The sequence below is a fragment of the Microcaecilia unicolor genome, chromosome 4 (genome assembly GCF_901765095.1).
Source record: "Microcaecilia unicolor chromosome 4, aMicUni1.1, whole genome shotgun sequence".
In the NCBI taxonomy this organism is placed as follows: domain Eukaryota; kingdom Metazoa; phylum Chordata; class Amphibia; order Gymnophiona; family Siphonopidae; genus Microcaecilia; species Microcaecilia unicolor.
The window spans coordinates 263,807,873-263,929,413 of NC_044034.1; the positions used below are offsets into that span (position 1 = coordinate 263,807,873).

Genomic DNA, 121,541 nt, shown 5'->3' on the forward strand with positions numbered 1-121,541 from the left:
AGTTGGGTGGACTGTCTGTGGGACTTAGTCTGCTCCAAGTAAAAGGCCAATGCTCGCTTGCAGTCCAAGGTGTGCAAAGTGCTCTTGCCAGGATGGGCATGAGGTCAGGGAAGGAATATTGGCAAGACAACTGACTGGTTCAGATGGAAATCAGACACCACCTGTGTCAGAAACTTGGGGTGCATACGGAGGACTATTCTGTTGTGATGAAACTTAGTATAAGGTGCATACACCACTAAGGTCTGAAGCTCACTGACCCTGCAAGTTGAAGTAACAAACTTCAGATGGCAGGAATGCAGCAGCTCAAAAGGAGCCATCATCAATCAGTTGGGTGAGAACATTGAAGTCCCATGACACTGGTGGAGGCTTGACAGGAGGCTCTGACAAAAGCAAACCTCTCATGAAGCGAACAACTAAAGACTGTCCAGAGATGGACTTACCCTGTACATGCTGATAAGCACTAATTGCACGGAGGTGAACCCTTACAGAGCTGGTCATAAGGCCAGACTCAGAAAGGTGTAGAAGGAATTCAAGTAGGGTCTGTGTAAGGAAGGAAATTGTATCTAGGGCCCTGCCCTCACACCAGAAGGCAAACCTCCTCCATTTGAAAGAGTAACACCTCTTAGGAGAATCTTTCTCGGAAGCCAGGAAGACCCGGGAGACACCCTCTGGAAGATCCAAGGAAGCAAATTCTAGGCTCTGAACATCCAGGACACGAGGGTCAGAGACTGGAGGTTGGGATGCAGAAGAGATCCCTTGTTCTGTGTGATGAGAGTCGGAAAACACTCCAATCTCCACGGTTCTTCAGAAGATAACTCCAGAAGAAGAGGGAACCAGATCTGACGGGGCCAATAAGGAGCGATCAGAATCATGGTCCCGCGGTCTTGCTTGAGTTTCATTAAAGTCTTCCCAAGAGGGTATGGGAAGATACGCATACAGAAGATCTGTCCCCCAATAAAAGAGGAAGGCATCTGATGCTAATCTGCTGTGGGCCTGGAGCAGAATTGAGGGATTTGTGATTGATGTGGGATATCAAAGAGGTCCACCCAAGGGGTGCCCCACACTCAGATCTCTCAGGCAACGCTCATGTTGAGAGACCACTCGTGCAGTTGCATAAACCTGCTCAGTCTGTTGGCCAGACAGTTGTTGTTGCCCGCCAGATATATGGTGCAAAGGAACATACCATGTCAGACAGCCCAACGCCACATCTGAATGGCCTCCTGACATAGAGGGTGTGATCCAATGCCCACCTGCTTGTTGGTGTAATACATCGCAACTTGATTGTCCATTTGAATGAGTACAATTTGGTGAGACAGCCGATCTCTGAAAGCCTTCAGAGCATTCCAGGTCACCCAAAGCTCCAGCAGATTGATCTGAAAAAATGCTTCCTGGAACAAGCACCGTGAAGCCTACCTACATGAGCTCCCCACCGTAGATGAAATGCATCCATCATCAGCACTTTCTGCGGCTGTGGAATTTGGAATAAAAGTTCCAGAGTCAAACTGGATCAAATGGTCCACCACACCAAGGAGCGAGCAAGCTCTGGGGACACTCGAATGACATCCTTCAGACCTCCCTTGGCCTGATACCACTGAGAAGCTAGGATTCCCATTGGGGAGATCACATGTGAAGACATGCCATGGGTGTCACAAACTGTGGACACTATGTGTCCCAATAACCTCAACATTTGCTGAGCCATAACCTGCTAAGAAGTTTGAACCCAAGAACGACTATATTGTCCACCCTCAGTTCAGGGAAGAAGGATCGAACATTCTGTGTATCGAGCAGGGCTCCGATGAATTCCAATTGCTGGACAGGGTGGAGATGAGATTTGGGATAGTTTAAAATGAACCCTAGGAACTTGAGCACCTGAATAGTCCTCCACATGGACTCATGTGCACCGTCCTGCAACGTGCTCTTCACCAATCATCCAGATAAGGGAACACATGGACTCTCAGTCTGCTTAGTGATGCTGTGACTACTGCTAGACATTTGGTAAATACCCTGGGAGCTGACACGAGGCCAAAAGGCAATACGCGGTACTGGAAGTGCTGTGTTTCCAGCTGAAATCTGAGATACTTCCTGTGAGCTGGAAATATCAGGATGTGTGTTTAAGCATCCTTTTAAGTCCAGAGAGCATAGCCAATCATTTTCCTGAATTATGGAGAGAAGGGTGACAAGGGAAACCATCCTGAACTTTTCTTTGACCAGAAATTTGTTCAGGGCCTTTAAGTGTAGGATGGGATGCATCCCTCCTGTCTTCTTTTGCACAATTAAGTACCTGGAATATAATCTCTGCCCCTCCTCCCCTGGTGGAACAGGCTCGACCACAAGGGCCTTCAGAAGGGTGAAGAACTCCTCTGCAAGTACTTGCTCACGCTAAGAGCTAAAGTGATGTGCTCTCTGCCCACTGAGAGCACATCACTTTAGCTCTTAGAGTGAGCATCCCATCCTACACCTAAAGGCCCTGAACAAATTTCTGGTCAAAGAAAAGTTCAGGATGGTTTCCCTTGTCACACTTCTCTCCATAATTCAGGAAAACGATTGGCTATGCTCTCTGGACTAAAAGGATGCGTGGACTGTCTGGTGGTCTCTGAAACCAATGCAAGGCATAACCAAAGACAATGAAGAAGCCATAGGTCAGAGGTTATAAGGGGCCACCTTTCTTGGTAAAACTTCAGCTTCCCGACTAGGAAGCCGTCTGGGACAGTCACTGTTACAGTGGCTATGCTCTGCTGCAGCCAGTTAAAAGCTTGCTCCCTGGGGAGTCTTCTGGGCCTTAGGTGCACACTGTTGATAAGAACGAGCACGCTGAGGCTGAGCCTGCTGAGGTTGGTGAAAAAGGGTATACCTATGCCTCTGCAAGTAATAAGTACTCCTCCTCGACTTGCAAAAAAAACCCTCCTAGAGGAGGAGGCAGGTGCAGAAGGCACCTGTCAGAACTGATGGTATCAATGTGCTTCTTGATGAGGTCAGCAACCTCCTTTCACCTTCTCTCCAAAAAGATTATTCCTCCCGGCACGTGGCATCAACAAATCTCTGTTGGACTGCCTGGTCCAAGTCAAAGACACAGAGCCATGAGAGTCTGCACATCGCTATACTCCAGGCAGATATCCTAGAGGCCATATCAAAAATGTTGTAGGTGCTCCTGGTCAAGAACTTACAACATGCCTTCTGCTGCTTGAACAGCTGGCAAACAGATTCAGCCTACTCTGTTGGAAGAGAGTCTGCTAAACCAGACAATACTGAACACCAAGGACTTAAGTACAGGCTTGTATAGAGCTGATATGATTGGATACGGGAGATGAGCATGGAGGTCTGATACATCTTTCATCCAAAAGAACCCAGGATTCTAGCTTCTCTGCCAGGGGGCGCTGAAACATAGTCCCTAGAACTCCTGGCCCTTTTGAGCGCAGATTCCACCACCAGGGAATGATGAGGTAACTGGGACCTATCAAACCCAAGGGAAGACTGAATCCGGTACATGGTGTCAATCTTCTTGGGGAGGAGAGGGACTGACAGAAGGGACTCCCAGTTCTTCACCCGAGTGTCCCGTAAGATCTCGTGAAGTGGGACCATCACAGCCTCTCTAGGAGGACAGCTGTAGTCCAGGACCTTGAACATCTCAGCCCTGGGCTTGTCAAGGGATCTGCAAAAGTAAGAAGAATGGTCTGTTTGGCAATTAAAATTTAATGCAAAAAAGTGCAAAGTGATGCATTTGTGGAGTAGAAACCCAAGGGAGCTGTATGTCCTAGGAGGTGAGAGGCTGATATGCAGAGACGGGGAGAGGGACTTTGGGATGATGGTGTCTGAGGACCTTAAAGTGAAAAAACAGTGTGACAAAGCGGTGGTTGTAGCCAGAAGGATGCTAGGTTGCATCGAGAGAGGAGTAAACCAGCAAAAGAAAGGAGTTGATGTCCCTGTACAAGTTGTTAATGAGGACCCACCAGGACTATTCTGTTCTGTTTTGGAGGCTGTATCTTGCTAAGGATATGAATAGACTAGAAGCGGTCCAGAGGAAGGTGACAAAAAACAATATGGGGCTTGCACCATAAGTCATATGAGAACAGACTTGGAAGACCTGACTATGTATAGCCTAGAGGAAAGAAGGGACGGGGAGATATGATACAGATGTTTAAATACTTGAAAGGTATTAATATAGAAATAAATCTCTTCCACAGAAAGGGAAATGGTAAAACTAGAGGACATGAGCTGAGGTTGCGAGGTCGTATATATAGGAGTAATGCCAGGAAATTCTTTTTCATGGAGAGGGTGGTCAATGCCTGGAATACCTTCCTGAGGGAGGTGGTAGAGACAAAAACTGTGATGGAATTCAAAAAGGTGTGAGATGAACACAGAGGAACCCTATTTAGAAAACAGATGGTAGAAAACAAATATAAAATGTTAAAAAGCACTTAAATGGCTGAAGGGGGTAGATGTGTGAGTGACACTTGTACAGCTACTCCAACTGTGAAGAACTCAGGCCAGTGCCAGGCAGACTTTGTAGGTCTGTGTCTGTATATGGCAATCCAGTTTAGGACAGGCTGGAAAGGGCTTCAATGGCAACTTTAGTAGCTGGAACCAAGGACTGGTTCCAGCAAATAACAAGATAGATTTGATAGGATGTAGTGAGCTTTGACAGCAACTCCAGTAGATGGAACATAAGAACAGAGCCAGGCGGACTTCTACAGTCTATGCCCCAGAAACAACAACGAAAGACTTGTGATAAAGTATATATCACATTCATTGTTGATTTAATCATGAATTGAAAATGAGTGTTGGGCAGACTGGATGGACTGTTCAGGTCTTTATCTGCCGTCATTTAGTATGTTACTATGTCCTCCACTTCCAAAGGAATTGGGACAGCAGCCACCATCTCCTTTACAAAAGAAGGGAAAGGAAAGGCTCTTAGGTGCAGATTTCCTTCTTTCCTGTGGAGAGGAGGGATCAGATAGGATGCCATAGGACTCCTCCTCTAAGTACTGTGAAAGGAAGGCACAAAAAAGACCGAACAGAACCAGCTGTGAGGAGTGGATAACAAAAATGCCTCATCTCACCATGGGGGGGGGGGGGGGGGGGGGGAGAGAACTGCTGGTCCCATGCTGTCAAGGTGGGAGGGAAGGCACTCGCGCAAGCTTGATATAGCATGCCTCATGCTCAGAGACCTATTTTTAAGCTTATTACAAGCTCCAGACTGGCAACGCGGACCCCACATTACCCATGTGTCAGAATTAGAATTATAGGCCTGCTCATCCTCTGAGAACACTGTAGTACTGCTGCTAGGGGATTAGAAATGTTAAGTAGTAATAGTAGTATATAAAGGAATCTACAGAAGCCTTACCCCTAGTAGTAATCCCATTGTATTACCACCAGATGTCTCAGCCATTTTGGATGTCTGTGCCTCATGACAGGAGCAAGTGGGCATTGCTCCCACTTCGCTAGACACTAGGAACCCCTCATAAGCCAAAGGATTGGGTTGGCTGCAATGAACTGAGCTTTCAATGTGAGGGAGGCTTCATCCGGTAGGGGATGAGTCTGTGCTGTGAAGAGAGGCCGGTAGGGGGTGAGTCTGTGCCGTGAAGAGAGGCATTCAGGGTGGAGAGTTGGAATGGAGGGGGGAGATTGGCGTTGATGCTACAATCAGAGCCCTTAACAAAGGGTGCAAGGATGGTAAAATTATGTATAATCATACCTGATAATTTTCTTTCCATTAATCATAGCTGATCAATCCATAGACTGGTGGGTTGTGTCCATCTACCAGCAGGTGGAGATAGAGAGCAAACTTTTGCCTCCCTATATGTGGTCATGTGCTGCCGGAAACTCCTCAGTATGTCGATATCAAAGCTCCATCCGCAGGACTCAGCACTTAGAGAATTACACCCACGAAGGGACACTCTGCCCAGCTCACCACCGCCGAAACGGGGGAGGGGAATTAACCCAGCTCATCCCCACACAAGTGGGGGAGGGGAATCCGTCCAGCTCATCCCCGCGGAGCGGGGGAGGGACACCACACCCGCCGATGCGGGGGGATCTGGCTTATCCTGCAACCGCAACCGCGGGAGGAGCTGACTGACCCTAACACCGCCGAAGCGGGAGGGGTACAAAGCTGCCCTACAGCCGCACGAAGCGGGAGGGAGTGCCGGCAGAATTTATGTCTCAATCCAGCCCCGTAAAACGGAGGGGAGAGGAATGCAGCAGCTCACTGTAACACAAACTCGTCTCAACTCTTGAAGAATCCAAGTGAAAGAACTTGAACACGAAGTCTTTCTGAAATAACTGAAGACTAAACTTGAACCTGAAATGCAACCAGAATAAAAACAGAACAGATATCTGGGAGGGGCTATGGATTGATCAGCTATGATTAATGGAAAGAAAATTATCAGGTATGATTATACATAATTTTACCTTCCATATCATCAAGCTGATCAATCCATAGACTGGTGGGATGTACCGAAGCAGTACTCACCCAGGGCGGGACATTGAAATCCCTGACCTCAACACTGAAGCTCCAAACCGGGCCTCCGCCCGTGCAGCCACAGTCAAACGGTAATGCTTGGAGAATGTATGAGCCGAAGCCCAAGTTGCCGCCTTGCATATCTCTTCCAAGGAGACGGATCCGGCCTCTGCCATCGAGGCCGCCTGAGCTCTCGTGGAGTGAGCCTTCAGCTGGATAGGCGGCACCTTCCCCGCGGCCACATAAGCCGCTGCAATGGCTTCCTTGACCCATCTTGCCACTGTAGGCTTAGCAGCCTGCAGACCCTTACGAGGACCTGCAAACAGGACAAACAGATGATCCGATTTCCGGAAATCATTGGTCACTTCCAAGTATCTGAAGATGACTCGTCTCACATCCAGATATTTAAGAGCAGAGTACTCCTCTGGGTAGTCCTCCCTATGAAAGGAAGGGAGACAGAACTGCTGATTCACATGGAAGCGAGAAACAATCTTGGGCAGGAAGGAAGGCACTGTGCGAATAGTCACTCCTGCCTCAGTGAACTGCAGAAAAGGCTCTCGACATGAGAGCGCCTGGAGCTCGGAAACTCTTCTGGCTGAAGTGATAGCCACCAAAAAGACTGCTTTCAACGTCAGGTCTTTCAGAGATGCCCTCGACAAGGGTTCAAAAGGCGGCTTCTGCAATGCTCTTAGCACCAGGTTGAGATTCCACGCAGGCACCACTGAGTGCAGAGGAGGGCGCAGGTGATTAACTCCCTTGAGAAAGCGCACCACATCTGGCTGCGAAGCCAGGGAAGCACCCTTCAGGCGGCCCCTGAAGCAAGCCAGAGCCGCTACCTGGACTTTAAGGGAACTGAGCGACAGGCCTTTCTCCAGACCTTCTTGCAGGAACGCCAACACTGAAGAAATTGGAGCAGTGAAGGGAGAAAGTGAGCCTGCTTCACACCATGCTGCAAAGATACGCCAAACCCTGGCGTAAGCAGTAGAAGTAGAGCGTTTCCTCGCTCTCAGCATAGTGGCGATGACCTTGTCTGAGAAGCCCTTCTTCCTCAGACGCTGCCGCTCAATAGCCAGGCCGTAAGACCAAAGGGAGAGGGATCCTCCATCACCACGGGACCCTGATGTAACCGGCCCTGCTCCACTGACAGCCGCAGAGGATCGTCGACTGAGAGCCTGATCAAGTCCGCATACCAGGGACGTCTGGGCCAATCCGGACCCACCAGGATTACCCTGCCGGGATGCTTTGCCACCCGGTCTAGCACCCTGCCCAACATGGGCCAGGGCGGGAACACATAGAGGAGCTCTTGTGTCGGCCACTGTTGGAGAAGAGCATCTACTCCCAGGGATCGAGGGTCCCGTCCTCTGCTGAAAAAGCGCGGCACTTGGCAATTGGCCGATGACGCCAACAGATCTAGGCTCGGCTGGCCCCAGCGCTTCGTGATGTCCAAGAACGCCTGAGCAGATAGTTGCCACTCTCCGGGCTCCAAGGTATGGCGACTGAGAAAGTCCGCCTTGACATTCATGACTCCGGCAATGTGGGCCGCTGAAAGCTGCTCCAGGTTCGCTTCCGCCCACTGGCAAAGACTCATAGCCTCCTTGGCTAGAGGGGCGCTCTTGGTACCTCCCTGGCGGTTGATATAGGCCACAGCCGTGGCATTGTCCGACAGGACCCGTACAGGCTACAACACCAGTACCGGGATGAACTCCAATAACACCAACCGAATGGCTCTGAGTTCCAGGAGGTTGATAGACCACTTGCCTCTGCAGGAGACTAGAGCCCCTGCGCTGTCCTTCCCAAGCAGTGGGCTCCCCAGCCCATCAAAGAGGCGTCTGTCGTGACGACAATCCACTCCGGGGTCACCAGAGGCAATCCTGCAGACAACTTGTCTGTCTGCGTCCACCAGCTCAGCGCCTTGCGCACTGCTGGGTCCATGGGAAGGCGCACAGCATAATCCTCCGACATCGGAGTCCAGCGCAGCAGCAGAGATAGCTGTAGTGGTCTCATATGAGCCCTGGCCCAGGGCACTACTTCCATCGTGGCCGTCATAGAGCCCAACAGCTGCACGTAGTCCCAAGCCCGAATAGGAGAGGCTACTAGGAACTAGTCCACCTGAGCCTGAAGCTTGACAATCCGATTGTCTGGCAGGAACACTCTGCCCACTTGGGTGTCGAATCGAACTCCCAGATACTCCAGGGACTGAGTCGGGCGCAGCTGGCTCTTCTTCCAGTTGATGATCCATCCCAGGGAGCTCACAAGAGCAACTACCCGGTCCATAGCTTTGCCGCACTCTGCATAAGAGGGGGCTCGGATCAACCAGTCGTCCAGATAAGGATGGACTTGTACTCCTTCCTTTAGCAGGAAGGCCGCTATGACCCCCATTACTTTGGAAAAGGTCCGCGGAGCAGTAGCCAACCCGAAAGGGAGGGCTCTGAACTGGAAGTGTCGTCTCAGGACTGTAAAACGCAGAAAGCGTTGGAGAGGAGGCCAGATGGGAATATGCAGGTACGCTTCCTTGATGTCCAAGGAAGCCAAGAACTCTCCTGCCTTCACTGCCGCTATAACAGAGCGGAGAGTCTCCATGCGAAAGTGCCTCACTTTCCAGGCCCGATTGACCCCTTTGAGGTCGCGGATAGGCCGGACAGAACCTCCTTTCTTTGGAACCACAAAGTAAATGGAGTAACGTCCCTTGCCAATCTGATTTTTTGGCACCGGAACGACCGCACCCAGGCGGATCAGGTTGTCCAAGGTCTGCTGCACTGCCACAGCTTGACCGGAGACTTGCAGGGAGAGAGTACAAACCCGTCTCTTAAGGGTTGGCAGAACTCTAGCTTGTAGCCGTCTCTGATGACTTCCAGCACCCACGCGTCTGAAGTTACAGTGGTCCACTCGCCCAGAAACGAGGACAGCCGTCCTCCAATCTGCACTGGGGCGTGGACCAAGGCCCCGTCATTGGGTACGAGACCCTGGGGGAGGACCGGAGGGAGCACCTCCGGGACGGCGGTCTCTGCGAAAGGAATGCTGCTTGGGGGAGAAATTCCTCTTGAAGGAAGAGGGGGCAGAGGAACCCGACTTGCCCGGGCGGTACCGACGGGCTTCCAGCAACCGTCCTCTGGAGGTACCGGGACGAGTACTAGCCCGAGCCCTGACCTCTGGTAATTTCTTGCCCTTAGACGTGCCGAGATCGGTCACGATTTTGTCCAGCTCGACCCCAAAGAGCAGCTTGCCTTTAAAAGGCAATCTAGCCAGGCGGGATTTAGAGGCGTGGTCAGCAGACCAATGTTTCAGCCAAAGCCACCGCCGCGCAGAGACTGTCTGAGCCATGCCTTTAGCTGAGGCTCTCAAGACATCATACAGCAAGTCTGCCAAATAGGCTAAGCCCGATTCCAGGGCCGGCCAATCAGCCCTCAAGGAAAGATCCGAGGGGGAAGCCCGCTGCACCATAGTCAGGCACGCCCTGGCCACATAGGAGCCGCAAACTGAGGCCTGCAAACTTAAAGCAGCTGCCTCAAAGGACGACCTTAAGGCCGCCTCCAATCTTCTGTCTTGGGCGTCCTTTAGGGCCGTGCCACCTTCCACCGGCAACGCCGTTTTCTTAGTCACCGCAGTGATTAAAGAATCCACGGTAGGCCACAGATAGGCCTCACGTTCACTCACAGCCAAAGGATAGAGGCGGGACATAGCCCTAGCCACTTTAAGGCTCGTTTCCGGGACATCCCATTGAGCCGCAATTAAGGTGTGCATGGCATCATGCACGTGGAAGGATCTAGGCGGGCGCTTCGTCCCCAGCATAATGGCAGAGCCAACAGGGGCTGAGGGAGAGACGTCCTCCGGAGAGGAAATCTTCAAAGTGTCCATGGCCTGTAAAAACAGGTTGGGCAAATCCTCTGGGCTAAAAAGCCGCGCTGCAGAGGGGTCATCCGCTCCATCCGAGCGGGGATCTATCTCCTCCAAGGAATCCGCAAAGGACCGTTGGGAGACCTCAGACACGCTGCCCTCATCTACATCGGAGGAGACAAAGTCCTCCAAGGCCTGGAAATCAACCCGAGGGCGTTTACCTCTGGGAACCTCAACCTCTTTATCAGAAGAGGGTGCAGGGGCAGCGTTTTGCATGAGGAAAGCCTGATGCAGCAGCAAAACAAACTCGGGGGAGAAACCCCCCAGACTGTGCACTTCCGCAGCCTGGGCAACAGCCCTAGACGCACTCTCAACCGGCGCTCGCAATAGCGGGGGAGAGACATGCTGCGCATCCAAAATGGCGTCCGGCGCGAAACTCCGCGAAGGAGCCACACGGGAAGAACGGCGCTTAACTTTAGCCGCTTGTGCCGTCGCCCAAATTAAGGGCGTTCATGGCATTGTCTCCAACCTCAAGGGCGGCCCACGAAGAAGCCGTCCGAGCCGCGTGGCCGGCCAAGATGGCGGAGGCGAGGAGCGGGGGATGGGCGTTTATGGCGGGAAAAAACCGCCACGCCGGAGGAATGACCGGGACATTCATCGGTCACTAAACTGTCACCCATCAAGGGCGAATCAGGTTGTAAAACCCCCGCATCCCCTCTAGAAGCGCTCCAGCGATCCGGGGAGCGACCCTTTGCGCCCTCGCCCTCCGACGCCATATGCCACGAGGAGAAGAATCGGGGAACCCCCTGCCCGCTATAAAAAGGTAAAATTACCTGCTTGCCGCTCCGAGCTGTAACGAACTGGTGTCCCAGTGAGTAGCTGCAATGAACGTTTAAAGAAACGTCGAATTAAACGCCTTTAAAGACGTTTAAAATTTTTTTTTTTTTTTTTAAACGGAGCCAGCGGGAGGGGGGAGAAAAGGAGGGACCTGGCACCACCAGGTTTGCACTTGCTCAAAAGAGCCCTCAACCCCAGGCCTCAACAAAACCTAAGGATTAGGCTTGGAGGCCTAGCCAGAGCTGCTGCTGTGTGTGACCACCACCTGCTGAGATAGAGAACATACTGGGGAGTTTCCGGCAGCACATGACCACATATAGGGAGGCAAAAGTTTGCTCTCTATCTCCACCTGCTGGTAGATGGACACAACCCACCAGTCTATGGATTGATCAGCTTGATGATATGGAATTTAGAAAGCTACTCCCAGGTCTTGATGTGGAGGAGGGGGGTTCTACACTGGTTTTCCCCACATGTACCTTACTTAAATCACTGCTTCCTCTCTATGTGGAAGAACACTGCATCTATTTTACAAAAGGCTCTACATTTGGCAAACCCTCTTGTAAATAAGATGATTCCCCACATCCTGACTTGGGCGAGTGTACTCTCCCCTCTATGTTCTATCTAAAATCTGCCTTGACATCACTCAAGACTATTTTAACTTACATTTCTCAATTGGTTACTGCCACAGGTTATCATGAACCAGGCAAGTTGCAATGGATAGATAAGGTATTTGTTGTGTACTAATAACTACCTATAGGTCTTACTAATCAACTTTTTTTCTCTTTTCACAGGTTTCATAAGTCAATGCACTTAGGGCTCCTTTTGCAAAGCCACACTACTGAATCGGGCATGGCGGGCATCATCGCATTTGCCACGCTGGAATCACTAGCACAGCTTTGGTAAAAGGACCCCTTGAACACTTAGGGCTTGTTTTCAGGCATGAATTGGTTACATCACAAGACTTTTTTTACCCTGATTACTTACATTTTTCAGTTGGTTAGTTAAGACTTTTATTACCATAGGTTAGTATGAACCAGGCAAGTCGCAATGCGTAGATAAGGTATTTGTTGTGTACTAATAACTACCTACAGATCTTACTACTTAGATAAGATCTATTATTGTTTAGTCCACCCTTATCCAGGGCGGATTACAATAAAAACATTCATAAAATATACTCTGATTGCAAAGATTGTGATGGCACACACAACTGTACCGCAGCTTTCAAGTAAGAAGCTGAATCTTGGTAAATATCTTGATGAACTATAGTCAACAACTTAAACAGTATCCTCCATTGCACTGGTAACCATTTCAAGCGTTTCCGACTAGGAGAAACATGTTCAGAATGGGAAAGTCCCATTAACAGTCACATAGCTGAATTCATCACTGTCTGAAGAGCTTGAAGGGAGTACTTTGGCAACCCAAGGTAATCAATGTTACAATAATCTAACCAAGTACCAGAGATTGCAACACTGTTTTAAAAAAAAAATTCAAGACAGGATAGATTTCAGTTTAGATAAAATTCCCAATTTGAAACAAACGAATCAAAGCCTGAACTTGCGGTCTAAATGTAAAAGCAGAACCCAACAAAATCCCCAAGTTTTTAACCTAACAATCTGAATAGGTACATCCATCAACGCCAATCGTGTTGGTAACACTAATGAAGAATCTGATACAATTCACATTATTTCAGTCTTAGCTATATTCATTTGCAATCACTTCTCTCTTCACAGGTTTAATTAAGTCAGTGCACTTAGGGCTCCTTTTACAAAGCCGCACAAGCTATTCTGGGCTTCATCACATTTGTGCACTGCAATTGCTACTGTGGCTTTGTAAAAGGACCCCTTAATCACTTAGGCTTTTTTTTTTTAAGTGGAACAAAATTATTATTTCAGACTAAAACACAACTAGCATCGGTTATAGCAGATACATTTTTAAGACTTGATAAGACTAATAGTTTATCTTTTAAATACAGGATACCAGCACAAGTGAAAGAAGCAGGGACTGGACCAATGGCACAGTTGAAGTGGAATACAGAACATGATGCAGATAAGCCTCATATGGCCCATTCTGTCTGCCCAATTTCATTCCTGTTGCAAATCCACCCACACTAATTTTTCCCTCATTTCTTGGCAACTAAAAAGTCTCTGTGCTTAACCAAGGTTTTCCTCAATTCCATTTATGAATGCTTTTACAACTTCCATCACGAGGTCATTTCATATTTCTTCACAGAAAGGGTGTTAAAATGTATTTTCTGAATTGGTTCCCAAATCTCCCCCGGGCTATGATTCTTGTTCTTTTTTAGACTTTTTTCCCGCCACATTGGTACTCCTTTCCTGGGTTCTAAAGTACAAGTTTTTCCTGATCTCTCAAGAGACACACAGAAACGAAGAAAAGACTTTTTAGCGATGAAGGGAAGGGTCCTCCAGTTGGGAGGGACCTTCATACTTAAATTTCCTTGTAAATGTTATATTTCTTTGCAATCCAATAATTATATATTTCTTGACCCAGGAAAGTTGCTTGAATTTATTGTGCGTAAAGAGTGACTTGACATTTAACCCTGGTTCGAACGCTAAATCGGCTGCGCTAACTCTAATCCCTTCCATCCTTTAGATATTTCTCTAATTGTGATATTATTAGTTCCTATTTCTTGGATCTCCTTTAATGTGGACTAAATTGAAATTATATAACATTGCTTGGGTATTATAATTATTACTTTAATATTTTTTGTTCTTGTAAGTTCTATGATTTATGTATTTGCATAAATGTAAACTTAAAATTCATAAAAAAAAAAAAAAGATTCCTGTTCTAATCTAAAACATCCAATCCTCTGCTTCACTTTCAGCCATTGTTGCATCTTATCAGGCAGGAGATCTAGGTTTCATCACATTGATTTCTGCTCTTTGGCTGGGGCTGCGGATACTATGGATGCAGCAAAGTCCAAACCACTGCTCAATGATTTAATTATTTATTGCATTTGTATCCCACATTTTCCCACCATATGGCAGGTTCAATGTGGCTTACATATTGCTAAAAAGGCGGTTACAAAATTTAGATTTGTAGAAGTCTAGTACATAATACAGAAGTACAATAAACGCTTAAGGTTGATATATTAGCAGGGCTTTTTTTGAGGGGGTACTGAGTACTAGCAACTTTCCCACTGTTTGCTACAACTGACCCATGGACCCCAAGTTTTAATAAAAGAGCTCAGGCTCTACACACCAATTCTGCCTTGTCAAATATTCTGTGACTGGTTGCAAAGGGACCTGGTATCGTGGGGTGGGTCCCTCAATGATCAACCCACCCCTGAAGGGTGGCCTAGCATTTGAGTACCGGCATCTTTTTTGCTAGGAAAAGCGCACTGTATATTAGTATATTGTGAGAGAGGTAAATATTATTGTTTTCCAATTCTGAACTTTTCGTGATGTATGGTGGTGTGGGATTAGGCAGATCCAGGGGGGAAAGACTTCTTGAAAAGATGTGTTTTCAGGATTTTTTCTGAATTGTTGGTAGTTTTCTGTGAGTTTCAGGTCTTTGGGTAGAGAGTTCCAAAGTTGTGTGCCTATAAAGGAGAGGTTGGTGGCATGTGAAGATTTGTATTTTATACCTTTGCAAATGGGGTAGTGAAGGGTTAGGTACATTCTTGCTGTTCTCGTCACGTTTCTTAATGGTAGATAGATAAGTTCCGTCATGTAATGCGGTGCAAGTCCATAGATGATTTTGTGGACTATTGTGCATAATGTTATGCGAGCATTAATAGGAAGCCAATGTAAGCTTCTTAGGAGGGGTTTTGCGCTTTCGAAGTGTGTTTTTCTGAAGATGAGTCTGGCAGCCGTGTTTTGTGCTGTCTGTAGTTTTCTTAGGATTTGATCTTTGCAGCCTACGTAAATACTATTGCAGTAGTCTACTTGGGTTAGCACCATGGTTTGGATTATGTTGCAGAATGAATCCCTGGAAAAGTAAGGTTTTCTACGTTTGAGCTTCCACATAGTGTGGAACATTTTCTTGGTCGTGTTCTTAGCTTGGCTTTCTAGCGTTATGTTGTGGTCAATTATTCCTAAGATTTTCAAGTGGTCTGAGATTGGGAGGGATGAGCCTTGTGCATTAATTGCCGAGGGGGGAACATTATTGTATTGGGACGAGAGAATGAGACATTGGGTTTTATCTCTATTGAGTTTTAACTTGAATGCCGATGCCCAGGATTCCATGATGTTCATGCTGTTTATTATTTCCTTGATTTCTGTAGGGTTGTTTGAAGGGAATATAGATGGTGATGTCACCTGCGTAGAGAAATGGATTCAGGCCTTGTTTGGATAGAGATTTAGCCAGTGGTGTCATCATTAAGTTGAATAATATAGGTGAGAGCGGTGATCATTGTGGTACTCCACATTCTGCTTTCCAAGGTGGAGATAGATAAATATCTGAGTTTGATTTGACTTGGTATGTTCTGGATGTCAGAAATCCCTTGATCCAGGAGAGTACTTTTCCTGTAATTCCTATCTTGTCAAGGATTCTCAGTAGTATGTGGTGGTCGACCATATCGAATGCGCTTGATAGGTCATATTGGACTAGGAGGATGTTTTTACCCCTTGCTATTTCCTGCTTGAATCTGGTCTGGAGTGTGGCACCAACAGGCCAAAATTAGGGTTTATTCATATAAAGTTCTTAAAGGGACTTCAGGTTGCTGTCCCTTGCCAAGGATTGTTACTACAATAACTGATGCTGGGAAAGTTAAAGAATAACAAATGGAAATAGCCCAGGTATTTATAAATGAAGATTGATGATGTGTTGTCTAGCAAACACTAGTTCTGTCTGACGTAGAAATCAGAAAGCAACAGAAAAATTGCTGAGACAAAGAATACAATATTAAAAAAAAAAAAAAAAAAAAAAGGAATACAGAATACACAGCAATTTGCTAATGATTTTCACTTTTTATGTACTTCATACTTAGGAACAAATAACAAAGCAACATGAATCTAAAAAACAAAAAAAAAACATGATTTCTTCACTTCCTGTAGTTTTCCTTGTAACTGCTCATATATTATTGCAGCTTTTTTTCCTAGAAGTTTCAGATTGTGGGACATATGTACTAAAGCATTTTACCTATCTTGTGTCTATGAGACAAATGTTTAGTACAATGGCTACTGCGTGCACTAGTTCAGGATCAAAATCATCTTTTTCATGAAGGTGAACAATCAAGAAGAAAAACTGCAAAGCCTTTCTAATCTTTCCTTCCCTCCTTCCGCTAACCTACTCAGGAACAGACTGGGTGAATCTAACGGGGTACAAATGTAACAAAAAAAAAAAAACAACAACTCTGTAATAAAGATATTTCAGACAAGAAACTTGTTTAAAGAAACTACCAGAAAACTGCAACAAAAATCTTCTGCAGCTTCCTGCTAGCGCTTGCTATTCAAAATCTTACTCTACATCTTGGATTTCTAAAACTCTGAACCTTGCGATATCCTCTACACTGTCGTCATATTGGAAAAAACTAAACATGTTCCTAGAAAAAAATCTTCAAAGCTTAGCATTTTATAAGTTCAAAATAACACACCAATGCATCACAGCTAATTAATGTCACTTTTATTTGTTTCAATTTTGTTCCTCAGTGTGTTCTTGGAAGTCTAAAAGCTTTTTAGTTGCTTCTTCACTGTGTCGATTCATACAGTGGGTTTGATGTTTCTTAAAACCTCTGGGATGATTTGACAGAAAACCACAACGATCACATTTAAACACACCTTTAGTATGAGCAGCAAGGTGGAGTTTAAGAATGTTTTCCAAAGCAAAATTCTTTCCACATTCGTTACATTGATACGGGCTTTTAGTTGCTTCTTCCTTGTGTTGATTCATACAGTGGGTTTGGTGTTTCTTAAAACCTCTGGGATGATTTGACTGAAAACCACAACGATCACATTTAAACACACCTTTAGTATGAGCAGCAAGGTGGAGTTTAAGAATGTTTTCCAAAGCAAAATTCTTTCCACATTCGTTACATTGATACGGGCTTTTAGTTGCTTCTTCCTTGTGTTGATTCATACAGTGGGTTTGGTGTTTCTTAAAACCTCTGGGATGATTTGACTGAAAACCACAACGATCACATTTAAACACACCTTTAGTATGAGCAGCAAGGTGGAGTTTAAGAATGTTTTCCAAAGCAAAATTCTTTCCACATTCGTTACATTGATATGGGCTTTTAGTTGCTTCTTCCTTGTGTTGATTCATACAGTGGGTTTGGTGTTTCTTAAAACCTCTGGGATGATTTGACTGAAAACCACAATCATCACATTTAAACACATCTTTAGTATGAGCAGCAAGGTGGAGTTTAAGAATGTTTTCCAAAGCAAAATTCTTTCCACATTCGTTACATTGATATGGGCTTTTAGTTGCTTCTTCCTTGTGTTGATTCATACAGTGGGTTTGGTGTTTCTTAAAACCTCTGGGATGATTTGACTGAAAACCACAACAATCACATTTAAACACATCTTTAGTATGAGCAGCAAGGTGGAGTTTAAGAATGTTTTCCAAAACAAAATTCTTTCCACATTCGTTACATTGATATGGGCTGGGGATATTATGTTTGTTAACTAAATGATGCACAACAGCACCTTTTTTCATAGCACGAATGTCACACATTTTACAATAATATTTTCCTTTACCACGCCGCAAGTACTTTAACAGATCCTCTTCCTTGCTTATTTTATCTTCTGAAATCTCAGGTACATCTTTTGATTGACTAGAGGGTAAATTATCTTCGGAGGTTCCCACTTGATCTTCTGCTTGAGCAGTATCTTCATCTTCTGAAAACTCAGTTACATCCCTTGACCTAGAAGGCGTAGCTTCATCTTCTGAAAACTCAAGAAAATCTTTTGATCTAGTAGGTGTTACATCAGGACTTGATACTTCTGATATGCTTTTGGAACATGGAGTCTTATCTTCTGACAATTGCAGTTTGCCTTTTAATTGAGTACAGCTTGTATCATCTGAAAAATCTGATATCTCTTTTGACTGGGCAGAATTCTCCTTACCATCAGAAAACTCCATTATATCTTTTGAAAGAGCAGGAGTTTCCTCGTCTTCTGAAAACTCCATTGTGTATTTTGACTGAGCAGGAGTTTCCTCGTCTTCTGAAAACTCCATTGTGTGTTTTGACTGAGCAGGAGTTTCCTCGTCTTCTGAAAACTCCATTGTGTGTTTTGACTGAGCAGGAGTTTCCTCGTCTTCTGAAAACTCCATTGTGTGTTTTGACTGAGCAGGAGTTTCCTCGTCTTCTGAAAACTCCATTGTGTGTTTTGACTGAGCAGGAGTTTCTTCGTCTTCTGAAAACTCCATTGTGTATTTTGACTGAGCAGGAGTTTCTTCGTCTTCTGAAAACTCCATTGTGTATTTTGACTGAGCAGGAGTTTCTTCGTCTTCTGAAAACTCCATAGTGTATTTTGACTGAGCAGGAGTTTCTTCGTCTTCTGAAAACTCCATAACATCCTTTGATTGTACAGGAGTTTCTTTGTATTCAGAAAGCTCCAAGTTATCTTTTGAAGGCCTGAGATCCTCCTCATTTTCTGAGAACTCCATGTTGTCTTTTGATTGAGCACAAGTCTTTTTGTATTCTGAAAATTCCATATCATCTTTTGAAGGTTCAAGATCCTCTTCCTCTTCTGAAAGCTTCATGTTGTCCTTTGACTGGACAAGATTATTTTCGTCTTCTAAAAACTCTGTGTTGTCTTTTGATGGCACAGAAGTCTCTTCATCATCTGAATATTCTGGCAGGTCTTTAGCCAGAGCAGGGTCTTCCTCTTCTGAATACTCTGGTGGGTCTTTACAGGGAGCAGGAGCTTCCTCTGAATAGTTTGGCAGGTCTTTACAGGGAGCAGGAGCTTCCTCTGAATAGTTTGGCAGGTCTTTAGAGAAAGAAGGAGTGTCCTCCTCTTTTGAATATTCTTGTGGTTCTTTAGGGGAAGAATGAATGTCCTCTTCTTCTGTATATTCCAGCAGGTCTTTAGAAGGAACAGGGGTGTTTTCCTCCTCTGAGTACTCTGGCAGGTCTTTAGAGGGAACAGGAGTATCCTCCGCCTCCAAATATTCTGGTAGGTCTTTTGATGAACCAGGAGTATCCCCCTCCTCCAAATATTCTGGCAGGTCTTTTGATGAAACAGGAATATCCCCCTCCTCCAAATATTCTAGCAGGTCTTTTGATGAAACAGGAGTATCCCCCTCCTCCAAATATTCTGGCAGGTCTTTTGATGAGACAAGAGTATCCTCCTCCGCCAAATATTCTGGCAGGTCTTTTGATGAAACAAGAGTATCCCCCTGCTCCAAATATTCTGGTAGGTCTGTTGATGAAACAGGAGTATCCCCCTCCTCCAAATATTCTAGCAGGTCTTTTGATGAAACAGGAGTATCCCCCTCCTCCAAATATTCTGGCAGGTCTTTTGATGAAACAGGAGTATCCCCCTCCTCCAAATATTCTGGCAGGTCTTTTGATGAAGCAGGAGTATCCCCCTCCTCCATATATTCTGGCAGGTCTTTTGATGAAACATGAGTCTCTCCAACATCTGAATATTCCTGCACATCTTTTGATACAGAAGGGGCTTGTTCATCTGAAAACTCTGGTACATCATTTGTTACAGAAGTAATTTCTTCATCTGAAAACTCTGGTACATCTTTTGTTACAGAAGTAATTTCTTCATCTGAAAACTCTGGTACATCTTTTGATTCAGTAGGTATTTCTTTATCGGAAAAGTCTGACATATCTTTTGATATAGCAGGAGATTCTTCATTATCTGAAAATGCTCCATCAAAAGATGTGCCAGAAACCATCTCATCGACATCTGAGAATACCGGTACATTTTTTGTGAGACCTCGAGTATCTCCATTAGATGGCTCTGACACATGTTTTGTCTCTACTGTACATGGTTTGTCTTCTGAAAGCTCTATCATACTGCTTAATTGAGAAGGCATATCTTGTGAAAACCCAACTGCATTTTTTGATTGAGGAGTACCGTCAGCTTCTTTGCTCTCTGAATGACCGTCATCTTCTTTGCTCTCTGAATGACCGCCATTTTCTTTGTTCTCTGAATGACAGCTGCCATCACTGGATTCAAATTCTAACTGTCTCTGATTACTGTTCAATTTGCTGTCCTTTGCAAACAGTGAATCTCCATCATTCTTTTCAATACTGCTATTGAAAGTAGAAATACTGTCTTGGCTTATTATTTCCTTTTTATCTTGCCAAGATTTGGATTTTTCTTCTTCATGTTTCTCAGTTATGCTTGGTTTCTCTTCATCTTCTTCATTATCATCCATAGACTTTTCATCTTCACTTGTCTTTGTAGAATGCTCCATGTCAGAGTTTCTAATCTTCTTGGACCCTGAACCTGCTTCAAAATCATTTTTCTCATTCTCCTCCAATTTTTCTGGTACTGTATGACGGGCTACTATATGATAATATACATTGCAAAATATCTTGCTGGTAAAGAAACACTTGTAACAATGAAATAGCTTTGCACTTTTTTGATAAAAGATAAGATTTCCTAAGCCAGCCATGTCCATGTCATCACAGAATTCTGGGTGGATGGTGCCCATGTGTATTTGAACATTTTCATAATCGCTGCCTCTGAAACTACAGTGAGTGCATTCTAATGGCTTTGAAGTTTCATGCAACTTTTGGATAACTTCCATCTTCACCCAGTCAAAAGAAATCGGCAGCACACTGTCTCTCTTCTATACCGCAAAGTTCTGAATTCCTGTAACACAGAAAAATATGCATACTTTAATAACAAAATAATCACATAGGACCATTCTTGAAATATATCATTCTTCATTAATTAAAATGATTACTTATGGTACAGTAGTATTACAGCTCCATTTCAAAAGGGACAAACTGAAGTGTCCTGATTTACTCCCATTGCAACCATATACTTGTACTCACAGATTTCTACAACGCTGCAAGTTACTGAAAAAAAACAAACCACACAGCCAAAGACAGAATGGGAGTAAAGCCGGGACTAGCTCAGCATGTTCCATTTGATATGGAGCTTTAAGGTCACCTTCCTATAACCCAATTAGACTTAAAACAAATATGTTTGTGCTTATTCACGTTTGATATACCACAGTTCACAAAAAAGTAACAAAGCAGTTTTCAAAGGAAAACAAAATTAGAACACAGAAATGGAACACCATTAATTAACAGAAAAGATGCAAGTAAAGGATGAAAAGATCAAGATGGAGGTGGACTGAGCAGATAGGCATGATAGGACATGTCAGGAAGGTGAACCTCCCCTTCTTCCAACTAGGTCTGAGATTCAGAAAAAGCAGGCAAAAAAAAAAAAACATGCATCTTGAGTGCTGCTCTAAATATCTGATATGAAATCTCAGATCTCAAAGGAATGGAAAGTGTATCCCACAGAAAACGTGCGGTGAAAAGGAAGGCACACTGCCTGACTCGAGGTCTGCGCAAGATACGAAAATCATGCAAACAACATAGTGAATGCACTGAAGTATAGAAGAGGACTGCACAATACAGCTAATGAGAAGTGTCACTCCAGAGAACCTTACGAGTCAGGCAAAGATCTTAAAGTGAATATGAAACCGTACAGGGAGCCAGTAGTGTTGGAAACGTAGCAGGGTGACATAGGTGAACCTCCATGCATGACAAAGAAGACGGATAGCAGTGTTCTAAACTGATTGAAGATGTTTGATCTCTGAGGAACATGCACCTCTATAGATGTGACAGTAATTGGGCCAGGTGTTGATGAAAAGCATAAAATCAGTGCACTATTATCAAGGTAGAGGTGAAGGGAGCAAAACTGCCAAAGGCTATGAAAGCAGTTCTTAACAACAAAAGATATCTGGGTTGTGTGGGAGAATCGTAATCAATTATAACCCCAAGATATTTAAAAGAACCTGGCAAGGAGTGAAGAAGCAAGGGAAACGTGGGGATGGGCGTCCAGTAATCCAGGATGCTATTCTCTTAGCTGGATTCTGAAAAACGCAAAGGGCCTTCAGCCAAGTAGCTGATAAAGAGCCACGAAATCGCCACAGAGAACCACAAACCAGTAAATCAAGCAGGCAGAGGCTGGTGGCTCACAATCAATCATTAAGATTCCTTTCCCTCCAATAAATGATCAAAAAAATTAACCAAGTAAACCTGAAATACCAGAAAGCATTTAAGGAAGTAATGCCTGTTGAACGTACAAACTGAAGATCAAGTAGCTGCTCTACAAATTTCTGCAATAGAGGCAGATCTAAGGTGACTGACAGAGGCTGCTTTTACTATCAGGTAGTGTGCTGTGACTAATCCTGCAGAAGGCAGCAGACCTAGAGTAACAGAAATAGATGCAATCTGCTATCCATCTAGAAATGGTGCACTTAAGATGCTGGCACCACTGAATTATATGGCTTAGGAAAAATGGATGAGAGACAATGGATTGGTCGATTTTATGTTTAACTATTTTTTTATTAACTGAAATCATTGCTGACATCAACGGCATACATATATGTCCATATATACATTTAGCAAGTTTCCAATAGTTTCACTTTCATCAAAAAAAATTTTTGGTTTAAATCATTACTACCCTCTCTTCCCCTTATTATTTCTTCCAACAACAGAGAACTACTTTCAGCACTTATTGAATGTTTGAACTTATTTACCTCTTGTTCCTATGTAAGCCCCTACCTCCCCCCTTCCCTCCCGCTTCTAACCCTTCCCTCATGCCCTCAAGCAAAGTCAGTCAATAATTCAGTATATGGCTACGTGCTGCAGAAGTCATTGTGTCCCAGAACGGGCTCCATCTCTGTTGAAACTTCTCACCAACTTTTGACTCAAAGTCTTTTACAGACATGCGCATCAGAAACACCATACGTGTATGCCACTGCTGCCATGTGGGGTACTGGTATGACAGCCACTCCGCCAGGATCACTTGCTTACCAATAATTATTGCTCGTAGTACAAATGCAGTATATCCTTTTTTTGGCTTCACCCCCAATTTTGGGTGCCCAAAGAGCAATAATGAGTCATAGTGCCACGACTGTCGCCACCATTTTGGCAACACGGGTTATGATCTGTTTCCAAAAGTTCTGAATGCCAACACAAGCCCAGAACATATGGCCCAAAGTAGCTCCAGGCGCGCCACATTTTGTACATTCTCCCCAGGGAGATAATCCCATATAGAATGCCCGTTTCGGTGGTATGTGCAAGCGCAGAGCCATCTTGTATTGTAGTTCCCAGTGGACCGCAAAGTCTGTGATTCGTCTTATCTGCAGAATATGAGATTTCAGCTGCTGCTCCGTGATTGTTTTCTGCAAGTCTACAGTCCACAGGTGTGCCAATCTATGATATTCCAGCTCTGGGGCTGTATCCCGTATATGCCTGTGGTGGTACGACATCGGCACCTTTTGTTGCGATTCCAATGTAAAGGCTGATGAAAGTTCTTCCTGCACATCTTCTGTCAACAACGTCCATGGTAGTGAGGAGACATGAGACATATTTTCAAAGCACTTAGCCTTTCAAAGTTCCATAGAAACCTATGGAACTTTGGAAGGCTAAGTGCTTTGAAAATGAGCCCAATAGTGGCTTAACTGTCCATAATAAAATTTGTCACTATCCGGTAATGCATATTCATCCTGCAAGTCTGAAAATGCTCGAATATGTCCCTCTCTATTCACCACCTGCAACAAATACACTATTCCTTTTTTTTTTCCACCTCCTAAATACAGAGTACATTTGTCCCGGTACAAAAGTATAATTATCACATATTTGTAGATACGGTGTTACTTTTGCATTAAAGTGATGTAACCGGCACACCCATCCCCCACACTGCTTTAGCAGTTTTCATAATCTCAGAGTGTTTTAAAGTATATGGTATGGGTACACCTGCATTGTGTAAGTAGTTGCTAAATGCAATCCCGGTAAATGGCTCATCTCTAGAGACGTGTTAGAGTAATCATTGGTATTCCTATACCAGTCGTTTATATGTCTCATTCCACTAGCAATATTAAGGAAACGTAGACTTAAGAGCCCCAACCCTCCTTATTCCACTGGTACGCTTAAGGAGGTGATAGGGAGACGAGCCTTTTTTCCCTTCCAGAGAAATTTTTGTAATTGCCGGTTCAAGATCTGCTCCTCCCCCCTTCTCAAATACAGTGGGAGAGTTTGAAAAAAATAAATCCATCTGGGGGCTATGATCATATTGAACAATGCTATCCTCCCTAACAGAGACACTGGGAGTGCACTCCAAGCTTGCAAGCTCAACTTTGTGTCAGTAAGTAGCTTTTGTATATTGAGCTCATATAGCTGCGACAAATTTACTGGTATGCGCACTCCCAAGTACTTAATAAAATGTTTTTCCCAAGTAAGGGGGAATTTAGTTTTCCAACCATGGCGGCCTCCATGAACTACCTCCATGGCTGATGACTTAGTCATGTTTAATTTGAGACCCGAAATCTGTCCATATCTAGCATTGGTCGATTTTAAAAACTGAGACCATCTTTGGAAGGAATTTAAGAAGTGTGTACAGAATAATCTTGTTCTGCATGAACTACACAAAAGTAAGGTATAGCAAACATTCGAGTTTACTAACACATCTAGCTGACGTAACTCCATTAAGAAAAATAGTTTTCCAGGTAAGATGCTAAAGAGTAGCTTGACTGAGAGGTTCAAACGGGGGTTCTAAGAGATGGGCAAGAACAATGCTCGGGTCCAAAGTGGTTGCTGGCCTCTAAAGAGATGGTCGCTCGTACAGGAGCCTTCTCAAAAATTGATACACCAAGGGATAACATAGTAGATGACGGCAGAAAAAGACCTGCACGGTCCATCCAGTCTGCCCAACAAGATAAACTCACATGTGCTACTTTTTGTGTGTACCTTACCTTGATTTGTACCTGTCCTTTTCAGGGCACAGACCGTATAAGTCTGCCCATCACTATCCCTGCCTCCCAACCACCAGCCCCGCGTCCCACCACCAGTTCTGGCACAGACCGTATAAGTCTGCCCAGCACCATCCCCACCTCCCAACCACCAGTCCCGTCTCTCACCACCGGCTCTGGCACCCAATCTCGGCTAAGCTCCTTAGGATCCATTCTCAGGCACAATTCTCCCACACTTCTACCCCATAATCAGAGATAATTGCGCTGCTTAACTTTGCATGCATTATCTCTGATCATAGGTCTAATAGTGCCCCGCGCTTTTCCAGCGCTATTTTAGAGCGCTGTTTGGAGCAGCGCGGGGCTTTTGATCATCTGCCTGTTAATATTTAGACCAAAAGGCTCCACTTTGGTCTCTTCAGATCAAAATTAAGTTCTTTTCCGTGCATGCAGCATATCCTAAGTGTTTCTTTGCAAATGCTATGTGGCACATCATATAGTTTTTCTTCAGTGAAACACAACCTACTTAAAAGTATTTTGAAATGTTTTGGTTTTTTTTAGACAGCAGAATCTGAAAAAATGTGGAAATGTGTAAAACATTTCCAAGGCACTTTCTATCCGATATTTAAAACAAAATGACCTCCAAAATGGAAATGAGGTTATAAATAGAAAGTGGTTGCTGGCCTCTAAAGAGATGGTCGCTCGTACAGGAGCCTTCTCAAAAATTGATACACCAAGGGATGGAGAGAAACAGGTTTATCATCCAGCTTGTCATGGTACAGTGCTATGGCTGTAACATGACAATGAACTGATGTGGTTTTGAGACCAGAATTAGATAAATGAAAAACATAAGGGAAAATTAGGTTCTTACCATGATAATTTTCTTTCCTTTAATCATAGCAAATGAAGCCATTACGTAGGGGTTGTGTCCATCAACCAGCAGGGGGAGATAGAGAGCACTCAATTTTTCACAGTGCCTCATGGCCAGCTAGCTCCATTGCCTCTTCAGTATTTGAAGCTTCCAAAGCAGTATGGCAAACCGCAATGGGAATAACGTGAACTTTCCTCACAGCGAACGATGGCCCCTTAACAAGGGCATAAACTCCAAAAAAGGAGGGAATGAACTCATCCTCCTAGAGGGAATAAACTCGTCCTCCACTTTGTATAAACGGAGGGAATACTTGCATCCTCCTGGAGGGAATAAACTCATCCTCCCAAAACATGAACTGGAGGGAATGAACTCATCCTCCTATAACTGTAACAAGAATCCTGAAGACTGTTTTCCGACTCCCTAAGGAAGGAATATAACTTCAGGAAACAAGAACAGCACCTAAAATCAGAATCACTGCAATACAGACAATCATACAGGGAGGGCTCATGGCTTCATCTGCTATGACTAAAGGAAAGAAAATTATCATGGTAAGAACCTAATTTTCCCTTCCTTGTCATCAAGCAGATGAAGCCATTACGTATGGGATGTAACAAAGCAATCCCTAAATAGGGTGGGAACAAGCCACAACACGCGCCAGCACTTGTGCTCCAAAATGCACGTCTCTCCTGGCAGCCACATCCAGCCAGTAATGTGGGGCAAAAGAGAGCTTAGAAGCCCATGTCGCTGCACTGCATATCTCTTGAAGAGAGAGTGCTCCAGTTTCAGCCCAAGAAGAGGAAATCGCTCTTGTGGAATGTGCCTTGAAGGCTTCAGGCGGAGGCCGGCCAGACAGCAGATAGGCTGAAAAAAATAGCTTCCTTGAGCCAACGGGCTATAGAGGCTTTAGACGCTGGAGACCCTCTGCGCGGACCTGATAACAGGACAAAAAGATGATCAGAGGTCCTAAAAACATTTTACATGCGCAGATACTGCGACAGAGCCCTTCGCACATCTAGGAGGTGCAATTGCCTAAAGGCTTCCGGAAACTCCTCTCTGGAAAAGGAAAGCAGGAAAATAGGCTGGTTTAGGTGAAACGCTGAAACCACCTTAGGCAGGAAGGAAGGCACCGTACGTACCATAACTCCGGACTCTGAGAATTGCAGAAAAGGGTCTCGACAGGACAGCCCCTGGAGCTCAGACACCCGTTTTGCCGAAGTAATGGCCACCAAAAAGCTTCTCTGAAGCTCGCCTTAGCGGCTTGAAGGGCGAACACTGAAGGGCCTTTAAAACTAACCCCAGGTTCCAGGCCGGACACGGAGCCCGCACGGGAGGACGGAGCCGAGGCACCCCTCTAAGAAACCGTGCCACATCCGGATAAGCAGCCAGGGAGAGGCCAGCGACCTTCCCTCGAAAACATGCTAAGGCTGCCACTTGAACATGCAGGGAATTATAGGCAAGGCCTTTTTGTAAACCATCCTGCAAAAAGTCATGTATCGGCGAGACAGAAGCCCGCATAGGTGTAATCGCTTTAGCAGCACACCAAGCCTCAAATTGGTGCCAAATCCTGGCATAAGCCACGGAAATGGAACGCTTGCGGGCCTGTAGGAGAGTAGAAATGACTTTACTGGAATAACCCTTGTCTCTCAATTGCGCCCTCTCAATAGCCATGCCGTAAGACCAAAGCGGCAGGCGTCCTCCATGGTCACCGGTCCCTGTGACAACAGATTCGGTACCAGAGGCAAAGGAAGGGGAGCCTCTACCAGCATCTGCCGGAGGTCCGCATACCACGGCCTCCTGGGCCAATCCGGGGCAATGAGAACCACCTCTCCTTGATGTAGCCGAATCCGCAAGAGTACTCGCCCTATCAAGGGCCACGGAGGGAACACATACAGGAGGCCCTGAGGCCAGGGTTGAGCAAAGGTATCCAACCCTGCCGAGCGAGGATCTCTCCGTCTGCTGTAAAAGCACATGACTTTGGCATTTGCACTTGAGGCCATAAGATCCGCTACGGGCGTCCCCCACTTGGCACAGATCTGAAGAAACACTTCGTCTGCCAGTTCCCACTCCGCCGGGTCAATATGATGCCTGCTTAATCGGCTTGCATGTTGCTCTGACCTGCAATGTGAGCTGCTGACAGAAACTGCAGATGTAGCTTGGCCCAGTGGCAAATCTGTGCGGCCTGCACTCTGCACTGAGTGCCACCTTGTCGATTTATGTAGGCCACTGCTGTCGTGTTGTCCGACAGAACTCCGACACCCAATCCTTCCAGGGTCGAGTGAAAAGCCAGAAGAGCCTGGAAAATCACTTTCAATTCCAAGCGATTGATGGACCATTCCGACTCCTCGGGTGTCCAGAGACCCTGGGCATGCCTTCCCCGGCAATGTGCACCCCAGCCCTTCAGGCTGGCATCTGTTACCACCAGGCACCAATCAGGGAGCGCTAGCAGCATTCCTGGCCACAGCATGCTGTCTGAGAGCCACCACTCCATACTGAGCCGGGCCGCAGGGAGCCACGTGAGTCTGCACTGATAATCCTGAGAAATTGGAGACCATCATTGAAGCAGGGAGCACTACAGAGGTCTCATGTGCGCTCTCGCCCAGGGCACCACTTCCAAGGTGGCCGTCATCGACCCTAACAGCTGGACAATGTCCCAAGCCCGGGGGCAAGGCATCCTCAGCAGCAGACGGACCTGGTTCTGAAGCTTGCACTGCCTTTGCTCGAGAAGAAAAACAAACCCCGAAGCTGTGTCAAACCGGTCCCCCAAATATTCTAGAGATTGAGGGGGTCAGGTGACTTTTGGCCATATTGACAACCCAGCCCAGAGTTTGAAGCACTGAGACCACTCTGGCTGTTACCTGATGACTCTCCTCTGTCGAGTCCGCTCTGATGAGCCAGTCGTCTAGGTATGGGTGAACCCGAATACCCTCTCACCTGAGAAAAGCAGCTACTACCACCATTACCTTGGAAAAGGTTCGGGGAGCTGTGGTGAGGCCAAAAGGCAAGGCCCGAAACTGGAAATGTTTTCTCATCACCGCAAACCGAAGAAATCTTTGGTGCGGGGGCCAAATAGGAATGTGCAAGTAAGCTTCTTTCAGGTCCAAAGACGCGAGAAACTCTCCTGGCTGTACCGCTGCAATGACAGAGTGCAAAGTTTCCATGTGAAAATGCCGCACTCTTAGAGACTTGTTGACTTCTTTTAAGTCGAGGATAGGCCGAAAAGACCCGCCTTTTCGCGGCACCACAAAGTAAATGGAGTAACGGCTGGAGCTGTGTTTGGCGGGAGGCACCGGGGACACTGCCCCTAGGTGAATCAAGCCTTGCAAGGACGCCTCTACCGCCGCCCGTTTGACGGCAGAACCGCATCAGGACTTCACAAACACGTCTCTCACCGGGGCATTGAATTCTATTCTGTAGCCATCTCTGATCAGGTCCAAAACCCACTGATCTGAGGAAATCTTGACCCAGTCCTCGAGAAAGAGGGAAAGCCATCCTCCTATTGCAGGAATCGAGGAGAGGGCCAGCGCACCATCATTGAGAGGGTCACCCTTGAACTCCAGGCCTTGAGCCGGTCGCTGCGGAACGCTTGTCCGAATGAAAGGAGTTCCTCTGCTGAAAGCGGGCACGAGAAGTGAACCCAGCAGAACGCCCCGGGCGGTACCTTCCAGCTTCACGGAAGCAAAGTCTGTAAGAGGAGGGAACCGCCTGACCCTTGGAGAGAGGCCTCGGCCTATCCTCGGGTAAGCGCTGAGGTTTAGCATCCCCAGGCCTTTAACAATTTTCTCCAACTCCTCACCAAATAGAAGGCCTTGAAAGGGCAACTTCACCAACCTTTGCTTAGAGGCCATGTCAACCGCCCGATGCCGTAGCCATAGAAGGTGGAAAGCCGCCACTGCCACAGCCATCTGTTTAGCCAAAGCTCTGACGAGATCATAAAGGGCGTCAGCCAAGAAAGACAAGGCCGACTCCATCCGCGGTGCCACCTCAGTAAGGGGCTCCGCTCCATCCCCGGGCTGTTCCACTGCCTGTTGCAACCAAGTGAGGCAGGCTCGGGCAGCATAGCAGCTGCATGCAGACGCCCGTAAGGATAGGCCTGAAATTTCAAAGGACCGTTTCAGAGCTGATTCCAGGCGTCGGTCCTGCATGTCCTTCAGGGCAACGACTCCTTCAACTGGGAGGGTAGTCCTCTTTGTCACAGCCATGACTAGGGCATCCACTTTAGGCAGTGCTAGGCGCACCAACTGCTCCTCACTTAGAAGGTATAATTGCCCCATTGCCCTGGCGACTTTCAAAGGTCCCTCGGGATCAGCCCATTGAGCCGAAATAAGCTCTTGGATGGAGTCATGCAAAGGAAAGGCTCGAGCAGGCTTCTTAGTACTTGCCATCCTCAGATTACCAGAGGAGGTTTCGCCACTCCCAGGATCTTCAATAGAAAGGACCTGCAAGGCATCAGAAATAAGCGCTGGTAGCTCGTCGCGGTAGAAAATCCTCACTGCGGAAGGATCATCTGGATCCGGTGGCAATCCTGCACCTTCCTCTGGCTCTTCAGACCACGAGGGCCTGCCAGACCCCTCAGAATCCTCACATCCCAAACACGGGGAGGGGGGGGGGGAAGAAGGGGTGCGCCACTCTCTGAAGGGGAATTAACCCTTCTGCGCTTGTCTTGCGGCCAACTGTCAGGGGAAAACGCACCTGACTGCAATCCGAGGCCGGGCTCCACTGGAGAGGGAACAGTTAGCAGGGCAGAATGAGACCCCTGCGGGAGCGCTCTTTTTAACATGAATGCTTTATGCAGCAGCAACACAAACTCAGGGGAGAAGGACTCACCCTGGCCTCCCGGTTCCAGTCCAGGGATAGAAGCTCCCCTGTTAGCCTCCACACAAGGCTCCCCTCCAGTTTCAAACCCCTCCGCTTCTGCGGGGGTCGCGCCATGCGGCGTGTCCAAAATGGCGCCCACTGCCAGCTCCACTGAGCGGGAAGAAACATCACTCACCATGCTCGTGCCGGCCCTGACGTCTGAAGAGCACGATTTACAGGGCCCTGCTGCGGATCTGCACTTGCTACAATGGGAAGAGCGCTTAACAACCTCTGCAGCCATCACCGAAAACGGCGGATTCGCACCAAAAACGTCCCGATTGCGAGCCCTACCCGGAGGAGCTACAAAACGCTCTTACCTCACCAGACCAAGTCCACAGAGCTTCAGGAAGAAAGCCTCTTTTCTGGAATCTCAGCGCCATGCGACTTTTTTTTTTTTTTTTTTACGCTGTGAGGAAAGTTAGAGGCAACGGCAATAGAGGCAAATTTCCAACTCCGGAGGATCAGTAGAGTGGGAAAGGCAGGGAAAGGACTAACCAATGTGCCTGCATCCACAAAGGAGAGTGCGGGAAAAGACAGGGACAGGGCAAACCTATGTATCTACATCCACATCGGGGGCCAGGTAAGGCAGGGAAAGGGCGAACCTATGTGCCTTCAAAGTGGAGCTGCAATAGCCCCCAACACCCCTGCTACCACTGGCCAAAGCACAGGAGCCACCCCAGGCAGATTTTTTTTTTTTAAGGACCTGAATAAGCTGCGTCCACCCTGCTGGGGAGATAGAGAATACTGAAGAGGCAGATGGAGCTAGCTGGCCATGAGGCACTATGGTTTTGCAGTGCTCTCTATCTCCCCCTGCTTGAGGACTCTGCTTGAGGACAAGGAAATAGACACTTCAATTTGTGTTTTTTCCTAGCAGCTACAAGCTGCTTTGAAGTTGATGGGGAAACTTTGCATCCTTTACTCTGTTCTCCCATTAAACACTCCTGGCTTTCTTTCACCATTATTGAAACCTCTATCTCTATAAATATTAGGAGTTCCTCTATGCGGATTAATATAGATCACTGAAACATATCTAATGCCTTCTGAATTGTATTTTTTTTTTACACAGCAGAATGTGGAAAATGTACAAACATGAAAACTTTTGCAAGCTACTATTTCATCACTTGAAATCTGTCAACCATTCCACCTCCTAGATTACTGACAACCCATGCACCTCTCTTTGTTATGACCCTCTGTTACTGCTATTACTACTATTTCTACAGCGCTACACATATGAGACAGTCCCTCTCTCAACAAAGTTTACAATCTATTTGAGACAAACAGTACAAATAAGGGATTGGGGAATTACTTATTATGGGAATGATTAAAACAGACATGGGTCCTGAATAAGTGAATAGGAGTTAGGAATTAAAAGAAGCCTCAAAAAGGTGCACTTTTAGCCTAAATTTGAATATGGCCAGAGTTGGTGCTTGACATACTGACTCAGGAAGTCTATTCCACACATATGGTGCAGCAAGATAAAAGGCATGGAGTCTGGAGTTGGCTGTGGAGGACAAGGGTACAAATAAGAGAGACATACGACGGAGTTCCTGAGGAGGGGTGTGCGAAGAGATACTAAGGATGAATGCACTAGTGAGTCAATAAGAGGAGTCTGAACTGCATACAGAAATGGGTAGGGACCAAATGAAAAAACTTGAGAAGAGGGCTAACATGAGTGTAGCAACACTAGCAGAATATAAATCGTGCAGCAGAATTTTGAACAGATTGAAGGGGAGAGGTGGTTTAGTGGGAGACCTGTGAGAAGCAAGTTGCAGTAATCTAAGCGTCAGGTGATAAGCGTGTGGATAAGAGTTTCAGAAAGGAAAGGACGAAGTTTGGCGATGTTATAGAGAAAGAAATGACTGGTTTTAGCAGTCTGTTGGATATGTGCAAAGAAAGAGAGAGTGTCAAAGATTATGCCAAAGTTACGAGCTGACAAGACAGGAAGGATGAGTGTGCTATCCACAGAAATAGAAAGTGTAGGAAGATGAGAGGTGGGTTTATGGGGAAAGAAGAAGCTCAGATGGTGGCGAGACATCCAGGCAGCAATATCAGACAAGCAGGCAGACTTGGGCCTTGCTTCGTGCTGAAATTTCTGGTGTGGAGAGGTAGATCTGGGAGTCATCAGCATAAAGATACTTAAACTCCTGCTACTCCTCTCCCCCAAAATCTTTTACACAACTTGCTTCTCCATGCATAACACATTTCTTACCCTATTCACGGGCCTGGGTAAAAACAGATCCTCTGGATTTAGGACTAGATCCTATATAGGGCGCTTAAATTTAGGTGTATTTTTATAAAAGCCTAAATTTCCACATGGTATAGAATACGCCAAACTACCGTCCGTATGACTAAATTTAGTCATGAGCAAATAAGTCAAGTAAAACTTGGTGTAACTGCAGACGCATAAATTAGGCATGGACCGGGTGTATTCTATAACAATGCACATAGATTTTATAAACACCCATAACCTGCCCATTCCATGCCCCCCTTTCAACTCTGCGACTTAGAATTTACGTGCATCACATTACAGAATGTGCTTAAACAGTTGTGCGCATAAATTCTAATTAATGCCAATTAGTGTCAATAATTGCTTAATTGGCAATTATCGGCTCTTATTAGTTTGTTAACTAAGTTGTGTGCGCAAATCCAGAATATGACCAGATTTGCGCATGCAACTTAAGTTGTGCTATACGGAATCCAGGGGTTAGTGTCTAATCCTTAAATCCAGAGGACCGCAGATCCACCATTGCCTCTGTCTAAAACTGGAGGATTCAGCTTTTACCCAGTGAGTCACATTCCCAGATCCTCTGCTGCTACTGCCTTGGCAGGTCCCTGCTCTGCCCCAGAATGTTGGAATTTTTTATTTTCCTTCAGATTAATAGATACAGAGGTCTCCTCCAGATCCTGTCTCAGCCTGCCTCTGAACAGCTCCACTCATACAATCGGCAAATCTTTTTTTCTTTTGGATACAAACTAATAGTCCAAAACACTTATATTGTATCCCACTATATACCTTAATACACACCTCAATTCATACAACAAGAAATTTTTTTCAGGGCACAGCTGGCGCTAAAAATTCTTAGGGGGTGGTCCTTGAGACAGCTCGGTCTCGGGCGAAACATATGTCGGGCATTGCCCCCCTGAGTTAGAAGAAATGAACATCTAAGACAAAGAAGCTAAATTAACATTATATTAATAATACTTTTTTAAATAATAATTAAAGAGCAACTTAAGTGGGCTTATGAAGATGATGGATGTCGTGTAACATTGCCATTATGATAATTTTGGATGGCAATGGACATCGCTGAGGCCATTTAAATACTTTTAAAAAATTCAAAAATAAAATTTCTTGTTGTATGAATTGAGGTGTGTATTAAGGTATATAGTGGGATACAATATAAGTGTTCTGAACAGCTCCTGGCAGGTTGGGACAGAACCACAAGATACAATTAAAATTCCAACATACCGGGGCAAAAGAGAACCAGCTGAGGCAGCGGTAGCACAGGATCTGGCCGGGGAAAAGGACCCAGTGATGCAGTCAAATGGTTAAAAGCTGGATCCTCCTGTTTTAACACTGACGCAACAGTGGATCTGGGGGATACAACAGACTGGGTACAAGCCGGATCTTCTGAATTTAAAGGTGCCACACACTATATCCAAAGGATCTGTTTTTACCCTGTCCCCCATTAATCTCATAACTGTATCCCCCCATACACAAGCGCTTCACACCACTTCCCTCCCCTTCCCATATCTCCATAACCTCTCCCCTTATCTTTCTAACACTATTTTTTCCACCCTCCTTTACATCCTTTATTTTAACTTCCCCAATACCAAGTGCCTGACAATTCCTTCCACCCAAGTCTCCCGCGGATAAAGGGTTTACGTGGACCCTAGCCTCATGATGGTCAATTCTATATCCTTTGCGCACTCCCTGCATCTTAATTTACAAAATATTAGCACTTACATGTGTACGTACACATTTTCCTGTGAATGTGCTAGCAGGGTGCCTATTCGCTATTCTGTAATGGCATGCGTAAGCAGCATTGTGTGTAAAAGCAAGGGGCACGCACATGGATAAGGCTCCCACTTATGTGTGAAACTTACAGAATACATTGCTGCCAAATATTTAGGCACCTGTAGTTAAACCAGGCCTATGGCTGGTGTAACTTCAGGCAAATAAATGTAAGGCACATTGATAAAAGATTACCCAGGTACTGTTACAAAACGAGCTCTCATCATGCATCTTTGGGGTACCTAAATGGAGACCCCCCCCCCCCCCCATGCACGTACTATATTACCCTTCTTCCCCATACCTTTCTATAAACCCACTCATTTCCCCTACACCTTGTGATAACATTATTCCTCCTCCATACACTTCTTCAATGGTTCTCTCTCTCCCATAGACCCCTCTATTCCCTTTTCCTCGACAGGCTTTTTATCATACCACCCTCCAAACGTCTCTTTAGAACCACATCTCAGAGTTTCCCTCTACAAAACTATCCTTTAGATTGCAACCAATGGAATGGGGTAAACCACTTTTAACATTAATTCAAGAACACATCATCCATGATGTGCTAAAATATTGTAACATGCATTTCCGCCTCACAGTGCCCCATCCTCCGCACGATGCTTTCTGAGACATCATCGTCTCCGCTCCTACCCGCAGTTGTAGCGGAGCAGCGCGGCCCTCCCCTCTCGCGCCCTTTCCACTAAGACTCTTCTGCAACACGCAATTTTCTCCAGAGCCCTAGCTCCACCAACTTCTCCATTCTGTTCCAAAGCCTTATAAGCAGATGAAGTGTCGCGATCTTACTAGCAAAATGATACTATTATAATTATTATTATGCAGCAACTACAGCTACCAAAGACTGAAGCAAAGGTAGCCATCTTCTCACGCATGCGTATCAAAACAATAAGGCCACAGCCTCGAAAGCCACGCCACTTCGGACTTGGCAATTAATGCTACAGCATATGCCTGTTCCAGCCAAACCTGACTAATTTTGAATACTTACTCACTACGGGAAACTTTTTATGGCTGCAGGTTTTTGGACTTCTTTCTTGTGCTGTGTGCGGGTTTTTCTTTTATTTTGCGTGCCAGTCACTATCGTTCCAAGCCTCAGTCTGGTGCTCCAGTCGCCTCTTCTATGAATTCCAAAGCTTCTTTCTGGTGCTCCAATAGTTTCTTTCAGTGTATTCCAGGGCCGCAGTCTCTCAGTGTGTGCCAACTTTCAAGCCTCATTCTGTTGCTCCAATGGCCTCAATGTATTCCAAGCCTCATTTTGGTGCTCCAATAGCTTCTCTCTATGGTCCAAGCCTCATTCTGGTGCTCCAATGGCCGCTCTCTCTGTGTGTTCCAAGCCTCACTGTGGCCTCGCCTCATCAGATAGTTCTTCTGTTCTTTTTGTGCATTTTTGAGCTTAGTAGATTGGAGATCGCTCCCGTTTTTACATTATGATGACTGCTTCTAGCCATTTCAGAGGTGGAGTTTGGAGATTAGGTGTCAGGATCAGGATAAACTGTCTTTTCTGCATAAAGAGTTACTGGCTTTAGACATCTCAAGAAAAGTAAAGAAGGCTGGGTATTCTTGTTTTATAGACAGGTTTAATTTGTTAACAATGCGTTTGAAAGTGCAAGATTGGGCTTTTTTGTGAAATACACACTACAAAAGTGGAAAGACTAAGAAGAGGGCAGGAAGTATAACTGTGGTGCTCAAACTTTGCTTGTAGCCTGCCTATCTTTTTTTTTTAACTCACACTGATCTGTTTTTGACTGAAAAAAAGAGAAACTTGGCTGGGGAAGGTAAACAACTTAAGCCCTTCTTTTCTGTTTAGGTAGCTGGGAAGCAGTTTTCAACTTTGTCACATTCTACTACTACTTATCAGTAGTGAACATCCTATGCCCGCTTGGGGTTCTGCGTCTTTCCTCTGGGAGGCTGTGAGTAGGGCAGGTTCAACCATTAGGCAAAGCTAGGGAAGTCTCCTCGCCCACATGGAGAAGAGGAGGCCCAGGTATTCGTCAAGCCACTCTCCCTGCCACCGCTCACCTTCTGCTGGCACGCTACTACCATAGCACACTGCACAACTGCCACAAACTTGACCTGCCCAGAGCATATGCTCAGGGACCATCGCTGTATTCCAGGAGCTTGAGCCTGCTGCCCCCAGAGCAGACCCAAGTCCCGTTTATGGAGTAATTGTCATCAGAGTACTCAGTCACTGGCAAATGAATCCAGCCTAGAAAGACTTGTCACAGGTTACCTGCATGTTCTATACTGCAGCAGCATTAAGAATAGAGAAACAGCTGAAATATCTCTGTTCTGATTGGTTTAGTGCTTCCTTTTTGTTTTAAGTTTGATTGTGTTAGAAGCAAAAAGTAGTTATGATGAGTGAATTTGCAGCTCCAAAAATTGTTTTTGAAGCCTGGTATTTAAAGGAATTTTTTGAGTTTAAAAGTCACATAAATAAGAATATATATGTGCAATGCAAATTGTGTTTACCTACACTGAAAATGCTCAGCACCGCTATGAACAGTACTTCAAATCTTAAGAAACATCTTGAGGTATGTTAGCTACATCTATACAGCTTTGATTTAGTACTCTTTTTAACTACTACTTAAAGATTTTATGTTTCTGTGCTATCTTTTGTAATGTTTTCCATCTTGGTAAATTCCAATAATCATTTTTGTGTTTATAGAAAATGCATCCTTCTACTCTATCCAAATTTCAAAAAGATAATGAATTAAATCCCAGGAAAAGAAAAGTGGATACTTCGGCTGAGGAAGTAAACCGCCAAACTAAGAAAATTCATATATGTAAAGAAAGCGCTTCGAACAGTGCCTGCATTTTTGGATTGACACAAGGAAAGGTGGATGCTTTGATAACTGACTTCATCATAGAAGATATGCAGTCTTTGAATGTTGTTGAACAGCCAGCATTTGTAAAATTGATTCAAAGCTTACAGCCCAGTAAAACAGTTTTAAGCAAGAAGTCTCTGGTATCCACCATTGAGAAACGTTACAGTGCGATGTGTAGAAATCTTGCTGCACATTTCACATCTGTTCGTTATCTTTGCACAACAGCCGACATATGGAGCACTCACAATCTCAGTTTCTTTGGCACAACTGTACACTGGATCGATGAGATCTCTTTGGTGCGAAAATCTGCCGCTCTTAGTTGTACAAGATTCAAAGACCAACACACTTTTGATGCTGTTGCATCTGTTCTTGAACAAATTCATGCAAATTTTGGAATTAATGACAAAGTCCAGATGATCATCACAGATAATGGCTCCAACTTTATAAAGACATTCAGACTTCATGGTGATCCAGAAAGTTCATCTGTTGTAAACCCTGACAAAACCTTGAACAGTGATCGATCTGAAGAAAATGAAGAAGTTGAATTCACTGATATGCAAAGTGCAATGCAGCTTGAGAGCAGAAATGCAGACAACTTCCAGTATTCCTTGCCAGCTCATAAGCCTTGTGCTTCACACACTCTAAATTTGATTGTTGCTCAGGATGCCTCCAATGCAATGACTGTACCTTCCTATAAGAAAATGTATTTTAGCACCATGGCTAAGTGTTCAGCGCTCTGGAATAAATTAAACAGAAGTATTCATGCTGCAGAAGTTGTTTGGGATGAACTTCACACATGTCTAATTGTGCCAAATGTCACCTGGTGGAAATCCCAGTATGAGGCAGTGGACAAGGTGCGTCTTCTATCTGCAACATGTGAGAACGGACTTCGAAGCGTTTGTGAGAAGTTCAAATTGCCAGTCTTTCCACAAACTGAGATTAATTTTCTTGGAGAGTACTGCATGGTCATGAAGCCTGTTGCTAATGCTTTGGATATATTGCAGGGTGAGAAGAACTGCTACATAGGCTTTCTCCTACCGACTATAGTGTCCCTCAGATACAGACTACAAAGCATCAGACATGACTTGAAGCTAGCAAATCCATTAGTTGATGCAGTTTTAAAGGGAATAGAGACACGCTTTGCTTCCTCATTTGAATCTGAAGAATTGATCCTTGCTGCAGTAAGTCTGCCACAGTTTCGCCTGAGATGGTGCATGGAAGAACACATAAAACAGAAAGCTAGAAATCTTCTGAAGAATCATATGATTCAGTTATCGGCCACTCAGGATGAAACAGAGAAAACTACCGAATCAGCTGTAGTATTAGATGATCAAGAGGATTTCTTTTCATTTGGAAGCAGTAATAGTGGCAATGTTGACTATGTCGGAAGTGTACTTCAGCAATTAGAACTTTATTTATGTAGCAGTGACAAATCATTGGACTGTTTAAAAACATTTCCATTAGTTAAGGAGGTTTTCATTAAACATAACACTGCAATCCCTTCAAGTGCTCCAGTTGAAAGACTTTTTAGTGTTGGTGGGCACATTTTGACGCCTGGACGCAGTCATCTTGATGACGAGCATTTTGAAATGTTGCTCTTGCTAAGAGCAAACAAGACTTTTGTTAATTATTAATTACTTATTCCCTTGATTTCAAATGTGTTTTTATTAAACTAATTATTTGATTGAAGTGCTCCAGTGTAGACAGTCTGTCTATTATGTATCCTCATGCAGTATTGCATTTATCACTTATGCTCTATACAATAGCTACAGGGACTAGTGATCACCTTTAATGCATGCTTGATCAGTGGTATATCCATCACATAGGTGCTTTGAAAAAGCTACATGGACCAGTGATTGTCTACTAATACATCCTGTGCAGTGTTGCATCCATCACATTTGTTTGTTGCAAAAGCTAGAGAGATCAGGAATTGTCTAATCTGTATTTTCATGTAGTGTTGCATCCATCACATATGTTAAGTGTTAATTATTCCCTTGATTTCAAATCGGTTTTTATTAAACTGTGTTTGAGTGAATAAAACTGGTTTATTCATGTTGTATACAAAATTTTTTTAAACTATTAGTATACAAATAGTTACTTTCCTTAAGGACTAATTTATTTACTATAACTAATTACTTTAAACTGAGAAGTAACCAGTAACTGCAACTAATTACTTTTGAAGAGTAACTACCACAACTCTGCTAGGCAATAGCCTAGGGCAGTATCTTCAGCGAAGAGGGAGACAGCAAACAGCAGCTGTAGTCAAAGTAAAACAATAGATCCTGACAGTGAAACCCTGAAGGTTTGCTTAGGGCAGTGGAGAACCCTGAAGACCTCTGGGGTGGCCCTCGTTTTTCTGTTTTTTTCTGGTACTCTGCCTCTCTACCAGGCTCAAGACAGAAAGGGGAAAGTAGATGGGGGAAGAACCAAATACTTGAAAGACCAGGCATTTCTCAATAAAAAGAGAATGCATTTGAAAATGCTTTCAACCTTGAGGATACTCCCTAATGAAGTCCAAAGGTGGGGTGGTGGGGATGGATGTCATTATCACACATTGATCAGCAGTGTTGTGGCTTTGCATGGGAAGATATTTGCAGCTCTCCTTCAGCTCATTAGAATCCAAAGTGGTCCCAGCTTAAAGGTTAATGAAGACCAATGGCCTAGCAGCAAACAAAGCACAAAAGGGCTTCCAGAACTGGAACAATGGTACAATCTTTAATGAAATGGACCCCACATGGGCCATGTTTTGGCGCTCAAAGGCACCTGCCTCAGAGGTCAAATTAGTATTCCTCTAGGTTGGAAATAACCCAAAATGTCCTATAAAAAGATTGTTTTAGTCTCTGGCAGATTGTACCAGATGCTCCCGAATGCAGTGGTGAGGGTCAGAAAAAACTGGTTGTCATTCTTTATTGTTGGTTGGCTTGTGCAGCATACAGATGTACACAAATGAAATATGAGTTTCACCAGTTATATTCGTGCAGAAATTATTATTCTCCTGGTAAAGGGCCAGTGAGAATCAGGTGCTCAACATAGAGTTTCTATCCGTTTCATGTTTGATGTGGAATATAAATGTCATAAATAAGTAAATAAACACCTAGAAACTCTACATTAGGTTGAAACCTGAAAGCATTTAACATATTTTTTTTTCTATACCTAGATCAAAAGAAAAAGATGGCATGTGGGAACTTGCTCCTTTTGTTTCTTGGATTGCAGTGATATAAAAATGCACTTGATATTTTTTATTGCTACTATTTAAAAGACAGATATTGAATAATGAGTGTAGAGCTGCTTGCTATGTGAATATTCCATCACTGTTTTATTATTGCTACCAAGTATTACATATTAAGGGCATTTGCTTTAAACTTTGTTTTAATTTGTTTATCCAGTCCTTACATGTGCTTCTTAAACCTAAAGGTGAATCCTAAGGGTGGTTGAACAATTAGGTATAAACTGTATTGTTTCTGACTTTACTTGTTTTGGACTGATTTGGATCCTGATGATCTCTACATTTGCTGTCTGGAATTTTGGAAACTGGAAATGAGAAAATAAAAATGAAGGGCCCTGTTTACTAAACCGCGCTGTAGGCATACTAACATTTTTAACACACACTAAAAACTCTAGAGTGACTTAGGAAACACAGCCCTAAGTTTTGGATGTACTCTGTAGAAGTTGTTGTTTACCTCTGCAATGTGTGTATGGATGCCTGTTCTGGTTTGTACATGTGATAATGTTTGAATAACTGCCTATATTTATGGCTATGATTTCTGAACATGTGGTATCATTAAAGAACAGACTTTTAAATGCCCAGTTGGGTATATATGCTAATCTCAACTTTGTTAAATGTTTCAGACATATCCATTTATTTGCTCCAAGATGTAATTGAATTCTATTATTCTGTCTCACTGTATTTTCCAATGTAAGCCACATTGAAACTGACTTTGCTTGGGAAAATGTGATATAAATGTTTTTTAAAAATCCTTAATCTTCCACCTTTTAAGACGCTGCCTATCCGCTGGATATTGAGTTGGTCCAGTGAAGGCTAACTTTAAATAAACTGTTCCTTAGCTGGGCCCTATGCGAACATACCATGCCTCTGTGGTTATGTTCCACTAATAAGTTAAACAATTAACTGGATTTCTTGAAAGGATTATATAAACTTTGGATGCATGACTAGGGATAGAAACGTACACTTATTTATTCAATATCACAATTCCTTATGTACAGCCACAAAACAACCTTTTTGGGTGGATAGTGTTCACAATGAGCTCCTTTTATTATAGACCAGATAGCAGTGGCGTAGGAAGGGGAGAGGCGGTGGGGCGGTCCGCCCCGGGTGCACGCGCTGGGGGGGGGTGTCGGCTCGCTGGTTCGCTGCTCTTTCTGCCCCGGAACAGGTTACTTCCATATCATCAAGCTGATCAATCCATAGACTGGTGGGTTGTGTCCATCTACCAGCAGGTGGAGATAGAGAGCAAACTTTTGCCTCCCTATATGTGGTCATGTGCTGCCGGAAACTCCTCAGTATGTTCTCTATCTCAGCAGGTGGTGGTCACACACAGCAGCAGCTCTGGCTAGGCCTCCAAGCCTAATTTTTAGGTTTTGTTGAGTGCCTGGGGTTGAGGGCTCTTTTGAGCAAGTGCAAACCTGGTGGTGCCAGGTCCCTCCTTTTCTCCCCCCTCCCGCTGGCTCCGTTAAAAAAAAAAAAAAAAAAATTTTTGAACGTCCTTAAAGGCGTTTATTTCGACGTTTATTTAAGCGTCTATTACAGCTACTCACTGGGACACCAGGTCGTTACAACTCGGAGCGGACAGCAGGTAATTTTTACCTTTTTATAGCGGGCAGGGGGTTCCCCGATTCTTCTCCTCGTGGCATATGGCGTCGGAGGGCGAGGGCGCAAAGGGTCGCTCCCCGGGTCGCTTGAGCGCTTCTAGAGGGGATGCGGGGGTCTTGAAGCCTGATTCGCCCTTGTTGGGTGACAGTTTCGTGACCGATGAATGTCCCGGTTCTTCCTCCGGCGTGGCGGTTTTTCCCGCCATAAACGCCCATCCCCCGCTCCTCGCCTCCGCCATCTTGGCCGGCCACGCGGCTCGGACGGCTTCTTCTTGGGCCGCCCTTGAGGTTGGAGACATTAATGCCATGAACGCCCTTAATTTGGGCGACGGCACAGAAGCGGCTAAAGTTAAGAGCCGTTCTTCCCGCGCGGCTCCTTCGCGGAGTTTCGCGCCGGACGCCATTTTGGATGCGCAGCATGTCTCTCCCCCGCTATTGCGAGCGCCGGTTGAGGGTGCGTCTAGGGCTGTTGCCCAGGCTGCGGAAGTGCACAGTCTGGGGGGTTTCTCCCCCGAGTTTGTTTTGCTGCTGCATCAGGCCTTCCTCATGCACAACGCTGCCCCTGCTCCCTCGTCTGGTAAAGAGGTTGAGGTTCCCAGAGGTAAACGTCCTCGGGTTGATTCCCAGGCCTTGGAGGAATTTGTCTCCTCCGATGTAGATGAGGGCAGCGTGTCTGAGGTCTCCCAACGGTCCTTTGCGGATTCCTTGGAGGAGACGGATCCCCGCTCGGATGGAGCGGATGACCCCTCTGCAGCGCGGCTTTTTAGCCCAGAGGATTTGCCCAACCTGTTGTTACAGGCCATGGACACTTTGAAGATTTCCTCTCCGGAGGACGTCTCTCCCTCAGCCCCTGTTGGCTCTGCCATTATGCTGGGGACGAAGCGCCCGCCTAGAACCTTCCACGTGCATGATGCCATGCACACCTTAATTTCGGCTCAATGGGATGTCCCAGAAGCGAGCCTTAAAGTGGCTAGGGCTATGTCCCGCCTCTATCCTTTGGCTGTGAGTGAACGTGAGGCCTATCTGTGGCCTACCGTGGATTCTTTAATCACTGCGGTGACTAAGAAAACGGCGTTGCCGGTGGAAGGTGGCACGGCCCTAAAGGACGCCCAAGACAGAAGATTGGAGGCGGCCTTAAGGTCGTCCTTTGAGGCGGCTGCTTTAAGTTTGCAGGCCTCAGTTTGCGGCTCCTATGTGGCCACGGCGTGCCTGACTATGGTGCAGCGGGCTTCCCCCTCGGATCATTCCTTGAGGGCTGATTGGCCGGCCCTGGAATCGGGCTTAGCCTATTTGGCAGACTTGCTGTATGATGTCTTGAGGGCTTCAGCGAAAGGCATGGCTCAGACAATCTCTGCGCGGCGGTGGCTTTGGCTGAAACATAGGTCTGCGGACCACGCCTCTAAATCCCGCCTGGCTAGGTTGCCTTTTAAAGGCAAGCTGCTCTTTGGGGTCGAGCTGGACAAAATCGTGACCGATCTCGGCACGTCTAAGGGCAAGAAATTACCAGAGGTCAGGGCTCGGGCTAGTACTCGTCCCGGTACCTCCAGAGGACGGTTGCAGGAGGCCCGTCGGTACCGCCCGGGCAAGTCGGGTTCCTCTGCCCCCTCTTCCTTCAAGAGGAATTTCTCCCCCAAGCAGCATTCCTTTCGCAGAGACCGCCGTCCCGGAGGTGCTCCCTCCGGTCCTCCCCCAGGGTCTCGTACCCAATGACGGGGTCTTGGTCCACGCCCCAGTGCAGATTGGAGGACGGCTGTCCTCGTTTCTGGGCGAGTGGACCACAATAACTTCAGACGCGTGGGTGCTGGAAGTCATCAGAGACGGCTACAAACTAGAGTTCTGCCGACCCTTAAAAGACGGGTTTGTACTCTCTCCCTGCAAGTCTCCGGTCAAAGCTGTGGCAGTGCAGCAGACCTTGGACAATCTGATCCGCCTGGGCGCGGTCGTTCCGGTGCCAGAAAGTCAGCTTGGCAAGGGACGTTACTCCATTTACTTTGTGGTACCAAAGAAAGGAGGTTCTGTCCGGCCTATCCTCGATCTCAAAGGGGTCAATCGGGCCTTGAAAGTGCGGCACTTTCGCATGGAGACTCTCCGCTCTGTTATAGCGGCAGTGAAGGCAGGAGAGTTCCTGGCATCCTTGGACATCAAGGAAGCGTACCTGCATATTCCCATCTGGCTTCCTCATCAACGCTTTCTGCGTTTTGCAGTCCTGGGACGACACTTCCAGTTCAGAGCCCTCCCTTTCGGGTTGGCTACTGCTCCGCGGACCTTTTCCAAAGTAATGGTGGTCATCGCGGCCTTCCTTCGAAAGGAAGGGGTACAAGTCCATCCTTATCTGGACGACTGGTTGATCCGAGCCCCCTCTTATGCAGAGTGCGGCAAAGCTGTGGACCGGGTAGTTGCTCTTTTGAGCTCCCTGGGATGGATCATCAACTGGGAGAAAAGCCAGCTGCGCCCGACTCAGTCCCTGGAGTACCTGGGAGTTCGATTCGACACCCAAGTGGGCAGAGTGTTCCTGCCAGACAATCGGATTGTCAAACATCAGGCTCAGGTGGACCAGTTCCTAGTAGCCTCTCCCCTTCGGGCTTGGGACTATGTGCAGCTGTTGGGCTCTATGACGGCCACGATGGAAGTTGTGCCCTGGGCCAGGGCTCATATGAGACCACTTCAACACTCTTTGCTGCAGCGCTGGACTCCGATGTCGGAGGATTATGCTGTGCGCCTTCCCTTGGACCCAGCAGTGCGCAAGGCGCTGAGCTGGTGGATGCAGACAGACAAGTTGTCTGCGGGAATGCCTCTGGTGACCCCAGAGTGGATTGTCGTCACGACGGATGCCTCGTTGTCGGGCTGGGGAGCCCACTGCTTGGGAAGGACAGCGCAGGGGCTCTGGTCTCCTGCAGAGGCAAAGTGGTCTATCAACCTCCTGGAACTCAGAGCCATTCGGTTGGCGCTTTTGGAGTTCATCCCGGTACTGGTGTTGAAGCCTGTACGGGTCCTGTCGGACAATGCCACGGCTGTGGCCTATGTCAACCGCCAGGGAGGTACCAAGAGCGCCCCTCTAGCCAAGGAGGCTATGAATCTTTGCCAGTGGGCGGAAGCGAACCTGGAGCAGCTTTCAGCGGCCCACATTGTCGGAGTCATGAATGTCAAGGCGGACTTTCTCAGTCGCCATACCTTGGAGCCCGGAGAGTGGCAGCTATCTGCTCAGGCGTTCTTGGACATCACGAAGCGCTGGGGCCAGCCGAGCCTAGATCTGATGGCGTCATCGGCCAATTGCCAAGTGCCGCGCTTTTTCAGCAGAGGACGGGACCCTCGATCCCTGGGAGTAGATGCTCTTCTCCAACAGTGGCCGACACAAGAGCTTCTCTATGTGTTCCCGCCCTGGCCCATGTTGGGCAGGGTGCTAGACCGGGTGGCAAAGCATCCCGGCAGGGTAATCCTGGTGGGTCCGGATTGGCCCAGGCGTCCCTGGTATGCGGACTTGATCAGGCTCTCAGTCGACGATCCTCTGCGGCTGCCAGTGGAGCAGGGCCTGTTACATCAGGGTCCCGTGGTGATGGAGGATCCCTCCCCCTTTGGTCTTACGGCCTGGCTATTGAGCGGCAGCGTCTGAGGAAGAAGGGCTTCTCAGACAAGGTCATCGCCACTATGCTGAGAGCGAGGAAGCGCTCTACTTCTACTGCTTACGCCAGGGTTTGGCGTATCTTTGCAGCGTGGTGTGAAGCAGGCTCACTTTCTCCCTTCACTGCTCCAATTTCTTCAGTGTTGGCGTTCCTGCAAGAAGGTCTGGAGAAAGGCCTGTCGCTCAGTTCCCTTAAAGTCCAGGTAGCGGCTCTGGCTTGCTTCAGGGGCCGCCTGAAGGGTGCTTCCCTGGCTTCGCAGCCAGATGTGGTGCGCTTTCTCAAGGGAGTTAATCACCTGCGCCCTCCTCTGCACTCAGTGGTGCCTGCGTGGAATCTCAACCTGGTAGTAAGAGCATTGCAGAAGCCGCCTTTTGAACCCTTGTCGAGGGCATCTCTGAAAGACCTGACGTTGAAAGCAGTGTTTTTGGTGGCTATCACTTCAGCCAGAAGAGTTTCCGAGCTCCAGGCGCTCTCATGTCGAGAGCCTTTTCTGCAGTTCACTGAGGCAGGAGTGACTATTCGCACAGTGCCTTCCTTCCTGCCCAAGATTGTTTCTCGCTTCCATGTGAATCAGCAGCTCTGTCTCCCTTCCTTTCGTAGGGAGGACTACCCAGAGGAGTACTCTGCTCTTAAATATCTGGATGTGAGACGAGTCATCATCAGATACTTGGAAGTGACCAATGATTTCCGGAAATCGGATCATCTGTTTGTCCTGTTTGCAGGTCCTCGTAAGGGTCTGCAGGCTGCTAAGCCTACAGTGGCAAGATGGGTCAAGGAAGCCATTGCAGCGGCTTATGTAGCTGCGGGGAAGGTGCCGCCTATCCAGCTGAAGGCTCACTCCACGAGAGCTCAGGCGGCCTCGATGGCAGAGGCCGGATCCGTCTCCTTGGAAGAGATATGCAAGGCGGCAACTTGGGCTTCGGCTCATACATTCTCCAAGCATTACCGTTTGACTGTGGCTGCACGGGCGGAGGCCCGGTTTGGAGCTTCAGTGTTGAGGTCAGGGATTTCAATGTCCCGCCCTGGGTGAGTACTGCTTCGGTACATCCCACCAGTCTATGGATTGATCAGCTTGATGATATGGAAGGTAAAATTATGTATAATCATACCTGATAATTTTCTTTCCATTAATCATAGCTGATCAATCCATAGCCCCTCCCAGATATCTGTACTGTTTTTATTCTGGTTGCATTTCAGGTTCAAGTTTAGTCTTCAGTTACTTCAGAAAGACTTCGTGTTCAAGTTTTTTCACTTGGATTCTTCAAGAGTTAAGACGAGTTTGTGTTACAGTGAGCTGCTGCATTCCTCTCCCCTCCGTTTTACGGGGCTGGATTGAGACTTAAAATTCTGCCGGCACTCCCTCCCGCTTCGTGCGGCTGTAGGGCAGCTTTGTACCCCTCCCGCTTCGGCGGTGTTAGGGTCAGTCAGCTCCTCCCGCGGTTGCGGTTGCAGGATAAGCCAGATCCCCCCGCATCGGCGGGTGTGGTGTCCCTCCCCCGCTCCGCGGGGATGAGCTGGACGGATTCCCCTCCCCCACTTGTGTGGGGATGAGCTGGGTTAATTCCCCTCCCCCGTTTCGGCGGTGGTGAGCTGGGCAGAGTGTCCCTTCGTGGGTGTAATTCTCTAAGTGCTGAGTCCTGCGGATGGAGCTTTGATATCGACATACTGAGGAGTTTCCGGCAGCACATGACCACATATAGGGAGGCAAAAGTTTGCTCTCTATCTCCACCTGCTGGTAGATGGACACAACCCACCAGTCTATGGATTGATCAGCTATGATTAATGGAAAGAAAATTATCAGGTATGATTATACATAATTTTACCTTCCTGTTCTGGGGCAGAGAAAGCAGGGAAGCAGCAGAGCCGACGCAGCTCCCAGTGACGTGCACTGGTGGCGGATCGGCCCTCCCGCCTGCCCCCCGCTGAAAGGTAGGGTGCTTTTCGGGGGGGGGGGCACTCCAGAGGGGGGGCGCCGTGCCCTGCACCCGGGGGGGGGGGGTGCGCAGCGGCGACCCGCCCCAGGTGTCAGGCATCCTCGCTACGGCACTGCCAGATAGAGATGAGTTTTCTGTTTTGACGCAGTATAAGTCATCACAAGAACAAAATATAAGAAAACCAATGGACTGCATTAGGGGCTTATTGCCCATTTAGTTATTTTTAAACAAAAGGGATCTACATGAAACAAAATATTTATTTTTATTTTGACTTGTATAACCACTTGCCCCCGAAAAATGTTCAAAACATTTGTGTATCTAAAATGTAAGCTTCTACACAACAGCAGTGGACTTCAGAAAAAGGTCCCAGGTTCATAGCTCCCTTACCTTGGGTGCTGAGCCCCCCAACCCCCCACCAAAACCTACAACTGTACACCACTACCATAGCCCTTAGGGATGAAGGGGGGCACCTACATGTGGGTACAGTGGGTTTCTGGTGGGTTTTGGAGGGCTCACATTTCCCACCACAAGTGTATCAGGTGGGGGGATGGGCCTGGGTCCACCTGCCTGAAGTATACTGCACCCACTACAACTGCTCCAAGTACCTGCATACTGCTGCGATGGACCTGAGTATGGCATTTGAGGCTGGCAAAAAAGTATTTTTAAAGATTTGTTTTGAGGATGGGAGGTGGTTAATGACCACTGGGAGAGTAAGGGGAGGTGATCCCCGATTCCCTCCGGTGGTCATCTGGTCAGTTCGGGCACCTCTTTGATGCTTGGTCGTGAAAAAAATGGACCAAGTAAAGCCGTCCAAGTGTTCGTCAGGGACACCCTTCTTTTTTCCATTATCGGCCGAGGACGCCCATCTAAGCACGCCCCAGTCCCGCCTTCGCTACACTGCTGACACCCCCGTGAACTTTGGTCGTCCCCGCAACGGAAAGCAGTTGAGGGCCCCCAAAATCAGCTTTTGATTATGCCGATTTGGGCAACCTTGCGAGAAGGATGCCCATCTCCTTCGAAAATTCACCTGAATATGCCCCAACGAAAGGGAGTTTAATTTTACTTCCATTTAATTTCAATATATTCCATTGTTGTAACACCAGGCTTCCCAAGGCAGATTACAACAAAAGTTAAGATGAACCTATCAGGAAACAGGATATCCTCACTGAAATTTGGCCAGCTGTATTGTATAGAACAGTGTAGAAAAATGAGCACAAAATACAGAGTTTATGTTTCTACCAGCTACAATAATTTTTTAAAAATTGTTTTAGTGATACTCAATTTTCATTAGATATGGGAAGCTTTCAAATAAATTAACAAGATATCCAATAAGTAAAAAATAAAAACAAAACAACTTTTGTTCTCTACCTTTTAAGGCACTGTCTATCCCAACTGGACCAGCTTTACACTTTTTACACATGGACCACACATAGGCAGTCCGTTATTTCTAATAATCTTTTGCTATTGTTTTCAATAACGTTTACTATTTTTTTTTAGTGTACTAAAGCAGCAGCAAGCTCCGCCTACTGGCTTCAGCCCATATAATGGACTAGATAACCTCTCCCCATCTCCGTTTTTTATCCAATCTCCTTTCCGTCTCCTGTCCTGTTCTCAATCTAAACCAAGAAGGTTTAATAGACAGGAGATGAAGTACGTTAGAACACTGAAACCAATTAGGTCAGTCTGTTTCCTCTTCCCACAGCAGCCGTCATCCTCGTTCACTCAAAACAAAGCAAGCAAACCCATAAGCTGCTGCATCCACTCTGTCGTTATTTGTTGTTGGTAGCATTTTTATTTAATCTCACTTATATTTTCAAACATGCCAGCTTGTGCAGCATACGGATGTACGCAGAGGAAGTATAATAACGAAATAACTTTTCATAGGTAGAATAGTAATTTATTATAAATCTTAATCAGTGGTCAGTTGGAGGGGCTGGTTACAGGGACACCCTAGGACGTGTAATATTCGTGCAGAGATTTTTTTCTCCTGGTAATAAGCCACTAAAACAGACATCATGTTATGAGAATCAGGTGCTCAACATTCAGAGTTTCTATTTATTTATTTATGACATTCATATTCCACATTTAACATGTATTAGGTTGAAACCAGGGAGCATTTGAAAGCTCTTTTTTGTTTTTTTCTGTGCCTAGATCAAAAGAGAAAGATGGTTTGTGAGAACGTGCCCCTTCTGTTTTGAAGAATGCAGTGGTATATTATAAAAATGCACTTAAAATTGTTTATTACTATTATTTACTACTGGTTGATATTGTGATAAGTAAGAGGGTGTCCTATCCGGAGTAGGCCACTAGAGGGCGCTAGTAGGAGAATAGGTGGAGGTCGCTAGGACCGGGGGGGAGAGCTCTGGGATGTCCACAGGTGTAGGAGGTTATGGGCTGGGTCCTGTGTAGCTAATTAACCACTTTATACCCCACCTGAGGGGTGAAAGGAAGAGAAGTGAGCTGGCAGCGGAAGGAAGAGAGATCCCCCTGGAAGATACTGGCTAACCCTATGGACTGGGGGTGGACTGGGTGTCCAAAGGAGATCAGCAGGCTGAAAATCCTGGGGTAAGAAGGCCCTAAAGCATTAGTGTTGGACTGTGTGTCCCCAGTACTTGTAAAGAACTGTGTGTTCAAAGGAAGGACTGTGTGTCCCAAGTACTGGTAAAGAACTGTGTGTTCAAAGGGAGGACTGTGTGTCCAGGACTGGGTGTCCAAAGTACTGAGAGAAGCAGGCTGCAAAGCCTGGGGTTGGGAGTCCCCAAAGTATTGAAGCTAGTACTGAGCCCATGTATCTGTGTGGGGCGGCTCAGTGTGAAGACCCATGAAAGCATAAAGTATTAAGCTAGAAGAAGTGTGCCCAGGGGCTGGAATAAAGAGTTGCCTGAGAAATATGCAGTTGGTGAGACCTGTTTAATTTGCTTAGTGGGAACCAGGTCACCCTGAGCGAGAAGGGGTAGCACACTAATTTGCATATGATCTGCGTATTGAGAACCAGGTCACCCTGAGTGAGAAGGGGGATATCACAATATACAGCAGAAGTTAACCAAGTCAATGTCATGCTTTGTAATATAATTTTTAACAGCATTTTCTCAGTTATTATCCAAAGAGAAATAAAATTATAATGTTAATTATATGACCGTGTCTGCCTCTTATGGATGTTAGGATAACCTGGTCCTGGAGTTAACCAAGGCCGTCAGGTTTTTCAGGATATTGACAATGAATAGTCTGTGAATAAAGTGGTACTTCAAACATCAGTATCCCGTTTCCCTGGAGTCATTGGTCCACTTCCCACTTCTCTTTATTTGCTGTGTTTTCGTGGGAGATTGTGTTCATCCACCTCAGTGGATTACTTTCTCCAATGAATATTCATGACAGAGGTTTGCATACAATGGAGGCAGTGCTCGTTATGAAATGGTTTGAGTCCTACCGATCTGTTGTGTTATTTTGGCAGGTGAAAATAGTCAGGTGGGCTTATAGGAAGGGAGGGAGGGGAGTACTGGAGGGGAAGGGTTCTTGGGGTATGTTCTCTGTAAAAGTTTTTATTGTGCTATGTTGGATGGTTTACTGGTTTTTCTTGTTCTGTATGAAGCTTATCAACCAACATGTTTTGCTTTTAAGAACGATGATTAAAACATAAAAATAAATTTTGGATGTTACTGAATTCTATTATTCTGTCTCACTGTATGTTCAGTTTTGGCACAGTATGAGCCATCACAAGAACAAAATATAAGACAACCAGTGGGCTGCATTAGGGGCTTATAGCCCATTTAGTTATGTTTCAACAAACAAGAGATCTGTTTGACAGAAAATATTTTGATTATTTTGACTTAAACCACTTGTCCCTGAAACATGCTCAAACAACAGAATCCATTTGTATATCTAAAAGGTAAACTTCTACAAAACAGGTGAAGATGTGATTCCATGTGCCCCAATGAAAGGAGATTTTAATTCTACTTCCATTTAATTTCAATATACTCCATCATCTTTATAACACCAGGCTTCCCAAGGCAGATTACAACATTTAAGATGAACCCATCAGGAAACAGGATATTCTACTACTACCTAACATTTCTAGAGCGCTACTAGGGTTATGCAGCGCTGTACAGTTTAACAATGAAGGACAGTCCCTGCTCAAGGAGCTTACAATCTAAAGGATGAAATGTCAAGTTGGGACAGTCTAGATTTCCTGAGTAGAGGTATGGTGGTTAGGTGCCGAAGGCGACATTGAAGAGGTGGGCTTTGAGTAAGGATTTGAAGATGGGCAGGGAGGGGGCCTGGCGAATGGGTTAATGGAGTTTATTCCAAGCATGGGGTGAGGCGAGGCAGAAAGGGCAGAGCCTGGAGTTAGCAGTGGAGGAGAAGGGTACTGAAAGGAGGGATTTGTCTTGAGAGCGGAGGTTGCGGGTAGGAACGTAAGGGGAGATGAGGGTAGAGAGGTAGGGAGAGGCTGCAAATCGCGTACATTTGAAGGTAAGTAGGAGAAGCTTGAACTATACGCGGTACCTGATTGGAAGCCAGCAAAGTGACTTGAGTAGAGGGGTGATATGAGTATAACGGTCCAGGCGGAAGATAAGACGTGCAGCAGAGTTCTGAATGGACTGAAGGGGGGATAGATGGCTAAGTGGGAGGCCAGTAAGGAGTAGGTTGCAGTAGTCAAGACGAGAGGTAATGAGAGAGTGGATGAGAGTTCGGGTGGTGTGCTCAGAGAGGAAAGGGCGAATTTTGCTAATGTTGTAGAGGAAGAAGCGACAGGTCTTGGTTATCTGTTGGATATGCGCAGAGAAGGAGAGGGAGGAGTCGAAGATGACTCCGAGGTTGCGGGCAGATGAGACGGGGACGAAGAGGGTGTTATCAACTGAGATAGAGAGTGGAGGGAGGGGAGAAGTGGGTTTGGGTGGGAAGACAATGAGCTCGATCTTGGCCATGTTCAGTTTCAGGTGGCGGTTGGACATCCAGGCAGCGATGTCAGATAAGCAGGCCAATACTTTGGCCTGGGTTTCCGCAGTGATGTCTGGAAACAGGATATTCTCACTGAAATTTGGCCATCTGTATTGTATACAGTGTATTTACTAAGTTTTAAGTGTAGAAAATGAGCACAAATACAGAGTTTAAAATTGCTGTTTCTACCAGCTATAATAATTTTTAAGCTGTTTTAGTGATATTCAATTGTTACATGATATTTATATGTACATATGGGAACCTTTCAAAAAAATTAAAAAGCTGTCCAATAAGTAAAACAAAACTTTTGTCCTCCACCGTTTAAGGTACTGCCTATCCAATTGAAACTGCTTTAGACTTGCTACAGATGGACCAACAATTAAAAAACAAAACAAAACACAATATGGATGCAGCAGTTCATAGGTTGTCTTATTTTGTTTTGAGTGAACGGGGATGACGGCTGCGCTGGGAAGGGGAAACTTAGATTTTCCTAATTGGCTTCCTTGCTTACAGTGGACTAGATAGGCTCGCTTCCACTCCTGTTTATAGCCCATTGTGATGATCTAACCTCCTTACATGGAATACAGTAAGAGAAGCTATTGGAGTACCAGAATGAGGCTCTGGAATACACAGAGAGAAGCTATTGGAGTACCAGAATGAGGCTTCTTTGGAAAGAGGGGACCAGATCAAGGAGGTTTTGAAAATCTATGAGGCTTCAAATAATAATGAATAACGCCCCCCCCCCCCCCAAAAAAAAAAGTACACAGCGCAAGAAAGAAATCCAAAAACCTGTAACAAGAATAAGTTGTCCGCAGCCATTGTTCAAAAGTAGCCCAATTTGGCTGGATAAGGATAACAGGCAACATTGAAATTGTCATGCGCAGCGCTGGCAACCGGAAGCGGCATGCACTACTATTTTGATGCGCCGCGAAGACGGCTTACGGTGGAAGCTTCGCTTCACTTCACTTCACTCTGGTAACAGTGGGTGCTGAATAATAGTTATAATAGTCTTGCTACTAAGATTGACATCTCATCTGCTTATAAGGTTTTCGATTAAGGAAGTTGGTGGAGCTAGTGCCCAGGAGAAAATTATGTGCCGCAGAAGAGTCTAAATGGAAAGGGATGCGAGAAGGGAAGGCCTGCCTAGCTTAGTTGCTGTGTTAGAACTCCGCGCGGGGTAGGGGAGGAGAGGAGATGAGGCGTTTGGAGGGACAGGCGCAGCGTAGTACAATATTTTAGCCCATCAAGGAGGGTGTGTTTTCCAAATAATGTTATCTATAGAAATCAAACAAAATAAAACATGGAAAAGAAAATAAGATGATACCTTTTTTTATTGGACATAATACATTTCTTGATTAGCTTTCGAAGGTTGCCCTTCTTCGTCAGATCGGAAATAAGCAAATGTGTTGATAGTATATATAAGTGAAGCTTCAAAGCATTTCAATGACAGTCTAGCATGGTGGGGGTTGGGTACATCAAAGCATTTCATTTCATTGATAGTCTAACAGGATGGGTGTGGGTAGTTGAGAGGAGAGTGATAAACAGAGAAATACAACTTTATGGTTTATAATGGGCTAGAAAACCCAGATCCTTGTTAAGTCCTGTCTGTTGGGTGTCAAAATATTGTTGAAATATTGTTGAAAGTGATTTACTGCAACTAAATTGGAAGAATACCGTAAGGCCCTGCCTCAGGCTGTTTGCAGTCTGAGGGGTAAATTTGTAGCGGGAAACTGGGTAAGGGCATTATGCTAAAGAGATATCTGTCTGGAGGATGGTATGATAAAAAGCCCGTTGAGGAAAAGAAAAAGCAGTGCAAGGAAGGGGGATTATTAAAGAAATCCATGGGGGGGGAGGAATAATGTTATAACATGGCGCAGGGGTATGGGGAAAATTAGTTGTTTTGTAGAAAAGTAAGGGGGAGAAGCAGGGCCGGATTAATACTATATTGGGCCCTAGGCAAGCATACATTTGTGGGCTGCCCTACCAGGGACCCCATGCCCCACCATCATTTCACCTCTCCAGAAGTAGCAGGGAAAATTTCAGAGCCTAGCTGTGGGTATGATAGCAGTAATAGTGTGTGAGCATATGGACTATGCAAGCACATGCTTTGAATGGAGAGACTTAATGGGTAGAGACGGAGAGCTGCCAAGTTACCCAGTTCTTGGAGGGAAACTCTGAGCCAGTCCTGGATTTTTTCATCCCTATTACATAGTAACATAGTAGATGACGGCAGAAAAAGACCTGCACGGTCCATCCAGTCTGCCCAACAAGATAAACTCATATGTGCTACTTTTTGTATATACCTTACCTTGATTAGTATCTGCCATTTTCAGGGCACAGACTGTAGAAGTCTTGCCCAGCACTAGCCCCGCCTCCCACCACTGGCTCTGCCACCCAATCTCTGCTAAGCTTCTGAGGATCCCTTCCTTCTGAATGGTACATTATGGAACCCAAAGTGCTGATTTAAGTTGATGATATCAGAGACTACAAAAAGAACACTGACTTGGGATATAAGTTGAAAAACAGGACTGGCCAAAAAGTCTCACTCCTAGACTGGAGCTGGGTAACTTGGCAGCTGTGCAGTGGTGGGCTCAGAACCAGGGAAGCTGGGCAAGTCATATTCCCTCTCTATTGCCTTTGATACAAACTCAGAGATTCGAGGATCGACTGCCTGAAAGAGTGAGGTTTAAGGGCAATGGGTTGAAGGTATACATTTCTAAAGTTTACATGTGAAAAAAGGTTCACAAATGGAAAAAGCAACATAAACTTATAGGCAGACTGGACAGGGTAAATTCTCTGGGCTGAAAATTTCCCTTTACTTAGTATTTGTACAAGTGAACTTCCCCATTCAAGCCCAGATTTTCAAAGGGAAGTTTCATTTCTGTGAGACCATCCTCACCAGATACACAGTAATATCCACAAGTACATGACATGCACTTTTTAGCTCTCTTTTCTAGTGTTGCCCTGCTGCTCTCATTCAGGCAATGCCCCCACCACAAGGAAGTTAGATAAAACAGGAGACAAAGGGGTCTTTTTACAAAGGCACGCAGAATAATGGCTTTCGATAGTGTAGGCACATGCCAATCCATTTTTGAGTGTGCCTGTAAAAAAGGCCTTTTAAAAATTTTTGCTGAAAATGGATGTGCGGCAAAATCCAAATTGCTGTGTGTCCTTTTTGGGTCTGAGACCTTACCACCAGCCATTGACCTAGTGGTAAAGTCTCATGCGGTAATGACCTATGTGCTTTAAATGCCACTTGGCGTGCGGCCAAAAATAAAAAATGTTTTTTGGATGCACACCAAATATGAAATTACCGCAAGAGCCATGCAGTAGCCATGCGGTAACTCCATTTTGGCACGCATTGGGCGCACGTAGACGCTTATGCGGCTTAGTAAAAGGACCCCAAAATGAGTTAAAAAGTTGAAGGCAATTAGGTTAGCCTCTGCTTCCCCTTCCCTTAGCAGCCGTCATCCCAGTACACTCAAAGCAAACAAACCTATGAGCTGCAGTGTCCATTATGTTGTTCTTTATTGTTGGTAGCATTTTTATTTAATTTCACGTATATTTTCAAATACGCCAGCTTGTGCAGTACACAGATGTACACAGAGGAAGTATAATAATGGAGTAACTTTTCATAGGTAGAGTAGTAATTTTTTTTTAATTGTAATCAGCATGCCAATTGGAGGGGCTGATTATAGGGACACCCTGGCACTGTTATATTTGTGCAGAGATTTTTTTTCTCCTGGTAAAGGGCCACTAAAACAGACATCATGTTATGCGAATCAGCTGCCTAACATTAGAGTTTGTATCTATTTATTTACTTATTTATTTATGACATATCACACATTAAACATGAATTAGGTTGAAACTTGAGAGCATTAAAAAATGTTTCCTTTGCCTACATCGGAAGAAAAAGATGGCATGTGGGAACTTGCACCTTTTGCTTTGTGGATTGCTGTGGTATATTATAAAAAAGGATATTTTTATTAGTACTATTTAGAAGACAGATACTGAATATTGAGTGCAGAGCTGCCTTCATGCAGAAGTCCAGAGTCAGTGTAAATGTGCCAACATTGTCCAGTTCGGCACACTGTTAACTGCCAAGTTCATACAAAATTATGTTCAGTGGAAAATAAATCTGTTGGCTCAGGCTGCCTTCTATGTGAATATTCCATCGGTGTTACCACGTATTACATATTGTGGGCATTTGCTTTAACAGTTGATTGTTTTGATTTGTTTATCCAGACCTTTCATGCACATGGTTTTGCTTTTTAAACCCAAAGGTGAATCCTAAGGATGGTTGAACAATTAGGTATAAACTGTGTTGTTTCTGACTTGTTTTGGATTGTTTTGGGTCCTGCTGATCTGTACATCTGCTGTCTGGAATTTTGGAAGATGGAAATAAAAAAAATAAAAATTAAATTTTGGATGTACTCTGTAGAAGTTGTTTACTTTTGCAATGCGATGGTTGCCTGTTCTAGTGTGAGCATGTGATAGCCTTTGAATAACTGCCTATATTTATGGCTATGATTTCTTAACATGTGGCATTATTAAAGGACAAACTTTTAAATACCCAGTTGAGTATGTATGTTAATCTCAACTTTGTAAATGTTTCAGACATGTCCATCTATTTGCTCCCATGATATAACTGAATTCTGTTATTCTGTCTTACTGTATTTTCAGATGTAAGCCACAGTGAACCAGACTTTGCTTGGGATAATGTGTGATATAAATGTTAAAAAAAAATCCTTTATCCTCCACCTTTTAAGCACTGCCTACCCACTGGGTAATGATGGCACAAGGAAAGCAAGTTTGGTCCAGTGAAGACTAACTCAAAATAACCTGTTCCTTAGCTGGGCCCTAGTATTATCATATTGAAGATGTGACCATACCATGCCTCTGTGGTTATGTTCCACGATTAACTGGATATCTTGAAAGGATTATATAAACTTTGAATACATAACTAGGGATACAAACATACGTTTATTTACTCAGTATCACAATTTCTCAAGTACAGCCACAAAACAACCTTTTAGGATGCAAAATGTTCACAATGAGCTCCTTTTATTATTGACCGGATAGAGATGAGTTTTCAGTTTTGGCACAGTATAAGTCATCACAAGAACAAAATATAAGAAAACCAATGGACTGCATTAGGGGCTTATTGCCCATTTAGTTATTTTTAAACAAAAGAGATCTGCATGAAACAAAATATTTATTTTTATTTTGACTTATAAAACCACTTCCCCCTGAAACATGTTCAAAACAGAATAATCCATTTGTGTATCTAAAATGTAAACTTCTACAAAACAGATGAAGTTGTGATTTAATGTGCCCCAAAGAAAGGAGAGTTTAATTCTACTTTCATTTAATTTCAATATATTCCATCATCTTTATAACAGCAGGCTTCCCAAGGCAGATTACAACAAAAGTTAAGATGAACCCATCAGGAAACAGGATATCCTGCCTGAAATTTGGCCATCTGTATTGTATAACACAGTGTAGACAAATGAGCCAAAATATAGCCTTTATTAGTGCTGTTTCTACCAGCTACAATAATGTTTGAAGCTGTTTTAATGTTATTCAGTTTTAATGATATTTATATCTACATTTTGGAAGCTTTCAAATAAATTAAAAAGCTGTCAAGTTAAAAAAAAGTATTTTCTTCAACTTTTAAGGCACTGCCTATCCAACTGAAACACCTTTAGACTTGTTACAGATGGACCAAGTATAGGCAGTCCCTGATTTCTAATAATCTTTTGCTTTTGTTTTCAGTAACTGTTTTTCTGCCTTTCTAAAGCTGTTCTCTTCTCTCTGACAAGCTTTGGCATTGAAAACTGCAAGCAGACTGCTCCTCCCAGAAGTCTCCCTCACACAGGAGCTGTGAGAAAATTTTGCACATTAAAGGTAGGCGGTCCTTCTGTGCATCACTCGGAATGCTCATTTTAATACTAATGAGCTCATTCTAATACATTTGCATAGGATTATCGTTAGCTGCTATTCCAAACACAAAAACCACCAGAACCCCTTTGCTCATTAGACGCTGAATAACGTGATTGCTAGACTGGCTAAAACCAGTTTAAATCACATGTTGCTAGCTCAGACCCCTAAGTAAAGGTAGAGAAGAAAGGAGAGGTAGGATAGAAGGAGTAAGGGGGTAGGAGAACTACAATAATCATGATAGGAAAGCTGGGGGGAAACACATCAGGAGAGGGAGCATCCTCAGAGTCACTTAGTGCCAGGGCCTACTAATGAAGCGGCAAAGGACATTGAAAAGCTTCCATAGTTTATAGTTTATTTAACATTTTCTATACCGCTCTAACTGACTAGCAGAACTGAGCCGTGTACAGGCTAAAATATATAAAAACAGAAAAGAACTCCATCTAACATGATAGGAAAGAAACAAAATGAGAGTACTAAAGACAAAGAAATTAAGAGAACATTCTCAGACAAAAATAATAAATTAAGACAAACATAACTACAGACAATTTATCATAACCACTGTGCGAGGCTCTATACCGACCCTTAATTAAAAGCTTGGTGGAACAACCAAGTTTTTATTGCTATTTTAAACTTTTAAAAAGCAAGTTCACAATGGATGGAGAGAGGAAGGTTGTTCCCGGTATAAGGGACCAGAAAATAAAACGTGCTGTGTCTGGTCATTTCAGGTTGCGCATTTTTAGGTCCTGTAAGTACCAACCAAAAGTCGTGCAGGGAATGTAACATTCTACTGGTAGAATAAGGGATGGTAAGAGCAGATAAATATTCTAGTATATCTGTTCTAAAGGCTTTAAAATATAAGGACCAGTATCTTGAAAATTATTCTTTGCTCTACTGGTAAACAGTGATGTCCATAAAGAGAATGTCACTTTCCCCAAGGCTCCCCCTTGGCTTCTAGCTGTGCTTTAACTGAGTAGGTATGATACACAGGCAGTTCCTACCTTACTGCTAGGGTCTTGGCTGCCTGCTCCTTTCTACTTGAGCTAACATCTCAGTCCCTTGGGATGAGCCAGCCTGTTTCTGTATCCCCTCCCCCATACAGTTCCTAGGGCTTCAGCCTATGGGTTTCCTTCTGTGACATCCATCTGATTCTGGGCTGACTTCCTAGGAATACCGGAGACTTTTAAGGCCATTACCACCCTGCGCCATCTTTTTGTATTTGCAGTTACTCTAACCATTTTATAAATAGTGTTTTTTTTTTTTTGTTACATTTGTACCCCGCGCTTTCCCACTCGTGGCAGGCTCAATGCGGCTTACATATTGTATACAGGTACTTATTTGTACCTGGCGCAATGGAGGGTTAAGTGACTTGCCCAGAGTCACAAGGATCTGCCTGTGCCTGTTGTGTGTTTGTGGTGAAATGGTGAATTTTCTAGCATGTGAATTATAAGAATATTTTATGAAGTGTATTTCTCTAGTTTGGTCAGCTGGTGGTGCGTGTTTTATGTTTAAAGCTGTTACACAGAAATGACTGTTCTTTCTTTAGTTTAACACAAAGAGGAAGTAACCTGCACTGATATGGCCAGCTACTTTAAAAAAATGTTGTTCTGGACTCTGATTGGCACAGAAGCTTAAATTCAGTCAAGAAATACTGGATTTTTCCTTAGTTTCAGTTTGGAAGTAGAGAGAGAAAGACCTCTTTACTGAGACCCTGTGAGCAGTTGTATTCTGTAACTCGTGAGCAGCTATATTTCCTGTACTTCCCAGGCACTATCCAGGTAGTGACAGAATGTTTGGATAGCTTTGTAATTGATCCTTATTCAGTTACCTGTTGTTTTACATCTGTTTTTGTAGTTCACTGTTCAGTAATTTTTATGACAATAAACCTTTTTTAATTTATTGACTCTGCTTGTCTAGGCTGACTAAGAATCCTGGTGGTTTGTGTAATGTGAGTGTGGCCCCAGTAACCTAGAAATCACTGGGGATAACTTGAGAGCGAGAGACTCTCCCAGAGGCAGTTGTGACCCAGTCGGTGGAAGAAGGGTGCTAGTTTAGAGCACATGCCCAGGTTCAGGCGGACCTGAGCTGTGCTGCGGATAGCCGCAGGATTAGCCCCTGGCGAGTGGCTAGGCATTTCGTGACAGAGTTCTTACATTAATTTACATTTGTATCTTCCTAATAGTTAATTAGTTTAAAGTTATGCTAATAAATAATGGTAACAGTTTTTACAGTGGCTTATAATTTTGTGTTTCTAACATTATTTATAATTTACACTTCTTATCTAATTTATGTTCGCTTTGGATTGTCTGTAGACTAAAGTGTTCAAGGCTTGCTATACATTCTAATTTTGATTCAGGTCTGGAATTTGGGCCGCTTAGCCAAACGTTATCTCCTTTGAGCAGTGTGCAATATAATATACAGAATTATATTTCCATATCATCATGCTGATCAATCCATAGACTGGTGGGTTGTGTCCATCTACCAGCAGGTGGAGATAGAGAGCAATTTTTTGCCTCCCTATATGTGGTCATGTGCTGCCGGAAACTCCTCTGTATGTTCTCTATCTCAGCAGGTGGTGGTCACACACAGCAGCAGCTCTGGCTAGGCCTCCAAGCCTAATTTTTAGGTTTTGTTGAGTGCCTGGGGTTGAGGGCTCTTCTTGAGCAAGTGCAAACATGGTGGCGCCAGGTCCCTCCTTTTCTCCCCCCTCCCGCTAGCTCCGTTAAAAAAAAAAAAAAAATTTTGGACGTCCTTAAGGGCGTTTATTTCGACGTTTATTTAAACGTTTATTGCAGCTACTCACTGGGACACCAGGTCGTTACAGCTCGGAGCGAGAAGCAGGTAATTTTTACCTTTTTATAGCGGGCAGGGGGTTCCGCGATTGATCTCCATGTGGCCTATGGCGTCGGAGGGCGAGGGCGCGAAGAATCGCTCCCCGGACCGCGTGTGCGCTTCTAGCGGGGATGCGGGGGTTTTAAAGTCTGATTCGCCCTTGTTGGGTGTCAGTTTGGAGGCCAGTTAGTGTCCCGGGTCTTCCTCCGGTGCGGCGGTTTTTCCGCCATAAACGCCCATCCCCCGCTGCTCGCCTCCGCCATCTTGGCCGGCCACTCTGCTCGGACGGCTTCTTCTTGGGCCGCCCTTGAGCTGGGAGATGTTCATGCCATGGCCGCCCTTGATTTGGGCGACGGCAAAAAAGCGGCTAAAGTTAAGCGCCGTTCTTCCCGCGCGGCTCCTTCGCGGAGTGTCGCGCCGGACGCCATCTTGGATGCGCAGCATGTTGCTCCCCCGCTCTTGCGAGCGCCGGTTGAGGGTGCGTCTAGGGCTGTGGCCCAGGCTGCTGAAATACACAGTCTGGGGGGTTTCTCCCCCGAGTTTATTTTGCTGCTGCATCAAGCTTTCCTTATGCAAAACGCTGCCCCTTCTCCCTTGTCCGATAACGGGGTTGAGGCCCCCGGAAGTAAACGCCCTTGGGTGGATTCCCAGGCCTTAGAGGACACTGTTTCCTCTGATGTAGATGAGGGCAGCGTATCTGAGTTCTCCCAACGGTCCTTTGGGGATTCCTTGGAGGAGACGGATTCCCGCTCGGATGGAGCGGATGACCTCTCTGCAGCGCGGATCTTTCGCTCAGAGGATTTGCCCAACCTGTTACTGCAGGCCATGAGCATTTTGAAGATTTTCTCGCCAGAGGACGTCTCTCCCTCAGCCCCTGTTGGCTCTGCCATTATGCTGGGGACGAAGCGCCCGCCTAGAACCTTCCACGTGCATGATGCCATGCACACCTTAATTTCGGCTCAATGGGATGTCCCGGAAGCGAGCCTCAAAGTGGCTAGGGCTATGTCCCGCCTCTATCCTTTGCCTGAAAGTGAACGTGAGGCCTTTCTTTGGCCTACCGTGGATTCTTTAATCACTGCGGTGACTAAGAAGACGGCGTTGCCGATGGAAGGTGGCACGGCCCTAAAGGACGCCCAAGACAGAAGATTGGAAGCGGCTTTAAGGTCGTCCTTCGAGGCGGCTGCCTTAAGTTTGCAGGCCTCAGTTTGCGGCTCCTATGTGGCCAGGGCGTGCCTGACGATGGTGCAGCGGGCTTCCCCCTCGGATCCTTCCTTGAGGGCTGACTGGCCGGCCCTGGAATCGGGCTTGGCTTATTTGGCAGACTTACTGTATGATGTCTTGAGAGCCTCGGCTAAAGGCATGGCTCAGACAGTCTCTGCGTGGCGCTGGCTTTGGCTGAAACATTGGTCTGCGGACCACGCCTCTAAGTCCCGCCTGGCTAAGTTGCCTTTTAAAGGCAAGCTGCTCTTTGGGGTCGAGCTGGATAAAATCGTGACCGATCTCGGCACGTCTAAGGGCAAGAGGTTACCAGAGGTCAGGGCTCAGGCCAGTGCTCGCCCCGGTATCTCCAGAGGACGGTTTCAAGAAGCCCGTCGGTACCGCCCGGGCAAGTCGGGCTCCTCTGCCCCCTCTTCCTTCAAAAGGAACTTCTCCCCCAAGCAGCATTCCTTTCGCTGAGACCGCCGTCCCGGAGGTACGCCCTCCGGTCCTCCCCCAGGGTCTCGTACCCAATGACGGGGTCCTGGTCCATGGCCCAGTGCAGATTGGAGGACGCCTGTCCTCGTTTCTGGGCGAGTGGACCAAAGTAACTTCAGACGCTTGGGTGCTGGAAGTCATCAGAGACGGCTACAAGTTAGAGTTCTGCCGACCCTTAAGAGACGGGTTTGTACTCTCTCCCTGCAAGTCTCCGGTCAAAGCTGTGGCAGTGCAGCAGACCTTGGACAACCTGATCCGCCTGGGTGCGGTTGTTCCGGTGCCAGAAAATCAGACTGGCAAGGGACGTTACTCCATTTACTTTGTGGTACCAAAGAAAGGAGGTTCTGTCCGGCCTATCCTCGACCTCAAAGGGGTCAATCCGGCCTTGAAAGTGCGGCACTTTCGCATGGAGACTCTCTGCTCTGTTATAGCGGCAGTGAAGGCAGGAGAGTTCTTGGCTTCCTTGGACATCAAGGAAGCGTACCTGCATATTCCCATCTGGCCTCCTCATCAACACTTTCTGCGTTTTGCAGTCCTGGGCCGACACTTCCAGTTCAGAGCCCTCCCTTTCGGGTTGGCTACTGCTCCGCGGACCTTCTCCAAAGTAATGGTGGTCATCGCGGCCTTCCTGCGAAAGGAAGGAGTACAAGTCCATCCTTATCTGGACGACTGGTTGATCCGAGCCCCCTCTTATGCAGAGTGCGGCAAAGCTGTGGACCGGGTGGTTGCTCTTTTGAGCTCCCTGGGGTGGATCATCAACTGGAAGAAGAGCCAGCTGCGCCCGACTCAGTCCCTGGAGTATCTGGGAGTTCGATTCGACACCCAAGTGGGCAGAGTGTTCCTGCCAGACAATCGGATTGTCAAGCTTCAGGCTCAGGTGGACCAGTTCCTAGTAGCCTCTCCTCTTCGGGCTTGGGACTATGTGCAGCTGTTGGGCTCTATGACGGCCACGATGGAAGTAGTGCCCTGGGCCAGGGCTCATATGAGACCACTACAACACTCTCTGCTGCAGCGCTGGACTCCGATGTCGGAGGATTATGTTGTGCGCCTTCCCTTGGACCCAGCAGTGCGCAAGGCGCTGAGCTGGTGGATGCAGACAGACAAGTTGTCTGCAGGAATGCCTCTGGTGACCCCGGAGTGGATTGTCGTCACGACGGACGCCTCTTTGTCGGGCTGGGGAGCCCACTGCTTGGGAAGGACAGCGCAGGGGCTCTGGTCTCCTGCAGAGGCAAAGTGGTCTATCAACCTCCTGGAACTCAGAGCCATTCGGTTGGCGCTTTTGGAGTTCATCCCGGTAGTGGCGTTGAAGCCAGTACGGGTCCTGTCGGACAATGCCACGGCTGTGGCCTATGTCAACCGCCAGGGAGGTACCAAGAGCGCCCCTCTAGCCAAGGAGGCCATGAATCTATGCCAGTGGGCGGAAGCGAACCTGGAACAGCTGTCAGCGGCCCACATTGCCGGAGTCATGAATGTCAAGGCGGACTTTCTCAGTCGCCATACCTTGGAGCCCAGAGAGTGGCAGCTCTCTGCTCAGGCGTTCTTGGATATCACGAAGCGCTGGGGCCAGCCGAGCCTAGATCTGATGGCGTCATCGGCCAATTGCCAAGTGCCGCGCTTTTTCAGCAGAGGACGGGACCCTCGATCCCTGGGAGTAGATGCTCTTCTCCAACAGTGGCCGACACAAGAGCTTCTCTATGTGTTCCCGCCCTGGCCCATGTTGGGCAGGGTGCTAGACTGGGTGGCAAAGCATCCGGGCCGGATAATCCTGGTGGGTCCGGACTGGCCCAGACGTCCCTGGTATGCGGACTTGATCAGGCTCTCAGTCGACGATCCTCTGCGTGGAGCGGGGCTTGTTACATCAGGGTCCCGTGATGATGGAGGATCCCTCCCCCTTTGGTCTTACGGCCTGGCTATTGAGCGGCAGCGTCTGAGAAAGAAGGGCTTCTCAGACAAGGTCATCGCCACTATGCTGAGAGCGAGGAAGCGCTCTACTTCTACTGCTTACGCCAGGGTTTGGCGTATCTTTGCAGCGTGGTGTGAAGCAGGCTCACTTTCTCCCTTCACTGCTCCAATTTCTTCAGTGTTGGCGTTCCTGCAAGAAGGTCTGGAGAAAGGCCTGTCGCTCAGTTCCCTTAAAGTCCAGGTAGCGGCTCTGACTTGCTTCAGGGGCCGCCTGAAGGGTGCTTCCCTGGCTTCGCAGCCAGATGTGGTGCGCTTTCTCAAGGGAGTTAATCACCTGCGCCCTCCTCTGCACTCAGTGGTGCCTTTGTGGAATCTCAACCTGGTGCTAAGAGCATTGCAGAAGCCGCCTTTTGAACCTTTGTCGAGGGCATCTCTGAAAGACCTGACGTTGAAAGCAGTCTTTTTGGTGGCTATCACTTCAGCCAGAAGAGTTTCCGAGCTCCAGGCGCTCTCATGTAGAGAGCCTTTTCTGCAGTTCACTGAGGCAGGAGTGTCTATTCACACAGTGCCTTCCTTCCTGCCCAAGATTGTTTCTCGCTTCCATGTGAATCAGCAGCTCTGTCTCCCTTCCTTTCGTAGGGAGGACTACCCAGAGGAATACTCTGCTCTCAAATATCTGGATGTGAGACGTGTCATCATCAGATACTTGGAAGTGACCAATGATTTCCGGAAATCGGATCATCTGTTTGTCCTGTTTGCAGGTCCTCGTAAGGGTCTGCAGGCTGCTAAGCCTACAGTGGCAAGATGGGTCAAGGAAGCCATTGCAGCGGCTTATGTGGCCGCGGAGAAGGTGCCGCCTATCCAGCTGAAGGCTCACTCCACTAGAGCTCAGGCGGCCTAGATGGCAGAGGCCGGGTCCGTCTTCTTGGAAGAGATTTGCAAGGCGGCAACTTGGGCTTCGGCCCATACCTTCTCCAGGCACTACCGCTTGACTGTGGCTGCTCGGGCGGAGGCCCGGTTTGGAGCTTCAGTGTTGCGGTCAGGGATTTCTATGTCCCGCCCTGGGTGAGTACTGCTTCGGTACATCCCACCAGTCTATGGATTGATCAGCATGATGATATGGAATGTAAAATTATGTATCATACCTGATAATTTTCTTTCCATTAATCATAGCTGATCAATCCATAGCCCCTCCCAGATATCTGTACTGTTTATATTCTGGTTGCATTTCAGGTTCAAGTTTAGTCTTCAGTTCCTGTTCAGGAGGACTTCGTGTTCAAGTTTTTCAATGAATTCTTCAAGAGTTGAGACGAATTTGTGTTACAGTGAGCTGCTGCATTCCTCTCCCCTCCGTTTTACGGGGCTGGATTGAGACTTAAATTCTGCCAGCGCTCCCTCCTGCTTCGTGCGGCAGTAGGGCAGTTTTGTACCCCTCCCGCTTCGGCGGTGTTAGGGTCAGTCAGCTCCTCCCGCGGTTGCAGTTGCAGGATAAGCCAGATCCCCCCGCATCGGCGGGTGTGGTGTCCCTCCCCCGCTCCGCGGGGATGAGCTGGACGGATTCCCCTCCCCCACTTGTGTGGGGATGAGCTGGGTTAATTCCCCTCCCCCGTTTCGGCGGTGGTGAGCTGGGCAGAGTGTCCCTTCGTGGGTGTAATTCTCTAAGTGCTGAGTCCTGCGGATGGAGCTTGGATATCGACATACTGAGGAGTTTCCGGCAGCACATGACCACATATAGGGAGGCAAAAGGATTGCTCTCTATCTCCACCTGCTGGTAGATGGACACAACCCACCAGTCTATGGATTGATCAGCTATGATTAATGGAAAGAAAATTATCAGGTATGATACATAATTTTACCTTTTCAAACACACCACACATCATCTCACTCCATATAGGATCCTACTAATCCTCAACCTCCTTTTTCAAAAGGTGTTTTAAAAAAAAGTTTTCAAACCTTTACAAAATACCAAATAATCTGATTCCTCCCCAACTTTTCTGGTAATATGCTAAACCTGTCACCCCTGTGCTTTCAGTCTTTTTTTTCTCTGCCAAGAATGGATGCACAGCTGTTCTCTGTTTCCTTAGAAAATGACACAATGAAATAAGAGAATGGCTGCACTTACTTGCTCTTTTCCCTGTAAGACTGAGGGGCTCATTTTCAAAGCACTTCAACTTACAAAGTTACGTAGGCTACTGTGGAACTTTGTAAATCTAAGTGCTTTGAAAATACACCTCCAATTGAGGTACCCACAGGAAAGGCAGCAGCGCAACCTACTTCCCCTCTGTCCTCTGCAATAAAAAAACCTTTGGGTAGGCAGACAAACTAAACCAAAATTGGTCGTTTGGGGGTACTTACCACACTGGCAACACCTCAGACACCTGGAGCTCACAGCCCAAACATCAGGGACTGCTCTTCACTCTTCTCATTTCCTCTTTCTGAGGAGAAACCTAAAAAGAAAGTTTGTCATGGAGACTGATGTTACAGGACAGACTCTTAAGCAGTGGGAGGAGCACACTGCTGAGGCACAAAATTGGACAGTAAAACACACAGAAAAGGCAGTGAAAAATTCCAGGACCAATTTTTAAAGTCTCCTCATTCAGATAAGAGATGTACCACTTGCAAAGAGATTTCTCCTCAGTTATTGGGCTGATAAGTCAGATCCCTTTTCTCCCTCCCTTCCACCAATGCATCTCCTGAGTGTGGTGTTTCACCCTATCCTGTGGGGGGAATAGTAATACAGTGACTCTCCTTTCATATACATTTTTGAGAGAGGTTTGTCTTGCGTTTAGTGTTAAGAGAGCAATCCTGTGAACCAGTACTGAGCACATCAGCTCAGCAGACAGCGCTTCTACATGAATTGTTAATTCCTGCTCGTAGGTCTGTCTCTTCTATTTTCAACCTATTCCCCCCTCCCCAATCTGTCCACCAGATCTAGTTATTATCCTTAGGGACCCTGATGACGAAGATTCATTTCCATCTTCTCCATGCATTTGTCCAGCTGTAGGTATTCGATGTGTTCCTCAACCTGTTGTCCAATTTCTTATAATTACAAAAAGTGACCTCAGGAAGATATGTCAAATCCAAAATTCCTCTTCTGATTGATGAAAACCTTTATTCTGGGACCTATAGAATCTCAGGAAGATTTCCTGTCCATCCTTATAGCAATGAAAACACCAAAGGAGTCACAGGCACTACCTGTTGATCAGATTGTGCAGGACTTGCAAGTAGAATTATGGGAAAACACTCTTATCCTTGTATCTAAGAATTTGCACTGGGACATTATCAAATGCAACAGTGGTATTAGAAGCAGCTATTCAGTTCAAAAGGGCTAAGCTTAATTCTTGTATGCCCCCTGGCAAAGCTTATAAGATAATGGACATTACGTAGAGCTTATAAAATCTGTTTGTTCACTTTGAAGATTTTGTCTCATCAGTTGCAGATGCTCCATTACCATCATATGCTGCTACCACAGGCTCTGGAGCATTCTAGATCTTCTCTGGATAGTACACAAATTCAGCTCTTCCAAATTCTCATGTCTCTTGAAGAATGCACTTTTCATCTAGTGAAGGCTATTTATAATGCCTGTGACATTACTTCAAGAACAGCAGTTGTAGCTGTTGGAGGTTGTAGGATGGCTTGGTTAAGGGCCTTTGGCCTTTTTGAAGATTTGCATGATCATTTGCCATACTGTATCTCAGATCAAGGATAGCTCTTCCACAATAAGGGAGCTTTCCTTCCTACTACCAGAACAGGTCGCTGCGTAATCATAGAGGATCTCATTTTCTTTATAAAAAGTAATACACAAAACAGTTCTTTCAGCAGTTCTTTCTGAGGTGATGCTACCAGCTGTATAGCAGGCCACTTCTTAAGTGTCAGCATAGGGAGTCTGAAGATCACAAATGCATGTGTTTCAGGATCATTTAACACAATTTGATGAAATTAAGACAATCCTTAATTCAACCATCTGTAACTTGTTCTTAGAAACAAAGGCCAAGAGAATGGAAGCAGCAGTGTTTGATTCCCAATGCAGCTCCTTGTGACTGTGGGCAAGTCACTTAACCCTCCATTGCCCCAGGTACAAAATAAGTACCTGTATATATGTAAACCGCTTTGAATGTAGTTGCAAAATACCACAGAAAGGCGGTATATCAAGTCCCATTTCCCTTTCCCTTTGACAACAGTGGCCTTAAAGCCTAACCATTCTTTCTGACTACCTTCTGGTGAAAGGTGGGCTTAAGTTTTTATGGGAGGCATAACGTTCATTTATTGCATAGGTGGGTTTTGTGCATAATTGATTAGGATTTCAGGATACATTTTCTTCCACTATAGGTACCTCTGGGTCTTTCTAAGATCCCAGGCCATTATATAACTATTAGCTGTGGAGATAGATCTCCTTAAATGGAACAGTGCAGTAGCAGAGGTCACATTGTGCCAGAGAGGATATCCCCAAAAAGTCGGGAGGCTTGACTGATACTTGATTTCGGAGGTCTCAATTTATTTGTAAAAAGAGAAAATTGTATGATGAATTCCTTAGCCACATTCATCCCTCTCCTCATTCAAAGCAATTGGTAAGTGTCCCTCACTGTCAAAGATGCTTATATTTTCATCCCTATACATTGGCATTTCCTACGTTTTACTTTTCTTAATCATCTTGAAGTGGTTTAGAGAAACGCAACAAAAATGGGTATGGGGTTTGAGGAGAGACTTGAGTACCTGAACGTTCATACCCTGGAGGAAAGGAAGGATGGGGTGATATGATATAGACATTAAAATATTTGAAAGGTTTTAATCTACAAACAAACCTTTTCCATAGATGGGAAGATAGTAGAACTAGAGGACATGAAATGAGGTTTCAGGGGAGCCTACTCAGGAATAATGTCAGGAAGTACTTTTTCATGAAGAGAGAGGTAGATAACCTGGATGCCCTCTGGGAGGTGATAGAGATGAAAACAGTAACAGAACTCAAAAATGTATGGATAAACACAAAGGAATCTTGTATAGAAGGCATGTAACCGAACAAGCTTAGCAGTGATTAGATGGCAACACCAGTAACTGGGAAGCAAAGCTAATGCCAGGCAGACTTCTACGATCTGTGCCCTGAAAATGGCAAGGACAAATCAAGATCAGCTATACATATAGTAGTATCACTTCATACCTTATGTTATGAGTTTATCTTGTTGGGCAGACTGGATGGACTGTACAGGTCTTTATATGCCTTCATCTACGATGTTACTATATCACTTCCACTGTCAGATGCTTCCTTTCATCCTTTTTTTTTCACCTAGGGTTTTCATGAAATGTCTAATGGTGGTATCAACCCATCTCTGGAAAGAAGGACCATTTCATTTACCTTTACTTGAATGACTGGCTCCTATCTGGGCATAGTCCATCGATGGTAATCACTTCTTGACACCGTGCATACATGTCAAAGTTTGGGGTTCCTCATAAATGTAGAAAAGTCCATCTTAGACAGCCCAGTTTATTAGCCAGCCCAGAAGCAGAGCTCAAAAACATAGCAGTCAAAACTTATCTTCCTCAGGATTGTCAGCTGAGACTTTCATCTCTTTGCAACAAAATGTACACGGGATTGACCATGGCTTGTTCTGTCTTCAATTTGTTAGGTCCCATGGCAGCTTTACGAGATGGTGGCTGAGATTGTTCAAGTGACATCCCAGATTTAATTGGAATCTGCAACTGCACTCTTTGTCAAGAAGAATCCCTCTCATGTCCTCTATCTGGAAGAATCTGGAACCTTGCATGGTCGTTGCAAGCCACTTTCCAAGCTACCTATCTTCCAGGTGAGAGCACTCAGCCAGTAGATTCACGCATTCACAATTTAGACCCTCACAAATGGTCTCTCGATCCAGTAGTAGTGCAGTTTCTTTTTGCAAATGAGGAACCACAACGGTAGCTCAGTTTCTTTTCTGCAAACAGGGAACTGCAATAGTGGGATCTATTTGCCTCACAATACAACAAGTGCCCTCTATTGTACCGTATGGCCAGCTCCTCATTGACTAACCCACAATGTTGTTTCCCAATGTGGGGACAGGGTGTTCTTTATGCTTTTCCACCTTTTCCCCTTTTACCTTGACAGTTCAAGACAAAGCCCATATCATTCTTGTGGCATCTTGTTGACCCAGATAAATCTGTTTGTCTTTTATTCTCACTGACAGTGGACCAGCTGATATTCTTGGCAGTTCAGTCATCACTGCTGACACAACACAGTGGTAAATTGCTATACTTCAGTCTCCAATCTCTACATCTCACAGCTTGGGTATTGAGAGCTAATGATTGCCCATTTCCACTCTCTCAGTAAGTATGAGACATCATCTTGGCCACAAGAAAAGCTTCAATTTAAAAAACCCTATAGTGGATTCAATTTTCTCCTTAGTGTGTGTAGAAGATTATTAATCCTTTTTCTTAAATTCTTTTTCACATGCTTAATTCTGGTCTCAAAACCACATCAGTTCATTGTCATGCTACAGCCTTAGCACTGTACCATGACAAGGTAAATCATAAGAAGCAACAAAAAGCAGAAGTGACCCGTTTGAAAAACCAACAGGGGCAAAAGAGCAAAAAAAAGGCAGTCGACCACAGAAGTTCCAACACGGGGGAATTTATTAAGAACAAATCAACTCAAAAGAGGTCCATGGAATATTTTGCTGTCTGTGAAGGGTGGTTTGCTGCTTTCTCAGTGTGAAGATTCACCAGTGTTATTGCTTGATTTTTCACTGTTTGTCACCCATCAATGGTGAATTGATTGTATTTTTTCTGGGATTATATGCTGGCTATTCTTTTGATACCAACTCCAATTGAAGTGTTTATGTAGGCACAATACAGATAGCACACTTTAGGTGTGTTAATGGGGTACTTGATACTTAGTATAAATTCTGAAAAAAATGAGTCCCAAACAAGACTAACATTAGTAAGTGAAGTGTCAGAAGCAAATCCTTAGATCCAAGCACATTGCGCCCAAAATAATTGAAAAAACTAACTCCACACCCAAGAATTATAAAAATAGGGTAATTGTTTATTTACAATAGCAACAGATATAAGAAAGGCAGAAATGAAAACAAAGCCAATCTCATCACAGAAATATCTAAATGCATATAAATCCGTAGATGGAATTCTAATCTGGTCAGGCTACTCTATCCCCATAGAGCACTAATACAAAGGTGCATGGCACATATACAACCTGATGCAGATCTCTAGATAACAGTGTTCTTCAGATAGTCAGTCTGGTCCGGACACAGACTTGCTCCTTGGGCTGGATGTTGATAACAGCAGCCCCTGTCTTTGATAAGAGCCCTTATTTATAGAGAAATCACGGACTACTACTACTATTTGACATTTCTAAAGCGCTACTAGGGTTACGCAGCTGTACTGATGATGCACATTCTGTCCTTGTGGATGTCATACACATAACATTGTTATCCCCATTGTTGTGACTTCAGGGGCCATATGATTGTCTCACTGGCACCAAATTGAGGGGGCACCTTGGTAAAGAGCCAGGGTTTCACAAATGATATGCAGTTTTGCTGGCCACAGCGTCTCTGCAGCTGTAAGGGTAATTCCAACAGTCCTTGGCTGTTCTGGCCGTGACATCTGCAGAATCTTTTCAGCAGTCTTTGTATGCAAGGTCGAGGCTTTAAAGATGGAAATTCTGGGTCTGCATATGAAAGTCAGATTATTGATGCTGGATGTAGTATATTCCCATATATCATTATTACATAGGAATACACATATATTGCTTCGTAGTACTGGTTTTGCTCCTACATTTAGACTTCTGAGACAGGCGCATATAGTGATGAAACACAGGACTGCATCAAGTCAGGGTCACTTCCGTGGACCTGTTTTGAGTTGATTTTGTTCTTAATAAATATCCCTGTGTTGGAACTTTTTTTGCTTTTTGTCCAGGCTAAATGATAAACCTGTTTATCAACATCCCTTGGTATCTCGAATTATGAGAGGGCTCATGCATGAGCGACCATTTCTTTAGAGGGCATCCCTTCTGTTAAACCCTTCATTTGAACCTCTCAGTCAAGCTACCCTTAAGCACCTTACCTGAAAAACTATTTTTCTTAATTCAGTCATGTCAGTTAGAAGTGTTAGTAAACTCGAAGGTTTAATTTATACCCTCCTTATGTGCGTTAATGCAGAAAAGGTTATTCTGTGCACGCTTCTTAAATTCCTTCCAAAAATAGTCTCAATTTTTCAAATCAACCAGCCCATTATTCTCTCAACCTTTTCTCCTAAGTCATATTCTATGACAGCAGAACAGGATCTTTAATTTTGGGTTATTGTAAAGCTCATCTCATCTTTTGGTGACTTTAATCCACATAATTTAGAGGTGCCAGCATCTAAGTGCACCATTTCTAGATGGATAGCAGATTGCATCAATTCCTATTACTCAAGAGCAGGTCTGCCTTTCTGCAGGATCAGTCACAGCACACTACCTGATAGAAAAAGCAGCCTTCATCGGTCACCTTCCTTGTCATCAACAGCAGATGAATCCATTAACTAATGGGTTGAATCCGCCTATCAGTAGGTGGAGATAGAGAACACTGAAAGCACATGGTGTTCCTGGACGCCTAGCCCCCACTGCCTTCAGTATATCTCTATCTCTCAGCAGGTGTAGATTTCGCTTTCTCAGCTCCTGGATTTATGCCTGGGGTGGCTCCTGTGCTTTGCCAGTAGAGCAGGGGGGTGTTGTGGCTGGTGGTGCCCACTTTAAAGACATACTTGGTTTTCCCTGACCCTGCCTTACCCCATTCCCCCTCCCGGAGTTCCTCTGTGGCTGCCTGCCTCTAACTTTCCTCACAGTTAAAAAAAAAAAAAAAAAAAATCTGAGGCTTTCACAAGAGCTCCTGGTTCGGTGCAGCTTGACCGAAGCTCGTTTGACTCGGTCTCCTGAGGTGAGAGTGGTGCCCAGCTCCTCCGGGGAGGTTCCCTCTGACAGCGCTCTGTGCGGGGTACGTTTTGGCGCGAAGACGTCATTTTGTTTTCTGTATTTGATGGCTGCTGAAGGGGTTAAGCGCTGCTCCCACTGTGGGAAACGCAGATCAGCAGCGGGGCTTTGCAGCACATGCTGCCTAGATGCTAATGCTGGCACAAACATGGCGGGCGGTGACTTGACCCTCACGGTTGCGGAGGGGTCTGAGTGCAGGGGGTTGCCTCGTTTCGAGGTTTCTAGAGGAGCTATTGCCTCCGCTTCCCCCAATGTGGGGCCGCATGTACAGGGTGAGTTTTTCTCCCCGGAATTCGTGCTGCTGATGCATAAGGCTTTTATGATAAAAAGTGCACTGCCTGAGGCTCCTGACAATTCCTTTCGGACTGGGTTGCCTCCAGTTCTTGATAGCCAAGCGTCTGCTGGAGACTTTATTTCTTCCCCCGAGCTTTTGGCTGATGCTAAGCTTAGACGAGTGAATACCCCGTCTGAGGGGGGACTCTTCACTCTGTTCTTCCCCGAAGTCTAGTTTCGGGGAGTCTGAGGGGTCTGGCAGGCCCTCACGGAGTGATGATCCAGACGAGGGTGGCTGCTTGCCACAGGAGTTGGATTGACCCTATAGCGGTTCGGATTTTCCACCGCGACGAGCTGCCAGCTCTCATTTCTGATGCCTTACAGGCCCTTTGTATTGAAGATCCTGATGAAGGCGCTGCCTCTTCTTTAATCCTAGGATGGCTAGTATTAAGAAGCCTTCTCGGGCTTTTCCCATGCATGCTTCCATCCAAGAGCTTATTTCAGCTCAATGGTCTGACCCCGATGATCCCTTGAAGGTGGCCAGGGCTATGTGTCATCTTTACCTTCTGAGTGAAAGTCAGTTGGCCCTCTCTGGGAATCCTAAAGTGGATGCGTTAGTCACGGCTGTGACTAAAAAGACTACTCTCCCGGTGAAGGGAGGGGTCGCTTTGAAAGATATGCAGGACCGGCGGCTGGAATTCACGCTTTAGAGGCCCTTTGAAATCTCGGGCCTTTCCTTACGGGCCACTATTTGCAGTTCCAATGCAGCCCGGGCCTGCCTTTCCTGGTTGCAGCAGGTGGTTGAGCAGCCCGCTGATGGAGCGGGTTCCCTCGCTGAGGTCGGCCCGCGTATGTAGTCTGCACTGTCTTTTTTTTGGCTGATGCTCTTTATGATCTGGTCAGAGCTACCCGCCGCCTTCTTTGGCTCCAGCATTGGGCGGCTGACATGGCCTCTAAACAAAGGCTGTTGAGGTTACCCTTTCAGGGCCTTCTTTTATTTGGGGAGGATTTGGAGAAGATTGTTAAGGACGTAGGGGACTTGCTCATCAGAGCGGTTTCGGCAGACGAAAGCCGACTTGCCACAGCCAGAGTTGTTACAGTTCTTCAGACTCTGGGCTGGGTAGTCAATATGCCCAAAAGTCATCTGAACCCCTCTCAGTCTCTCGACTGGGGGTCCAGTTCGACATGGCTTCAGGGTTCGATTTTCTTCCCGACAACAGTCGTCTCAAGCTTCAGAATCGGGGTCCGCCTGCGGATGTCTCACCCTCGAGCCTTGGGACTTTGTTCAGCTCCTGGGTTCGATGACGGCCACCATAGAGGTGGTTCCCTGGGCAAGGGCTCACATGAGGCCGCTGCATCTTGCTCTGCTTCAGCAATGGTCTCCGATTTCCCAGGAATACCAACGCATTCTAAGGTGGCTTCCTGCGGCCCAGCGCAGTATGGATTGGTGGCTTTCCGACAGCATGCTGCGGCAGGGGATGCCACTGGCTCTTCCATTTTGGTGTCTGGTGATAACTGATGCCAGCCTTTCGGGCTGGGGAGCTCATTGCCGGGGACGCTATACTCAGGGACTGTGGTCCACCGCGGAAGTGGGATGGTCCATCAATCACTTGGAACTGAGAGCAATATTCCAGGCTCTTCTGGCCTGCCACAGGATGCTGAAGGGTCTTCCTGTCCGAGTTCTGTCAGACAACACGACAGCAGTGGCCTACATCAATCGTCAGGGCGGCACTCAGTGCAGGGCCCTGGCTGCGGAGGCGTCTCAGATCTGCGACTGGGCCGAGCACCACCTAGAGCTGCTGTCCGCGGTTGGAAGAAGTTTTTCTTCAGATTTGTGCCAAATGGGGGACTCCAGACTTGGACCTCATGGCGTCAAGCGTAAACGCCAAAGTCCCTTGCTTTTTCAGCAGAAGGAGAGATCTTCGCTCGGCGGGTTGAATGCCCTGGCTCAACCTTAGCCCTCGGGCCTCCTGTATATGTTCCCTCCTTGGCCCTTGATAGGGCGAGTGATTCGCCTGCACCGAGGTTTGGTGATTCTCATCGCCACGGATTGGCCAAGGTGTCCGTGGTATGCGGATCTCCGGCGGATGCTGGTGGACGCGCCTCTTCCTTTGCCTCGGGTTCCGAACTTGTTAGTTAAGGGTCCGTTGACTACAGAAGATCCTTGCCGCTTTGGTCTTACGGCCTGGCTCTTCAGAGGGCACAATTGAGGGACAAGGGCTATTCTAATAAGGTTATTGCCACGCTCTTGCGGACTCGCATGTGGTCTACCTCTGCAACTTATGCTCAGATCTGGCACACGTTTGAGGCGTGGTGTACTCCAAAGGCTATGTCGCCGACTCTGGTGACAGTCTCGCTTTTGCTGGACTTTTTGCAGGACGGGCTACAAAAGGGCCTGGCCTACAATTCCCTTTGAGTTCAAGTGGCAGCGTTGACCTGCTTCCGTGGGAAAGTCTCCGGCTTGTCCCTTGCTGCTCATCCGGATATTGTCCGATTTCTCAGAGGGGCGCTTCGTCTCCATCCTCCTTTGCGGTCGCCCTTTACGGCTTGGAACCTGGGGCTCGTGTTGAAGGCGCTACAGCGATCTCCATTTGAGCCTCTTAAACGGGCTTCTGAGAAGGATGTGACTCTCAAGACAGTTTTTTTTTTTAGTGGCAATGACATCGGCAAGGAGAGTGTCTGAGCTTCAGACTGTTTCCTGTCGGGATCCGGGGTAACTGTTCGTACGGTGCCTTCCTTTCTGCCTAAGGTGGTTTCAGCTTTTCACCTGAACCAGCCCATTTTTCTTCCTTCCTTTTGTAAGGAGGAGTTTCCGGACTCCTTTGGGCAGTTGTGCCTTTTGGATGTCCGCAGGTATCTGTGGCAGTATCTGCAGATGTCAAATGAGTTTAGGAATTCTGATAATTTATTTGTTCGTTTGGCAGGTCCCTGACGGGGGTTTCCGGTGTCTAAAGCCACTATAGCCCACTGGCTTAAGGAACTCATTTTTTCTGCTTATCTGCTTTCAGGGTGGTCGCCGCCTGAAGCATTTAAAGCGCACTCTACGAGGGCATGTCCTCTTCGTGGGTAGAAACGGGTGTCTTTTCTCTTCAAGAGATCTGTCGTGCGGCTACCTAGGCTTCTCAGATCTCTTTCGTGCGGCATTACAGGCTGGATGTGGCAGCGTGGCACATTCATTTGCTGTTGATGACAAGGAAGGGAAAATTAGGTTCTTACCGTGATGATTTTCTTTCCTTTAGTCACAGCAGATGAATCCATGATACCTCCCTGTCTGACTTTAGTTTTTGTACAGATGTTGCATACAGACATGGTGTCTCATCAGGAGTACTTGAAGACAAGCTATCAGAGTTACTACATGCTGTTTTTATTGCAGGAGGTTGATAACGTCCCTCCTTTGTTTGGTTATTGCTCCGGTTCAGGGGCGTTTGTTCTCTGTGAGGAAAGTTTATGTTATTTTGCCTTTCTTATTCACTCTGCTTTGGAAATTTCATATAGTGAAGGCAGTGGGGGCTGGACGTCCAGGAACACCATATGCTTTCAGTGTTCTCTATCTCCACCTGCTGATAGGCGGATACAACCCTATCAGTTAATGGATTCATCTGCTGTGACTAAAGAAAAGAAAATTATCAAGGTAAGAATCTAATTTTCCCTTATATCCACCTCTGTTGCAGAAATTTGTAGAGCAGCTACTTGATCTTTAGGTCATACATTTAACAGGCATTATTCCTTAAATGCTTTCTGATATTTCAAGCTTACCTGGTTAATTTATTTGATCATTTATTGGCGGGAAAGGGATCTTAATGATTGGTATGAGCCGCCAGCCTCTGTCTGCTTGATTTCCAAGTCTGTGGCTCTCTATGACAATTTTCTGGGAAGGGCTGGATTTTGTGGTCCTCACCAGCTACTTGGCTGATGTCCCATTGCGTGAGATAATAGCATCATGGATTACTGGGTGCCCGTCCCCACTTTTCCATTGTTCCTTCTCTTCTTGGAAGGTTCCTTTAAATATTTTGGGGTTATCATTGATTACCATCCTTCCTCACATCCCATATATCCTCTGTTGTTAAGACCTGCTTTCACAGCCTTTGGCAGTTATGCTCCCTTCGCCTCTATCTTGATGACACTGCCCAGCATACTTGATTTATGCCTTCATCACCACCACATCTATGCAGGTGCATGTTCCTCAGAGATCAAACATCTTCAATCAGTTTAGAACACTGCTATCCATCTTCTTTGCCATGTATGGAAATTTAATCATGTCACCCTGTTATTTTTCCAACACTACTGGCTCCCCATACATTTTTATATTCACTATAAGATCTTATTCCATATCATCATGCTGATCAATCCATAGACTGGTGGGTTGTGTCCATCTACCAGCAGGTGGAGATAGAGAGCAATCCTTTTGCCTCTCTATATGTGGTCATGTGCTGCTGGAAACTCCTCAGTATGTTCTCTTATCTCAGCAGGTGGTGGTCACACACAGCAGCAGCTCTGGCTAGGTCTCCAAGCCTAATTTTAGGTTTTGTTGAGTACCTGGGCTTGAGGGCTCTTCTTGAGCAAGTGCAAACCTGGTGGTGCCAGGTCCCTCCTTTTCTCCCCCCTCCCGCTGGCTCCGTTAAAAAAAAAAAAAAAATTTTGGACGTCTTTAAGGGCGTTTATTTCAACGTTTATTTCAACGTTTATTGCAGCTGCTCACTGGGACACCAGTTCGTTACAGCTCGGAGCGAGAAGCAGGTAATTTTACCTTTTTATAGCGGGCAGGGGGTTCCCCGTTCGGTCTCCACGTGGCTTATGGCGTCGGAGGGCGAGGGCGCGAGGATTCGCTCCCCGGACCGCGTGGGTGCGTCTAGCGGGGATGCGGGGATTTCAAAACCTGAATTGCCTTTGTTAAGCATCAGTTTGGAGGCCGGTCAGTGTCCCGGTTCTTCCTCCGGTGCGGCGGTTTTTCCCGCCATAAGCGCCCATCCCCCGCTGCTCGCCCACTCCATGTTGGCCGGCCACTCTGCTCGGACGGCTTCTTCTTGGGCCACCCTCGAGCTGGGAGACGTTAATACTATGGTCGCCCTTGATTCGGGCGACGGTAAGAAAGCGGCCAAAGTTAAGCGCCGTTCTTCCCGCGCGGCTCCTTCTCGGAGTTTCGCGCTGGACGCCATTTTGGATGCGCAGCACGTTTCTCCCCCGCTCTTGCGAGCGCCGGTTGAGGGTGCGGCTAGGGCCGTGGCCCAAGCTGCAGAAGTGCACTGTTCGGGGGGATTCTCCCCTGAGTTCATTTTGCTGCTGCATCAGGCTTTTCTTATGCAAAACGCTGCCCCTGCCCCCCTGTCTGATAAAGGGGTTGAGGCCTTCGGAAGCTAATGCCCTCGGGTGGATTTCCAGGCTCTAGAGGACTCTGTCTCCTCTGATGTAGATGAGGGCAGCGTATCTGAGTTCTCCCAACGGTCCTTTGGGGATTCCTTGGAGGAGACGGATTCCCGCTCGGATGGAGCGGATGACCCCTCTGCAGCGCGGATCTTTCGCTCAGAGGATTTGCCCAACCTGCTAGTGCAGGCCATGAGCATTTTGAAGATTTCCTCTCCGGAGGACGTCTCTCCCTCAGCCTCTGTTGGCTGCGCCATTATGCTGGGGACGAAGCGCCCGCCTAGAACCTTCCACGTGCATGAGGCCATGCGCACCTTGATTTCGGCTCAATGGGATGTCCCAGAAGCGAGCCTCAAAGTGGCTAGGGCTATGTCCCGCCTCTATCCTTTTCCTGAAGGTGAACGGGAGGCCTTTCTTTGGCCTACCGTGGATTCTTTAATCACTGCGGTGACTAAGAAAACGGCGTTGCCGGTGGAAGGTGGCACGGCCCTAGAGGACGCCCAAGACAGAAGATTGGAGGCGGCCTTAAGGTCGTCCTTCGAGGCGGCTGCTTTAAGTTTGCAGGCCTCAGTTTGTGGCTCCTATGTGGCCAGGGCGTGCCTGACGATTGTGCAGCGGGCTTCCCCCTCGGATCCTTCCTTGAGGGCTGATTGGCCGGCACTGGAATCGGGCTTGGCTTATTTGGCAGACTTGCTGTATGATGTCTTGAGAGCCTCAGCTAAAGGTATGGCTCAGACAGTCTCTGCGCGGTGGTGGCTTTGGCTGAAGCATTGGTCTGCGGACCACGCCTCTAAGTCTCGCCTGGCTAAGTTGCCTTTTAAAGGCAAGCTGCTTTTTGGGGTCGAGCTGGACAAAATTGTGACCGATCTTGGCACGTCTAAGGGCAAGAGGTTACCAGAGGTCAGGGCTCGGGCCAGTGCTCGCCCCGGTAACTCCAAAGGACGGTTTCAGGAAGCCCGTCGGTATCGCCCGGGCAAGTCGGGCTCCTCTGCCCCCTCTTCCTTCAAGAGGAACTTCTCCCCCAAGCAGCATTCCTTCCGCAGAGACCGCCGTCCCGGAGGTGCTTCCTCCGGTCCTCCCCCAGGGTCTCGTACCCAATGACGGGGCCCTGGTCCATGGCCCAGTGCAGATTGGAGGACGCCTGTCCTCGTTTCTGGGCGAGTGGACCAGGGTAACTTCAGACGCTTGGGTGCTGGAAGTCATCAGAGACGGCTACAAGCTAGAGTTCTGCCGACCCTTAAGAGACGGGTTTGTACACTCTCCCTGCAAGTCTCCGGTCAAAGCTGTGGCAGTGCAGCAGACTTTGGACAATCTGATCCGCCTGGGTGCGGTCGTTCCGGTGCCAGAAGATCAGCTCGGCAAGGGACGTTACTCCATTTACTTTGTGGTACCAAAGAAAGGAGGTTCTGTACGGCCTATTCTCGACCTCAAAGGGGTCAATCGGGCCTTGAAAGTTCGGCACTTCCGAATGGAGACTCTCCGCTCTGTTATAGCGGCAGTGAAGGCAGGGGAGTTCCTGGCATCCTTGGACATCAAGGAAGCTTACCTGCATATTCCCATCTGGCCTCCTCATCAACGCTTTCTGCGTTTTGCAGTCCTGGGCCGACACTTCCAGTTCAGAGCCCTCCCGTTCGGGTTGGCTACTGCTCCGCGGACCTTCTCCAAAGTAATGGTGGTCATCGCGGCCTTCCTACGAAAGGAAGGAGTACAAGTCCATCCTTATCTGGACAACTAGTTGATCCGAGTCCCCTCTTATGCAGAGTGCGGCAGAGCTGTAGACAGGGTGATTGCTCTTCTGAGCTCCCTGGGGTGGATCATCAACTGGGAGAAAAGCCAGCTGCGCCCGACTCAGTCCCTGGAATATCTGGGAGTTCGTTTCGACACCCAAGTGGGCAGAGTGTTCCTGCCGGACAATCGAATTGTCAAGCTTCAGGCTCAGGTGGACCAGTTCCTAGTAGCCTCTCCTCTTCGGGCTTGGGACTATGTGCAGCTGTTGGGCTCTATGACGGCCACGATGGAAGTAGTGCCCTGGGCCAGGGCTCATATGAGACCACTACAACTCTCTCTGCTGCAGCGCTGGACTCCAGTGTCGGAGGATTACGCTGTGCGCCTTCCATTGGACCTAGCGGTGCGCAAGGCGCTGAGCTGGTGGCTGAGGACAGACAAGTTGTTCGCAGGGATGCCTCTTTTGACCCCGGAGTGGGTTGTCGTCACGACGGACACCTCTTTGACGGGCTGGGGAGCCCATTGCTTGGGAAGGACAGCGCAGGGGCTCTGGTCTCCTGCAGAGGCAAAGTGGTCTATCAACCTCCTGGAACTCGGAGCCATTCGGTTGGCGCTTTTGGAGTTTCTCCCGGTACTGGCGTTGAAGCCAGTATGGGTCCTGTCGGACAATGCCACGGCTGTGGCCTATGTCAATCGCCAGGGAGGTACCAAGAGCGCCCCTCTAGCCAAGGAGGCCATGAATCTATGCCAGTGGGTGGAAGCGAACCTGGAACAGCTGTCGGCGGCCCACATTGCTGGAGTCATGAATGTCAAGGCGGACTTTCTCAGTCAAAAAAAAACAAAAGTGGAAAAACACAACTTCAAGAGATCAATCCGAGACAAGGGGTGAGATGCTCCAGGAAAGCTTTATTAGGGACCCTACACGGTCCGTGTTTCGGCTTTTAAAAAAGCCTTCATCAGGGGTCGATCAGTGGATGTACAAAATATATACTGATTGACAATGGAGCACATGAAATGTCGTCTCTGGATAGAATAAAGTGTACTACCTCGTACCAACCCGTGTAGGGTCCCTAATAAAGCTTTCCTGGAGCATCTCACCCCTTGTCTCGGATTGATCTCTTGAAGTTGTGTTTTTCCACTTTTTTCTTTTTTGTTGAACTTTTGTGGAAACTTCGAACCCCTTTTGTTTCTGCGGTTGTTGGACTTTCTCAGTCGCCATACCTTGGATCCCGGAGAGTGGCAGCTATCGGATCAGGCGTTCTTGGACATCACGAAGCGCTGGGGCTAGCCGAGTCTAGATCTGATGGCGTCATCGGCCAATTGCCAAGTGCCGCGCTTTTTCAGCAGAGGACGGGACCCTCGATCTCTGAGAGTAGATGCTCTTCTCCAACAGTGGCCGACACAGGAGCTTCTCTATGTGTTCCCGCCCTGGCCCATGCTGGGCAGGGTGCTAGACCGGGTGGCAAAGCATCCGGGCCAGGTAATCCTGGTGGGTCCGGACTGGCCCAGACGTCCCTGGTATGCGGACTTGATCAGGCTCTCAGTGGACGGACCTCTGCGACTGCCAGCGGAGCAGGGCCTGTTGCATCAGGGTCCCATGGTGATTGAGGATCCCTCCCCCTTTGGTCTTATGGCCTGGCTATTGAGCGGCAGCGTCTGAGGAAGAAAGGCTTCTCAGACAAGGTCATCGCCACTATGCTGAGAGCGAGGAAGCGCTCTACTTCTACTGCTTATGCCAGGGTTTGGCGTACTTTTGCATCGTGGTGTGAGGCAGGCTCACTTTCTCCCTTCACTGCTCCAATTTCTTCAGTGTTGGCGTTCCTGCAAGAAGATCTGGAGAAAGGCCTGTCGCTCAGTTCCCTTAAAGTCCAGGTAGCGGCTCTGGCTTGCTTCAGGGGCCGCCTGAAGGGTGCTTCCCTGGCTTCGCAGCCAGATGTGGTGCGCTTTCTCAAGGGAGTTAATCACCTGCGCCCTCCTCTGCACTCAGTGGTACCTGCGTGGAATCTTAATCTAGTGCTAAGAGCCTTGCAGAAGCCGCCTTTTGAACCCTTGTCGAGGGCATCTCTGAAAGACCTGACGTTGAAAGCAGTCTTTTTGGTGGCTATCACTTCAGCCAGAAGAGTTTCCGAGCTCCAGGCGCTATCATGTCGAGAGCCCTTTCTGCAGTTCACTGATGCAGGAGTGTCTATTCACACAGTGCCTTCCTTCCTGCCCAAGATTGTTTCTCGCTTCCATGTGAATCAGCAGCTCTGTCTCCCATCCTTTCGTAGGGAGGACTACCCAGAGGAGTACTCTGCTCTCAAATATCTAGATGTGAGACGAGTCATCATCAGATACTTGGAAGTGACCAATGATTTCCGGAAGTCGGATCATTTGTTTGTCCTGTTTGCAGGTCCTCGTAAGGGTCTGCAGGCTGCTAAGCCTATAGTGGCAAGATGGGTCAAGGAAGCCATTGCAGCAGCTTATGTGGCCGCGGGGAAGGTGCCGCCTATCCGGCTGAAGGCTCACTCCACTAGAGCTCAGGCGGCCTCGATGGCGGAGGCCGGGTCCGTCTCCTTGGAAGAGATTTGCAAGGCGGCAACTTGGGCATCGGCTCATACCTTCTCCAGGCATTACCGCTTGACTGTGGCTGCTCGGGCGGAGGCCCGGTTTGGAGCTTCAGTGTTGTGGTCAGGGATTTCTATGTCCCGCCCTGGGTGAGTACTGCTTCGGTACATCCCACCAGTGTATGGATTGATCAGCATGATGATATGGAATGAAAAATTATGTATCATACCTGATAATTTTCTTTCCATTAATCATAGCTGATCAATCCATAGCCCCTCCCAGATATCTGTACTGTTTTTATTCTGGTTGCATTTCAGGTTCAAGTTTAGTCTTCAGTTCCTGTTCAGGAGGACTTCGTGTTCAAGTTTTTTCAATTGGATTCTTCAGGAGTTGAGACGATTTTGTGTTACAGTGAGCTGCTGCATTCCTCTCCCCTCCGTTTTACGGGGCTGGATTGAGACATAAATTCTGCCGGCGCTCCCTCCCGCTTCGTGCGGCTGTAGGGCAGCTTTGTACCCCTCCCGCTTCGGTGGTGTTAGGGTCAGTCAGCTCCTCCCGCGGTTGCAGTTGCAGGATAAGCCAGATCCCCCCGCATCGGCGGGTGTGGTGTCCCTCCCCCGCTCCGCGGGGATGAGCTGGGCGGATTCCCCTCCCCCACTTGTGTGGGGATGAGCTGGGTTAATTCCCCTCCCCCGTTTCGGCGGTGGTGAGCTGGGCAGAGTGTCCCTTTGTGGGTGTAATTCTCTAAGTGCTGAGTCCTGCGGATGGAGCTTTGATATCGACATACTGAGGAGTTTCCGGCAGCACATGACCACATATAGAGAGGCAAAAGGATTGCTCTCTATCTCCACCTGCTGGTAGATGGACACAACCCACCAGTCTATGGATTGATCAGCTATGATTAATGGAAAGAAAATTATCAGGTATGATACATAATTTTACCTTGCCCTGGCTTATAAGTTTCTCTTGAGTGGCACCTCCCATTACCTGTGTTGTGCGGCCCTCTTCCATAATCCAGTGCATTGGCTATGCGCTTTGCATGATTTTCATCTCATGCTCCCAGCTGTATCTTGCGCACACGTCGAGTCAACCGGGCAATGTGCCTATCTTTTCATGGTACCTTTTCTGTAAAATACACTTTCCTTTCCTTTGAGATCTGAGACCGCACCTGGAGTATTGTGTTCAGTACTGGTCTCCGTATCTCAAAAAAGATATAGTAGAATTGGAAAAGGTACAGCGAAGGGCGACGAAAATGATAGTGGGGATGGGACGACTTTCCTATGAAGAGAGGCTGAGAAGGCTAGGGCTTTTCAGCTTGGAGAAGAGACGGCTGAGGGGAGATATGATAGAAGTGTATAAAATAATGAGTGGAATGGATCGGGTGGATGTGAAGCGACTGTTCACGCTATCCAAAAATACTAGGACTAGAGGGCATGAGTTGAAGCTACAGTGTGGTAAATTTAAAACGAATCGGAGAAATTAGACGTGTAATTAGACTCTGGAATTCATTGCCGGAGAACGTGGTACGGGCGGTTAGCTTGACGGAGTTTAAAAAGGGGTTAGATAGATTCCTAAAGGACAAGTCCATAGACCGCTATTAAATGGACTGGAAAAATTCCTCATTTTTAGGTATAACTTGTCTGGAATGTTTTTACGTTTGGGGAGCGTGCCAGGTGCCCTTGACCTGGATTGGCCACTGTCGGTGACAGGATGCTGGGCTAGATGGACCTTTGGTCTTTCCCAGTATGGCACTACTTATGTACTTATGTAAATTTAGAGCAGTACTCAAATTGCATTGTTTTGCCTGCTTTTCCTGGATCTCAGACCTAGTTGGGGGAAGGGGGGGTTCACCTGCCTAGCATATTTTGTCCTGCCTTTGTGCTCGGTCCGCCTCCATCTTGACCTTTTCTTCCTTTACTTTCATCTTTTCTGTTAATTAATAGCATTCCTTTTCCATGTTCTAATTTTGTTTTCCTTTGTAAACTGCTTTGTTACTTTTTTTGTAAATAGTGGTATATCAAATGTGAATAAACATTTAGGAAGGTGACCCTAAAGCTCCATATCAAATGGAACATGCTAATCCCGGCTTTACTCCCATTCTGTCTTTGGCCTTGTGGCTTTTTTCCTTAACTTGCTGCATCCTAGAAATATGACAGTTGAAATCCATGACTGCAATGGGAGTAAATTCAGGACTACTTTAGTCTGGCCCTTTTGTCATAGAGCTATAATACTACTGTAAGTAAGCATTTTAAGTAATGAAGAAGAATGAGAATATATATTTCAAGAATGGTCCTATGTGATTATTTTGTTATTACAGTATGCATGTTTTTCTATGTTACAGGAATTCAGAACTTTGCGGTGTAGAAGAGAGCCAAGTGTGCTGCCGATTTCTTTTTTTAATTGACTAGATGAAGATGGAAGTTATCCAAAAGTTGCATGAAACTTCAAAGCCATTAGAATGCACTCACTGTAGTTTCAGAGGCAGCGATTATGAAAATGTTCAAATACACATGGGCACCATCCACCCAGAATTCTGTGATGACATGGACATGGCTGGCTTAGGAAATCTTATCTTTTATCAAAAAAGTGCAAAGCTATTTCATTGTTACAAATGTTTCTTTACCAGCAAGATATTTTGCAATGTATATTATCATATAGTAGCCCGCCATACAGTACCAGAAAAATGGGAGAATAATGAGAAAAATGATTTTGAAGCAGGTTCAGGGTCCAAGAAGATTAGAAACTCTGACATGGAGCATTCTACAAAGACAAGTGAAGATGAAAAGTCTATGGATGATGATGAAGAAGATGAAGAGAAACCAAGTGTAACTGAGAAACATGAAGAAGAAAAATCCAAATGTTGGCAAGATAAAAAGGAAATAATAAGCCAAGAAAGTGTTTCTACTTTCAATAGCAGTATTGAAAAGAATGATGGAGATTCAGTGGATGCAAAGGACAACAAATTGAACAGTGATCAAAAACAGTTAGAATTTGAATCTAGTGATGGCAGCTGTCATTCAGAGAGCAAAGAAAATGACAGTATTTCTCAATCAAAAAATGTAGTTGACTTTTCACAAGATACGCCTTCTCAATTAAGCAGTATCCTTTCAGAAGACAAACCATGTACAGTAGAGACAAAGCATGTATCAGAGCCATCTGATGGAGATACTCCAGGTCTCACAAAAAACATAGTGGAATTTTCAGATGTCGATGAGATGGTTGCGCCATCAAAAGATGTGCCAGAATTTTCAGATGATGATGAAACCCCTGCTTTATCAAAAGGTATGTCAGATTTTTCAGCTGAAGAAATTCCTTCTGTTTCAAAAGATGTGCAAGAATATTCAAATGTTGGAGAGACTCCTGCTTTACCTAAAGACCTGCCAGAATATTCTGAGGAGGAGGGTACTCCTGCTCCCTATAAAGAATTGCCAGAATATTCAGAGAAGGAGAATACTCCTGTTCCCACTAAAGACCTGCCAGAATATTCAGAGGAGGAGGATACTCCTGCTCCCTCTAAAGACCTGCCAGAATATTCAGAAGAGGAGGATACTCCTGCTCCCTCTAAAGACCTGCCAGAATATTCAGAGGAGGAGGATACACCTGCTCCCTCTAAAGACCTGCTAGAATATTCAGAGGAGGAGGATACACCTGCTCCCTCTAAAGACCTGCCAGAATATTCAGAGGAGGAGGATACACCTGCTCCCTCTAAAGACCTGCTAGAATATTCAGAGGAGGAGGATACACCTGCTCCCTCTAAAGACCTGCTAGAATATTCAGAGGAGGAGGATACTCCTGCTCCCTCTAAAGACCTGCCGGAATATTCAGAGGAGGAGGGCATCCCTGTTCCCTCTAAAGACCTGCCCCAGTATTCGGAGGAGGAGGGCAACCCTGTTCCCTCTAAAGACCTGTCAGAATATTCAGAAGAAAATGACACTTCTGCTCCCTCTAAAGACCCTCCAGAGTATTCTGCTCCCTCTAAAGACCCACCAGAGTCTTCAGAAGAGGAAGACACCCCTACTCTGTCTAAAGACCTGCCAGAATGTTCAGATGATGAAGAAGTTTCTGTTCCATCAAAAGACAACACAGAGTTTTCAGAAGATGAAAATAATCCTGCCCTGTCAAAAGACAACATGGAGTTTTCAGAAGAGGATCTTGGCACTTCAAAAGATGACATGGAATTTTCAGAATACAAAGAGACTCCTGCTCAATCAAAAGACAACATGGAGTTTTCAGAAGATGAGGGGGATCTTGGACTTTCAAAAGATAACATGGAATTCTCTGAATACAAAGAAACTCCTGCTCAGTCAAAGTACACAATGGAGTTTTCAGAAGATGAAGAAACTCCTGCTCAATCAAAATACACAATGGAGTTTTCAGAAAATGATGAAATTCCTGCTTTGTCAAAAGATATAATGGAGTTTTCTGATGGTGAGGAGTCTCCTGCCCAGTCAAAAGAGATATCAGATTTTTCAGAGGATACAAGCTCTATTCAATTAAAGGACAAACTGCAGTTGTCAGAAGATATGACTTCTTGTACCAAAAGTATATCAGAAGTATCAAATCCTAATGGAACGCCTACTAGATCAAAAGATTTTCTCGAGTTTTCAGAAGGTGAAGCTACGCCTGTTAGATCAAAGGATATTAGCGACTTTTCAGAAGATGAAATTACTCCTGCTAGGTCAAAGGTTGCAACAGAGTTTTCAGAAGATGAAGATACTGCTGAAGCAGAAGATCAAGTGGAAACTTCAGAAGATAATTTAACCTTTGATCAATCAAAGGATGGACCAGAGATTTCAGAAGATAAAGAAATTTTAAGCAAGGAAGAGGAACTGTTAAAGTACTTGCGGCGTGGTAAAGGAAAATATTATTGTAAAATGTGTGACATTCGTGCTATGAAAAAAGGTGCTGTTATGCATCATTTAGTTAACAAACATAATATCCCCAGCCCATATCAATGTAACGAATGTGGAAAGAATTTTGTTTTGGAAAACATTCTTAAACTCCACCTTGCTGCTCATACTAAAGGTGTGTTTAAATGTGATCGTTGTGGTTTTCAGTCAAATCATCCCAGAGGCTTTAAGAAACACCAAACCCACTGTATGAATCAACACAATGAAGAAGCAACTAAAAGCCCATATCAATGTAACGAATGTGGAAAGAATTTTGCTTTGGAAAACATTCTTAAACTCCACCTTGCTGCTCATACTAAAGGTGTGCTTAAATGTGATCGTTGTGGTTTTCAGTCAAATCATCCCAGAGGTTTTAAGAAACACCAAACCCACTGTATGAATCGACACAGTGAAGAAGCAACTAAAAAGCTTTTAGACTTCCAAGAACACACTGAGGAACAAAACTGATACAAATAAGTGACTTTACTTAGTTGTGTTGTATTGATGTGTCATGCTGAACTTATAAAATGCTCAGCTGTTAGCTAAGCCTTGAAGATTATTTTCCAGGAACATATTTAGTTTTTACCAATATGATGACGATGTTGGGGAAATCTCTTGAGTTTTAGAAATCCAAGATGTAGGGTAAGATTTTGAACAGAAAGTGCTAGCAGGAAGCTGCAGAAGATTTTTGTTGCACGTAGCATATTTAGACAAGTTTCTTGTCAGAAATATCTTTGCTACAGAGTTAGAGTCACCCAGTCTGTTCCTGAGTAGGTTAGGGGAAGGAGAGATTAGAAAGGCTTTGCAGTTTTTCTTCATGATTGTCCACCTTCATGGAAAAGAGATGATTTTGATCCTGAACTAGTGCCATTGTACTAAACATTTGTCTCATAGACACAAGATAGGTAAAATGCTTTAGTACATATGTCCCACAGTCTTAAGCTTCCAGGAAAAAAGTTGCATTAATATATGAGCAGTTACAAGGAAAACTACAGGAAGTGAAGAAATCATGTTTTTTCCCAGCATCCGTACATTAATAGGTTTTTAAATCCATGTTGCTCTGTTGTCTGTTCCTAATTATGAGGTACATAAAAAGTGAAAACATTAGCAAATTGCTGTGTATTCTGTATTCCTTTTTTTTGTATTGTAGTCTTTGTCTCTGCAATTATTTTGTTGCTCTCTGGCTTCTACATCAGACAGAACTAGTGTTTGCTAGTCAACAGCATCATAAACCTTCATATACAACTACCTGGGGTATTTCCATTTGTTATTCTGTAACCTTCCCAACCTCAGTTATTGAAATAAGTCCTTGACCAGGGACAGCAGCCTGAAGTCCCTTTAAGAACTTTATATGAATGCACCCTGCTTCTGGCCAGTTGGTGTCATTATTGAGCAGTGGCTTGGACTGCTGCATCCATAGTATCTGCAGCCCCTGCCAAAGAGCAAAAATTAATGTGATGAAACCTAGATCTCCTACCTGATAAGATGCAGCAATGGCTGAAAGCGAAGCAGAGGAAAAATGTTTTAGATTAGAACAAGAATCATAGCCCTGGGGAGGGGGGGGGGATTTGGAATCAAAATCAGAAAATATATTTAACACCCTTTCTGTGATGAAATATGGAATGACCTCCTGGTGGAAGTGGTAGAAGCATTCATAAATGGAATTGAGAAAAACCATGGTTAAGCACAGAGACATGTTATCAGAGGCATATTTTCAAAGCACTTAGCCTTCTAAAGTTCCATAGGTTTCTATGGAACTTTGGAATGCTAAGTGCTTTGAAAATGAGCCCGATTTTAATTAGTTGCCAAGAAATAAGGGAAAATTAATGTGGGTGGATTTACATCAGGAATGAAATTGGGCAGACAGAATGGGCCATATGAGGCTTATCTGCCTCATGTTCTGTATTCCCATTTCCACTGTGCCACTGGTCAGCCACTGCTTCTGTCACTTGTGCTGGTATCCTCTATTTAAAGGATAAATTATTAGTGTTATCAAGGCTCAATAATGTATCTGCTGTAACCAATGCTAGTTGTGTTTCTGAAATCATTAGGTTTTCTTCCACTAATTAAAAAAAAAGCCTAAGTAATTAAGGGCTCCTTTTCCAATGCCACGCTAGTGATTCCAGAGCGGCAAATGTGATGAAACCCATTCAGTTACTTTGGGCTTTGATGCATTTGCCATGCCAGAATCGCTAGTTCGGCTTTGCAAAGGGAGCCCCAAGTGCATTGACTTAATGAAACCTGTGAAAAGAGAAAGGAAGAAGTGATTAATTAGGAAGCTCTGTAGGTAGTTATTAGTACACAACAAATACCTTATCTATCCATTGCAGCTTGCGTGATTCATGCAAAGCTGTGTCAGTAACTAATTGAGAAATGTAAGTAGACAGGTTATAAAAAATCTTGAGTGATGTGAAGGCAGATTGTAGAACATGGAGAGGAGAATACACTCACCTAAGTCAAGATGCGGGTAATTCCCTTATTTACAAGACGGTCTGCCAAATGTACAGCCTGCTGTAAAATAGGTGCAGTGTCAGGCCACATCCAGAGAAAGCAGCGATTTAAGTAAGCTACATGTGAGTAGCTTTCTAAAATCCTTGCACCCTCTGTTAAGGGCTCTGATTGCAGCACCAGTGCCCCCACTCCTAATGCCAGCTGTCCACCCTGATGCGCACCCCTCCTTGCAGCACAGACCCATCCCCCTGCCAGATTAAGCCTCCACTTGTGGGCAACAGGCCAATGCTTTGCCGCCAAACCACTCCCTGTGCTTATGAGGGGTTACTACTACTACTATTTAACATTTCTAAAGCGCTACTAGGGTTACGCAGTGCTGTACAATTTAACATAGAAGGAGAGTCCCTGCTCAAAGAGCTTACAATCTAATGTCTAGGGGAGTGGCAGTGATGCTTGCTTGCTCCTGTCATGAGGCATAGACCATCCAAAATGGCTGAGACATCTAGTGCTAATATGGTATGTCTAGGGCGTTAGGCTTCCGTAAATTCCTATATATGGAAGCCTGATCCCTAGCAGTAGTACTGCAGTGTACTAATAGAGATCTCATGATCATTTTTGATGGCCTGAACTTCGAGGATGGAGCAAATGGGAGTTACTCCATATCCACCCCACTAGATACCAGGGACCCCCGTTGAGCCTGCGGAGTGTGTTGGGGTTGCTGGACAGGCAGACATTTCCTTAGGATGTGCTATGGGGGGGGGGGGGGGGGGTAGAGTTGGCCTGGAGGATATCTGCTATGTGTTGGGCTATTGCTTACACGTGGAGGCCTTCACCACAGGCTTTCTCCAAGGGGGGTATCCGCTGTGAGAAAGGGGCTTGAAGTAGGAGGAACAGTATTAAGGGGAAATATGTTTTTGGGACAGGCAGGGGATCAACTGTTGTGCGGTTATCTTGTAGGATGAATGGATGAGGGGCTTTAGTATTAACAGCTGTCCTTACAGCAGGCAGCTGTAAATAGCAACATCTGTGTTTCTCAATACAGTCCTGGATTCCCTATGTGAAATAAGGAATCCAGGTTTGTATTGTAAGCCTGTCCTGACTTACCTACACTGCCTTACCATTGAGATGTATTCACCTTGCCCACCTGTCAATGGCCCCTGTTCTGAAGTGATATTTAAATTTCTGGGCCTCTCCATCCATGCTGCCACTTTCATATGGGGATGCTTCTAAAATAAGGGCCATAGCTTCATAAAAGATAGATTTGTTTTTGTTATGTATATATTATGCAAGATTTTCGATTTACATCTGAAAAGACTTCTGGAACTCTGGAAAAATAAACTGGTCAAGCATGTGTAATGCATAACAAAAAAAGGCCTTGCTGGCAGCAGAAAGGATGGAGGGTAGATTAGAAATTGGGTAGATTGCTATCAACACAGTAGATAGGTATAAATGGGCAGACAGAGTGGGCCAAGCAATCCCTACCTTTCACCATCTTCTCTGTTTTCTTGTCTTCTGTACCACTGGAAACAAAGAAGAAAAAGGGGGTCCACTCCTTCCACAATAACGCAAGATCTGAGGATACAAAAATAGCATCCTCTGCCACTCACCACTGCATTGCGCTTTAAAATTCTACAGTGTGACTGATATTGTGGTACTTCTACACCGGATGAGTCATTTTAGTAAATCTTTATTCATTTTAAACTCAATAATAGTGGTTATCACTCAACCATGGTGACATGAACATGCACATCGTTCAATCTTGTACCTGTGTCCTGGTGAGGCACTTCATGATGCTGCATATAAACTGGTGAGACAGCGAATGCTACATACCTGTACAGGGTATTCTCCGAGGACAGCAGGCTGATTGTTCTCACTGATGGGTGACGTCCACGGCAGCCCCCTCCAACCGGAAACTTCACTAGCAAAGGCCTTTGCTAGTCCTCGCGTGCCGATGCGCACCACGCATGCGCGGCTGTCTTCCCGCCCGAACCGGCTCGTGTTCGTCAGTCCCATATGTAGCAAGACAAAGACAAGGGAAGACACAACTCCAAAGGGGAGGCGGGCGGGTTTGTGAGAACAATCAGCCTGCTGTCCTCGGAGAATACCCTCTACAGGTATGTAGCATTCGCTTTCTCCGAGGACAAGCAGGCTGCTTGTTCTCACTGATGGGGTATCCCTAGCCCCCAGGCTCACTCAAAACAACAAACATGGTCAATTGGGCCTCGCAACGGCGAGGACATAACTGAGATTGACCTGACAATTTATCCAACTAACTGAGAGTGTAGCCTGGAACAGAATAAACATGGGCCTAGGGGGGTGGAGTTGGATTCTAAACCCCGAACAGATTCTGAAGCACTGACTGCCCGAACTGACTGTCGGATCGGGTATCCTGCTGCAGGCAGTAATGAGATGTGAATGTGTGGACAGATGACCACGTCGCAGCTTTGCAGATCTCTTCAATAGTGGCTGACTTCAAGTGGGCCACTGACGCTGCCATGGCTCTAACATTGTGAGCCGTGACATGACCCTCAAGAGCCAGCCCAGCCTTGGGCGTAAGTGAAGGAAATGCAATCTGCTAGCCAATTGGATATGGTGCGTTTCCCCACAGCCACTCCCCTCCTGTTGGGATCAAAAGAAACAAACATTTGGGCGGACTGTCTGTTGGGCTGTGTCCGCTCCAGATAGAAGGCCAATGCTCTTTTGCAGTCCAATGTGTGCAGCTGACGTTCAGCAGGGCAGGAATGAGGACGGGGAAAGAATGTTGGCAAGACAATTGACTGGTTCAGATGGAACTCCAACACCACCTTTGGCAAGAACTTAGGGTGAGTGCGGAGGACTACTCTATTATGATGAAATTTGGTATAAGGAGCATGAGCTACTAGGGCTTGAAGCTCACTGATTCTACAAGCTGAAGTTACTGCCACCAAGAAAATGACCTTCCAGGTCAAGAACTTCAGATGGCATGAATTCAGTGGCTCAAAAGGAGGTTTCATCAGCTGGGTGAGAACGACATTGAGATCCCATGACACTGTAGGAGGTTTGACGGGGGGCTTTGACAAAAGCAAACCTCTCATGAAGCGAACAACTAAAGGCTGTCCTGCTTGTGCTGGAAGCTGTAGGACTGAGCTCCCGGTGGGCAATTTGGAGGCTTCAAGGCCAAATTGAGGGTATATCCTTGCCGGACTATTTGAAGAACCCAACGGTCGGAGGTTACAAGAGGCCACCTTTGGTGAAAAACTTTCAACCTCCCCCCAACCGGCAGATCGCCTGGCACGGACACGTTGATGTCGGCTATGCTCTGCTGGAGCCAGTCAAAAGCTCGCCCCCTGCTTTTGCTTGGGAGCCGAGGGGCCTTGCTGAGGCGCACGCTGCTGACGAGAGCTCGCGCGCTGGGGCTTAGCCTGGGCCGCAGGCTGTCGAGAGGGAGGATTTTACCTACGCTTACCAGAAGAGTAGGGAACAGTCCTCCTTCCCCCATAAAAACGTCTACCTGAGGAGGTAGATGCTGAAGGCTGCCGGCGGGAGAATTTGTCGAAAGCGTTATCCCGCTGGTGGAGCTGTTCTACCACCTGTTCGACTTTTTCTCCAAAAATGTTGTCCGCTCGGCAAGGGGAGTCCGCAGTCCGCTGCTGGATCCTATTCTCCAGGTCGGAGGCACGCAGCCATGAGAGTCTGCGCATCACCACACCTTGAGCAGCGGCCCTGGACGCAACATCAAAGGTATCATATACCCCTCTGGCCAGGAATTTTCTGCACGCCTTCAGCTGCCTGACCACCTCCTGAAACGGCTTGGCTTGCTCAGGAGGGAGCTTGTTCACCAAGCCCGCCAACTGCCGCACATTGTTCCGCATATGGATGCTCGTGTAGAGCTGGTAGGACTGAATCTTGGCCACGAGCATAGAGGAATGATAGGCCTTCCTCCCAAAGTGGAGTCTTTGCCCGGGGGCGCCGAAGCATGCTCTCTAGAACTCTTAGCCTTCTTTAGGGCCAGATCCACCACACCAGAGTCATGAGGCAACTGAGTGCGCATCAGCTCTGGGTCCCCATGGATCCGATACTGGGATTCGATCTTCTTGGGAATGTGGGGATTAGTTAGTGGCTTGGTCCAGTTCGCCAGCAATGTCTTTTTTAGGACATGATGCATGGGTACTGTGGACGCTTCCTTAGGTGGAGAAGGATAGTCCAAGAGCTCAAACATTTCAGCCCTTGGCTCATCCTCCACAACCACTGGGAAGGGGATGGCCGTAGACATCTCCCGGACAAAGGGCGCGAAAGACAGACTCTCGGGAGGAGAAAGCTGCCTTTCAGGGGAGGGAGTGGGATCAGAAGGAAGGCCATCAGACTCCTCGTCAGAGAAATATCTGATGTCCTCCTCCTCCTCCCACGAGGCCTCACCATCGGTATCAGACACAAGTTCACGAACCTGCGTCTGAAGCCGTGCCCGACTCGACTCCGTGGAAACACGGCCACGGTAGGAGCGTCGAGAGTTGGACTCCCTCGCCAGCATCGGCGAAGCTCCCTCCTCCGACGTCGGGGAGTCTGCCTGGGAGGCGGCCGTAGCCGGTACCGCAAGCGGTACCGGTACCGGAGACCTCACCTCGGGCAAGGGGCCAGCCGGCACCTCACTCGACGGTACCGTTGGCGCAAGCACCCCCGGTACCGGAGGGGAAGGGCGCAACAGCTCTCCCAGAATCTCTGGAATAACGGCCCGGAGACTCTCGTGCAGAGCGGCTGTGGAGAAAGACTGAGAAGCCGATGCAGGCGTCGATGTCAGAGTCTGTTCCGGGCGTGGAGGCTGTTCCGGGCTGTCCAAGGGGGAGCGCATCGACACCTCCTGAACAGAGGGTGAGCGGTCCTCCCGGTGCCGATGCCTACTGGGTGCCGACTGCCTCGGCGACCCAGAGTTCTCGGTACCGAGACGGGAAGGAGACCGGTGACGATGCTTCTTAGATTTCTTCAAGCGAAGCATGTCACCGGAGCTTCCCGGTACCGACGAGGAGGATGTAGAATCCAGCCGTCGCTTCCTCGGGGCCGAGGCCGAAGAAGGTCGATCTCGGGGGGGGCTGTACCGCAGGAGCCCTCAGGGCAGGGGGAGACCCACCCAAAGGCTCACCGCCACCAGCAGGGGAATGGACAGCCCTCACCTGCACTCCAGACGAAGCACCACCGTCCGACGACATCAGCAACAGCAGAGGTCCCGGTACCACCGACGTCGACGCAGCCTTTCGATACCTCGGTACCGACAATGCCGAAGGTAGGGGCCTCGATGCAGTTGATGCCGAAGGTAGAGGCCTCGATGCAGTCGATGCCGATGCCGAGGTCGAAGACTTCAATGCTGTCGACGTCGATGCACTCGATGCCCGTGCTGTTGTCGTCAAAGAGCCCGAGAACAACACGTTCCACTGGGCCAATCTCGCTACCTGAGTCCTCTTTTTTTAAAAGAGCACAAAGACTGCAGGCCTGCGGGCGGTGCCCAGCCCCCAGACACTGAAGACACGAAGCGTGCCTATCAGTGAGCGAGATTACCTGGGCGCACTGGGTGCACTTCTTGAAGCCGCTGGAAGACTTCGATGACATGGGCGGAAAAATCACGCCGGCGAAATCAAAATTTGCGATGATGACGAAGGGCACCAAAAAGAAGGGAGAAAAACCCGAATTGAGGCCAAATAGGCCGGTCCCGAAAGCGAAAGGAAACTTACTCGGGAAAAAGCTGGAAACACGGGAAAAGGGTAAAGACCGATCGGTCTCTCTTTTTTTTTTTAGCGAAAATCGTGAAGATGCGCGAGGGTCAACTTGAGGGGCATGAAACGGCGGTAAAACATGACCGTCCCGAGCGCGGAGAAAAGAAGACTGACGAACACGAGCCGGTTCGGGTGGGAAGACGGCCGCGCATGCGCGGTGCGCATCGGCGCGCGAGGACTAGCAAAGGCCTTTGCTAGTGAAGTTTCCGGTTGGAGGGGGCTGCCATGGACGTCACCCATCAGTGAGAACAAGCAGCCTGCTTGTCCTCGGAGAATGTGCGGTACGTTTAATTATTTTTTAAAGAAAGCTTAACAATAGCTTAAATAAATAAGAGCACCTATTTTGATTGGGTCACTACTTGTATCTTTGCCACATTGTTTACCAGGTGTACAACAGACTTCACAGACCTGTAAGAAACTGGAAGTTTATGCTGTGAATGCTCATTGTGGCCCCTGGAACTGTACTGAGACAACCAACTCATTTCACGTAGGTCATTTTTTCAAGGCCCTAGTGGCCTGTAATGTTGTAAGCAGTACATAAGAAGGGACCATAATACTTAAGAGACTGGTTGACTTTATTTTCCATGGATGCAATTTTGCACTACCCAGGATTTGTTTCTACATATCCATCCATTATCAGAAATTAAATTGGTTGAAGAAGTTTTTCTGTGTGGGTTCCATACTCAGAATTGAGTTGATTAATGACGATGTTCAGGTAACACTGCAAGACATGACTCAAAGAAACTTGCCTTTGGATAGGGACACTTTGTGCTTAAGAAATGTTTAATATTGTGTAAATGCTAAGAGAATCAAGCAGAGCCTATCATTGGCGGTCTAGCAGTAAATTTGAGTCTGTTTGTATGCTAGCATTATAGCTTAGTTTGTGTTTTAAGGCCAAAAATACCAGTTTTTTCTAAGATCATTCACTACCAGTATCTCTGTGTACTGATCGCCAAGACAAAGTAGAGGTTTTATGTATATGGAAAAAAGATTAAGCAAGTTGTTTGTATTTGAATTTGCAAGCTCTATTGGATGGGTTTTTTTTTTTTTAATCTATGCTGGGGTTTTTTTTTATTTTTGTTTTTCTTTGAGTGTTTAGGATTAGAATAAACTTTTCTGTTAGCATTTTTCATGAATATGCTTTCAATGTATATTATGCTAATTCCGTGTAGCTGGTTATCCTATTTATATGCTTGATAGTTATTATTAGTTTGATGTTTGTGTTTAAAAGATTTATTTTAAACTTTGTAACTTGTAATTACCATACACTACCCTGAGCTTGGAGTGGTATAAAATTGAATACATTTTTGAACTTTTCTGATGCCTGCATTCCTTTTTTAAATTCCTTTCTCAATAGATATAAAATGTGTTTGTTCTCTATAACAGTATTTTCCAAATTTCCCAAGTTGGAGCTGTGACTAAAGGCCCTGTTTACTAAGCCGTGGTAGAGGCACATTCGTATTTTTAGAGCGTGCTAAACATTAGCACATGCTAACCACGTAGATGCCCATAATATTCATATGGGAGTATTTTTAGCACACGCTAAAAACACTAGTGCACCTTAGTAAACAGGGCCCTAAGTGTTTTAGCACCCAGTACAAGTAAGCATATTTACACCATGCACCACTTTCTTTCTCCGTCCTCATCTTCAGTCCTCTTTCCAACTGTTGTCCTCTCCAACTTGGATGGTAGGAGGAGGGCTGCGGTCTTCTGTCATTTCATCAGTAGCTGGGACATGCTTGCATTTCAATCATGTTTCTTTTTTGGCACGCAAGGAGTTGATGGCTTAGGTAGTTGCCCTTCCTTGTCCCACCAGACCAGTCCAGACAGATGGGGTTGTCTCCTCCTACCAGCAGATGAAGTCTGAGAACTATTGACCAATGATGTCATGCTGACTTATGCAGTCTAGGTTGATCAGGTAGAATCAGTCTGGAGAGCCTTAAATTTTTAAATTTGGCTGTTTCCAAATTAAGATTGATTTGGCCTCAGCAGTTGAACTCATGCTCCTGTCATACCAGGTGGTGCTACCCCTAATAGGGTATAATGTCTGGGTCTGATCTGCATCTTGAACAGATTACCAAAAATATTGAAAGAGCACATCTCAAAACTTTAATTTTGCACAGCCCCGCCAGACATGTAGGAACAAGCCCCCATTCCCACACCCTCCAATATTTATCCTCCCCAGTGCCCTGCATCTTAGTTTTCTTCTCTGCTGTATAGTACCACCGGTATAATATTTTATAATCGCTGTCCAGCAAATTACTGGCTTTAATACCCAGAGCTTCCCTTGTAGCACCCATTCCAAGTCTTTCAGGCTGTAATATAGTGGTCCATCTCCCTCTCAACATTACTCATAATATTGTATAGATTTGTTACATAATCCTTTATACCCTTCTTCTGGGACACCGACTCTGGGCTTCAATTCACTCCCAAGATCCACCCGAGTTTGCTTGGTTAAGTAGTGTTTCACCTGATAGTATTGGAACACTCCCTGTTCATCCATTGAATACCATTAATTCAGAGTGTTGTGGTCCAATAGCTGCCCACCATCAAGGAGTTGTCCCACCACTTAATATACATGCTATTCTCCTTTCTAGGGAGTAAAGTTGAGTTATAAGATATAAACCTGGAATATTGCTTGATGCCTAATAGCTTCAGTTTCCATTTTCCCCACAAATGTGATAGTGCCACAAATGGATTTTCTAGTTTCCTCCCCTGCACCATTTTGTCCAGTATCCGTAGTCTCGGCCAGAGGAGCACATCCTCCTGAGCATGTTGTTGTAACTCCACCCATTCCTTTTTACCTCACTTCCTCCAGTCCTGCAAAACCTTATAGCAGTGGTTCCCAAACCTCTGCTGGGAGAACCTCCAGCCAATCAGTTTTTCAGGATATCCACAATGAATATTCATGAGAGAGCTTTGCATGCAGTGGAGGGAATGCATGCAAATCTCATGAATATTCATTGTGGATGTCCTGAAAACTTGGCAGGACAGGTTTGGGAACTTGTTGGAGACTGCACGTGAAAAACTACTCATCCCAAGGAACACCACAAATAAATTAGCTTTTCTTATTAATGAATGTGCAAGATAAAAATGTTAATTGGAGGAAAAAGCTATCATTGCACTGACCTAATGAAGGGAGCAAAGCTCTTGAAAACTAATGACAAATACGTTATCAATTCAACAACAAAAAACAGAGAAATGAACGCAGATAAAGACCATATGGTCTGTTCAGTCTGTCCATCCATACCATCTGCTTATCCCTTTCTCTCTGTTAGAGAGCCTGTTACCTGTCCCAAGCTTTCTTGAATTCTGATATAGCTTTTGTCTTCACAGTCTCCACCGAGAAGCCATTCCTTGTACTCACCATTCTTTCTGTAAGGAAGCATTTTCTCAGGTTATTCCTCTGTCCTCTTTCACCTTCATCCTATGCCCCCACATTCCAGAGCTTCCTTTCAATTGAAAGAGATTCGCCTCCTGTGTCTATACCTTATCTCCCCTCACCTGCCTTTTTTTCCAAAGTGTATGTATTGAGATCTTTAAGTCTGTTTCTATACTCTTTATGATAAATACCACTGACTATTTTAGTTGCCACCCTCTAGACCAACTTTATTCTGTTTATATCACCTAGAACAGAGATTCCCAAACCTGTCCTGAGGAACTTTGAGTCGGCAGGTACAGTATTTAGAATACCTACAATTTGTCCTGTTTGTCCTAATTAGATTGTAAGCTCTGTTGAGCAGGGACTGTCTCTTTATGTCCACTGTACAGCGCTGCATACATCTAGTAGCTCTATAGAAATGATAAGTAGTAGTAGTATTCATGAGATAAGTTTTCATGCAGTTAGGATAATCAGACTTATAATTTGTTTAGTTTAGTTATTACTTGCTAATAATCAATAGGACCCCGTCTCCCCAATGTTGCAGACTTTTGTGGATGATGTTAATTCAGTGATTGCCTTTGGAAGAAAGTTTTCTTCTTTTTCTTTTGTATTCTTTATTGATTCCTGCCACATTCGGTACAAGCATTGTTGCTTGGTTATCTTTTTATGTTTTCTTATTCTCTGAAAATCTCTATATATAAAAGGCACCTTGATCGTTCTAAATTTGTAGTTTCAAGATCCCATGAGTGTCTGCCCCGCCCCCGCGTCACAACGTGATGACGTTGAGGGCGGAGCAATGACATTCAACAAATTGGATTGTCATTCGGTAATCTCTGTTTCCACTCCCCAATGCAGCCGTCATTCCCATACACTCAATACCAACCAACATCGGTGCTGGACCCCCGCCCACAGTCCCCCTCACCCACCCTCCTGCTGCCGCTCGCTCACCGTTCCACCGCCCTCCCTCTCCTCTCCGACTCTGGCCATGGTGCACGACGATTACTACACACGAGCAAGGAAGCCTATTGGTTAATCTCTGTTTCCACTCCCCAACACAGCCGTCATTCCCATACACTCAAAACCAAGCACACAGACATTTTTTTCTTCTTCTGAGGAGCGCACACACACACATTCACTCTCTCGCTCACACACACTCACTCTCACATACACTCTCTCAAACATACACACTCCAAGGAAAACCTTGCTAGCGCCCGTTTCATTTTTGTCAGAAATGGGCCTTTTTTACTAGTTATAAATAAAACAAAAGTTTGCATGCTTGTCCCATGCATATTTATTGTGGATACTCTGAAAACTCGACTGGTTGGGGTCCCCCTAGGACTGGGTTGGGGACTGCTGACCTAACAACTTCTTGTTTGAACTTTATTTCTTATAACAAAGAGTAGAAAATAGAGATATGCATGGGAATTTTTCATTTTGTTTTTCGACTTAATTTTCTGAACGTTTTCAGTTTGTTTCACAATTTTGTGTTAAAAATGTTTTATCACGACCTAATTAACAAGACACACACAATAATCTGTCAATGTGCATTAAAAATCAATTTAGCACACATTTTTAAAGGTTTGCTAATGCAATCATGTCCTTAGTAGGAACTATTCCTGTTCTTCCAGGAGGTGACAATATTTAATCTAGGAAGAAACCAGTTTCTACTTCCTCACATTAGAACTGATTTAAATAAACCCCATGAACTAAAGGAGCCTCATTGTATATATTAAAAAAATATTCTGTCAGATTCTCATGTTTTCCCTTGACATGCCAGGAAGTACACTAAAGTGAATGCCCAGAAACAGATTTGGTAAAGCAGCAGTACTAAGAAAAACCCATTTTTTTTCCAGATACATTAGTTGCCAGATAAAATCTCATCTGGATTTTTATTTTGCTCTTGAGATGTTATGCTTTGGAAGCTCCTGCCTAACCACTTACAATTGCTGGAATTTGTAGATTTTCAGACCAAATCTGTCTCTCTAAGTTCAAAAGAGCAGCTACAGGCCTTCGCTAGCCAGAGGAACGTGCCAGCATTTTAACCTTTAAGGCTGATGGCATGGAAACCAAGGAGGAGCATCTCAAGATAAGGACACCCTGACAGCAATTAATTTAATCATGTGAGCATGGAAATAAACGGGCTATGCATAGAAATATACAAAAAGCAGCAAACATAATGATCAACATCTTAGCTGGCAGCTCAAGATTCATAAATTACACAAAGTTACTAGAATATGTTTTAGATTTTTGTCTGCTAGATGGCACTGTAGACTGAATAATTATGAGGTGACTTATTTCTGCATAGTGCCCGCTGGTGGGAGATGAGCCTGCAGTTCATGCAGGCCTAATGTAAGGAGGAGCTTAGCATGGTTGATGCTGTGGGAGTATGTGGGGAGGGGGCAAGGGCAGGAATGTGTGTATCATGAATGGGAGATTGCTATGTAGGAGCCTAGCTCTCCCACACATGGGAAAATGACAGAAAAGGACCAGCTATTGGCAACCACTATGGTGGTAGCCCATAGTCTGATGGGAACCACCACCATTTTAGTCATCCCACACAGTCCTGCAGAGCTAGTGTCTTTCTGGTAGAGCTTCTTTCCTGTGTAGGAGAGGGACCCCAGTTTTTCCTGCAGTGCCTTCTTTCTCTTGTCTAAGCCTTCTTTTCACCTGATTTTGTATTGGTCATGCAGTAGACCTTTTGTAAGATGCAGAAGCCTGAAACCAAAAGAGAGGTTGAGCTACTTTTGCCTGATCTTACTCCTTACCTCTTTTTGTGGAGCTATGCCCTAATAGACCTAAGCTATCCAGAAAAATGTTAGACTGGTCTGAGGACCCTCCTCCTGGATTGTTTGGGGGAGGGAGGTGGAGCAGGATTTTGCCCCCCTTGAAAGCCTGGAGGAGGAAGACCAGTCCTCAGAAGGAGATAGTACCTCTGTGCTTAGGCTTTTTGAGAAGGAAGAACTTGCTTCCCTTATTCCCAGTTGAATGGCTCAGTGGTTGAGGATATCCCTGAAGACAATCCCATTCCACAGTTCCCAGTGAGTCCTGAATCACCTCTGAGGGAATTTGGGACAACCTTTTTAGCATGCCTATATAATTTCTAAAATGTTATGTATTCTTTTTCAGATTTTATACAGCTGCACATCTGAGCATGTGGTTAATTTGTTAGAAAGACCATGATCTAGACATTTTTTTGTGTGTGTACATGATCAACTTTTACTATTGTATCCTTCAATTAAAGGTATGTGTTTTAAATTATTATTATATTCTTTATTCTCATAGCAAGCAGCATATGCCTGGAGCAATCTACCTATGACCACTAAAGACAACGTATCTATCCTTTAGTAAAACATGAAAAACTTTAAAACAAATATTTAGTTGTAAAATTTTAGGATTTATTGTTTTTATAGTACTTAATATTCATTTCAGTTTCTAAACTGTAAAGTTAAGCTTTGACTGCAACCACCTTGGACTTTTTTGCTGTGATTAAGTGGTCAAAAAGCTTCGTATTGTATTGTATAGATATTATAAATTTACCAGGATCTCTTCTAGGTCAGTGGAATTGGTCACAATGTGTGGGCAGCAGGTTCAGCCTCTAAGGCCGAATTTGGCCCATTTTCTTTATAAAGGACACTGGAGATGAGCTGGAAAAGTTTGTGAAGTAAGTAGGGGTGGCTAGGACTCTGAAGCTTCCAGAGGATGGGGTTCATCCATCCTCTAGGGATGCAATAAGCCAAATTCATTTTTAAAGATGCAGGGTGTTACAGGATGGAAAAAATGACTGCTTTCCCAGTCTAACTTGTGTCAAGGTAAAACTTGGCCTTTTAAGGGCTCTCGGAAGTGAAAGAGTAACAGTGCTGGGACTTTGGGATCCCTGTGGTCATCCCAATGAAGGACAACAGGTCCCCTGAGTAATATCAGTGGGCAATCACTCACAATGGTTTTATCAAGAATTGATCCACATCACATCAAACCAGTTGGCGTTGATATTGTTTGGAAAGGATACTCCCTGGAACATATAACTTGCCTTTCAAACAACTTTATTGATGGTGGTGAAAATTATTCTGGAAAGGTTCAAGGGTCTAGAAGTAATAGTCCTAGTCTTATTCAGAGAACAGGGACACAGTCAATATTCCATCTATTTTGTGATTCCAAAGAGTGGACAGCAACTTCTGTCCCTTTCTTGACCTCAAGGGTGTCAACAGATGTCTTAAAGAACCTTGCTTTAGTGTGGAGATTCTTATCTCTGTTATCATGGAGGGAGGGGGGAAGGAAAAGAAAAGACATATTTGTCCATAGATCTCTCAGGCATTTTTAAAGCCTGGTAGAGCTCTTCTAGTTCAGAGCACTGCTGTTAGGATTGGCCAGAGCACTCAGGACTTCTTCAAGGTGGTGGTGGTAGTCATGGCTTATTTATGGAAGGCATTATGGTTCATCATATTTGGATGATTGGTTGATAAGAGTCAGATTGGAGAAGGAAAGCCAGAAGGTCACTAGGTTGATTCAGTTCCTAGAAGACTTGGACTGGGCAGTAAAATAGGCAGAAAGCAATTCAATTCCCAATTCGTCCTTAGAATATCTGGGGGCTTGCTTCTATTGAAGGTGGGCCAAATCTTCATGACATAAGAAAGGATATCCAAGTTGCTGACTCAAATTGAGAGATTTCTCTCTGAGAAAAACTTCTAGGATCAATAGTGGCATCCCTGGACCTAGTATTCTGGGCAAGAGTTCACAAGACTCTTCAGTGACTCAAAGTTCTCCCTGCTCTCAGGAGTTCAAGACCCAGTTCCTGTGCCACTTTCAGCAAGGGACAACTTGGTCTACCACCAAAATTCTCTTGAAGGGAATGAGAACCTCCACCCCTACCCCCACCCTACGGTTGCATTATACTCACATCAGACGTAAGCCTAGTGGACTCTGGTGTTCGTTTGCACGGACAGGGAGCACCAGAACTTTGGTCCAAGATCAAAGCTGCATAGTCTGTAAACAGACTTGAAACCAAAGTCATCAGTGTAGCTCTGTTGCATTTTGTAGACCTAGTGAAGTGAACAGCGGATCAGGTGCTCTCGGGCAACACCATAGTAGTTTCAAATTTCATTATAGATTTAATATACCGCTCAAGAGAAAACTATCAGAGCAGTTTACAATAACAAAAATATAAATTGCAGCACAGAAAAAAACTACAATAATATAGGAAAGATAAAGAACAGAGAAGGGAAAGGGAAATGGGACTTGATATACCGCCTTTCTGTGGTATTTTGCAACTACATTCAAAGCGGTTTACATATATACAGGTACTTATTTTGTACCTGGGGCAATGGAGGGTTAAGTGACTTGTCCACAGTCACAAGGAGCTGCAGTGGGAATTGAGCCCAGTTCCCCAGGATCAAAGTCCGCTGCACTAACCACTAGGCTACTCCTTCACAAAGAAGGTAGTCTGAACACTGACACTGCACAAATCCAATCCACAACTCCACATATCTAAACAAAGAATGGTGTGTGTGGCGTGTGGTAGTGACCCGGGAAACAAAAGCACTGTTCTGGGTGGAATGGAATTTCTGGCAATGTCATGGGAGATACCTAATGCTTCCGTCCTTAGTTCCTCTTTAGGGAAGGTCCACGTTTCTTCTTTGAAAGTCCTTATTCCAGTTCATCTCTATTCTGTTCTCTCTAAACCAACATGCAGGGGTTTGTTTCTTATTCAATTTTTGTTGGAGTTATTAGGGCTCTTGTAACAGTGAGTTTTGTAACCTTCTGTGGAGGAGTAATCTAATGGTTAGTACAGTGGGCTGAGAACCAGGGGAACCAGCTTCAGTTCCTCCTCCTCCTTTTACTACTATTTATCATTTCTGTAGCGCTACTAGACATATGCAGCGCTGTACACTTGAACATGAAGAGACAGTCCCTGCTTGACAGAGCTTACAATCTAGTCAAACAGGACAAATAAGGGATAAGGGAATTACTAAGGTGGGAATGATAAAACATGGGTACTGAACAAGTGAGTAAGGGTTAGGAGTTAAAAGCAGCATCAAAAAGGTAGGCTCTTAGCCTAGATTTGAAGACGGCCAGAGATGGAGCTTGACGTACCGGCTCAGGAAGTCTATTCCAGGCATATAGTGCATCAAGATAAAAGGAACGGAGTCTGGAGTTAATGGTGGAGGAGAAAGGTGCAGATAAGAGAGATTTACCCAATGAAAAGAGTTCCCGGGGAGGAATGTAGGGAGAGATAAGAGTGAAGAGGTACTGAGGAGCTGCAGAGTGAATGCACTTGTAAGTCAATATGAGGAGTTTGAATTGTATGAGGAAACAGATAGGGAGCCAATGAAGTGACTTGAGGAGAGGGCTAATATGAGCATAGCGACACTGGCGGAATATAAGCAGCAGATTTCACACTGAGCAAGTCACTTAATCCTCCACTGTCCTAGATACATAAACTTAGACAGTGAACCTACTAGGGCTGTATCACAGACATCATCCTCTTTCCATGCAATCTCTGTGGGGGAGGGGGAGAGAGATTGAGGAGAGACCTGATACTGGCACCTTTGCAGAATTCTACACATTCTGCAGAGGTGGAGAATTCTGCGTAGATTCTGCACTGCGCAGTTGCAGAGAATTCCTCCAAGAGTACCTGTTGAAATTCAAATACTGTGCATCATAATAACATAAGAATAGCCATACTGGGTCAGACTAATTAAGTTTCAAGTTTATTTCAGTTTACTAATCTGCCAGTCAGAAATATTATCTATGCGGCTTACAAAGTCTTCAAATATAAGAGAAGGTAATAGTGTGTGCACACAGACAAAGGGGAGGAAATCCACTTATTTAGGGAAATGAAAGGGGGTGGAACAGAGAACACAGAATGCAAAAGTAGAGACTAATAGACGATTCACCACTGGAGACGCGAGTCCAACAGTCTTTATTATATCAGAGATAACGACCCGACACAGGCCGTGTTTCGACGCTAAAAAGCGTCTGCATCAGGGGTCAATAAATACACCAAGTAATGAATGCAAAACGAAGAGTCCTACTTGTATATGTGTTGTCAACTCACTGATCACGTAACACCAAACAGAATATGCTGGATACAAACTATCAGAGCTGCAAAGACTTTCAGATAAACTGGGCTTCCCCTCCCCCTGGAAACAAGAAATAGCTGGGTGGATACTTACAGTTAATCAACACAGCTCCAAAGAACAAAAGTCTGCATATTGAAAGCAATCAAAAAGACTTGATGAAACTCACAATGACTCGAGACTGAAAAGTCCATCTACCCACCTAATCTGAAAAAAGAAGCCCATCTATGCCAGACTTTTAATCCTGTCAAATATCTATCAGCAGATGTCCAGACAGAAAGTCTGACAAATGAAGCGCTGCCATAATAACATATATTGTGGCAGCGCTTCATTTGTCAGAAGGCCTGAATGCGCATTGGCTCCTCATCGGTCCACTAACTATTCTTCCCCAACATTTATTCTTTAATTTATAATCCTTTAATATTCCAAAAAATTGAATTTTAAAAAACTTAGCTTTTCTTGGTGGCTGCTAACTGATAACAGTTTAATATTATCCATAAGTCCATTATTCAAAGGGTCATAAGAAAAATAGGTTCTGGTGAAAACGTGAAAGTGTTCATCAGAGACGTCCTTGTTTTTTTCGATTATGGATCAAGGATGTCCAGGCATTAGGCACGCCCAAGTCCCGCCTTCACTACACCTCTGATACGCCCCCTTGAAATTTGGCCGGCCTTGTGATAGAGTGCAGTTGGAGACGTCCTAAATCGGGTTTCAATTATACAGATTTGGACATCCCTGGGAGAAGGACGTCCATCTTCCGATTTATGTTGAAAGATGGACGTCCTTTTCTTTTGAAAATGAGCACCAAAGTGAACTGTTACCACCCCTCTCAGCTGGACTGTAGTGATGTGCTCCCAGATACCTGATGGTTGTAGTCGTGGCGAATATCCAGGGAACACACACTCACAGCCGAGGGAGTGGAACAAATAAACTAACCTCGTCCTTTACTCTCAAAGAATAAAGGAGGAAAAGAATCTAAATTTAGGATTTGTTCCTGAAATGGAAGGACCAAACTTTCAGATTTGCAAATTATCTCTTTCTTTATTGAATACAAATGCAAGCAAATTTTCATTCAAATGAACTCAAATTCACAATTAGTGTGAAGCTTAATAGAACTGCAATAACATATTCAACATTCAAATGTAGAACTACATGTATACCCTTAACTTTGTCTGTTTCACCTAAAAAGGCGGAAAAGAACCTTTTCAGATAAGTATTTAAATTGTCTTTTATCAAAATCAGATATTTGTGGTTATTCTCTTTCCTGATGGAGAAATTGGTCTCTTTGTGTGCACTATTGGTGTTTTTGCAGGGATCTCATGGATTTTTAATATCTGATGGTCTGTTCCTTTGTTTCCCTTAAAATGTGGTGAAAAAATAATATATTTCTTTCAACACCCTTGGCAATGTCACTTAGCTGTGGTTGAATTTATTTAGGTGATGTCTTTCTTGCGTTGGAGCTCATCTGGAACCCTTCAGAGGATGACTCCCCCAGATTTCTTCTCCCTAAACCTCACTTATAAAGAAAATAAATGGAGGCAAGACCCTTGAACGCCCTCTGTTCTTGTTCAGGCTCAGGTGACTATTAACCAATTCTCAATACTGTGGCCAAACTCTCTAATTGAAATAAAATAAGTTAAAGGTTTTCTCACTACAAAACCTATTTCTCACTGTTGTTTCCCTAGTCTAAAATCCAGCAGGGTTCACACTGTATTCAGAACCATAACACAGTAACACATTTCATATTCAGATAGTAATACAAAATTCCATCTCACAGACTTCATATAACAGCATAACATTTCCCTGCACAGCTATCAGATCAATCTGGAAAATACAGCACACTCAGACAACAGCAGTGCTTGCACTGAACTCAGAACTCTCACAAACAACACACCTTCCCCCCAGACACAGTTTAATGGCTTCTTTCTTCAAATCACAGATTCACCTCTCAGTCCTTCCCCTGTGTCAGAGTTAAAATCCTTACACACTTTTTCCTGACACCCTTATAGTTTCTTTCACTTAGTATAACTACCAGCAGAAATCACAGTCTCTCAGAACCTGAGTCTCAACTGTTTTCCCCTATTCTAAAAAGAGTAGGCAGCCATGTGTCCACTTAATACCTGAGCCTACAGACTCTCATTCCACCTTCCATGACCTTAAATTCCCTTAGAACTTAACCATTCCATTCACTGCATACTGGGACATACATACCTCTGTTTCACTCCAAACCAGGGGCGTATCTGAGGTTCGGCGGTAGGGGGGGCAGGGGCTAGAGTGAGGGGGCACATTATAGCCCCCCCCTACCGCCGTCAACCCCCCCTACCGCCGTTAACATTCCCTCCCTCCCCCGCCTACCGCCGTCACCTACCCCGAGGTCCGCTTCCTCCGGCTTTTTAAAATATTGCTTCAGCTGGCGGGGGACCCCAACCCCCCGCCAGCCCAGCCGCGATCTTTAACTTTTTCATCCTCGTCGTGCAGCGCGCTGTGAAAGCTGCATGCATCTTTAGTTCCAGTTGGATGGAGTCTGACGAGGGAGGGAGGGTTAACGGCGGTAGGGGGGTCCGGGGCAAAATCTGTGGCCCCACGCAGATACGCCCCTGCTCCAAACCAAACTAAATTTGGTTTAAAACTTCTCACAGCTTTCTATTAGTACAGCTCTCTCCCACCCAAAATACATCAGTTTTTCCCCACATGTATTCAGCAACACAATCATGAAAAAGGCAGTCTGTTTATTGAAGTACTCACTTTTAAGCTCAAATCATCTCATTCTCAGCATCAAAGCTCACCTTCACTCACTTTCAATATTAAAGTACCCTTTTTCAATATCACATTTCACTTTAAACTCACAAAATCCATACTTTTATTCTTACTTTTACACAGACACACACTATACGTTTTTTCTTTCTCAATCCATGTTCACAGCCCTGGTCTCTCTGCTCACTCCAGTCTCCCTGGCAACTCACCCCCCCCTAGAGGATCTGACACCACTCAACCAATCAGCTTGTCAGAGAAAGACAGTTTTTTTTTCTCTGATCTGTTTAGAATCTCCCTCCCCCATAGAAGTAAATGCAAAACTTCCTATACAGAGAATTTCAAAGTCAATTTTAACCTGACTTGTACCCAAAACAGAAAGGAAAGGAACATTTTAAAGTACAATCCCCACTTAATCATGGTTTATTTCTTGAAAAATAAAACCACATTTAAGAAACATCTTGATGCAGGAATTACCACTATTGTTAGCAGAATCTGTGCTACTTCAGGAGTCAAACACCACACACCAGAATGAGAGAGAAGTCTTCTTTATTTGCCAGCAAACAAAGTAGGACATCAGCGCTAGCCCTCTCTGTGTCCTGTCCTTCTGTCTCTGTGTCTCTTCTTCTGAGCTCTCTGGATCCTGTGTCTCCTGTCTTGTCTCTCTCGTCTCTAACGTAAGCTGCTTCTGTTCTCATTTATATATGGTCCTAAACCCCTCTAGCCCCCCTTTCTCACCAGATGGTAAAGAATAGATTGATTACCCTGTCTTGAACTAATTATCTCTACACATTTACTCAAAATATCAGTTACATAGGTTTCAGATATTTCCTAAACTGACCTATGACCTGGGGCCTCTCAAACTAGACAATGTGGCACCTATCTCCTGCATTTTATTATTATTAAATTCTCAGATTCCCAGCTAACTTCATACTAACTGGGCTCTGGCATTCATTAAGGGGCCAAGGGGCCAGTCTTGCTTAATGGCACACAGACATGGTTTGTTATTACTTTCAGAAGACGAGTCCTACACTTAGCTATAATCCATCAAGGAAAAGAATTGACTTTTCCTGACCTCTTTCACCTAGCTAGGACTGCGGATAATTCAAACCAGATGATGACCTCTTAAACTGTAGGAAATCTCACTTGAAAGTCAGACACTGAATTGAAAAGGTATTTTACATAGAGAAATAGAACTTATTAATTAAACAGAATAAAACATATTTTAAAATAAGCAGAAATCAGAATTCCTTATAAGACAAAATCTAAATTATCAAGAATATTTAAATCTAAACTATCTCCTTCTAAACAGCATTCAGTCTAATCTTTTAAAACTGCCTGCCTGCTGATCCCCTCGAGACTGTCCAGTATGCCTTGCTTAGAATGGCATCCAGATGTGGTTTATTTATTATGCCTATGAACTAGCATTAACAATCCATCACTCAAAAAGGGACAAAGAAAGTTTTATTTCTCACTGACCTTTCTAACCTCTAGTCTAGCAAAAGCTAAACTTTTGAGTAATTAAAGCCAGATGGCATTCTACCACTTGCAGGACTGAACCAAAGTTAAACAGAATTAGCAAATTAATATGATTTCTCTGTCCAGGCTGCCTCAATCTCACACTTTCTTCAGCTAACTCCATGAACAATTCCCAAACTAAACGTTAAACCTTTTCCAGCCAGCAGCCTCCACCAAAACCCTGGAACCAGCCCCCACAGAGCCCCAGGAAAAAAACATTTAATATATGTTACCATATATTACAGAACCATCTTTCTAAGGGGCTCATTTTCAAAACACTTAGACTTACAAAGTTCCATAGGTTACTATAGGGCTCATTTTCAAAAGAGGATAATGTTTAAAAAGTGGCATGTGTAAATAGTGGCATAAAGCAGCATTTGGACATTTTTCTCATAAAAACGTCCAAATCAGTATTTTTAAAACCCATTTTCCAGATGTTTTTATATACAGTTCATCTGCAGTGCATCCAAATCTCAAGGGAGCATGTTAAAGGCGGGTTCTGGGTGTTCCTAAGACCTGAACATTTTTTAGCCATAATGGAACAAAACAAAAACGTCCAGGACTAAAACTAAGATGTTTTGAGCTAGACCTGTTTTTACAACAAGTAAGTCACAAAAAGTGCCCTAAATGGCCAGATAACCACTGGAGAAATAAAGAATGACCCCCTTACTCCCCCACTGGTCACTCCCACTCCCCAAAGATGTAAAAGAAACCATTCATACCAGTTTCTATGATAGCCTCAGATGTTATAGCCAGTCTTATTAGTGCAGCAAGCAGGTCCCTGGAGTAGCCTAGTGGTCAGTGCAGTGCACTGTGGAGAAGGAGACCCAGGCCCATAATTCACCCTGTTACTTGTGGTGGAATGTGTGAGCCTTCCAAAACCCACCAAAAATCTACTGTACCCACATATAGGTGACACCTGCAGCCATAAGGGATATTGCAGTAGTGTACAGTTGGGTACAGTAGGTTTTTGGTGGGGTTTAGAGGGCTCACTATACAATATAAGGGAGTATCAATGAGATGTGTACGATGAGATGTGTACCTGGGACCTTTTATGTGAAGTCCACTGCAGTGCTCCCTAGAGTGCCCCATTGCTCTCCTGGGATGTCTGTGTGGCCAGTCTACTAAGAATGCTGGCTCCTCCTACATCCCAATGGCTTGATTTTGTGCGTTTTTCACCTGGATGGGTTTTATTTTTCGAAAATGGACCAAAAAGATAAATGCACAGAGCACAAAACATTTAGCAAATGGCCATTTTTGAAAAAAAAAACAAAAAAAACGATAAGACTTTTTCTGTTTTGAAAATGGTGTATTTCTTAGTTGAATTTTGGACATTTTGAGCGAAACGTTCAAAGTTGGACTTAGATGCCATATTGAAAATGCCCCTCTATGTAACTTTATAAGTCTAAGTGCTTTGAAAATATACCTCTAAATGTAATAAACATAAACCTATGGAAGACCGAAAACAATCTTTTGGCTAGTTTTCTTTGAGTTATTCCTATGAGGCTTCTAATTCTGGCATGAATAATGAACAAATTCTCCGAAAGGGAGTCTTTGCTGCTGGTTGTACTGCACTGAACCAATTGTATAGCCTATGTGAGAATTAGGGGGGTTTTCTAATGGGGGGAGAGGGAGGGCAGGTTAGTATTAGTTCCAAGCTTTTATGCCTGGCCCTGATGTTGGGAAGAATTGTTTCTCGTGTAATGTTCTCTGATCTTCCTTGGACAAGAGGAGCAAATTTGCAACTTGTTCCCATCTATCTGCAATGGAAGCACAGCCCTGCTGTTTGTTGCCTCTCTTTCTCTGTACAACTTGGACAGCATCAATTAGCATAGGTTCTGTAGTTCTTTGGGTTCCTGTGGTGGTATTTTCTCTCATTTGCTATAGGATTACAAAAGTAATAAAGACTGAACTTATGGGGGAAAAAAACCCTGTTTAATTCTTGGTTAGAAACCATATCTTCAGGTTTCTGATTTTTGAGGCAGTATTTATTCAGTTTGAATAGTCTATTATATGCAATACATGTCTTCATAAGGTATTTAAATGAACTTTTGTGCAGACTAATAACACTTGAATGAAAGAGTAAGTATGAATTGAAGCCGTTGTTTACACAGTATTGTTCACTTTTTCTTTTAGGACTCTATTAGGAGTTCATCGGGAGTTCTGGCTAAGTCTTTTGTCAAACATCATCAGTTGGTTCTAGAAGAAAAGAATTAATCCTCCCATTAAACAAGCTGGCTATAAAGCACTATTTATAACCACTGGCCCTGCCTATTGCGCAAAACCCAGTTGAAAGGGCTGAGTTATTGCACTGTGCTTAATGAAAAAGCAGTGATCAGTTTCAGAGATCGCAAGTGGCAGGGAAAATCTGCCTCCACCATGACTTCTCTTCTGCAGGATAAGCTGTATGAAGTCCAGCGCCAAGCTCCTTCTCCTAGCAAAGACATTTATCACTTCACCATCACCAGGAATGAGGTAAGTGCAGTCTCACAGGACTTTCTTCCTCCCCCTATTCTGATGGTATCTATGAACTATTCTGGAGAAACTTGTGCATAGGGCTGGTGCAAGGGGATTAGATAACCTAGGCGAAGCTTCAGCCATGTGTCTTCCTCAGTTATCTTTCAGTGTCCAAGCACAGCCATTTCCAGAACAATCCTGTACAAATGCAGAGTTAGATCTCATACTTAAAATATTAACCCCCCCCCCCCCCCCCCATTTTCTTAGAAGAGTCAGTTGAGGGAAGATATGATAGAGGTCTATAAAATCCTGAGTGGAGTAGAGTGGGTGGACGTGAATCGATTGTTTACTCTTTCAAATGAGGGGGACACTCCATGAAGTTACATGGTAATACCTTTAAAACAAAAAAGGAGAAAATATTTCTTCACACAATAATTAGTTAAGCTCTAAAACTCGTTACCAGATGATGTGTTAACAGCAGTTAGCATAACTGGGTTTAAAAAAAGGTTCTGACAAGTCCCTGGAGGAAATGTCCATAGTCTGCTATTAAGCTAGACATGGGGAAAACCTCTGCTTATTCCTGGGATTGGTATCATGGAATGTTGCTACTCTTTGGGACTCTGCCAGGTACTTGTGACCTAGTCTGGCCACTGTTGGAAGCAGGATACTGGGCTAGATGGACCATTGGCCTAGAGAGCTGCACGGGAATGGGTTTTGCGGGAATCCTGCAGAACCCGTGGGGATGGAAGCAGTTCTGCTGGGTTCCCGCGGGGATGGAAGCAGTTCTGCGGGGTTCCCGAGGGGACGGAAGCAGTTCTGCGGGGTTCCTGCAGGGACGGAAGCAGTTCCTGCGGGGTTCCCGCGGGAATGGAAGCAGTTCTGCGGGGTTCCCGTGGAAGTGTAAGCTGCACCTGCACCAGTCTCTCATCTACCAAGTACCAAGTTCTTTGAGTGCTGTCTCCTCCTCCTCCTCCTCTTCTTCCTTGCTTTGACAGCACAAATGTGGAAAGTCTTCCATTAAGGATGTGGTAGAGACACAAATGATGACAGAATTCAAAAAGGCGTGGGATCAACACAGGGTGTAGATCGTAGAAGTCTGCTCAGCACTGGTTTTGCTTCCCAATTACTGGTGTTGCCACCCAATCTCAGCTTAGATTCCGTGGATCTATTCCTTGTAAACAGGATTCCTTTGTGTTTATCCCACGCTTGTTTGAGTTCCATCAAGATAATAGTTCATGGATTAAGCATTTGATAGACCTGCCTTGCAGAATAAGAATGTTTTTGGGAGTTTCCTAAATTGAAGATAATGAGGGCATGATCTTAAGGGTATTGGTAGTTGGTTTCACAAATTGGCTAGCTGGTATTGAATGGACAGATTAAGATGCTTGATTGACTTTGGGTTCTTGTGCATTGGAAATTTAAACTGGAACGAGTTGTGGGTGTTGTGCTTAGAAGAAGGATCGTGTAGTAAGGTTACTAAGTTCAAAATGTATTGAGGAATATCCCCTGCAAGAATTTTAAAGGTAGTAGTACCTAGTTTGAATTGAACTCTCTCGCTAATTGGTAGCCAGTGGAGTTTGGAGTAGTATGATTACTTTATTTATTTATTTTTAAAATTTTGCTTTTCATATTACATTCTCAAGGATTAACACTTGATCAAAGACAGTATCAAAGAAAGATTATACAAAAATAACATTTGTATCACATTAATGATACTCAAGTCCACATTATGTCGGATGTTAACCACCTTGGCATGCCCATCAGATAAGGTGATAGATATATCAAGAACTCATAATAAACATAAACATGTAAATGATAGTATTCTATAAGTTATGTACATAACTTGGAGACTTGCCCATAACCTCTCATGCTCCGCCCACATGTATGCACCTGTGGTTGGAGGCTGCTAATTAACACCTAATAAATACTTGAAAGACATTGTGGTCGGTTGAGCTCTCCCTTGACTCTGAAAGATAATTGTCTGCAATGGAATGACATAAATTTAGCTCCTCCCCGAACAGCAGAGAAGGCGTAAATTATATAGATAAGCAACTGCTTATATTGGTAGGTTTGCTAAACATGAAACAGTCAATCTTATGCAAGGATTAGAACACATCTTCATACTAAAAGTCTGATATATACATGGTGACAAAATAGAAAATGTCTATTACATAGTATTTCTCAAGTACTATTTATAACTTGCTTATTTATTTATTTAATACATTTTTATAATCTGTCTACACCTAGGTGGGGTACAATAAAAACAATCATAACAGTATAAAATCAAGATAATTCACATACAAAACATAAATAGAGGACTCTTTAAGGTAAAGACAGCCCATAGTTTACATTTCCAGAAGAAGACATATATCATAAACCCTGGCTTATTTCAGACCTTCTTTATTTCTCTTATCAAAGGACCCCTCTTTGTCAAGACTGTAGTATTTTAGTTGCACATACTGGCCTTCTTTTCACAATATAAAGTGAAATTTACTAAGCTGGCATTTGTCAATAACTCATTCAAGACAACATCTTACAATTCTTCAGATAAAATATTAACTCTAACTTTTCCAGATCCATACCCCCTTGCAAGTTATGTGCTAAGGTTCATACGCACTTCTTTTTAGAATAGCACATAGTGCAATAACACTTTTCAGCACTTAACGCAAGGCACAGCTAACTGCAGGCCACCAGTTATAGAATTATCCTGTCTGCCTTTTTGAGGATAGGTTCCTGAACCTGATCTTCATATTCCAATTGCTAGTAGCCAAGGTCCTGCTTCTACAACCCATTGAATGCATTCCAAGATGCACTTAGCTTTATCTGCCACCCCAGGTGCTTATTTATTCCACTTTTTACTTGTTTTCAGATAATTTGGAGATCTTGGAGTGTTTCTGTTCGGGCTGAACCCAGGAGCTCCATTCTAAGACCAAGAGAAGTCAAGAAACTTCACAGTGAATTTTTGATGGATGAACAGTTACACAGCAAGTATTGAAATAGAGACCAGTGCACTAGTGCTACATTTGAACATACTTGATAATATAGTTGATTCCGGATAAGGTTTTGATTGATTCCGGCCTTAGACTTCTGGCTTTCCAGTTCAAAGTCACACCTGAGTGGTGATGATCACAGGCCATCTCTGGACTGCGCAAAATGGGTTGAGTGGACAGGTCTTGACTCATAACTGTTCAATAAGGGTACACTAGTAGACAATCGCAACACAAAATGTTGTGAAAAAAGCCAGAAAGGATCTGCTTTCTTGGTTCTGTGGATGGTTTTTCTTATAATGGTCTACTGTAGCTTGTGCTATGGTAAAATTAAAGCTTCCAGAGTACAAAACTGTCAATGCCTCTTTTGCTTTCTTGAACAATATTCGACTAAAGTAGTGTGGTTGCCATGTTGGTTCACTTTTAAAGATCATAAATAGAAATAAAACAAGACAAAAATAAAAACAAGAGGGTACCTTTTTTATTGAACCATATACATCACTAAGAATTAAAGAAAAGAGGAAGAAAACAAATACACACAGTTTTTGTGTCAACAAGCCTCTCCCCCTTTGCTCTCACCAGCCTTCCAGAGATCCAACCAGTGTTGATGCAAATAAAAAATGGATCTGGTAGCCCTTATAGTAAGCTCTGGAACTCATTACCAGAGCAAATGGTAAAAGCAGTTAATATCGCTGGGGTAAAAGCAGTTAATATCGCTGGGCTTAAATAAGGTTTGGACAAATTCCTGGAAGAAAAGTCCATAAACCATTATTAAGATAGACTTGGGAAAAGCCACTGCTTATCCTTGGGATTAAATAGTATGGAATCTTAATACTTTCTGGGACTCTGCCAGGTACTTGTGACCGGAACTGGCCACTGTTGGAAACAGGATATTGGGCTAGATGAACCCTTGGTCTGACCCAGAATGGCAACTGTTATGTTCCTGAGCAGCTAAACTGGAAAGCTTGTTATTGCAGGATACTCTTTCAATAAAAGGCATTGTGTAAATCCAAATAATTTTCTGAAGCACCAAGACTATATCCTGTTCCCAGCAGTCCTGGTCTCGAGAACCCAGGGTTGCCAACTGGCTCAAAACTCACCCAACAGGGTTGATCTAGTCCAGGCTTTACCCATTACATCCAGGGACCTGTAGTTCTGATTTCCAAACTGGATTCCCTAAGAATAGCAAGACTATAAGTCCCTGGATGCAATGGGGTAAAGTCTGGACTGAATCATCCCTGTTGGGTGAATCTAAACCTAGTTGACAACCCTACAAGGGCCTGGTAAGATTCCAAATAAATGATATACTCCTTGTTACTTACACTCAGGGATAAGTGGTGGCTTTAACTAAGGTATCATGCAAACTGGGCTTTGAAGCAAACGTCAAACTACCAAAACATACACTTCGCTGTGTGTGCAAGGAACATCACATTCAAACAAGAGATACAAGATGGCTGCATGATAGCAAGTCGCACCACACCAGAGCTCCACCCCCTCCTACCTCCAACTTCTAAGGGACTCCCCCCCCCCCTAACGAGCAGCCAACTCCAGGAACTCTCTCCCAGTGCCCTGCCAGTGAATGTTTCAAGGTTGAGTGGTCTAAGACAGTGCCCTTGACACTGAGAGGCGATGCCCAGGAAACTGTGGGAGCCACGAGGCATGCTACCCACGTGTCGCACAGCAGAGACAGAGCGGATCAACGGCCCAACAAAAGAGATTGTCGAAGCATCAGCAAACACTCTCCCGTATCCCAAGCTGGAACCTTATGTGGGCCAGTACCTGTACAAGTGAAAAACACACATCATCCTCCCCCCCCCCCCCCACAATCAGCCTCAGAACCCCCTTCTCACCTCTGTCTCAAGCCTCAGAAGACCCCCCCCCAAGCCTACCTATCATCCTTGGTGATCTGGTAGTCCATAGGGTAAAAGCAAACCCCACCCGCTTCTGCCCCTTGCAGTTACTCTATGAAAATGGTTGTCACGATCTCTAGGGGTAGATCTAGCCCTTAGGCAGAAACGTTATGCCTGCCTTAGAGGAGATGTAACTTTGTGCCTGTGCTTTCATGAAGGCTGTTTTAACAAGGCATGCAGGTATATTTGTTGTGTTTATAAAAAAGAAAGAGCGTTTTTAGAGGGTGATATTTTTTCCTATTTTATAAAGACACATAATAGACAACTACGTATATTATAAATACTATCACAAATCCTGCAGAAATCGTGGCTAGATTGAAGGCATGGACATCATGCCAGCTCGAGATCAGTTGTAAACATAGATGCATAGGGGGTCAATATTCAAAGCGATTTAACCATCCAGAAATGGCTCCTGGCCAGTTAATTCACCTATTTGGGAATAACCGGTTATTTTCAGTGGCACTTAACTGGTTAGTGCCGCTGAAACTGACCGGTTAGCGCTGAACTGAAAACCAGCTATTTTGGGGGCATTCCAGGGGTGGCATCAGCACTTAGCCGGTTAAATTCCCATATTCAGCACTTAACCGATTAAAGTGTTGAATATTTCATTTAACCGGCTATATATGAACCAGGTCCCTACACCCAGAAATTCAGTGTCAGAGCCTGGACTTGACTTGGCATTGAATTTTCGGTTTAACACCGGTGGCAGTCAGCAAAATGCTGATCACCTCTGACTGAATATGGGGCCCATATTTTATTAAATATGTGCATAAATTGCAACTCTACCCCTTGCACACCTATTGTGCAAGTACGTGCCAGCTTGCACTGCTTGCACTTTTTCGGAATGGCCTAATTTTATAAGAGTTCGGTTAAATATGAAAATGGTTTGATAAAATCACCTGTTTTTAATATCCCAACCCCAGGAGCAACACTTTTTAACCCAGCTAGTACAAATACCATAGAAGCTCAGGCAAATCTGTAGCCTGGTAGAGGCAGCCAGGTGGGTAATTTTGAGACTGGCTGAGTAAATAGCTCTGAAAACTGTCCTTAGAGGACAAGTTTTCAAAGTCATTTCTACATGTGGGTAACAATTCATGTGCACTAGCTGGCTGTGGGGAAAATTGCCTTCCCTAAAGGTGAGTGTTAGCTGAATTTAGAGGAGGCAGATTCCCAGGAGTGTGGTTTTGTCAGGGGAGGAAAATAAGACATGAAGGCTGCATTCTCTATGAATAAAAGTATTCATAGAAAAGGCCAGCACAAATGTCTGTGGGGGTGACTGTACACATAGCAAGCTTCACTGTGAAAGTATGCATTTACTTATTTAGATTTTGCTCACACCTTTTTCAGTAGTAGCTGAAGGCAGTGGCGTAGCCAAGGGTGGGCCGGGGTGGGCCCAGGCCCACCCACTTTAGGTTCAGGCCCACCAGGTAGCAGCACACCTATAATGTGGCTGGCAGGGACCCCAAGCCCCGCCAGCCAAAAACTCCCAACAACTTTTTGCTGCCGATGAAAATCTGCTATTTAAAAGGTATACGGGGGAGAGGGGATGCTTGAAGGACCATATGGCATGCAGGCGAGAGAGAGAGAGAGAGAAACCAAATAACTTGTAGGACAAGGCAGAGTTCTGCCCACCCACCTTGGGTCCAGGCTCACCCAAACTTGGGTGTCTGGCTACGCCCCTGGCTCAAAGTAAGTTACAGTCAGGCACACTGGATATTTCTCTGTCCCAGGAGGGCTCACAATCTAAGTTTATACCTGAGGCAATGGAGAGTTAAATGACTTGCCCAAGATCACAAGGAGCAGTAGTGGGATTTGAACCCACCACCTCTGGATTACAAGACCAGTGCTCTAACCACTATGTCACTCCTCCACACACATGCAAACTGATTATAGATCCACTGATCTGTAGGTTGACATGCTCTGAATGACTTTTGCAAACCCTAAATTTTCTAAGGCACACTAACAACCAAATGTGCTTCTAATTAACAGTACAACGAAAACTTTCAATCCAGCCCTGTGGTTTGCTAATGAACATTGCACTGGAATGGGCTCATGCCTTTTCCTAGGTCCTGCCAGAAGTTCCAGTTCATTTCTACTGGTGAAGCCCTGAATCATCTATGAAATAAATACACTACTGGTGTTACCTAGTATACTGTTACTATGGAGAGTGCCAGTGTATTATCCAGTCAAATTACCAGCTTCGCTGTAACTTGATATGCCTTTGTATTGTTTTGGGGGGGCATAATAGCTTTTAAAAATAA

The 121,541-nt window shown here is 45.4% G+C and overlaps 4 protein-coding genes across 7 annotated transcripts in view; 3 read left to right on the forward strand and 1 right to left on the reverse strand.

The window, feature by feature from the left end:
* Window positions 1-16,693: 16,693 nt before the first annotated feature.
* LOC115469140 (chromosome alignment-maintaining phosphoprotein 1-like) lies at window positions 16,694-35,932 on the reverse strand. The gene is made up of 3 exons (XM_030201483.1): window positions 35,720-35,932; window positions 16,983-20,865; window positions 16,694-16,796 (listed from the first exon to the last, which is right to left on the reverse strand). Exons 2-3 carry the CDS (start codon window positions 20,798-20,800, stop codon window positions 16,718-16,720), a joined length of 3,897 nt encoding a protein of 1,298 aa, XP_030057343.1. The 5' UTR covers window positions 20,801-20,865; window positions 35,720-35,932; the 3' UTR covers window positions 16,694-16,717.
* Window positions 35,933-36,086: 154 nt separating this feature from the next.
* On the forward strand, window positions 36,087-39,983 carry LOC115469141 (zinc finger BED domain-containing protein 4-like). Its single transcript, XM_030201484.1, has 2 exons — window positions 36,087-37,262; window positions 37,397-39,983. The coding sequence occupies exons 1-2, from the start codon at window positions 37,083-37,085 to the stop codon at window positions 39,188-39,190; spliced, it is 1,974 nt and encodes a 657-aa protein (XP_030057344.1). The 5' UTR covers window positions 36,087-37,082; the 3' UTR covers window positions 39,191-39,983.
* Window positions 39,984-53,757: 13,774 nt separating this feature from the next.
* Window positions 53,758-90,114, forward strand: CHAMP1 (chromosome alignment maintaining phosphoprotein 1). 4 transcript variants are annotated; one of them, XM_030201485.1, is made up of 5 exons: window positions 53,758-53,853; window positions 58,701-58,785; window positions 70,869-71,045; window positions 71,421-71,559; window positions 86,463-90,114. In XM_030201485.1, the coding sequence occupies exon 5, from the start codon at window positions 86,530-86,532 to the stop codon at window positions 89,476-89,478; it is 2,949 nt and encodes a 982-aa protein (XP_030057345.1). In that variant the 5' UTR covers window positions 53,758-53,853; window positions 58,701-58,785; window positions 70,869-71,045; window positions 71,421-71,559; window positions 86,463-86,529; the 3' UTR covers window positions 89,479-90,114. The 4 variants fall into 4 exon arrangements, with proteins under 4 accessions (XP_030057345.1, XP_030057347.1, XP_030057346.1 ...); XM_030201487.1 differs by lacking the exon at window positions 71,421-71,559; XM_030201486.1 differs by lacking the exon at window positions 58,701-58,785 and having other exon boundaries at window positions 53,772-53,853.
* A 23,956-nt stretch (window positions 90,115-114,070) lies between these two features.
* The window catches only part of LOC115468047 (F-box only protein 36-like), an 11,675-nt gene continuing 4,204 nt past the window's right edge, over window positions 114,071-121,541 (forward strand). The window contains exons 1-2 of the mRNA XM_030199563.1: window positions 114,071-114,401; window positions 117,253-117,367. Coding sequence (XP_030055423.1) covers window positions 114,306-114,401; window positions 117,253-117,367 — 211 coding nt within the window. The 5' untranslated portion in view covers window positions 114,071-114,305. The remainder of the gene's footprint in view (window positions 114,402-117,252; window positions 117,368-121,541) is intronic.

What these genes read in the sequence shown, in the direction of transcription:
- LOC115469140 (XM_030201483.1), bottom strand. Translation starts at nt 20,800, where the DNA reads ATGGAAGTTATCCAAAAGTTGCATGAAACTTCAAAGCCATTAGAATGC. An exon ending in GGTTTTAAGAAACACCAAAC is followed by an intron (nt 16,797 to 16,982) that starts CCACTGTATGAA and finishes GAAACATCAAAC; the next exon opens with CCACTGTATGAATCGACACA.
- LOC115469141 (XM_030201484.1), top strand. Translation starts at nt 37,083, where the DNA reads ATGATGAGTGAATTTGCAGCTCCAAAAATTGTTTTTGAAGCCTGGTAT. An exon ending in ATCTTAAGAAACATCTTGAG is followed by an intron (nt 37,263 to 37,396) that starts GTATGTTAGCTA and finishes TTGTGTTTATAG; the next exon opens with AAAATGCATCCTTCTACTCT.
- CHAMP1 (XM_030201485.1), top strand. Translation starts at nt 86,530, where the DNA reads ATGAAGATGGAAGTTATCCAAAAGTTGCATGAAACTTCAAAGCCATTA.